The sequence below is a fragment of the Hydractinia symbiolongicarpus genome, chromosome 12 (assembly GCF_029227915.1).
Source record: "Hydractinia symbiolongicarpus strain clone_291-10 chromosome 12, HSymV2.1, whole genome shotgun sequence".
NCBI lineage: Eukaryota > Metazoa > Cnidaria > Hydrozoa > Anthoathecata > Hydractiniidae > Hydractinia > Hydractinia symbiolongicarpus.
Window position 1 is genome coordinate 23,595,672 of NC_079886.1, and position 144,179 is coordinate 23,739,850.

A 144,179-nucleotide genomic window follows, 5' to 3' on the forward strand; every position below is an offset into this window, starting at 1 on the left:
TAAATTAATTAATTAGAAGTTTAAAAGCATTAAATAAAAAGCTTAAATTCTATTTAAGTCAAAGCACACTCTTATAAAAATATAAGTTCAAATTACAGATAAAGTTAAGCATATCCTAGGAGAAGCACAAAGTATTAGTGAATATCACGTCAAAAAACATCATGTTCTACTAGTGTTAACAGTAGTCAATGGGTACAGCGAAAAGAAAAAATAAGTGTCAGTAGCAGGGATTGAAATCCGACCTTAGTTAAGGCGAGTCTTAATAGACTTGCCTAAAAATAATTTACGCAAGTCTAATTTTGTTGTTGTTAAGCCTGGATTGTTGCTCTAAAATAAAAGTAAATTATGTCAGCGTTCAAAAGATAAAAAAATTGTCTAATATAACATGCAGCTTTACAAAAAACATAATTCTACTTTCAGAAGTACATTAGGTTTTTCCCCTGAAAGTTGAAAACATTTTTCACACAACCCCGGGGGAATCGGCGGATCCATCGCAGGATTTAACTTGCTAATTCTGACCGTCGCAGGGCAGCAAAACATAGCAATGTTGGCATATTGTGAAAAATGGCGGATGGGCCATTACTTACTATGCTTGGTTATTAAGTTTAAATAAAAGCTCTTTAGTACCGCTGTATTGGTTATAATACACAACGAAACTAACTAAAAAGTAACTAAAAATAATGCACAATAAAATATGCTTGAATAAATCTAAATAGCTAAAGTAAACTTCATTTTCTAAACTTTTAGTGCAAGTGGACTCGCGTCACCATGACTTACGCGAGTCTCAGCCCGAGTCATGTCAGATTTCAAGCCCTGAGTAGATGTCCTTATTGTTGTTTGTTTCTAATAAGCAGCCAAAGAAAATCCTAAGAAACATATTTTAAGCCTTCGGAAAAACCCAACAAAATACAACAGCGTTAAAAATTCACGTGCAAAAGCGATGGCAAAAAAAAAATATTGTGAAAGATCTTTATCACTCACATTTATGCTTCTGCAGAATGACTCTTAAAACCGAAAAGGCTTTTTAAATATAAACCAAAAATAACACAAAATTACTTGCAATTAAATCCATCTTTTATACCTCCATGAAAGAACTATGTACACATGAATCTCTATTGCCTGGCCCCTTTGTTTTTGGTAAGCGGTTCTTAAGTAATGCGGAGGTGAACACCAATGGAGCACGGATAAGCAAGTCTGCAAAACTGCACTTACAGGCAAAACAGACATTTTATTTTTATTTTCGACTGAAATGTTTTATTTAAGCCACGTTTATAAAGATTTTTTTCTAATTAAAAACGAAGCATATTTTTGCCTATTTGCTTGTGATGACCTAAAAAATAAAAAATAAATTTATGAAAATAACAGTATAGTCATGTATACTATTTCGGACATGTAGAAAAGGAAGTTAAGATTGAGAGAGTTGCTATACGTAGACGCTCAATCATCGTGTTTAAAACGTCCCCCACTTTTCTACTGCAAAATAAATGCGCAAAAAAGATTAACCTTGAAGACCATATCACGTGTGTAATATCCTTTGCACGTGCATTGTTAAACAAATAAATATCCATTTTGAAAAGCGCGTACCCAGGGCAAATTAGGTATGCTACGCACTCGCGTAACATGGTCAACTGGCGTAAGTGATTAATCACATAAGCACATATTTACAAAATAAGGAGCCTGAAAACTGGCCTAAAACATAAGAAATACATGCGCCGTTGTAACGCCATTGTAACCATGGCACAATTAATGTTTAAGAAAACGTCTCTAAAAATTTAAGTTGACCCATTGGTGTTTGCACAGTTTATAGGCTTTATTTCTGACATACTTTTAGGCAAAATTTCTGTAAAAAACATGAGCAAGAGCCGTTTTGAATGTTTTCACTTGCTGAATGATTTTTTTGTTTCATTTCTACACTAAAGTTTTGTTTATTTAAGATCTATTATTAAAAGACAAAAAGGAGGATTTTTTAGAAAGTATAAAGAGGGAAGAAAGAAACGTTTAATGATGTACTGAAGATCCTGAAGAAGATTTTGTTAACATTTTAAGACCGTATGATTAAATATCTTTTAGACAAACTTATTTTTTTTATTTATTTGGTTAACTCTTTTATAATGACTATGATCGTAATTTTTGTTAGCTACTTAGCAGTAGCTAACAAAAATTACGGTGTTATGGTGGAAATTTTTGCTGTCACAATACATTAAGGGAACAAATTTTGGAGATTCTAAATTTACTTAGCTTATCTATTCCATTGCGATTATAAAGAAAATAACTTTGTTACGCTTGGTCAGGAAAAGTCAGGGATTAACAAATAAACACTTTTTACCTTGCAGCGAATTTTTCTAATTCCGAAATTTCTTCCCTTTTATGCTTTTTGTATATTTATTCTCAGTTTTTGTTCATGTAGTTAACCCTTCCGTCCGGGATAATGCTGCGCTAAAATAATCCCGATCCCGGACAGGTCCAGGATTTCACTAGGACCACTTTGAACGGCCCACACCGCCCTGTATCTTTAAAACTAACAAGATCTATTTTTTTTAACACTAGAATAATTTATCTCTCATTTGCGCCCGATCTGACGATTTTTAAATTCGGCTACCGTAAGTTATGGAGATTTGCTTTTCGAAATTAAAACACAAATGGCGACTGGATTTAGCGCATGCTGTGGCTCTGGATCTTCGCCTTTTAGCAGCAGTAATGCATCATTTGGCCTCTCTATTAATGAACTAAACCTTGAAGAGGATAGCGATGAGGATGTAGTAGCAAGTGATGATCCAATTAACAGATTACTTGGCCAGAGTGATAGTGAAGACAAAGATTTTTTGGGATTTTCTGATGGTAGGGGAGAATGTGTTGATGAAAGTTCAACTGATAATGATGAATTGGCAGAACCTAGTTCGAAGAAAGCTAGAAAGGAACCAAACCCTCCTGGTTGGAACATGGGGCAATGGAAATCTGGTGACAATTAATGTTTAAGAAAACGTCTCTAAAAATTTAAGTTGACCCATTGGTGTTTGCACAGTTTATAGGCTTTATTTCTGACATACTTTTAGGCAAAATTTCTGTAAAAAACATGAGCAAGAGCCGTTTTGAATGTTTTCACTTGCTGAATGATTTTTTTGTTTCATTTCTACACTAAAGTTTTGTTTATTTAAGATCTATTATTAAAAGACAAAAAGGAGGATTTTTTAGAAAGTATAAAGAGGGAAGAAAGAAACGTTTAATGATGTACTGAAGATCCTGAAGAAGATTTTGTTAACATTTTAAGACCGTATGATTAAATATCTTTTAGACAAACTTATTTTTTTTATTTATTTGGTTAACTCTTTTATAATGACTATGATCGTAATTTTTGTTAGCTACTTAGCAGTAGCTAACAAAAATTACGGTGTTATGGTGGAAATTTTTGCTGTCACAATACATTAAGGGAACAAATTTTGGAGATTCTAAATTTACTTAGCTTATCTATTCCATTGCGATTATAAAGAAAATAACTTTGTTACGCTTGGTCAGGAAAAGTCAGGGATTAACAAATAAACACTTTTTACCTTGCAGCGAATTTTTCTAATTCCGAAATTTCTTCCCTTTTATGCTTTTTGTATATTTATTCTCAGTTTTTGTTCATGTAGTTAACCCTTCCGTCCGGGATAATGCTGCGCTAAAATAATCCCGATCCCGGACAGGTCCAGGATTTCACTAGGACCACTTTGAACGGCCCACACCGCCCTGTATCTTTAAAACTAACAAGATCTATTTTTTTTAACACTAGAATAATTTATCTCTCATTTGCGCCCGATCTGACGATTTTTAAATTCGGCTACCGTAAGTTATGGAGATTTGCTTTTCGAAATTAAAACACAAATGGCGACTGGATTTAGCGCATGCTGTGGCTCTGGATCTTCGCCTTTTAGCAGCAGTAATGCATCATTTGGCCTCTCTATTAATGAACTAAACCTTGAAGAGGATAGCGATGAGGATGTAGTAGCAAGTGATGATCCAATTAACAGATTATTTGGCCAGAGTGATAGTGAGACAAAGATTTTTTGGGATTTTCTGATGGTGGGGAAGAATGTGTTGATGAAAGTTCAACTGATAATGATGAATTGGCAGAACCTAGTTCGAAGAAAGCTAGAAAGGAACCAAACCCTCCTGGTTGGAACATGGGGCAATGGAAATCTGGTGACAAGTTGCAAGAATTGCCCCATTCTGCTGCAAATCCTCGAATAAATGTTGATATTCCTGAGGATGCCGACGAACTTTATTTTTTCAAACTGTTTATCACCAATGAAATTATTTATGATATAACTACTGAAACTAATTGCTATGCTCATGAATTTCTTAAAAAAGCTGGTGATGGTCTTCCTCCCTCTTCAGACCTGGCTAGATGGCCTGTAAATGGAATCTCTACTGAAAAAATGTCAAGCTTCTTGGCTTTGACTTTTTATTTTGGCATAGTAAAAAAAGATTTACTAAAGTCTTATTGGTCAACAGACACTACTATTTCTACTCCATTTCTAAGAACTGTCATGTCAAGAATGGATTTACAATTCTTACTGAATTGTCAATTACTGGAGTCGAACCGGGACTTAGATAATGCTTTATGACCATTTTTAAAAAAAGAGAAATACCTTACATGCATTTTAAATATAGTATATGCTTTAAATTAGTTGTTAAGGTTTATTTTAGACTAATATTATGAAATTTACGAAAAATGTGTTTTTTTACTAGAAACGCCTGGGATAAGGGACATAATGTGTTAAAAAATGCCTGGGGCGGGAAGGGTTAATATAAACAATTTACGGTGAAAATAGTAATCATTACAACGTATACATACCTCAAGTTACAAAGTCACTTATTGATCTTCATCAAATGGATCAACTGTTCGTGAAATATAGTCCCATTCCTATGGTACAGCGCCTGGTCCATAAAAATAATCCCTAAAATCGTCACAAATCTATTTAGCATTTCTTGAATAATTAATAGACCCGGCTTTAGGAATTGGTTGTAACTCTTCTGTCTCTATGTCCTGACGCCACAACTGCATACCCACCTGGACAATACTCGCTATCAAATGTTTTACCAAACATTAAAAAATTGTGAAGCACAACAACAGCTTTGATGCACATATTCCAAACACACTTTCCACTTGTCTTCTTGCCCTTGAGAAACGGTAATTCGCAATTTGCTCTTTTTTTTAATAAATCCTTTTGTGTATGACTTTATTAGGTACTCATATATATATCAACCAAAATGTACTCATAATTCGAGTTGACGACAGCTAAAAGCACAATACTATGGGTTTTCTTATAATTAAAGAAGTATAATCCTGAACGTGCTGGGGCCTGCATAACAACATGCTTTCCATCGATTGCTCCCACACAATTTTCAAAATTCCACCTTTTTTCACAATCAAACCCAATTCGTATTTTTAGAAATACGAAATATGGAAGTCTATTGTTTCAAAAATACGAATAAAAAATGGAAGCAGTCGATTTTCCTAGAGAGCGTCACATTTTACAGAAGTACCTTGATTTTTAACAAGATGCCCAGGGGCTTTAATAATTTCAACAATGAAGGCAATAAACATAACTCAAGCAAGAAAAGTTCATAACACATTTATCAGAATAATCTATCAAGGTGTTTGGACTAAATTAGGCATTTGAAGTAAAGCTTCAGTAGCCTTTCTTTATTTACAACTTATACAAGTAATTAATTATTAAAACCTGACGTGATAGAATTTCTGTTCTTTACGCTGACATACACATTATAAAACCTGTGCACGAATAAAAATTAAATTCTGCTGCATGATCTAGAATGTTTGGAGTATAATCAACGCTTCGACAAAGGACCAAATATGAAAAACAAAGTGACTTATATAGAGAGCTAACTTACTGTAAATACCTGTTCTTGTTGTATCCAAATGTTCTACTACCTTTCGTTACATTGGGTTGAGCTTGAGCCAACGAGCTGATTTAGCATTAAAATCAAGTAAAATGCCTATGTTGAGGAAATGTAGCGCATTAAAATAGAAAAAGAAACAAATGGAAAGAAGAATCGTCGATTAAATAAGAAAGAGATCAGGGGATTTAGAGCTGCAATAAGACAGATGTGCTGGTTAAGTGAACAGACAAGACCAGATATGATGTTTGAAGTTTGTGAACGATGAGCATCAGTGATGGAAGCTACAATAGATGATTTCTCTCATTCAAGTTGAAAATTTTGGTTGTCAAATTCACTTTCTGAAGTTTGTGGCTTCATTAATCTCAAGTATTGATGTGTAACTATAAAATCAATCAGTATATTATACAGATTGAAGAATAGTGTTGATGCCAGCCCTGTTGGTATTGGCGCAATCCTATCACAAAAATCAAAAAATGATACAATGTTTTTGTAATCTCTGCATTACTTTCATTATCAGTTTTTATGATTAGAGAAATTGATATGTATTTTGATGATGAAAACGCGGATGTAAAAACCTATATCATAAGTGGGTGGAAAAGTAAAGAAGTAAAGAGAATTCAAAAGGAGCTCGTACAAAACAAATTTCTCCTGGATATTCCACAAGTTTGTAAAATGCACTCCTTTGCCGGTTTTGATAATTACGGTATTTTAGAAAGTTTTTAGAACAAAAGAATTTACTGATTCCTGTTGCTGCATTAATAAATAACCTTGACACATATATCATTTAAGGATATTTTTTAGTAGAAACATTAGGTCCAAACTATAGTCTTTGTCCTTGTACCACCACTAGTTATGTAGCTAGCACAATACCACATAAAATGCAAATGCAAATTTTTTTGTTTGTTTGTTTGCATTTTTTACATTCAGATGAGTTAAAATAAATCATATTAATGCGCCCATGCTGCAAGAAAGAAGATCAGGCTATGTATCAAAAAAAATAGAAAATAACATAAAAAGTTAAAATAAAGATATAAAACTATTTAAAAAAGAAATTAAAAGAGAAATACTTTTCACCAACTAACTTTTCTTCTTTGCATGCATAAACTATTGCATAATATTCATCAACAACAAAACTGTGTGGTTTACAGATATGACCAAACTGGTTCCTTTAAATATTGGTGCTGAATAATCATACCCGTCTAATTGCACTAAAAGAAATATAAACTGTTTATAATGAAATAGAAATACTAGTCGATGAACCTGTTGAAAATCCACTTAAGAGAAAAACAATGGAAAAATATAGGTTGTTTTTAGGAGGTCTGACGACGTCAGCAGTGCATAAACAAAAAAATGATTTTAAGATATTTGTTTAGTGGTGAAATGCTGATAAAGAAAATGTATAGAATCGTGTGTTTTTGATCAGCAGTTAAGGAGCTACAAGGGTTTAAAAATTGTGTTGTACAAGTTTTTTTGGTACATAAATATTGGATTTTATATGCAAATGAAATGCATGGGTTGACCCAGCTTAAGGATATTAGTCATATTTTGGTCCCAGATGGTCCCTAGAGGTGACATCAGTTTTTTTCACTTTTTTCTAAATTATCTGGCCTTAAAATTGAAAGTACATTGCAATGGCTTCATCAATGATGTCAAGTTTTGTAATTATGGAATTTTAAATAGCAGACAAACAAATTAGACTTATTTTCTCTAACATGCCCATTCTTTAGGAGGACAAAAACATCTTCTTTGAAAAGCTAAATTTTAACCTGGTTTGGAATTTTTAATCCTAACGAACTTTTTGTATTAATATAAGAAATAAATACATGTCATCACATAGAAAAACAAAGCTGCCTCCTGTGTATGCCGTTTCCACAAAATATGTGCGAAAAGTATTTGCAGAAATACTTTAATTGACCATAATAGCATTAATTAACAAGTTCATATGTATATAATTTATAAAGTGGCTAATTTTGTTACATTTTAGAAATCCAGTGTTTTATGTATGTAAAATAAAGCAAATCATAGTGGCAAACTGACCAAAAAACCATTGGTGTTCCCATAGTCACCAATTACTCATGAATGCGAAGTATCAAGCTCATTTTAAGAATAGAAAAAACCATGTTAACTTAAGGCAACATGTTAATTAAGCTATATCTTACATGGTATATGACCCGGTATAAACAGGGTTACATTCTGACAATACACCACTGTTATTAAGCCTATTGTGAACAAAATGTTTTAAAGCTATCTAGATTTTACTTTTTATAGTTTGCTAGAATGCATTTCATTTTAGCCGACTTCTTTTTGTTGTTGTGTTAAATTCATTAAGTTGATGTTTAACATGAAAAAGAACATTGTAAACACATCTTATTACTTTTTTTTATGTTTGTTTTTGTTTTTATGTTTACATTATGGTTATTGGTGAATGTATAGCTAACTTAGCAAAAAGTCACAGATGTGTGCCTCTAATGCTTTATGCTAAATATGCCTAGGTAAACTTTTGATTTTATTGATAAAACCAACAGTTTATGGGCAGTGAGGGTAAACAGTTTTAAAAACATGTGCCAAATATTGCTTTTCTTCCAATCAAAGACAATACAGTTTAAATACAGTTTGAATGACAAATTTTAAATATACGTTGAAAACTAATTATTGCTAAAGCTTTATAACAGATTATTGTGTGTTACATATTTGATAGTCTGTGTGTTTAAGTATCTAAGGAAGACAGACATCCTTTAAGATTAACCTCACTCTTGTCTTGTGGGATATGAATATTTGCCTGGTCAAGTTAAATCAACATTTGGCCTAAAAAGATAATGATAAACTCATTTGGTTTGAATTTTTTTTACCATGTGCACAGGGTCTAAAAAAAATTTCATTGTAATTCAGTCACAATCCATTATTTTCTTTGAAAAGTCTTATTGTCCTTCCCTAAAATGCCTTTATATTCTGTACCTTAGGAAGTATAGCTATTACAACATTATTTTTTAAGCTATTCATGCTCTAAAAGCACCCCAATACCTCTCTTTGTAATAAACTTATTGCATTTGATATTTACAAAATGGGCCTAGGGATGGTAAATTATGACAATATGACCACTATGGTTTAATTAATGTAATTTTTTGCTTGTCTTTTATATATAATGTCAACTGCTTGACTTATGTCTCTAAGAGAAATTATTTCCTAGGAAAGGAAATAACAAATCAAAATGACGGAAAGGCATTCTGTAGTGCTACATCTGGTGTGCAATGCCAGGTCTCAGGGAGTTTCTTAAAAATAATAACAACACAGGAATATTTATAAGTGGGCTGTTGGATTGTTGTGGGTACATAACGAAACAAAAGAAATGAAGATGTTTGGGTCATATTTAGTGTCAATCAAAAATAAAAATAAAACCTTGCAGAGATAAAAAAAGTCTCCCTACACAACAGATAAAAAATTATGAATTGGCTAATTTTATAGTCCTTAGCCTGTGGAAAATTCCACTAAAGAAAATATAGGGGATAATGTTGTTTTTGATAACAAAACCACTGGTTTTTAAATTGGCTACAGACAGACAGCAAGTGTTATAATATAGATCTTGAGTTGAAAAAAGGTCAGAAAAGTTGCACCAGGAACAATTTCTGAAGGTAGATTGAGAAAAAAAGGCTAAGGTTCTCTTTTCATTCAATAATTTCAGTCATAAAGCATTGAAATTTCTAGGCGCTTATAACTACATCTGGAAGGTTTATTGATTTGAAACATTAGGCCTTGAATTCATGAGGCCCCTACAATTGTTACATGGAAGTTTGTTGAAGTTACAAGGAAAATTTAAAAAAATGATGATATAACTTATTGTCAATTAAATAACTGAGAGCAATAATGAAAATTAAAAATCAAAATTGGGGTTAGCTTTTTAGAGCCCATCAACATGCACTGTAAACTAGTAACAACCCAGGTAACAAAATACATTCTTGAGCCCATCACAAAAAAAGTAATGGATAAGAATGATTGGATTTAGAAAAATAGTGTTTGAACCTCTACGTATTTTTTACCTCCCAGAGACATAATCACAGCAGAGTTAATTAAATTGATTATAGGACTGTGTATAAAAATACAAAATTGTCTGTTACTTTGAGTATTATAATTGACATAACACCAAAAATATAGTTGAAAACTGCTGTTTTTCAGTTTTTCACTAAGTACTAGTTATCGCACAGGAATCCGCCCCCCTCAATAACTTTTTATAGGGTTGTTCAAATTGAATCAAACTTGGCACACTTATAGTACGTCATAAAAGGAACAAAATAGCAGCAATAAATTTTTGCTTGAGTCAGCACATTTTCTGTGACGTCATCAGAAGCTCGAAATTTGTTAAAAATGCCACTATCTGCTTAAAATTTAATTACTTTTGTTCCAGAGCGAATTTTTGCAATCTGTTTGAAGTTTCCGAAAGCTATGTAAAAGTTATTTAAAACATTTTCCAATTTTTACGTGGATCGCATAAAAAAATGCCAAAAATTGCCCGAAAATCCGTTTTTTTCCGATTTTTGGGTAAAATTTAACAAAATTGGGAAATCGTATTGATCACATGTCCAAATTATGCACAATGATTCTTCTTAACAAAACAAATTTGTGTTGAACGTTTCAAGTTCTAAGAATAACTCTAACAGGAGTTATTAAATTTTTCCCATTATAAGGATTTCATAGAGATTTTTAGGGGTAGTTTCGAGTAATGGCCAAAATCAAAACCTTGGCATGCAGGTGTCTAATAAATTAATATTGAAACTCAGTAAGTTTCATAGCCATATAACATAGCAATAAGAAGTTCTTAAAAAAAAGTAGGGTTAATGACTGTTGAAACAAAAGAAAATTTTACGAATCATAAAATGTAATTTGTGAAAATAAAATTACCAACAAGTTTTTATTTTTAAGAACATAATAGGCTTTTTCTATGAATTTTTGAACCAATCAAGGGAAAAATATAAGCTTTTTGCACGCTAAATCAGCCAATCAAAGAATATAAGCTTTTTGCATTCTGTATAAGTAAAAATTGCACTTGTTTCTCGGTTAAAAAACAAAATACAGCATTTATTTTGCGCAGATTAGCCAATCAAGTTGCGAGAAAAACTCAAAGTATATGATAATCAACAATAACAATAAACTTACTAAGTTGTTTACCATTCCTAATTCTTCATCTGCAAGGAGACCTTTTTTCATAACCCTCTAATATTTTCGATGGAGAACGGCAAAAAACTTTAAATATGATAAGTCTGCAGTGCATGTAGTGTACATCTCCACATCATTAATATGAAATGTTAAAAGATTTGAATATTTATTTGTCATAATTCAATGTCATTTATATTTCAAAATGATTGTTCATCACTCCAAGTTTTGGTAATACAGTTCCATGTAGTAAAATGTTACTTTTTGTTATTGATAAAATTTGACCACATTATAAACAAGTGTGACACCAACAACATGTCCAGTTTCTGCACCATATCATGAAAAAGGAGTCTCAAAGTACATTGTATGTTCAACAGTGACACATCTGAAAAAAATCATTTAAAAGTCATAATAGCCAAATTTTGCATTCGTAAATACAAACATAAACACTTTGATTTAGAGAAACGGAGTGCAGAAACTGCAGTACAGTCACATCTTAATGAAGGCAAGCACAAAGGGATTAAATATTCTGTAGTCTTAAACCCATTTGGTCCTTTTTAGTTTGTGGTCTTTTTTCCTCAATTTTATTATTTTTAAATTTTAAGAAAATTGGTACAACACCACATCTGTTGGTGGCTTTTCATTTTACATTTTTTTTTAGCTTCCTTTTTTTCTGAGACCCCAAAGCATCCTGCCTAAATGGAGACTGAAAAGCTATATGTTTACGCAAACATCTTAAAAACAAATTCAGCTCTAATGACTAGTTTTTTTGGATTTTTAACAATAGCTGTTACATCAAAATGTTTTGTAAAATGACACTCTCAATAAGTAGACTTTTTCTTTATCTTGATTAGTCTGACTTCCTTAACTACAAATAAAAACCCAGTTTCAAATAAAATCCACAGTAATTGCCAACATGAAAAAAAATTGTGGCATATTTTTCATAAATAAATTAAATGCTTTTTGCTTTTTCTAAATACTAAGACATGAAACTGATACAAAAATAGAGAAAGTGTAACATATGTAGAATGAGAATGTAGTTTTGTAAAATGTTTCTGGCATAGCATTGTGGTATGTTCTTATGTTTTAAGGTGAGGTATTTGTATTTGAATGAAGCGTAATATGGAGAACCCTTACTGATATTTACATTTAAAAAATAATTGAAGCTTTTTACATTACGTCATCAGTTGCTTAACAACCTAAGGATATAAAAAGTTTAAGATTTATTTAGGTATGGTTTGATGTAACACTTTCAATTTATAGGGTTTATTTTTGTCTTTTAGTTTATTGTTCTCTAAAAGTTACATTGAGTTTCATGTTAATAATTGCTGTATTTTAAATTTGTTAACCTACTGTTCGTGTTTAGACAGTATAACTAATTATAATAGTGTTGGATGGGGTTTTTGTTCTGTTTGGTGCAAATCTGATACATTGGTACAACGTTGTGTTGCTGTTGCGTTGCTGTTGTGTTTAATGATTGTTGTGTTAAACCCAAGTCAGAGCTACAACGATTATCAGGTTAGTCACATATTTCACCTTTTAACAAAATGTACATAAGTAGAGAATTTTATTTTTAAATATCACCTGACAATAAAATATGAAATAAATAAAGTTTTATTATGGTTTTTACTTATTCTGATCTTATTTTGTGATCACAAAACTTTGTGATTGTGTTACCAAAAATTCTCCTACGTAACATTTAGTAGCATGGGTCAGTAACAAAAATTTTTTGTTCAAAGGTTTATTTTCTTTTCTATCAGTGGGAAAATCAATAAAAAGTCGCCTACTTACATTAAGTGTACTTTAAAGTTCTAATCATTTCTTCCATGTCTAACATGCAGGTCTTTCCAAAGCAAAAAGATATTTCTTTAAAAACGATTTTACAGTCAAGGTTCTGATTTCTTCTTCCACGTCAAACATGCAGCTCTTTCTGAAGCATAAACATACTGCTTTTAAAACAATTTTACATTTATTCCAGTAGGCATCAAAGCTAACCAGTATTGACTGAGTAAACTACTATAAGTATTTAAAACAATAGATAATAATAATCAAATATTGTGTAGTCTACTATATAACTTGTAAAAACATATCACAAAATATCTACATACTTTGTATGTTTGTACATTTTATAAATTTAAAACACTTTGTTTTGAGAGAAATTTCTTGGCATTTATAGTTTTAGCTTGAAAGCTATCAAAACCAAAAAAAAACTAATGACTATAATGGTCTACAAAAATAGTTTATTATTTAATAAAAAGAAAAAAATATTGTATAAGTTGAGGGAGGTTTTAACAGATAGCATTCATAATGCCTAAAAAAACAATAATTAAATCAATTATTACCTTGACTTTCCAAATATAATTCCAGATTAAGAAGCTTAAAAAAGTACACATACTTCCATTCTGTCAATCAACAACTTATTAGGTTGATACAAAATATTTATTATAATCTTTCTTGCTATTCTAATGCAATGTTAAAAAAACTTATACAAAACAACAAAAGGCAAGTCTAGCATACGAAACAAGGAAAATTCTAAAACAATCTAAACTATACATCAATATAAGATTAAAAGCAAACTTTAAATATCTATGATGAGACTGGTAAACAAAAAAACTCTCAACCTATACTACATTTAAATTCAACATTTCCATGACAGTTAAGCATGCATTACTGTACAAAAATAATCTGGTTAAAAACTTTACCATCCCTGTGAATTTACGTCAGCATTCAGCATTTCCGATCTGAAAGCAGAGCTACATTGAATCAAGGTCAGCTTTATGTGTCTTAAAGTGTCTGGTGCTGACTTTCAGTATTTTGGATTCAGAGGGCTGCTTTACTATTATCAGACTACAACTACTTGTTTATTCTTAGGGCAGAAACGCCATGCAGATGTGTAAAAAAAAAGCTGATTCACTTATTGGGGCTGTATTTTTGTTAAAAAAAATACGAAGACTAATAGTTGAGAACAATAAAAATATTAAACAACATATAAAATAATTCTTCCAAAAGAAAATTATTACACATACATAAAATTCTGTGTAGCTTAAGGTGCTCAACTAGTTAAAGAAATAGAGAGTTCTTTCTGACACAAAGTATCTGCTTTTAGTTAGCAGAAAATACTAACAGTCAATTAAGATTATACCTAGTCTGTCTGTCAAAACATTAAAATTATTTAGAAAGACAAGGTCTCAATGTCAAATAAAAAATAAACTTCTCTTTGCATTGGTTTAATATAAATAAAGAAATGGACAGTAAGATCAACAATACGCAAAAATAACCACCGAGGAGCTAGTTTTTTAATTCTAAATATTCCTGAAGGTAAAAAATAGGTTGTTAAAAGTTTGGTAAAATAATTTCAATAAAATGTGTGTTTTATTCTGTTTATTTTATAATTTTTAATTTAAAATTAATATCTAATATTATATACATAGCTAAAAAATTATAAAGTAACGGATAAAGCAAACATATTGACGCTGACAGATGCATAATAACAAATATGAGGGTAAAATAAATATAAATTCAAATATATAGCAAATATATAGAAATATATACAATTTATTTTTCTTTATTCTGGCTATCATGGTATAAAATCCCAAGGGATGCGTATAAAACCATCGACAGACACACTATAATATGAACTTAGAATCAGAACTAGTCCTTTGAATGCCACGTTGTCCTTCAGACCACAAAGTTTATCACAAGCTTGCAACACTTGCTTGGTATTTATTGCTGTGTCGTCACTAAGATATTTCAATTTAAGTTCTCCTTTGCATGTCTGCAAGGCTTTATTTTTCTTTCCTAAATTCCTAAAATTAAAAGTGCGTGGTACAATCAGGTGTTCAGAAACATACTGAAGGACTGCAGGGCTTGAAATAGTAATATAAATTTAATTTGCAAAAAATAGGCTGATTGTGGGACATTAATTATTTTGTTGCAAAAGCCATTTAGAAAAAAATGATTAAAGAAAAAAAGGCATTCTAAATTTCAATATTTTTGAATCACAAAGATGCATTTTAATTCGCAGATTGTGAATTGCAACCTGCCAATTGGAATCAAGTAAATTTAGAATGTTTATATCAATGTTACAACTTAAGTATCTTGGAGAAAGAAATAAAAAATGACTATTTTTTTGACAATTTTATGTTAGCTTACGCCCGCTTAATGGGAGGATGATCACACACATTAGGGTATACGAATTCATTGCGTTATAAAATAAAATAAAAAGTAATAATTAAATTAATGAACTAATTCACAACTCACTGCTGTATTGCAACATATTCTGGACTCTCCTTCATGCTCTCCACCATCCTTTGACAATTTTAATATTCTAACGCGTGAGTCTAATTATTTTAAAGTCACACTGAAGGAGAGTCTGCTCACTGAGCGAGATCGACTATTCCTTAATAAGTCAGTTAAGTCTATGCCTCTTGAGCTATTTTGACAAATTTTTTTTATACAAGTCATTAATATTACTTTTTATTTTATTTTATAAAGCAATGAATCTGTATAACGCAATGTGTATGATCGATCATGCTCGCATAAAGCGGGCAAAAGCTATCATAAAATTGTTGAAAAATAGTCTTTTTTTCTTTCTTCAAAATTTAGAAAGCATATTTCAGGTGTCAAAACTAAAAGCACAGATAAAAAAATGTAAATTTACCGAAGGTAATTTCTTCGTTTCACCTGGATATTTTCTGCATTGTTTTCAAGAAAAATATACAACATATTTCGACTTGTCTGATGTGGTAACTTAACAAAACCTTCCTCTGAAATGCTAATAAACTCATCATACCTAAAGAAGAAAAAAACTTTATGAAATAGATGAATTAACTTGAAGATGAAATTTCCTTCAGCACAGGTTAGATATATATTTTTTTGCAGTTTACAGTTTTTCTTAAGGAAATTTTAAAAAAATTGCAAATTTTCCCTATAGCTGCCATACAAAATCAGTGGACACTAGACTATTTTTACTCCAAAATTTATGCACTATAATGTCATTTATTCCCCCTCATTACATTCCTTTCCTACTTCTGTTGTTGTAGTTTAGCACATTGACTTGGTCATATCAAAGAGATTTAATGGATAAAAAAAAACTGCAGTCACATTTTTGTTAGCAGTAGTGATGCATAGAAATAAATTGAAATTGTGTTGATTTATGGGACTGTTTTGAAATTTGAAGTTCCTGGAAACTAAACTTAATGTCAGAAACTTCTGCATTCATAAAATGTGAGAAAGTTCTTCTTTGCAAAAATGTATACGAAGATTGTTTTTTTGTTCGCATTATACCAAAATTTTACCTACCATTCAGGAATAACCATCACACTGTCAAATACCCTTTCCATTTCTGTACTACTTTTAGTATTGATATTTCTAAGTAAACTATTTAAACCAGACCAATAGGCCTTAATAGGATATGATGGTGACACTGATTTTATTCTTGAAAATTTTACACCAAAACAGCAGTCTGATAATTGCTTCTCAACTCTTTCAATGCTTTGCAATAGGTGTGTTGTCCTGGTTATACTAGAGAGTGCCTAAGAAGATCAAATTATAGTATTAGAACTGCCTACGAAGTGCTTAGCAGTTCGTAAAAATTTATAACAGAACATCCACAAAATAAAGTAGGTAATATTCTAGTACAAAAAACTATCAAATGTACTTTATCAAAAAAATTGAACTCCGCCTGCAATTTCTGATGTGGATGCACTACACTTATTAATAAAGCAGAAAAAATAATAACATGTCACCTGGGCAATTTTTCGCTGATGTGAAAACTTGACTTAGAAATTCTGAGTCCAAAAATTTAAGAAATATACTTTAGTATACTAAAAAACATTGTAACTTTTGCGAAACATTTTTAAGCACTAAGCAGCATACCTGAGTGACAATATACAAATCTGCTTACTTACTTCTTTCCAGGATTCTGGCACATCAAAAACATTGAGTACAAATCGACCCCATTGATCCAATCCAGAAAAATCACCAAATACCATGACTCTTCCTTTTAAACCAGTAAAGCTTTCAAAATATCTTCCTAAAACATCTTCCAGCTGTTTCAGCACACTTCGAACTAAGGCATATGAGTAAGTGGTGGTATCTACTAACATATTTGTCACACCATACATTTTATTAAGCTTTTGCAACCTTTTAATGTTGACTATGCGGATGGCTTCAGAGGCAATTTGATTATTTTGAGCAACTCTATTGTTTTTGCTGAGCCATGATTCTAATGTTTGTTGGGTATCTTTTTTAAAATTACCAAACATAAGACTGCCAAAATATTTATTTTGAATAATCTCTTGTTCTTGAACATTGTATTTTTGATTGGCAACTTTAATGTCAGTCGGAAGATTGAAAACAGTTAGGACATCTTGAATAACATCTTCCCTTGATTTTCCCCTTAGAAGCAGTTTAACTTTGGAATAATCTCCTAAAAATTCAAACACAGATTCATGTCTTTAATATCTTAAGTCACATTACAGTACAAAGAGTGTAACAAATAAAGAAGCTAAAATACCAAAATACTATCATAAAAAATTATCAACCCCCCTTTTTTCCTGATATTAATACAATTTTTTTTGCATGGACTTGAATTTTGGTGTGCAGCCTTGGTGCCAATTTATCTGTTGTTTTTCTCAAGGCAAAAACAACAGAACGAGTCATCCCAAACACTTGTTTGAGATTACTATCTCCATCAGTCGCTGTGTGGGATTAAGTTATGGATGATGGTGGCGAGTTTTTATCAGCAAGTTATAGTGGAGCAAATTTTACAAGCGTAGATGCTATTGATTTGACATATTACCTCGTCCTATTTAAACAAATTAAAAATTGTCTGGTGGTTGCACTGGTGTGTCACCCTACTAGCTATTTCATTCATTGAACAGAGATGGATATACTGATTAAAGGATTTTTTAATGACATCATCAATGGATAAGTTTTGAAAGAGAGAGTCCTGCTTTGGGGAATTTAGGGCCATTTTTGGTCAGTTATGGTAAAAAAGACAATAACTTTTTCTTTTGCTTATTTATTTTTTATTACCCCTAATGATTTCAATGGAGATTGCTCAATAAGGTAAAGAAAAATCTTAGGGCCTAAAAAATTTCCTGGATCACCCACTAGCTACAGGTACTGGGGTTTTAAAATAATACATCTTTGACACTCCTTGATTGACACACTGATGCTTAAAACCTATATACAATGTGCAACAGATTAACAGGGTTTTAATTTACATACATTAATTATAATAATTTCGAACAAATCTAATTTTCTGGCAGAGTTGTTGCATGAACAATTGTTTGCAGAAAAATACTACTTTTCCCCTTAAAATTACAAGATTGTAATTAGACAATATTTAAAGAAATATAAGTTTCTTTTTTCCATATAAAATTATTTTATATTGTAAAACTAAAAAGTGTTAATAATAATAATTAGCATTCATTGGCAAAAATAATGAAACTCTTAAACATCAATAAACCATTAAAAAAAAATAAAAAAAATTCCTCTTTTATATACTAAAAGCTAAACTTGCGTGTGCTTAATTTAAATGTGCAAAGAAAAGGTCATACATCTTGCACATAATAATTTCATAAACTAAGGTATGCAAAAAATATTGGCACACAACACATTTTGGGGGGCATATGACAGCCAGTTTTATTTACTTTAAGCCCCAAAGAATAAAAAATTTAATTTTTTTGCAGTCGCCTTTTTTTATTTTGTCACATCTGTGCGACTCATAACATTCTTAATAACTTAACCAGGAAAACATTTAGCATAAATTCTACACCTTGATTTTTCGAAAATGTTGACTAAAATTTGTTACTAAAAGTGGCAATACATATATTTTTCAAAAACAACACTTTTCTGTTACTAGTAACAAGATACACAATCAAATTGATTTGATTTGAATAATTGTGTAATGAACTAAAATTGTTTCTTTTTTTCTGCTGAAATTTTTTTTAAATGAATCAAGGCATTTAATAAGCAAAAATTATAAATTATTTTCTTGATTTTAGCCTTAAATTATTATGAAGTAACACAACATACCTACCTTTATTACGACATACATACCTTTATTACTTGCTTGGTAAAATGTCAATGTAGTGTCTGGTACAGAGATGTTTCGTTCCAATGAATTAAGATAGGAATGAAATATCTTAAGTGATTCCTCATTTACCTTCTAAACATTAAAAGCAGGTAGTTTTGCCTATTAACTTGAATTCTGAAGTAAAAAATATTTTAAGTAAAAAAAGTAAAAAAGGAGAAAAAGAAGGGATCCCGAGGTACTTTTAAACATTGGTCTCACTTGAAAGATTTGCATGAGATGATATATCCTACCATCTTTTGGTGAAATTTTGTGTGACGATATAGCTTTTTTAGTACTTGTTTTTCTTGTGGCCTCGACCACCATTACAAACTTCTTCCATGTTAACATTTTCAAACTAGCTTCAGTCTTTTTTGGTGCAGGTGACCCTGTTAAGTATTATTTCAGGTCCCTTCAATTATTACTGACTGTTAAAATCTGCATTATTGTTCTCACATAGCAACCAAACAAAAAATTAAATACATGTGCATGATTTTTATTTACCATGTCGCACATTTGTGTACATAGTTTTTAATTGAAAGAGTTATTTTGGAGGGCAAGTTGTGAAATTTATTAATGGTATATGCGCTGAAAAAAAAACATATCAAATAAATTATCTATCAATAAGTCACTCAATCTCTTTAGCAGTTAGACCTTACAAATCTGCTTAACGGTTTAGAACAGAGGTTACCCCAAAATAAATTAATACCACTTTTGTGGTATTAAACAACTTCAAAGTTTTTTTAAGAATTTTCACAGAGATAGGGTGTTATTGTGGGTGTTATTTTCTTTTGATAGGCTTAAACGAGGTTAAATTACCACAGAATTTTCTTTTCTTTAAAATATTCTCTTCATTCATAAAGGTCAGCTGACTTGTGACATGGTTTAAAATGGTCTTTTGTTTGTGTACCAGTGTATTACATTAGTCAATCATAAGTGTGGCAGAATTAAGGCGGTTGTAATTAATGTTTCATGCATGCATCCTTTTGAAAGCCCTTATCATGGTAGTGCAGTAAATTTGAGAAGCAAAATGCCTAGGGACAAGGTTGCCATACTCTAAATTCGAAACTTTTTAATTCTTATTTTTCTACCCAAACATTGTTATAATAAAACAAAATTTATCATGCAAATCTTTCAGGTAAGGTACCACTGGATTCCTTTAATACTAAATTTCACAAGTTAAATTTAACTTCACTGTCTATGTGTAACTTTACTATGTTTACATAACGTTCTTGGTTTTTTATGCATTTTAGCTGCTATAAGTTTGAAACCATTAACCAACCTTCTCATTTGAATCATGGGGAAAGACATCAGGATGGACAGTCAGGTAAAACTTTTTTAGAGAACGCTTTGATGAGCTATAACAACGCAACTGCTGACAACCACGTAACAGTGATGATAATACCCTAAAATATAACATCATTATGGTCCGAATATAGATACACATTTTAGGCCTGTTTCATGTGTTTTTGCTTCTGGTAAAACCCAGCTAAAACTTCTGTGAAAAAATTTACTTCAAAAGACAGTTTATGCGTTTTCTGATTTTCAAAATTTAAATTATATAAAAGTAATGATGCAACCTAATTTTTTAGCAATTAATGTGCAAACCGTCAAACTTCTATCAAATTAATGCATGTTTGATTGTTATCAAAGAAAACACTTTGTTATCTATGTTTATCACAAAAATAAAAATTGCTGCCAACAACAACAATGTAAAATATCTGTCTGCAACAATCTATTCCATCAGGTCCTTTTTCGAAAAAATTTAGACAGGCAATTTCATCACCATTCCCTTGATAGTGAAAAAAACACTATTTTTCACTAAAAATATTTTGTAATTGGAATGAAAACTTTCTCATCCTTTATCATGAAAAATAATAAGTGATTGTCAAAAAAAATTGCAAAGGGCTTTATTGCAAAATAAGACAATGGTAATTTTTAATGTAAGGTGACACCAGCTTCAACCCACTGATTTCTAATTTGGTAGGATGACTCTTATTAAATAATTTCAACAATATTATCAATAACTGTTTCTCGTTACCATACAAGAAAAGACGTCAGCTTTTCCTACCGACTCTATTTGTAAAGTTTTAAGTGCAAAGAAATGGCTTCAGTAATCTTAATACATTGACTATGCTGCATTGGTTTGAAAAGGCAGACAAATTTTTTCAGTATTTCGAAAATATATTTTAACAAACTGTTTAAAACAGAAACAAACAAGGGGAGGTTTTAAGAACAAAATTGTTTGACATTTTTATAGCAGATCAGGCCTGGAAATTTGACGTTTCTGCGAATCAATAAAGACAGTACAATAAATCGTTTCCCTTGGACAATATTTTAAATTATAATAATTTTATATTATAATATATATATATTTATATTATAATATTTTACTACTATGGAGTAGGTCTTGTCACTAACTAGGGTCATTATGAATGGTTCTCCACTTATTTATCGATTTAAAGCTAATCGTTACCGCCATTAAAACAAAAACGTTTTGATCAATTCTGTAAGCTTCAAATCACGGTAGCGATGGATTGTTTCCCTAAACTATACAAATTTCCAGGCCTGCAGGTTATTTGTAACATCTTTCAAAATAATGAATATTGAGTATAAGGTACATTTTGTTTAAGTGACTATACATATACATACACAACTTTTAATTATTATAAATTATTACCTACTACGTTGAAACAGCATACTACTCCACCTGTCAAACTACCTAGAATATTGGATACCATTAAATATTTGTGTTAGTTATTACTATCTAAAATCGTTTTGTATGTTCATCACCTTGTTTCACTATTATTAAATTCTTTGGTATTCTTTCAAGCGAAAATGCTTGTTCTTCTTGCTTTAAAGAGCAAGTAAAATAAAATATCATTATTACAAACCAAATAAAAATAATATAATAAAAATGACATTGAATATTATTAACAATTAAAAACTGTAAAAAAAATGTGTCAACATTGAGTAAATTTAATCCAAACAATAGCAATGTGAACACAGTATTGTTTATTAAAAGAAGAAAACAATGCTAACATAAGCATTTTATCTTTTGTACATGCAATAAAAGTCATTAAAGTATAGCTAATAATTAATAAGAAATTGGGCTTAAATTTTGCTTTATAGTGTGAATAAAATTTTTAATATATATTTGTGAGCATTGGTTTCTGAGATATTTAAGGTCAAAGTGGTACAACGGTCACCAAAAACAAAAAGTCAAATAAATATACGCAATGAAATGTTGATACGTAAGAAAAACACTGAAATTTATTTGGTGAAAACAACAGTCTCAAAGTTTTTTTTCATTTTGGAGGATTATTTCTTTACATATTTTTCACATTATTAAATTCTTGTTAATTATTTTTGCTACAATGTTAAAGAATATAGTGGTTAATTAAACCTCTTTGTTTAAACAAAATGTAAAAAAAATGTTTTTGTGTTGGATTGCACAAACAATGTACCACGCAAGTTTTTGAATTCAGTGCAAGTTTTTGATTCCTTGCAACATTTACACTTGCAAAAGGTTGGAAAACAATTTTACATTTGCAACAGTGAAAACTCTATTATACTGGTTTGTCTTGGTACTTTGTTTTAATTTCCTCCGTATTATATTCTGTTTAGTGAGCGTTAAAAACTGTAATTCTTTACTCCATGTAAAACTTTAGTCATTGTCTTACAAAACCTGTTAAGCTAGGTATGCCTAGTGATATCACAAATCTACAAAATATATGCACAAACCAATGGCTTTTGTTTGATAATTCGCCAACCATTAATACAATTGTTTTTTGGGGACAAAATTTGGACATAAAAAATTTTTGTTTACATGACATGAAAGAATGTTTTTATTAATAAAAACAGATGGTAGTTTTTTCACTAGTTTTCCTTTTAAAGTTAGGTGTTTATTTTTATAGTACTTTTATGTTAACATAAAGTCAACAACTGCCTTTTCACAGTGCAGTACAATTAAAGTAAAATGGTGAATTAAAATAAATGTTGACAATTTAAAGAATTTAAAGGTGTTAAATTATGTTGTAACAACCTTTCTAATTCACATTGGCATTCAGCAATGTTAATGCAAATGCCAATTTGATAACAAAACAAGCAGACAAATAGCATTTCATTTCATTTTTTTGCCAACATAATTTGAATTAGAATAGCTGGGTGTAAAGTATGGAATGGTTCAATAAATCAAATTTATCCAATTTAACTTTTAACAGCCTAAAAAGAAGTCGAAACATTTAACAAACAAATGGAAAGTTTAAAAGCATACCCCTCACAAGTTTAAAGCATCAAATTGAAAGAAAAATATGGATCTTGTTGGACCATTTATATTGTAACGATAAATGAACAAATATTTCAGAATAACCAAGATCAAAAACATCATTGCTCACTTCAGATCCTCTTTAAATTTAAATAGATAAAATTAAAAAAAAATGATAATAATCATTAATCTATTTTTTACCATTAGATTTACAAACACAAAAACATAATATTGACAGGTTTTAAAAATATAATATTTTTCACAGAAAGAAAAAGGTTAACCCATTTTATTTTTATAAAAACTGAAACAAATAACTAGTTCTTTTTTAAAGAAATGCTTGCCCCAAATGCTTTCTTTTCAAAAAACTAAACACAACATTTTGGACTCCTATATATTTACCACATACAGCAATACACAACATTTTATTTCTGTGCTTATTCCAGTGTAAATTTAATAGCAATCGAAGGATGAAATGAAATTATTAATAAACATTAATAAGGTATAATTGATAAATACTGTGCTCTATAGATTGGACAGAGTGTGCATAATTTTCCCCTATTTGCACATGTACATAGCTGACAGAAGTATATTTTTGTAATTATACAATAAAACAAGAAAGAATTGAATTGGTTTCCCATATGCAAAAAATTGAATTCTACTTTAGGCTATACAAATTGCAAATACACAAAAATAATTCAAAAATGATATTTTGTCAATTTCTAGAAATTAAAAGTTTGAAAGCGTTTATAAAAGCTTAATTAATAAACTCATCATCTTGACTAACAATACTACCACCATCAGTTTTGGAAATTGCTTCAAAAAAATGTGCATTTTCATCACTATTACTTCCTGGGTTTTGTAACAGAGCACTATAACCAGGGGATGAATGCAAAGGAGATACTTCACTTGGTTGTTCAGATAGGTTTGATTCTGGAAGTATACTGTTTCGAACACATGCTATTTCGGAATGCATATAACTTTCTAAAGATTGCTCTTTTAAATTTTGGGTATTAACTTGTTCTAAATCTGTTTCATGAGATAAAACAAAAGTAGTTTGATGAGACAAATCATCTTGCATGTATATGGATGGAAATCGCGGTGAAAGAGTCTTTGTTTTTAAATACGTTTGAGTTTGTTGCTGCTTCACATTTTGAATTAATGAAGGGGGCAGGTTTATTTCACCTAATGAATTATTTGAAAGATCTGGTGTTATTGAAAGGTCACTTAAGTTTCGAATGTCGTCAATATCAACATAGTCGTCATACTCTGTTACAGGTTGTTGTTTCCACATATGAGGATATTTAGACTGATGTTTTAAAATTTTCGCTGACATTGGATTACGACTTTCCACCGTGTCCTGTATCTGTCGTAAGTTTTGCAAGTTATTTGATGCTCCTCTTTCAACAACTTGATTGGCTACAGAGGATTCTCTGTGGTCAAAATTAGTTTTGCTGGTTTTGACAAGGGATATAGAATTTTTATCTTTAAGGCTTGAACGATTTCGTAACAACTTGTCTATCAGTGCTGTATTGGACTTTAAAGATTGTTGCAAAAAAATAATCATTTGATGCATTTTTTCTATGTATAAATCAACCTTGTTTGTTGATTTCCCTTCTGTGAAAGTGGACTGTTTCTTGCCTTCCTCTAAACTGTCACTATCTCTTCTTATTCGACAAGGTCTACCTCCAAAGCCTTGCATTTTAGTTGCTTTTAAATTTTTATCAAGCCAATGAATTGTGGTACGCAAGTTCTTGTTTTCTAATAACACGATTTTATATTCCTTTTGCAATTCTTCCAATTGACTATCTTTTCTGTCATTGTCAGTACTAGTAGGTTTTAAATGTCTTGGTGGAATCGGTGGAGAGCTATTTGTAGCAACAGGCTCGTGCTTTAAAACTGAGACTTGTGGAATGTGTTTTAAATCCTCTATTTCTTTCTCGAGCTGAAACAACAAAAAAATTTAAACAGGTAAAGAAAATCCCACTATTGATCTATTACACATACCCAACATTGTATTTCAAGTTGAAACAATATACACCATTTCCACCCTTAAATAATTAATGTTGTTATGAAGTATCAATTAGTTCGGGTTACCAATCGATAAGAAAGACAAATCTCAACAAAGAAAATTATAATGCCAATCTTTTAGGAACATTCAAATAAACAAACAAAACAACTTGTTATCTTCCATCCAACTGTTTCCCTGCTAAATTCTTATCTCTAATTCATCTAACTTTTCGATCAAAAAATTTCAATTCGTCTTAAAATCTTATCAATTGGAACGTTATAAATCGGCTAAATTCGGCTCAATTCGTCTTAATTTTGTGTATTCTTTTCTGTTTAATAAAATTCAATTCGTCTCATTTGGAACAAAAAACGTCTCCATTGGGACGAAAATCATTTAAAAAATTATTCCTTTTCTTAATCTTAATTTTTTCGTTGTAGACCTGTGAATTATACTATACTGTAGAATTGATTTTACGCATGTATAGTTTACAGAACTATAGTTTTGTTTTTAGTAGCAGCGGAAAACGGTTTGCTTTTATCCTCTTTTCACTGACATGAATCGTACGCCGGCGTAAAATTTTGTTTGCCGAAGTGCACTCCCCTTCGTCCCTTATGAAAGTTCACGCCAGCGTAAAAATAGCAGAAAATTACGTGTAAACACTTTTTTTTCTTCCCATACGTATAATGGGAAAACATAGTCTTTCTGCATAAGTGAAGTGAAATTCACTTCAGTTAATAATCATTTCGTCTCGCATTATTTTTTTTAAATTTAAGCTGATTTAAAAAAAATAGTCTTAAGTATCAACTTGAGACGAATTAAATTGTCTAAAAGAACAGTAAAATTTGGTAAGGGAGAAGAATTAATTCGTGCCAATTCTGTTATATTGGGAGACAGAATTTGTAGATGGTCCCTAAATAGGCTAAATGTCATAAATACCTTCCTACTTTAATTAAAAAAATCTTGTTGTGCAAAGAAGACACCAGTAACTACACTATAAGGTACATCAAATTTATTCATGTTAACTTATTCTTGAAACAATAAAATGAGATATGCGTAGTAAATTATACATTGTGGCAATCAAATTCTTTGTTTTTGAATGTACGGACTGTGTTAGATCTGAACTGAAATTATTCTGCAGCGAATCTGTCCTTACTATCTCCTCCCAATTTTGATCAACTTATAAGCTTTACTTATGAACTATCAAATATCTACACTTTCTTTACTCAACTATCTTCTCCTGTCCTTTCTGAGTGTCTGTCAGAACCAAAAAACATCTTAGATTAGCTGTCTTGCCTTAACTTATTTTGACCAAAATTGTAGTATGGGTGGGACAGAGTATATAATATTTATTCTTAGACTGTGTTAGTTCTAAACTCAATTTTCTTTGCATCAGTCTGTCCTCATTTTTTTCTAGCAGGTATTTCTCAATCTTTGCAAGACCTATCAAGCCTCTACACTTTCTTATTATTCCTATCCATTTTTTTTAAATGTCCAAACCAACTCAATCTTCTTATCTGGATAACATCTCAAATGTTATGAAAACTAAGCCTGCTTCTCAGCTCATCTTACTTTTTTGTCAATAATTGTTATATAGTAGCCGTTGTGGTTAAGTTGAATAAATAGCGGTTAACATAAATTTTATTAACTCATATTTAAACAGTTAATATTTGGCAATTTGTCATATGAAAGTGCTAAATTGATAAACTGTTATTTAATAAATAATGTTTTATGGTAGATGACAAATTGAGTAAAATAGCTGCTTACATAGTAAATTGTTTTTTCTGAGAGTTTTTTAGACTAGCGAGTATTTTTTATTCTTTTCAAGTTGTTCACTAGTCTATCTTGAAAGTGTTTTCAGGTATATTTTCATTAAATAAGCAAACGGGTGACTCACACCTGTATTTTGGCGAAATGTGAAATTTTATTTTGCTATTTTATTTTGCTTATACAACTGTGGAGAAAATTATAAATCATTACTCATGGCTCAACTACTAACTGTGCTTCTTATTTAACAAGCTAAATTCAAATATTTATATGTTGAAAGTAAAATGTGTACAATGGTGGCTGACAGCAATTGATGCATTGCAGCTAAAGTAATTTTGATTTTGCTACAATGTATCATTTTTTTCTTTTTTCTTTTAGCAATGCCATGTCTTCTTCAATTCCCAAAGGGGAAAATGTGTCTTTTTATATATTTTTTTTAGAATCCAGTAACTATTGATTCCCTAGTGATTTTTTTTGCAATGCAATGGTTTCCTTTTGTATTGTAAAGTAGATATCAGATAGCATAATCATAATTATATTATCAGTAAGTTACAGCAGTTTTGCTCACATGGTATATTGAACATGTTGCAGTATGTAAGAAAAACATCAATGTGATAATGGTAATAAAGAGTGAAGTAAAAAGGATATATTGTTGAAACAAACAGAACAGTTGTAATGTTAAGAGGAATACTAAAATGTGTGTAAAATTTGCAGCAAACAGTTTGATAGATTATAAATCTCACTATATGATTTGTTATGGAAAACAGTTTTATACATGTAAAGTTTGTAAAAAACAATACAGGAGAATTGACCACTATGAACAACACTGTCTCAAATGTACAGCTGGAGCAACTGTTAAAAAGAAATATGCAGAAAAGGTTGTTGAATTTAATATAGTTAACGACTGTGAAGATCTTCCAGATTATCAATGGCATTCAACTGAAAAATTGACGGAGAAAAAGTATTGTATAGTATAGTTTTTATTTTTCAACTTTTTTTTTAGTAGCAGTCTGAATTTGACAAATTTTATTTTTAAGAGAACAACTGCAAATCAACAAACTCCTTAAAAATCCACAGAAAAAGTATCAACACCTTCAGCCCTCGAAATTAGCCCAAAAACGTTCGCAATGTCTGTAGAAGGCAGTGCACTAATTAACAATAGACAATTTATTTAACATTAGCAGGCTGTTTAGTCAGAAAGTTGGATGACACATTAAGAAAGTGGATCTGAACAGCTTCGGCATTTTTTTGCCTTCGCGGAATGAAACTGCACCAGCAATTGCAACGGCAATTACCAATTGCAGACACTAATTTCGAGGGCTGCACCTTTGACACCTAATACAAGTGTGTGAGCAAATCGGTCACAAAGTTCATGGCAAGTTAAAATGATAAGAGTTTCCTTATTTCCTTTATGCACTGGTCAACCATTAGGTCTGTCTATGTCTAGCTGGTTCTTTAATCCACGCACAGTTTTATCAGAAGCTTTTAGAACACAATTCTTTAAAATTGTCCAAGTACTTTCAACATTTTCACTAGCAAGTTGATTGTTGCGGGCTAATTGCTGAATTTTTACAATCTACAGTCTTCCTTCTGCTGCCAGATTTTCCAATAGGACCAGTACTTTTTCTTGGTGTTAATCTTCTATTCTAGGCGATTACTAATAAGAATCAATTGGTGGTGGGGTTTACTTGTGTTGAACCAATCTTGCTGGTGAAATCATTGTGTTTATAATAGTGGTATATATTGTGTTGTGTGTAAATCAATTGGGTATATTTGGTGTTGCGTTATTAGGAGAACTGTGAAGATAACCTACAGGTTAGTCATACACATATTGTGAGTTTAACAAATGGTAGCAGAGGAATAAAATTGCACAGTATCATAGAGAAATGTCGAAAAGTTGGGTACCACCACCATCATTGAATACAGAGTCCAGTTACAAAGACTGGAAAAAAGAAGTTCAAATATGGCAAGCACTCACAGAACTAAAGGCGGAAAAACAAGGGCCAGCTATATTCATGGGTTTGAAAGGAAAAGCTAAAGAAGCAGTATTAGAATTGGAAATTGAACAAATCAGTGCCACAACTGGGGTAAAAGCTATTACTGACAGATTGGACAAAATTTACTTAAAGGATGAAAATCAAACTGCGTACCTGGCTTATGAAACCTTTGAAAAATTTAAACGACCCTCTGAGATGAGCATGAATGATTACATTAGAGTTTGAACGATTATATCACAAAATCCAAGTTCACCGTATGGAACTTCCTGATGGAGTTTTGGCATACCGAGTTTTACAAAGCGCTAATCTTACACCAGAGCAGCAACAGTTGCCTAGAGCAACTATAAATGAATTACGCTATGATTCAATGGTATTACAGTTAAAGAAAATATTTGGTGATACTGTCGCCTCATCTGTGTCAAATGATGCTGTAAAGATAGATCCTGTTTTACAGGCAAGTGCAGATTCTACGGAACAGAATTACTTCACTAAAAGAGGTGGATATCAGCGTTCAAGGTTTAAAAGAGGAAGGGCTGCAGCACCAAATCAAAGATATGGATGGAGGAAAACCAGATCCAGTAACAGAGTAATGAATCCGCCTGATGAATTTGGAAATATTTCAAAGTGCAATATTTGTCAGTCTATTTATCACTGGGCTGTGAATTGTCCCCATTCTTATGAGAATCAGGAGTTTGAAGATGTAAAAAAGGAAGAGAGTCGTTCAAAAGTTACATTTTTTTCTAAAATTAAAGAAAGTGAAATGCAATCCCTTGTTGATGAAACTTTGTCATGTGCAGTTTTAGACTGTGGTTGTACCAAAACAGTCTGTGGTAAGAATTGGTACCAATGTTTCATTGATAATATTGATAGTGATAAACTGCTAGAAGAGTATCCAGGTGGAACAAGATTTAAATTTGGAGATAGCAAAGCAGTTTGTTCCATAAAACGAGTAATCTTACCTGTAATCATTGGTTCAAAAGAGTTTAATCTAGAAACAGAAGTTGTACCCAATGAAATACCTTTGCTTTTGAGTCAAACATCTATGAGAAAAGCAGATGCAGTTTTAGATTTTAGCAATGATACTGTTAAAATGTTTGGAGAACGCCATCCTTTAAAATTTACCACCACAGGTCACTGTTGCATACCTTTAAACAACAACAAAATAGACTTAGATGAAAAGAATTATGATCATTTACTTCCTCAAGTTGCCTTTGTATGCGCAAGTGAAAAATCCAAAAAAAACAAGATCGTCGAACTTCATCGTCAGTTCTGTCATCCAAGTGCTGAGAAATTAAAATCTCTTATTAAAGCATCAAATTCCTTTTTAGAGGACCAGAGTGAAATCATGAAATTAATTGATAATGTCTCACACTCTTGTAAAGTATGCCTTAAGTATAGAAAACCAAGACCACGTCCTATTGTTTGCTTACCAATTTTGTGGGAATTCAATCAGTGTGTGGCTTTAGATTTAGTGCAACTTTCACAATCATTGTGGTTTATTCATATCATAGATACTTTCACAAGATTTTCATCTTCAAAGTTAACAAAGACAAAAGATAAAGATGTGATAACAGACATTATCTTTGAAATTTGGTTAGCAAGATTTGGTCAACCAAGAAATTTTCTGGCTGACAATGGAGGAGAATTTATCAATAAAGTGTATGAAGAAATGTGTGAGCAATTTAACATAGAGTTTTCCACAACAGCAGCCGAAATTCCTTGGTCGAATGGGCTATGTGAGCCACACAATGGTATCATTAAGGAAATGCTGAGTAAGATTATAGAGGATACGAAATGTACACCTAATCGAGCACTTTTCTGGGCTATTAGTGCCAAGAATTCTTTATCAAACAACAATGGATTTTCAACAAACCAACTTGTTTTTGGTAAAAACTATGACTATCCCTGCATCCTCACTGATCAGTTACCAGCCATGAATGATACAGTTTCAAGTAAGACTGTGGCCCATAACCTTGCTGTGATGCATGCATCACGAAGAGCATTCATAGCAGCAGAATCTTCTGAAAGAATACGTAGAGCATTGCGGCATAATGTACAGTGTTACAATGATGTGCAGTATGTAACTGGAGATAAAGTCTTTTATAAAAGAAAAGACAGCGAAAAATGGCATAGATCAGGCACTGTAATTGTACAAGAAAATAAACAAGTACTTGTCAAGCATGGTGGAAGTTATGTAAGAGTCCACATTTGTCGGTTGCAAAAGGTAAATCAAGTAGTACATTCACAAAAACCATCACAAGACTCTGAAAAGAGCCCAGAAGTAACAACTATGCAGTTGGACAACTGGGTTTCACCGGAAGACGAAATTTTTTACATAGTTGATCTTGAAAGTAATACTACGGAAGTACCAGTAACAGAAGCACCAGTAACTGAGAATGCGGCCATTGATACTTCACAAACCAATGGGACACCAATAGAGGAAAGATCTAATGAAACATCAAAAAGTAAAACCACAGTCAATGAAAAAAAGGCAATACCTCTATATTTCAAGGAATACCAAAGTTAAAAACCAGAATCATCTATAAGCTAACTCCAGACATTGAGTGGATTAAAGGATTAGTTCACAGCAGAGAAGTAAAGTGAGTAGAAAAGGAAAAGAAGGCAGGCAATATGACAGCTGTTTAAATGTGCAAAATGAAGACACAGGTGAAATTAATTGGGTAGATTTCAAAAGATGTGTGAGTGAATGGCAACCGGTTGTTGAAGTCAATGACACTGAAGAAGTATTATTAGCGATAAAACCAACTATTGAAGACAAGGTCTTGAATGCAAAATTTAAAGAATTAACAAACTGGCAAGACAACAATGTTTTCTCCACTGTTGAAGACAGAAGTCAATCTACAATATCCACAAGATGGGTAATCACAACAAAAAATATAGAGGGCAACAAAATTGTCAAAGCTCGTTTATTCATAAGAGGTTTTGAAGAAGAGGAGGTTCAAAATCTGACTAAAGACTCCACAACGTTTTCAAAAGAAAGTCTGCGAATTGTACTCACAATGTTAGCAACTAACGAATGGGAATGCCACACCTTAGATGTCAAAACAGCATTTCTTCAAGGTAACCCGATTGATAGAGAAGTAATTATAAAGCCCCCAAAGGAAGCAAACGTAAAAGGGGTTCTTTGGAAATTGAATAAAGTAGTATATGGCCTTGCTGATGCTTCAAGGGCTTGGTATTTACGAGTAAAGGAACAGTTAATTGGTTTGGGAATGAAAATGTCTTTATTTGATGAGGCTTTATTTTATTGGGTTCAAGATGACTGTTGTCAAGGATTGATCGTAATACATGTTTATGATTTTCTTTGGGGAGGATCAGAAGATTTTCAAGTAAAAGTCATTGCATCCATTAGAAAAATATTTCGGGTTGGGTCTGAGAATTGCAGTAATTTTAAATATGTTGGAGTCAACATACAACAATTCAATAGTTCTATTGAGTATGACCAAAGCAAATATGTGGCAAGCATGGAACAGGTTGAGATTCAAAGCACCAAAAACAAACATCAAGAACTCTCACATGAAGAGAAATCTAAGTTTCGATGTATTTGTGGTCAATTAAATTGAGTATCTTCTCAATCAAGGCCAGATATTTCTTTTGATGTTTGTCAGTTAAGCACAAAGTTAAACCGTGCAAATGTTGGTGATGTTATGAGAGCTAATAAATTGGTAAAGAAGTTGAAATTTGATCCTAATTTTCGCCTAAAATTTTGGAAGTTGAAACCTCCATTACAATTAATCTTGTACCTGACACCTCATTTGGAAATCTACATGACGGAAGCTCTCAAAGTGGAATTTTTAAAGGTGTTGAGAACACCATGACACCTATCACATGGCAGTCAAAAAAGATTAAGAGAGTTGTGCGTAGCACACTTGCAGCAGAAACCTTAGCACTTGTTAATGGTATTGATGCATGTATCTGGGTGAAAAATGTAATAATGGAAATTGTGAAAACAGATCTAGAAGGTATCTTGTGCTACACAGATAACAAATCTTTGTATGACGCTGCATATTCAACAAAAGCTTTAGAAGATAAGCGATTAAGAGTTGACATGGCTTCTCTCAGACAGAGCATCAATCAAAAGGAAGTTATATTGAAGTGGATTCCCACCAAACATCAGTTAGCAGATGTGTTAACAAAGCAAGGAGCAAATAGCACACTTCTACTGAATGTGCTACAAAATGGTCATGATGAGTATTAGTGACCAATCAAATGTTATGTTTTCAAAATGTTTTATTATAAAGTTTTTTTTGAGTTTTATTTTTCAGAATTTATTGCTGAAACACCACTTAGCACTTGGCATCACACAACTAAGGAGCCAAGAAAGAGTAGTCTTCGGTAACTGTTTGATCAAGACTTGTATAGTAGAGGGCATTGGTGAAAAGCCAATTTCTCCCCAGGACCACTATACTAAGCGAGTAGGAGTCGCTATAAATTCCTCCCATAGCAGCATAAACCTGAACAACGTGCAGAAAAGAAAATAGAGGGAGATTGTTAATCTTCCATTCTAGGCGATTACTAATAAGAATCAATTGGTGGTAGGGTTTACTTGTGTTGAACCAATCTTGCTGGTGAAATCATTGTGTTTATAATAGTGGTATATATTGTGTTGTGTGTAAATCAATTGGGTTATTTGGTGTTGCGTTATTAGGAGAACTGTGAAGATAACCTACAGGTTAGTCATACACATATTGTGAGTTTAACACTTGGTTCCCTTAACACTCCTGAAGACAATATCACAAACATTTGCTGGAAAACACACTCTTCCACTGACATAACTTTCACTTCCCTAACCACCTTGTCTGATTGTCACTCTTTCATAAAGTTGAATTTGAGAAAATTTAAGGAAGTTCAATGAAAATTTTCAAGCTTTTTTGAAATGACAGTATTTTCATAAAAAAAAATTGAGGAGATTTAATGAATTTTTCATATATTTCAAAAGAAATATTCAAGGAGATTTTACATGCAACAAGTGAAGAACAAATTATTGTTGTATCTATGCATTTTGGAATAAAAATATGTGCCAAACCAGTTTGAAAGGAAAATTGAGGAGTAAAGGGAAAATTGAGTAGATTTGAAAAAAAAGTTGTCAAAAAGGTTTCTTTTGAAGGAGAGAAAAAACATTTAAATTGAGGAAAATTTAGAAGTTTTGAGGCATAGCAACCTTTATCTAAACAATATTCTAGTCTTGTCAATCAAAAAACTGCTAGCGTGTGGCAAATCACACTACCAAAATTGCTTTTGTGTGTGATTTTAAGAGATTAACTTGCCTGCTAAATAAACTTTTTCACATGTGATATTGGTTTTACACATGCAATTGAGATCTGAAAACAGCACACCAAAGTCTATTCAAGGCGTGTAGAGGCATGCAAGTGTTATCACAACTGCCAGAATGACAAGACTGTACCGTAAAGATCCGATTAAGCGCCCATAATTTTTTAAGCGCCCCACTCAAATAAGCGCCCAGGTAATTTTCTGAAAGATTAATAAGGGACCATCTATAAACTGTTCTTTTAGACGATTTAATTTGTCTCAATTTTATACTGAAGACGATTTTTTTTGAATCAGCCTAAGTTTTAAAAAAAAATGCGAGACAAAATGATTATTAACTGAAGTGAATTTCACTTCATCTATGCAGAAAGAGTATGTTTTCCCATTATACGTATGGGAAGAAAAAAAGTTGTGTTTACACTAATTTTCTGCTATTTTTACGCTGGCGTGACCTTCACTTATCCTAGAACGCGTTAGAAGTATTATAAGGGACGAAGGGAAGTGCATTTCAGCAAAAAAAATCACCTGATAAAAAGGGGCCCTTAATCGAAAACTACCTTGAGAAACTGGGCACTTATTTGAAAATTTTACTTTCTTATATTGAGAATAAAAAAACACATATTTTATGTTTTGAACATCGTTTCTATATTACATAAATAGGGAACTTTGTATGCAATCTTTTCTAAAAAAACCCTAGAAAGACCAAACTTTATTTTTCAGGAAAAAAAACAAAATTGAAAATTACCGTTGTCTTTAATTTGTACAAAATTGGGAAAAACTTATAAGTGCCCAGCATTTTTTAAGCAGCCCCTTGATTAAGTGCCCATGTAAAATATCCGAAAATTTATTAAGCACCCAGGGAACTTGTTTGGATCATTACAGTATTCTGTTATATAAATTGATACTGTTGTTTGCACCATGTGTAACAATTCTTTCTCAAAAGTTTTTTTCACAACATGAAACTTTTTTTCACAACATAAAACTTTTTTTTACACTTTTGGGTGTTTTTTATCATTTTAGTGTACATTAAAGTGATTGTACCGGGTTTTGCTTAGTTTTTTTGTTTATTAGACTAAAATTCCAATTAAAACTACCAGCCAACTTCCATCAAGAATTTATTTTTCTAACAAGCTGACTTCCAATCAAGAATTTATTTTTCTAACAATTTACTAATTTTTTCCTGTTACATTAGCAGATTTTATAATAATTAATAAGCAGTTTTAACTTAGTCAACAAGTTTATATTATTAGGACATAACTAAGAAAACAAAATGATATAACTCTTGACTTGTCAAATTAAAACTTATCTTTGTGCTAAATGTCATATTTGTAAAGAGACCTGCCAAATACAATGGTTTCTCAACAGAATTAACCTATAATTATTTTCTTAAAAGCTCTCCTTACCAGTTGTTTTTGTTGAGTTAAATCTAACACTTTTTTATTTGTAATTCTGTTCTCCTTATTTAACTGCTCATTCTCCTTATCACGGATTCTTAACTTGTATATGACTTCCTCCAGTAGATGTTCTGTTTCAGCAGAATGTTTTATAAGAGAATCTTCATTTTCTCTTGTTCTGTGAAATGTTGCTTCCAAGTTGCGTAACTGCATAGTCTTCGATTGTAAATTCTTTTGAAGCTGTTCAATTTTCCGTTCTAGTATTTGCGTTTCGTTTTGTATTTGTTGTAATTCTGCATTCATTTTTAAATTCCTATTTTGAACTTCCAATATGTCAGATTGTCTTTGAAGATATCTCTTTTTCAAATTATTAAAAGCTACAAAAAAAGTAAAACCTTTGTTGTACTACTTCTAACATTCTGATATTTAAAAAGAAAATATGACAAAACCTACCAAATGTTAGAGCAGATGTTGACCCTGATGAAACAACTATACTTTGACATAACGTAGATTCGTAATTGGCCATTAATTATAACAGTTACAGTGTGTGCATTTTCTGAAATATTAAATATCCAATATGCTAATTCACCTAATCATCTAAAAGTAAATAAAAAACATGTCAAGGCATTCACACTTAGCATCATTTATTAAATGAATTTTAAATATTTTCTGTCCTTCTCAAGATAGTTATCCTTAAAGATTTTCATCTGACCTTCATCATTACTGTTGATATAATACAAATTATTCGTAAAAATCATAAATACTTGGCATCTTGGAAACTTACGTAATATTAGGCCTCACCAGGAAGAAAAATGATGCTGCGTGGCAGTTCGCACACTAAAATTAATTTTAAAATATTTTGGTGAGCGATGTTCGCACATCAAGAAATGTTATGGCATGTGGTGGTGTCTAATTTTATTATTTTCTACATCTGTTATTTTTTCATGCTGGAGACAAGTGGGGGACGAAATTAGTGTAAATGTTGGTGTACATTAGGGTTCTGTACTTAGTCGGTTGTTGCTTGTTTTAGCCTTAGAACTGCTGTCAATGAAGTTCAGAACTCCCATGAACAACCTCTAAACATCTAAAGTCATCATTAGTAGCATTAAGGTCACCTTGTAGTTTGATAGTGGCCTTGTAGAGTTTGCAGGAAAGAGATTGATAGTTCAGACTTGGGTAAGCATTGGGTACATAAGAAGCGCTGTGGTATTGGAGGAAGGTTAAGAGCTGACATTCAGTTTGTATGCAAAGTTTTGCAGCTTTTCTTGAGATGTTTTTACTTTTGTTTGTGTCAACATCATATTTAAGGCTCTGGTCTTGTTTTGTAGCAAAATTATTTCTGAAACATCCCAATTCGTAACGTAATAATAATAATAATAATAATAATAAATATTTAAAGTGGCTAGCCCAGAAAATCACAAAAACCTATAGTTAGTGGATTGTTTCTACTGGGGGCCACTAGAACAAAAAAGAAACAAAAAATGATAAACCTTAGACTGCCTCAGCTCAATCAAACATAGTAACATTTATAATCTGTGAAAATTGAAAAGAAAAAGAATAAAAAACAAAAATTAAAAAGTTAAAAAGTGATCTCCATTAGAATTTGCCAAATACATTCGAGATGGAAGGGGTCCAGGATTTAATACTGATACTAGGTACCAAATGTAAACAAAAACATGCCAAAATTAGTAATAAATCTCTTAAAGTAGCCTCTACTTTTTACCACTTTTTGTATGCTTCGCTACTGAAAACAGAGTGTTCAAAGTCAACTTGCCCCATCTTAATTGAAAATTAAAGATGGTATCCTAAGTACAAAATCGCATATGATGTAACAGTGCATTAGTAGAGATAGTTGAGAACTTCTCTTAGTTACATTTAACCTATTGTTAAATACATGAGCTATTTTTGCATGTTGAAAACAATAAGAGTTCATGTCTTGTTCGCAAATTTAATTAGTTCATGTGAACTGCGTGTGTCCCATTGTTGTATTTAATTGTTATAGTCGGATCAACGAAATCAACAAAAGAAAATAAAATTTAACAAAGATTTAAGTTTCGTTAGATTGCATTTTAAAAAGTTGAAAGAAAAACGCTGCTAGAAAAGCTTCGTTAGATTGTGTTTTAACAGTTTAAGAACGAAAAACGGCGATAAAAATGCTTCGTTAGATCATGTCTTAAAAGTTTAAGAACGAAAAGCGGCGATAGAAATGTTTTTCTTAGATCGCATTTTAAAAGTTTAAAAACGAAAAGCGGCGATCGAAATGTTTTTTTAGATCACATTTTAAAAGTTTAAGAACAAAAAACGGTGATAGAAATGCTTTTTAAGATCACATTTTAAAAGTTTAAACACGAAAAACGGCATTTAATAGTTGTGAACAATGCTTTTTGTATGTTTCTTAAATTAAACTGGCTGGAATTTTTTTAAATAATTAAATCAACAATACATTCTTGTGCAATGTAATATAAAACTTCGCGAAAGATTTTTATTATTTAATTACTTCATGCTAATACTTAAGGGAATAGCTTATCAATACATTTACACAATGCATCATGCTATTACAAGAAATATAATTGCTCCGATATTTCTTCGCGAGCACATTGTTTTTTAACACACAATTATAAACACTCAAAATCCTTAAGGGATTTAATTATAACAAAAGACAAACGACTGCCGTCCTCCACGCAAAGGTGTGACATTAGCGTGTACGCGGCAGATTACATTCAGACTGTACTGTATTTCATTTGGCAAGTGTCCCACTGTGTCTCCATTTTTATCAACTATTTTTATAGCAAACCTGTCAAAAACATTATTTGGTTCATATTTTAAGTTGTTCATTATCCTGAAATTCATTGTCATTTGCGCAAGGTTTTGTTCCAAAAAATAAAGATTTTGGAAATTTCGCGAAAGTTTTTTCTTGTACAATTTCTTCCAAAAGTAGAATTCACGATTAACTTCGCGAAATTTCGCAATTTTTATCTTCACAAAAAAATGACACGGGAACATGCAACTAGTCTGATTGGCTGCCTAAAAAATTTAGTGTATTCTGTTGAATATTTTCAAAATCTAATAAAAGTTTTTTGCTGTCAGCAAGATTAAAAGGCTACGGTATGGTAACTAATCTTACTAATATTGATTAACATAATTCTTTTGCCAAAATGACACTCGCTTGCTCATCCCAGGCCTCTTAATTTTTTGCTGACGGACTCATAACTTGGGATCTGCATGTCGGTTTGCAATCAAATTTTGTGAGTAAACATTAGGCCTTATACAAGCTTACCCACAAAATTGATTGCAGACCAAGTTGCAGATCCCGAGTTATTGAGTTTTCAGCAAAAAAATAAGAAGCCTGGGACAAGCAAGCGAGTGTCATTTTGACAGAAAAATTTATGTTAATCAATTAACCTAATATCTATGCATTGATAAAGTTTGAATGCACAACCCTTAACAGGTCTAAATTTACTGATGAAAGAAAATGTCCAAAATTGCTATTACTGAAATATGACATCATAATCATGCAGCATAATTAAATCTGAAATTCTTTAAATTTGAATATCTTGAGAACGAAAAGAGCTTTTTAAAAAATTTAAAAAGACTTGTTAGTTAACTTTTTAGGCTCTATAATATAAGTCTAACATCATTTTGTACCTCAGGTTCCCTTTAATATGTTTACATGTTTTAAATGCTATGAACACTTCATTTGTGCGAAGCATAAAAATGACACCCTACAAGATTGGAAAGCTGGTAGACTTAATGGTTTTTATTCCCGCTCAAACTCGGTATCTAGTTATGTATGCTTTGGATACGTTTGCTCTATTTTGGGCATGCTTTTTCCTGAAATAGTTGTACATTAATTGTTTAAATTTTGGTTAAATATGTGTTCATAAGAGCGAATTTTTGTTAAAACAAGTTCCGGCATAAAACTAGTAAAGCTTAAAGTAGTTTAAGAGTTATTATAAGACGCAAGAAAGCAGTTCCAGCTGATAAAAGAATCTGTTTTACTTTGCATAGTTTTGCCCTACTTGGGTTATGATTTAAAAATGCCCGACTTTGAGCAGCCGCCCTACTTTGGGTGGAACAGCTAGCTAGCTACACACTTTTTCTTTTATAAAATTTTTATTTTCAAATATCATGTTGGGATTATTGGTTAAAGACAATAAGTTTATTGCTTAGAAAAATAGAGAAATAAGACGGACCAACCTGGCTAGAATTTGATATTCTTATAAAAAAAGCATGTTGTGTGCTACGTAATTTGGACAATATATAACAGGCTTGTTTACAAAGTTTTTTTAAATTAAAAGTGCCAAGTGGCTGGAGAAACACTAAAGCCTTTAACCTGACAGGAGTGAACTTTTAGAAAACTAGATCACACAAGCAAAAAATTACAGTCACAAAGCGCCAGCACAACACCGTCACTCACTCCCAAAAAAAAATTTGTTGTTTAACCTTATGACTAATAAATCGTCAAGAAAATGGCGCGAAGGTAAACTTCATTCCCAGGCATGATGGATGCTTGGCAAAGGACACTGGGGGAAAGAGAAACCCCAACCTCGTACCAGGGGCGGATCCAGTGTACGTCAGCGCCGTCACGCGACTGACATAATTTTTACTAAGAATCGTAAAAAATAATAGGGTACTGTGATCTTGAGCACCAGGATCTCTACGTATCGACTGAATCCCATATTTCTGTAGTATTCCCTGAGTTTACCAAATATGCTATCAAGGACCCAACAACCTACCTTGATGACCCTGTTAGTGTGGGGTGGGAAGGGCAGGCGCTGGACTATTGGAATATCCAGGTAAATTTTGCAACCCATTGCGCAGCGACGGTATTGGGTATATCCGCTAAGCACATGACGGGTTCGGGCGTACCCCTTATAAACTCGATCTTCACCATGCCATGCTTCCTAAGGATCATTTGGAGCAGATCGTCAACATTTTCGTTGCCCACGATAGTAGCGTCACAATTGGGCAGTTTTTTAATGAGAGGTATGCGTTATTCATCCATTTTCGAGCATCCCTCGACGATATTTTACATGGCTCTGGAAGAGTATTACAACGCTTGAGTAATGGGATAACCCTCCACATGACAAAAAAGGCTGATGGGACCGGTGATTTTAGGTGTTACGTGTACCTCCTGCAGGACGCCCAAATGAACATCTTGGATGGTAGATTGGACAGAGTGGAGTATTGAAATAAATATGGCAACTATAGCTGTTATTGTGGCGGGATGGCAATCAACGCATTAGCGTTCAGTGGATCAAATTATCCATTTTCTAAGCTCTCAGGACATGGCGAAGCGGAACGTAAACAGCTTGACGAGGCCGTTGAAAAGCTCAATGCAGCCCAGGCTCAATGGATACGGGAGCGACAAGATAAGCTTGACTGGTTTAATGAGCAACGGGAACTGCAATTGAAAGCAGGGAAAAGCCTAAAAGAATTGGAAAATGATATGTATCAGTATTACATTGCTTCAGATAAAAAATCCCCCCAATTGAAAGATTTTTACACCCCTTCAAAAGCCCAACAATATGGTTAATTGACCTTCATTGTTGGCTCCTTATCCTTATTAGAGTTCATAGCATATAAATATCTGTAAGAACGATTTTGACATATATAATAAACATGCTAAAAGCATCACACATTGTTACTGAAGAAGAGGCCGAAAAGCTAAACCAAATTTACTATACCCCGGAAAATCTCTGGACCGGCTACAAGGCTATTAAATTACTTGCAAAGGATAGCGGCCTCTCCAAAAAGAAAGCTACTCATTGGCTGAATAGGCAACTGCTAAGGCTCAGGCATATCAGGGGTTCAAAACGTATTGATTATCCGCATTTCACCATCACAACACCGAATGAGATGCACCAGTTTGATTTACTGTAAATGCCCCATGACAAGATATATGGCAATACGTACAAGTATATTCTGACAGGCATTGATGTAGCCTCACGTTACAAAGTAGCGAGACCCTTGCGCACAAAGAAAGCCAGCGAGGTCGCTGGCTGACATGGTCAGGGACATTTACAAAGCCGGACCCTTACACTACCCCAAGATTTTTAATGTGACAACGGTAGCGAATTTGGGTCGGAGGTAATTAAGCTCCTAGAAGGAAAGAGGGGGGTGAAATTAGGCGGGCCACCACAAAGTACCACCATACATTCACGGCCTTTATAGAGTCCTACAATAAGGTACTTGCTGAAAGGCTTTTTAAGCCTCAAGTACGTACTAGTACCATTTGGGTCAAAAAACTGTACACCATCGTGAAAGATCTTAACAATACCAAGACTACCATGATCGGCATGAAACCTAACAAGGCGATCAAACTGAATGAGATACTACTCGCAAAAAGCGAGAAATATCCCGAAGAGAAACCCCTACCTGAGGATGGATTGTACTAATACCTCTTGCAACCCGGGGAAGAGCACGGTAATGCGAGACGACGTGCAACTGATGCTTTTTAGAGTAGGAAAATGTATAGGTTGGACCGTATAATAGCAGGTAGCCGGTAACCTAAAAGACGGTCCTGATCGCAGCTTTGTTTCGGAAGAACTCATGCTGATCCCGGAGGTTGTTCAGGTGCCTCCAGAGCATGTGAAGGAATGGTAAAGATTTTGTACATAGGCTTCCATCTTTTTTTTGATATTTCGATATATTTTAACATACAGTCTAACTGGTCAGTATAGGAGGGGTTGGGAACTCACCACTTTTGAATAAAATTTTTACTACCCGCAAGAGTAGTAAAAATTAGCGTCTGCCTACGACATATTAATATCAAACACCTTTTCGAATAGATCCCTCGTGTCATCATGGGGTAACATGAAGTGATTTAGGTGATAATTCTCGGTACCCAGGGTGTCATCCCTGAATCGGCACTAGGCATGCACCGCATTAGGGTCGTCGCATTCCGGTTTCCTCACAGTCATTTTGGGGTACATCTCCCCTAACGTGCTTATTCTTGCACTAAGTTGCTTACGTTGGCATCGGATTATATAGTGCCATGCCTTTTTTTCCATGCTCGTGGGGATTGTTTTTATCAACCACGCACAGCACGGTATCATATTGATATCGGTGTGGAACATGCCTATGGCGTAGTTCCGAGTTGTCTTGCTTAAGAACACTAAGCTGTTCATCCTTATCTTCGAGCTCATCCCCCAAACCATGAGTTGGTTGTCCCTATCCTCGATTTCATCACCGAGTAAGGCCAGGGCCCCATCCCTGTCCTCCAGGGCCTGGCAATGCTCCTTAATTACATCTTGTAATTTTTGGACACCCGCCCGGGCCAGCCATTTGATGACCCCTACAGCTTTTGTTTATCTTGACCTACGCACAATTTCCAAGGCGCCCTCCAGCGTGATAAAGACGTCATGTCCATTTTTCGCCTTACCAAGAGGGCATCTCCGAGATGCACCCCTGAACCCTTCATATTTTGGACCTAATAGATAGGAATGTTGAAGGTATCGTCATATTTTTAACCTTTTGATACCCAGGAAACGTCCCAAATCGGAACGTTTGAACATAGGTTGATCCTGATTATTTGATAGGGTCTCGATGGCTTCTGTGTTAAACATAACCTGCGACGACATCTTTCTAACTTTGTTGGTAATAAAATTAGTGCCCGCTTACGACATAGTCCTCTAGGTTAATTTCAGCAAACACATAGCGATAAATCTTGTTAATGACGCGAAAGATGGAGAAGTTGGGGCCATCGGGGTTATATCGTATAAAGGTACATACCAAGGCTTGCTCGATATGTTTTTGTCTCTTTACCTCATAGCCTATATCCCTGTCGGCATTTCCAAATTCATCACATTCGATAGCTAACCTATACCTCGGGAATTACAGTACTATATCCATCAATATGATGTTGCATTACCATATCTTTACCGTCAAAAGCGGTACGGATGTTGTAAAGGGTGCCTTCTTCCTTGGAAAAAAGCTTTATGTTTTGGATTTCTATACCACAACGCCCCGCAATTTTAATACCATCCAAGCTTTTGCATCGAACCAAGATTTCCGTAACGGCCTCGGCGGAAATAAATATATCATGCCCATTTTTCCATCTTCACCGCATACCTAATCGGGACGAGGATGATTGAGAAAGTTTATCTCTACGTTGTCCCTTAATATTTCTGTATGATGTTTTAATCTTTACGACACCCAAAAACCTACCAAGGTCAGCCCTTTTGAACCATGGAGCCCCACAATCGTCGCATATGATTTCTACGTGTGGGGCAAGCACCATGACAACCTTTTGAAATGACATCTTTTTTATCATTTATTCAGGTAGGTTGCTTGTATGGTCATTCGAGAATCTTCCAAGTCCTGGGATGTTCCAACCTCACATACAGGCAAGAGTGGTGGATTTTTTCAGATCGGCCTTGATATCATCCCATTTGTAGATCAAATTCGTCTCTTCATCGGCTTGCCTCATGTCGCTCCTCTCCGAGGGATACCACAAAAACAGAGCCTTCTTCTGCCTTCTCAGATTCTTGAGCAGGGCAGTGTAGGATGCTTTCCCGAAATAGCTAATTCAAGTAGGGATTGTCGACGTTTATCGAGACTTTCATCGGCTATGACATCGTCAACCACACACAAGGTCTCCTCGCCTGCCAATAATGAGGATAATTTCGCTATCCATTTAAACAGCTGGTCCTTGGGGTCGATCAGAAAGACATAGGGGTCTTTCCAGAGAGATGGCCTCCCTAAATGGGTTGTATTCCGCCGTGTAGTCGGGCAAAAAATGACTATGTTATGATATTGCTTTTTATACTTCTGCTTGAAGAGGTTCAAGACGTAGTCTCACGACATCCAGCATTTTATTTCAATAGATGCTCCACTTTCGATCGTGAATCTTAGGGTATATCGCGGCACATGCGGAACAAATCCATACACCTCCTGATTGTTCACCAAAGACCCCCGACAGGCACGGCATAGCTTGGTATTTCGAGCTTGGTATTCGAGGGGCAGTTGGGCGTATGTTAATTCGCCCTGCAGGCACCGCAGTACCTTACTGTATTGCTGACTAGTAGTGCCTTCTCCGGGCTTTCTCCGATGAGTTCGGCGTACTGGGGTATGATGTTGTATGTCAGCAGAGTATGCAAAAGCAGGTAATTCTCATTTTGTTGAAACCCTTTAATTTCCCTGTCAATAGCAAGGGGGTCTATTTTGTAGTCAACGTCTTCGATGTCCTTGCATTTGGCACAACGCCTCGCCTTAGCTTTATTGAGGCAGTCTATGCAGGTCTTGGTTCGACCATTACACCTGATAGTTTTTTGCATCCTCAATAACGTTTTATGTCAATTTAATATAGCATCTTGGGCCCGCTGTAATGCTTTGGTGACCTCTGTAAGCGTTGGAGACTTAAATGTTTCCTGGTATCTGAAGGGTGTCTTGTGGTTCACGCGTAACTTAAAATTTTCCCAGGCATAACCTTCGCTAAATTGGGCCTTAATATGATCCTGCAGCAGGATTATCAACTCACGTAATGGCTGCATACAGATGAAGCGTCTGGGCCAACCCTTTGACAGCCTCTTAAGATCAAGGCATGGGATGCATGTACTCGTTGGTTGGCCGTCTCGTCTGATCTTGAACCGGTTCAGGGGGAGAGATTTTGAACATTTTGAACATGTCTTGGCCTCTTCCATCATATTTCCATATCTCCAGTAAATATAAAAAACTTACCATGCGGTCTATTTTGGAGGTATCAGAAACTTTTTGAACCATCCCTGTTTAATTGCATATTCGTCGAATAGAATCGTTGTCGTCATATAGCCGGTAAGTTTAAGGCCGTCCTCCAGGTCCATCTTGGCTCCAGGTCTAGAAACTCCCAAAGCCTTCTTTGCTCCCATGGCTATGAAAATAGTGATGCTAATCTGACGGATTCCCAAAGGGAGTCAATAACCATGGTCTCTTTTGGCCCCATATTGCTATCATCACGCTTGCTTGTCATTTATTAAGTGTTATTTTTTAGAAAAATTCATTGCATCTTGAAAATGTCAATCTGAAGCTGAGTTTTGCCTTGTTTCCACTGTTGGGGCTCTGGATAGGCCGCCGGTGTGGTGTTTTGGGATTCATTTTTACCCCGGCTAAACATATAACAAGCCCCGACACCTATGGCAAGCACGGCCAAGGTTTCGATCCCATGGATATGCACCGACTGTACGGAACTGGTTCCAGAACTGGCTTTGACTGCAGGCTCTACAATACCCTCTTGTTACTTCATTTCTTCCTTCCTTTTCTTTATCAGTGCCGCCAACATGTGTCCCTGCGCAACCCTCCCCGGATGCTTTGATAGCTTTGTAATGATTCTCTCTTCCTCTTGTTTTTGTTCCTTATCACTCATTTATCTTATAGCTCATGTGCTTCGCAGTATGCCCCGCCACGAGGAGTGGGGCTAAACACCTCCCAATAGCACAGTATACAAGAATCCCCAAATCTGTCATACTGTCCCAGATTATGGGGTCTTCTTCGATATCTCGACGTAATTCGTCAACAATGTCGATATCCACAAAGTTCCCAATCATATTGGCATACAGACTAATCATGTGAGTAGACAGTGCTTTTGCCGTCTTTTCTCCCTTTTCCCGAAGCTCGCGTTGTAGGTACTCGCTATGGGCCTTGTCGATTGCTTCCTCCAGAGCCTTGTCAATGGAGCCCTCTGTGTATTTTTTTGGGTAGTAAGTGACCTTTGCCTTTGTGTAGGGCCTCTTTTAGCACCTGACGCTTATCGACGGGCTTTTCAATACTTTCATTCCTCAACGCACTCATGTATCTACCCAAGGTCACAGCATTTTGTCTCTTTGACATGCCCTTACATAAAAAATTAAGTACCTTTTTTTCTTTCAACAAAGTAGTACTTGGCCGTCAGGGCAATCATCCGAAACACAATAAACTCCGCTTTAAATAACCTTATAATACTTATCGGTGACGAGCCAGTTTTTTACATCTTCATCATACTCGTCAAACAGTTCGGGACAAACGACATCCCTCAACTCTTCTCCGGAGATGGCAAAATACGCACTGTCGGTTTCCATGTAAATGTACTCAAAGCCTCGACGATCCACGTACTTGTCCAGGAAGTCGAAATAGAATTCCAGCATGCAGAGTTTGGCGAGCTGATAAACGGCTATGCCGCACTGGTAAGCTCTGTCGACAGTACACTTGCTTTTTCTAAGGTCGTATGCATCTCCAATCTCCTCAAGATCTTCTTGGTACGGGCTTCGCAGGGCTGCATCAACCTCCTTTTCATCCCTCGTAAACGTAGTATTTGCGTGTCTTGCCAGGTCTTCAATCATTTTGCCGTAAAAGCTGTTTCCTTTCAGCTTGGCCGTATCCCCCGCAATACGCTTCTTAAGGTCCTTATCAGCATGTCGTCGTGCATCGGTACTGGGAACCATTCAAAAGGCCTACCTCTAGCATACTTGATAGACTGGTAAAAGGCAGTCACTTTCAACCCATGGTCAAGGTACCATTTTAGCACAGGGGTATACAGTAAGATATTTTCGGCCTTTAGCAACCTCAGAAGCTCACGTGTACCCGGAACACGCTTGCGGCCCGTAGTTTTCAAGTATTCGTGCATGTGCTCGGGCATTTGATCATCAGGTATCTCCTTGACAACAAACAGGGGGAAGGCATTTCGTCGAATTTGTCACGCAGATTTTCAGGTACCTCAACATCAACCTGGGACAAAACCAAAAAACGATCAATCCACCACACTTCGTGGTAGTATCTTGATATTGTGTTCCGATGTCGGAAGGGAAGGGAAAGGCTTGCATCAAGGTACTCGGGTGGTGCAAATTTGCTTCGTACCCTAGAATGGTCCTACATTTGTGGGGTTCGCTGTACACGTGAGATTTGATACCCGTCACGTCTCGTTCATGGTATCTACAGAATACGATCGCGGGGCCACCTACCATCTCCGTCCCAAAAAGGTCGTAGGATTTATTCCTCGTACATTTTTCACATGTTTTCCGTACCTCCTTTCAGGCCTTACAAGTCTTGCTATAACAAGAGTCCTTGCACCTATGCCTGCATGGGTCTCCCGGAGCGTTTAGCTCTAACTTGGGGTTCAACCGTAACCGTAATACGTAGTGCATCGACACGCCCGAAATACTGACTGCGTTCTTCAAAATATCTATCTCGTCATCGTAATACTGCAACCTTGTCTTGCCCCGGCTTCAATGAACGGTTCCACATCGGCTAGGTTGTACTCACGCAACCATTCCATCATGGTGACGCAGCCCCGCCTGTAAAACTCGGCGCAGAATGTCTCGTACTCTTCGTGAGATCTTGTGTTTCTCCCACTTAGACGGCTATAAAAGTCCTCGAGAGCCACAGGTCCGGCATGGTTCAACTGCTCGTGGCTCGTCAACCATTCATATGGAAACACACGCTTTTCGAGCTTACATTCCAACGACCTGCACCAACCGTCATAGCTTAGACCGGGAGCAAAAAAAAATTTTATATCTAGAAATTTAAACCTCGAGGTAATGGGGAACATGTAGTCATTATCTTTTTTCGCCACCTTGATCTTATCACCTTGCGCGATCTCTTCGACAAAATACCACTTGATCAGGTTAATGTCGTACTTGCTGGAATTAAACCCTATAACAGCTACTTGATTTACCCACTCATCCCACAACTCCTGGTTCTTTTTGGAGAGCATGTCAAAGTCGTTAGGATTTGGGTACATTCTCTCGAACTCCTTCACAATGAGGGCATGCCTCTTTTCCAGCTCCTCTACAAACTGTTTAACCAGCATCTTAGGGTCCTCGTGCTCGATGAACGTCGGGCGACTATTCAAACTATCGGCAATACCAACACTTATCGGAACATATCTCGAAAGGTATGTTAGGTCCAAGGTTTGCTGGTTATTTAAAGGTGATAGGAGGGCTTCGAAATCAAATACCAGGTAGTGAGGATATGGCCTGAACTTCTTCTGAAAGTACCTCTTAATTTTGGGTGGTTTCTCACATTCCCAAGCCGTGACGATAGCCCTGTTCCTGGGTTGGAGTGTAATGAATTTTGACCGCTTTGGTTCTCTTGGACAGACAGGGGCATCCGTGCCACTTACACTCGTAAACAGTCCTTGAAATAGGTTCATAGCCAGCAACTTTCCATTCCTACACGTTCACCGCCATGACCACATAGGGCAAGATGAATATGTCTTCCGGTTTGTTTTGACATGTATTCTATCCATTTTGATGCATCATAGCTATACCCCCCCCCCCCATCGTAAAAGACCTTCTCTGCCCTGCCCGGTATACGTTTGACCTCCCCCTTTGCAGATAATCGTCGTCTTGACACCCTCGCATTCGTTCCTTTTATGCCGCGTAAGGGAAAAGGCGTAATTAAACTTCTGTTTACACACCTCGCATTCCCAGTGTTGGGTCAGCACATCTAAATTCTTGATGTAAAAACAGTGCCCGTCCAGCATACCAAGATTGATGCCATCTAAACCTTTTTTGTGTTGCTTTTGACCATAGACAAGTTGCCATGGTGCTTTATCATAGTATTTCTTGGGCTTAAATACTCTGATGTTGACATTGAATTGTTTGCCAACCCCTCCAAATCCACCAGCCTCGTAGGTTTGGCGTCCCCACGCTTAAAGTTGGGTCCCCGTAGTACTCTCGAGCTAAGGTGAGGGCCGGTCTTGTTAGAAACTCTGTTCCCTGTTTTACGTTAACCCTATCTCTTACAGCTAAGCATCCCCAAAAGCATAGGTTGTCCGTTCTGGCATCCTCACCATCCATGGCGTAGATGCACCTTTTTTTCGCAACCAACCCGGGAATAAGCCGCATCCCAAAAGAGGTTCACGCGTACTTATCACCTTGATCTGTATGTGATCAAAGACCATTCTTCCCTCATATGCTACCGGGGTCTCGGTGATTCTAACAGGTGGTAAATAAGCCCTGGTCCAGAATTCGTGATCCTCCAGATCGAGACGCTTTATCTCGCATTCTTTTACGAGCGCTTCGATTTCCGCCATACTTGACAGCGACCTGGAGCTCTTGGTTTTGTGGTAATCAGACACATCGCCCCCACCCTTGTAAATATCACAGCTAAAGCTATACACAACCTTAACGCGCATTTCTATATGTGGCGTGATTTTTTGCACAATTGCGTCCATTAGAGATTGATTCAAATGCTTATTGAACCGCTATGTTTTGATCCTATTCCATCCTCCAACATCTGGATATCTTCTTCGGAGCCTAGTATTTAATATCCTCCATTGCCTCCTGTTCAATCTCATCGCGAAGCGTTGTACCTCCCGAACTTTGTTCCTTTCCCTGTTGCAATAGAATGCAACGGTATCCCGCACACTCTGTAGTCGATCGGCAAGGGCGTCACTGTTGTCAACACAATGCTATATAGTTTACTGATGGCATTCCTGAACCAACTCATCTTTATTAAATACATAGTTTTTTGAAAAATGGGTGCTCTGACATTTGCTCAGTTTTTTGCCGAGCATGTTGGGAATTTCCCCTTCCTACTTATTTTTTGTATGATAGGGACTTACCCTTGATATGCATGACTAAGCACCGCTTATTGGGGATTTTTCATGCATATCAATAGATTTTTGTGCAATGAGGCGTGACGAAAAGTTGTGACGTCACAAGCAAAATTCTGTATAATATTTTTTATGAGAGTTTGACCGTTTTTTTAAAAAGTATGGTTATATTTCATCCCTACACTAGCTGTGCTTGTGGGGCATATCTTGTAAAAAGAAAAATAATAATAAATACTTAAAGTGGCTCAGAAAATCACAAAAACCTATAGTTAGTGGATTGTTTCTACTGGGGGCTACTGCTAGAACAAAAAAGAAACAAAAAATGATAAATCTTAGACTGCCTCAGCTCAATCAAACATAGCATATGTGTCATATTTTATAATCGGTGAAAATTGAAAAAAAAAAGAATTAAAAACAAAAATTAAAAAGTGATCTCCATTGGAATTTGCCAAGTCTTTAACGAAAGCAGACTTCTATCACAGGTCACTTGGTCTGGAAGATCATTCCACACTTTTGCAGCTCTAAATGGGAAGGCTATTTTTTCCGTGTTGACCAAGGGAAGTGTGAACCTGTTTTTTGAAGCTCCTCTTGTTTGATGATTATGACAGTTTTTTGTCAAAAGGAATTTTGAACGCATGTAATCAGGAGCAATGTGATTCATGGTTTTGAAATCTAACATGGCATTGTTTTTGATGAGTAAATTATTCAGTGAATATTTCCTCTGTTTCCAAGAAAAGTAAGGACACATTTTAATCGTTTTTCTACTTTTCCCAATCTACCTTGGGTGGCACGAGCTCATGCTGAGGAGCAGTACTTGAAATATGGCATGACAAGTGCATTAATTAAAAGTTCTTTTGTGTGTGGGTGTTAACAAGATGCATTGGTTCTAATTTTAGAATACTTAATTAGTATTTTTCTATTTATGTCATTAATGTTATAGCATATCATAGGCCTAGCAGTAGGATTGCCCCTGAGTTTTGTGCGTAATAAAAACCTTACTTGCATTGTTGAACAAACTTAAAAGATGTCACTTGTGTATCGGGGAGAAGGGATGTTTTATGATGTTTTTTAATACAACATTCGTTCAAGTAATCTGTGTAAATATTAAGGAGAGGAATTTCTACATTTATTTGTTATATTCTATACTTAGTGCTGCGGTTCGTGAGTCTGCATTTTATACTTTGTGTCACGTGCTAGTATATAAAAGCTGGTGTATTATATCATTCTACAGTATTCTCTCTAATTAACGGACACTCTAAAAGGCAGACCTGATTAGCGGACACTTTTTCCATGCACCGGCCGTTTCCTGGTCAAAGTCCCATAAAAACTTTCCAATTAGCGGACACTCAATTAGCGGACATTTTTTTTTGTACAAAATGGTAACTATAGGCTTTTTTTCTCTCCAATTAGCGGACAGTCCAAAAAATTAGGGAGCAGCATACAAAAATAATGAAAAATAGAATAATTTTAAAATATTTATTATATTACGTTCAATTTAGTTATTCTCTTCTTTTTTCATGTATAGGTTCATCCCGGTACCCGCTAATTATTTAAGTTACATTACGTATACAAAATCGCATTTTCTTCAAAATTTTAAGCTTACATTGCAAAACCTTCCAACAGGCAGATTTTTAAAAATATCTGCATTTTCTTAAATTTGTTTTTCCATACTAGAATAGATGGGAATGGTAACAAGCCACATAAAAAATAAATATTTAAGGTATATATGTTGGTATTTTCTATGTTCGCTCACCATAGAGAAGTTCTTATGGCAAAGTTTATTTCTATAAAGATTTAATCATAGTTTTGTTTGAATTGACTCTAGTATAGTAGATTGTTCTTTTATAGCACTGAGAAGTATAATTTTGCTTTTAAATCACATTCCAATAAGTAAAAAAGCTTGAAGACTGCTTTTATTCTTCTCTTTGCTGCTCCAGTTATGACATCATAACTGGGACAGCAATTTAAAAATTTTTGCTGCTTGTGTTATGTCTTCATAAGTGGGGCATATCAATTTTTTTACAGCCACAGCATACGCTTAGGGCGTTGACTTTCTCTCGTTCCGGAATACCTTGGTACAAAATACGTTTGAAATTGAGGCGCTGGTTTACTACGATACAAATTCATTTGTTGGGGAAAATTGCGTTGCTTCAATTTTCTACGCTATTCGCTTTTAACATTGGTTGAACGGATTGTTCGATTTATAAGTTTTTGATCTTTTGAATGAGACGTTAAGTCGTCACTTAAGGCGTTTCTCCACTAAGTGCTTACCTTCAGACAACAATCTTTTTACTTTCTCGATGTCCTTATCCGCTGAAGTGTTCGCCGCCTTGTCGAATTTGTCCATAACGCTTTGGCAAAAGTTGCTATTGACTTTCTTTACCTTTAAGATTCCAACGCCTTATCAATTTTCGACTGTTGGCTTTCTAAGAAACGTCAAGTAATCATTTTAGCAACAGAGGTAGCGGTTGCCAATGTTTGCTCTTGGTGACGTTAAAGTGTTTCTTCCGCTAGCTGTTGCATACGATACGTATCGAGTTCTTTAGAATTCGATGCCATGCTGTTTAAAGTTTGCGATGCTTTCCACGCGACCAAAGTCCGAGGCTTGCCCAAGTATACGACACGTGCGTTTATACTATTCTCATGCGCATGCGCATAACCCAAAACGTCGTGTTACTTTGTAGTGCAGAATTCGAAAAGAAAATTTGTTTCTGATTTATCGCAGGGCGTCGGAAACAGCGCTTACCGTTGAGCCACAATGTAACATAGTTTTCTACCAATCTTTTGATTCCAAATAATATAACTACAAATTATTAATCCTGTGTAAACTTTTTTGAAATTTTTTAAACCGTTCAACCATACATCAAAATTGCAATGGAATGAGCTGTTTACTTGATAAGTAGAATCAATCAACCACGTTTCACATAACCAATATAACAACTCAAAGCTTTTCTCTCTCTCTTTTTGATGTCGGTACAGTGGAGCATCTTTGGTCCTTTTGTAGATGAAAAGAATGCTTAAAAATGGCCGTAAAAGGTGTGATCATTTGACAGATTTTGGATTTGACAAGAATTACTTTGCTGGATAGTAGCATTAACAAAGCCAATTGCCAATCTTTTTTCAAGTTATAGGTCCAACTTTTAAGATATTTCAAAAAACAAAGGGATGTGGCAGTTTTATCAGCTGACTTGCGAAAATTACAGGGTTATTATTTATTGATATTCTTTTTTACTCATTGTTACATTTTGTCAGATGTTTTGATCCACTACAAAGATTAATCAATACGTTGGACGTATTTATTGAAAGTTGCTTTGAAGAGCATAGATTAAAGTCATTTTCGAATTCACAAATATTCGGGAGTGTTTTATGTCAAAAAAGAAAGCAGGTGGTGTCGGTTATTTATCGACGGACACTTCTGCTTAACAACGATAGATGCAATATTTCTTGGAGATATAAATGTTGCTATAAATTCAATGGGAATTACAATCATGTTGTTTTAAGATTCTAAGCTATAGCCAGAAGAGAGTTCACCTGTGATTGTAAGAAATAAACAGACAAAAGCTATGATGGTATCGGTACGTTCGAATACACCTTTCCCGAATAAATTATCGTTTAAATCATCGGTATGAAAACGAGGCACTTCTTAGTAAACTTTGTAAACATTAAAAATACAGCTGGTGAGTGTGATACTTTTATGTGTTGTGAATGATCTTTTATTGTGTATTTTTCTAAAGGATTGCAGGTTTTTCTTAACGAAACTACTTACAATGTATTTAAAAACATACTTGTCTTGTAAAAGAAGAATATGTATTTGTGATGGCCAGTAGCAATCAGAAAGGTCAGCAAGAAATTTATCATAATTTAATCTATCCAGGTATATAGACCTCTCGACCTGGTAACTCTTGTTGCGTACTGTTATGCAAAAGTTCTACTCTTAATAAACCCAGAGTTAAACAGGCATTGGAATGTTTTCATTTCCATCGGATCCAAGTTTGAGAAACCAATGGGTAAGCATCATTTCAAGATATCGTAGAAGGGGAGGTGTGATGTGTTCACAATAAACAAGAACACAAAAGTATGCGAAGTCCACTTTGAAGTACACTGTGTAAAAATAGGTTTTGGTTGTGAACGGAAAACATTAATCAATGGCTCTGTGCCATATATATTTACGTTCAAACACAATAATACAGCACAAAAAAGTCCGAAAATAGAGCACTTCCTGTAGTAGTCGAAACAGATTCTGAAAGCACATATGAAAGTTCTTCATCTGATTCTGCTGAGATCACTGAAGAACAACCCACTCCTGACTCCTCCTGATGAATTAGAAACTATGAAAACTGAGGAATTCAATGTTAAAAGAAAAACTAATTGATGATACAATAAACGACTTTACAGAACAGCTAGGCGTGTGTAATGTTGATTTAATTTACCCCAATCTTTTGGGATTAATACAGGATTTGCATCAATAAACTCATAGGGTTGTGTTTCGTTATGTTTTGATTTATTTGAAGTATTTGATATATTATTATTAGTAACAATCCTGATGGTATGTTCTAACGGTAGTAGTTGGTGTGACAATGTAGATCCGACAATATTTAATGTTGTTTTTTCTGTTTCGTGTACTGTCAATACAATGAGCAAAACCAACCCGTTTGTCAACATTAAGCATATCTTCTTGCAGTTTTAATATTCTTTGATTTATGTTACACAAACTATTATTAATTCTAGGATCATATAACATTAGATGGATACCTTTTTGTCAGCATTACTTTTTACAGGGCTGACCATAACTAAGTCTTTAAAAATTCTGTTCTTACTTGGAGCAAATATAGTTGTTGATGTGAAAATGCTATCAGCAGATATGTATAGTTCATCCCTAAACTTTCTGCCACGCACCAAAGTCTTAATAATTGCCACACCGTGCTGTTTACCACTATTTTGTCGATGCATTTCAATTTCTTTTATCGTGAACGGTGGCATTCCCTCAATGTTTTCCCTCAAGCTTTTTCTTCAGTTTCATCGAAGACTAAATCTATATTTTCCTCAATTATTTTAAGCAAAATATCTCTCAGAGTATTGTCTTCCTCCATGTTTATATGAACGCAAATAATGTTTACCAAGATTTGCCTCGTTTTCATGCACGCAATATTTTACAAAATATAAATTCGGGAAAGGTGTATTGATGCAAAAACTTTTTTCTACCGCAATAGTACATTCCCTCCCTAGCACTGCGTCACTTACCAACCTGGATGGCACTCTTTAAAACAAAGGTTGTCATCGTTGCACTAAATATGAAAGCTTGGAAAAAATCTTACTTTAAATTATGTAGTTCAAGTCAAAAAACCTGCTGTACGTATATATACCTTTTTCTGCCCTCTACCATGTCTTACACAGCCCCAACCTCGATCCCAGCCCGGATTTGTTAGTTGGTCAAGGTTTTGCGCGCTTTCTATTATTCCTCTAGCCTTCTCAACGCTAAATTGTTGTCTTTTTAATGCTTCTGTAACTCTTTAGAGGCTATTTATAATAATATATATTTTTTAATAAATAATATTTTTTTTGTTAATGCTTCTTCTTTTTTTAATTGGACAAAAACCCATTTTTGTATTATGGACATACCCTGAAATACATCTTACTATGTAAGATGTATTTCTATCTCTGTGAAAGCTCAGACATAAAAGTTTGCTAAAATAGATAAGCTCAATGAATATCGAACGAATTTTACGGCTTCAAGAATTTTAACTGCTCACATTACAAAACACCTTTCCCTTGAAGTTAACCAGCTGCTATGGTAATCTTAGTATTAGTGTCGCACACACACAAGTCGACACTATTTGTTAGGGTTCAAACGGATGCGAATTTAATGCCACAAACGATAGGTTTTAATCCATTAACGCTAAATAAATTACAAAACTTTAGTTAAAAAAAATACAAAGGGAGCAAATAACAAAAGAAAGCAAACAAGAAAAAAATAGAAACATAGATATAGAAACATAAAAACAAAGCAAAATATCTTACTAAACCACTTTCACTAAACCACCACCAAACAACATCACACGCAAGCAATACACACATACTAAGTAAAAATACACACATGAATCCACTACATGCTAAAAATGTAAAACGCAACAAACTAATAATACAAAAAACAAAAGAACTTTACGTGTCACACAATGGGCCGTTAACAGACATAAGAACAGAGGAACAAGACAGCAATAACGTACATTAAAATACTAACATGTAACATAAAGTTAATGACGTGTAACGTGTAACATCATAGTCACAATCTTATGACTATGGTAACATTTAACATAAAACTTAAGGACACGATCTTAAGGGATGCTTAGACGCTGGCAATGCTGTGCCTCAGCAGCAGCAACACTTAGTACAAAATGGTTAATGGCGATGCTTACAAAAAGATGTAATAAAAAAAAGGAAAAAGTCCTTGTTTTAAACAACGTTGGAATAAAAATAAACCAGTTGTAAAGTTCTCGGAACAGGTTAAAGAAAGTCGGAAAATACTTTTTAGCCGGCTAAAAACTTAGTAGGGTGATGAAAATTAGGCGAAATAATTCCCGATATTAGAGACCTCCAACAAAAGAATTTTAGTGTGAAAAATTATATTTAGTGTAAAACATGCCTTGTGTTACAAGAGTACTGTTACATTTATGGGATTTTTTGTAAATGGCGGAAGTCGCAAAACAAAAGTGCTGACAGCTGGATAAGGGGAGGTTCGCTGCATAAAAAATCAAGGTAAAATAAAATACAAGCTAATCTTGTATTTTATACGGGTTTGTATTAATATTTACCAAACTATAGCACCTTTTTTCTTTTTGGCTCTCTTGTGTTTTCACTGTAAGCCCAGAAAGCTAGCTAGAAAGTCAAGTGCTGACAGCTGAAAAGGTCTCTGTATTAAAAATTAGGCTGACTAATGCAAACCACTGTAGTATTCATTGTGAAACAAGACCAGGGCTATACTTTTCCAAACTTAAAGATGTGTAACAAAAGTTTATCCAAGGCAACTCAAATTACTACGCCAAAAAAATTGTTTTGCCTGTATAGCTAGCTTACAACTTTGCCAGAAAGCTGGATGGCTTAAGAGTCCCCTTCTTAAAAAAACTGTAAGAACGAGCTGTCCTTCAACTGTTCACAAGATTAAAATACAGACTACAAGTTTGTGCTGTGTTAAGTTTAGTGGAGTATTTTGTAGAGAGGCTTGAAGCAGTACCGATTAGGCAGTGACATTCTAATAAGATAAAAGAAGTTCATCCCACTGAGTGAATTTATCTGCTATGCAGATTGGGTGTTATGGAACAACGAAAATTTGTTCCTCAGAAATTTGGCCTGAACCTGTCTGCTAATTCTTTCTTCAGAAAAATAGGAATGAATACAGCCTCCAGGTATGGATGATCATTGAAAATAATAGTGTATTTCAGCCCTAATAAATGATTGACATTTTGGCTTCTATACAATTCCGTAAATGCAATTTGATTTATGACCCATGTGAAAGTAATTGGTAGAAAAAAACCTGCTAAGGGGGTGGTGAGTGTGGAAGGGGGAGGGGGAGAGGTTGCTGGTCGGTTTTCTGAAGCACGATATATGTACGATATGACAACAACAGTTGATAGTTTGGTGTGTTACAAAAAATGATTCAGATTCGTCAAGGAATTTAACTTGTAATGTCGCGTCAGATTTTTTCATTTCATCATCCCACGATGCTGTCTGTGTTTGAGCATCGGCCACTACAATGGATGTCTGCGTAGATATACTCTCACGTAAATTATCTTACCCGCGTCTGGTCTCAGTATTGGCACAAAAAATAAAGCAGCTTTAAAATAATCTACTTTAATTTATGTAGAGACAGACATTCTGTTTGTGTGGACAGGGACATAAAATTCTCTGAAAGTGAGTTGCATGCTTTGAAATTAAATATTCATAAATTGCTACATTTTTTTATAAAGGGGGTAAAATATTAAAAAAAAAAAATTTAATCTGGTAGTATTGTTCAGAGTAAAACAATCATTTTCTATTTACAAGGTTTTGATTTGCCGAGAACGCAACGCTTACGTCACAAGAAAAGTATTATTATAGCCTCCTTTTCATGTAGAATGGCTTTGGTATAAATTTGCTTTTGACAATGTGCGATATGAAAAATTTGTAAACATAAAGGAAATGTTATTCGAGTTGTAAAACTTTAGAAATATAATCACATATTTTCGCAAAAAAAAGAAAAGTGCAATTCAGTTCAGGCTACTTTTTTATTATTATATTTTTACTGGACAGTATCTTTAACAGACAAAATCTGATAAGTTTTACAAATCTCTTTTTTCACTGGCCCCTAAGTCATGACTTGATAATTATGACCAATAGTATAGATTATTAAAATAAACCACATGCATGCATGTTTTTTCAGAACAGGCAATGTTAGAAGGAAAACTAACAATTGAGGATGATTTAAAGTATTGATTTATATTTTATGTTGTTCGCCTCACTATTTCCGAGGATATAACCTGTCAACTGTGTCCAGTATGTACCACACTGTGGTAAAAGCACCGTTATCACCTACGGAAACCTACTAGACAACAGCTTTACGTGGAGATTAAACCCGCAACCTCTTGTGCATGATTCAAGCGCTTTACTGACTGAGTTCCAATCCCCACCTAACAAGTTCTCAGATGAGTTAATCTTAAAATGTTCTTGACATAACAAAAAAGCATTTCTTTGGCCATATGTATTATAAAACAGAAATTTAATCTGCATTTTTTATAAAAAAAAACACTATGGTTTCAATGGCTTGATTTTAAATTAAGCAACAAATATATATAACATTAAAAACCATAATTTTACTAATGTTATTTATATTTATGAAAAACTTCTCTATTAAAATTTCTACCATTTTGCAAAGAAACAAGGTGATGACATCATAATTATGTTTTCTGCTTTAGCTCTCACTCTTAGCAATCAGATTTGCGTGAAATATCTTATTATTCTCTTACGACTGGGTTGACCAGTCACACACTCACCGTATTATTATATAGTGCAAATCAGGCAAAAAAAATTCTAGTGTTGTAATAAAAGTGCAAAAAAATACAGTTGTGATGTTTTTTCAACCTAATTTTCAGACGAATTACAGACATTTCTAACAAGGTCATAAAATTTATTGAAAATTATACAAACATTTATTTATAAACATAGATAATACAAAGTGGAAATTAAACAATTTTTTGCGCAGATACTGAGATTGAACAACAAAAATTATATTATTTTCAAATCTGCTTATCCTAAAAATAATGCAATGCAATTTACGTTTGAAATGCTCCAACCAATTTGACATTTTAGCAAGGTCAATCAAATCTCAATTATTTTATAAATTTATCAAAGTCATAAAATAATATATTACATAGATGAAGTAATTAACGAAAGGCTTGTTTACAATATATACCTGTAGTTCTGTATTGCTTTCTGAGCACCCAAGAGAAAATGATGGCAAATTAACTTTTTGGTTTGTCTTTGGTTTAAGCTATAGCATCACTGTGAACAAACTATAGTTAATGTCTCATCTAGGTGCAATTTAAAACATGTTTTTTCCCTTGTCTTTTGCATTAAAATTTGGTATGAAAACGCACAATATAATTATTTTTTTCCTTTTAACTAGTGACTGATTAGAGTAATTGGGTGAGTCATTATTTTACTGCAAGATTAGTTACAAGTTTCTCATATGTGGTAGTCTTATTTGTATGTGTTTTGAAATAACATGGCAGACATTGTATGTTATCAAAAACTGTAGTATTTTTTACTTTAGTTAACAATGAAATGGCAGCTGATTTTGTATTTAAAATAATTATTGTTGGTGAACCTGGGGTTGGAAAATCATGTTTATTACGAAGATTTGCAGACCAATCGTTTACTGAGAACTACATAAATACTATTGGTGTAGACTTTAAAGTGAGAACTGTTGATATACAAGGAAAGACTGTAAAATTAAACATCTGGGACAGTGCTGGCCAAGAAAGGTTTCGAACTATAGTCAATACCTATTACCGAGGTGCTCATGGCATATGTGTTGTTTATGATATAACCGATGTAGACTCTTTCGAAAAACTGGATAGCTGGTTAAAAGACGTGTCTGAGCTTGCTGAACCGGATGCTAAAAAACTCATTGTAGGTACAAAATTGGATTTAGAAACAAAGAGAAAAGTAAAAGTGGAACATGTAAAAGCATACGCTGATCTACGAAACGTACAAAATATTGAAACCAGTTCTAAGAGTGGAAGAAATGTTGAAGCAGCATTTTTTAAAATGGCTGAAATGCTTTTGGCAGAACTAGGAGATATAGGATTAGTAACTGATTCAGATGTTGTTAAACTAGGAGGTAACACAACAAGCCTTGACCGTGAACAACGTAAGAAGAAGAAATGTTGCTGAGTTGAAGAAAAACAATATCTTAAAAAAGGTGCTTTTCAAAGGAATAGGATGTGCTACTCAAGAGGGAGGGATTTTTTTTGAAAATCATTTTTTCGTAAGGTTAACCTTTCGTAAACTGAATGTTAACAGGCTGTAATTTTTTTTTACTTTTAGTAATCTTAGTAATAAAATTTCCCACAGAATAAATTTTCTGAAAGCACCTCAGAATTTGGTAATTCGCGAAAGTTTTCCCCCTATAAAATATTTGTTTTTTAAATAAAATATAGTAATTTAGTATTTCGTACAAAATTTTGTTATAGAATCTTATTTAATTATGTGGAAAATTATTATTTTTATATGTATAGCATATATATGTACAGAAATTTAACTTTCTGGGGTATGTATTGCTGAAAATATGAAGTCGAAATATGTCGGTAGATGAAACGGGGTGACTTTACTGTAATGTTCCTATTCACCTTTATATTTTCAAGTTTCCATAAGTATTTGAAAATTTAAAACAAACTCGAGTTTTCTGAAAATGTAATAAATGAGAATGTTCCAGATTCAAAATGCACGTTTTTTAGCCTGGAACATTTTCTATCGTGTTTAAACAGCACTGAAGGATTTCTTCATGAGAATACAAAATAAATTCAATCAGCCTAATAATTTCATTTGTTTTAGTTTTCTCTGTAATGAAAGAAAATAGCAAACTCGTCCCCAGGAGTTTTTGGCTTTATGACATTTACGTGGCGGCGTAGAATGCTGACAAGTAAGCGTTAGCAATTTTGAGATCAGTGAACAAACCCTTAGGACGAGTGTGAAGCAAATAGGGCCGAATTATTTAATTTCGCACTAACTGTAAAATCAACAAGGCAAATTCTTTAAATATATATTTTTGTTTTATATATATATTTCTTTTCTTCAGATTTTTTTTCGATTAATTTTCATTTAACTGGGCTGAATATACGGGTTTCCACTAAACAAGTTTTGTACTTATCATCATCATCATCATCGTCATCATCATTCTCGGCTTAACGTCCGTTTTCCATGCTAGCACGGGTTGGACGGGGTATATTAATGGCCCTCTTCCAATCTGATCTAGACTTAATCTTACAAAATTTATTATAGGTACAGATACAATTCAAAACGAAGCGAAACCTAAATTTTCAATTTAAGCAATCTGTGAACTAGCGACAACCTTCCACATAATTAGTGAGACAAATCTCCACCTCCCCTGTTTTCAATGTTGCTGTTGGTTTTTGGTTAGCTGACCAACAATATTGACTAAAGGAGGGAGGAGGGACTTTTGTATAACTTAATTTTGTAGAGAAAAAAATGGTTGTCTCACTTTTGTGGAGGGTTGTAGCTTGGAAACCAACCTTGTAACCGTGTTTTGTTACTACAAACTTGTAAATTCATAAGATATTTCTAAGCAGCGTTTCACTTAAAATAACAAAAAAATAAATAGCGACATTTATACAATAAAAATATACATAGTTATAGTATCGTATTGTAAAAAATCCAGTGATCTTTTAATTTATATAATAATTTATAAAATAAAGCCCGCGGTGTGGTATGTTCTCATTGTCGTCAATTCTATAAAATACTGCTCAAAAATGGCTGACAGAGAGTTATATTTCGGAGTTACATCCTTAATAGAATTAATTTTCACGTGACTAAAATTCTGTGATTTCGCGTAATCGGCGGTTCATCGTTAAAATTAGTTCACGCATCAATTTTAAGGTTCTTTTTATTGACCATATTGCGAAACTACTTGCATATTTCATGCAACTGACCATTCGCTAAAATCAACCCGTAAAAATTGTATTCAAGGGTTGTAAAATTTGAATCAACAAAAAAGGAATACTAGCTTTCATCTCTTGATCCATCAAAATGGCGGCCTGCTATTTAGTCGATAACTGTTGAACTATGAAATCTCCTGATATGCGAAATTCTAAACCCTTTCTTTAAAAAAGAAAGCTAGAAAAATCACTAAATGTGGCAAAATATTTAATTTTTGGACACAATTTCACTAAAAGTGGTTTTATTTGGCAAAAAAGCAGTGATTAAATTCAGCGAACTTTTTTACCCACTTCGTCAATTTTGGGTCCAAATTGGTTCGAAAAAATGGGAACCCTATTAACGTATTGGAATCCCTTAGATTATTGTTTAAAAAATATTCTGTTTTTTTTAATAAATAACACGTTTTTACACACACTGTTAAAAAATTGTGCAAGCGTGCTGTTGTTCCAGCTTAATCAGCCAACCTGGGGGCTTGTAGCATTTTCGAAGTGTGGATGAAACGCGCACATACGGCCAATCATTGCACCGGGAAATATATCAAATCAAGGAGGTTTAACCTCCTTGATCAAATATATCAATAAACATTACAGACCCTGTGATCGAGGTTTCAGCAGTTAATTGCTTATAAAGCCAAGTACACTTTTCACTCTCTTTATTGTCCAACGAAACAGTTTTTAAACAAAGGCACAAAATAATTTGAGTGAATCCAGTCCTTTAAATTGAAAGTCCTGTTTTTGAATTGCTTTGAGTTCTAAGAGTTCTAAGAGTTTGAAAATCAAATTTTGTGGCATGAATAAAACGCCGCACGTTAAATTAACACCTGACGTGGAGACGAAATAAGCATACCAGAGAAAACGTTTCTTAGTATGAGAGTGTTTTTATTACATACAAGTTACAGTAGACCCCCGGTGTAACTCGAACACCGGATAACTCGAACTTTTAATATCTCGAACTATTTTGTCCACTCCCTTGAGCATCCTCTATTACTTTCTTATAAAATCACTTTTTAACTTAAACCTCGATTAACTCGAACATTCGCTATCTTGAACCATTTTCGAGTCCATCTTCAGACAATTCCTTCGGATAACTCGAACTTTAAAGGAAAGAGGAAAAACAATTTGATTGATAAAAATTAAATTTCTTTAATTCTAATTAATTTATTTTCAAAATAGATATAAACTTCACTTGTCCGAATATGTGTAGTGTGCAGGGAACTTGCAAACCTTCCCTATCGCCAAGATTACATCTTTTCCAATAATCTTTACATGACATTTTGAATATGGGTCACTGCAAGAAATAAAACACGTTCTTTGCAAATGTTCCGGTTTTGCCTTTTTTTAGATGTCCCACAGCATTTTGATCCTTTATAATAGCTACAGCAAACTTGTCCACAGGATTATCTGGTTCCATGGATACTTTCAACAGTTCGTCTAGTTGTGGCGTCCAAAAATTTTTGTAAATTTAATGTCTCTTTTTAAATGTTTAGAGATCCGTACTTGTAATCAAGGTAATTGGTTGCTCATCTTGTATGCAAACTGTTTCAGTTGTCACCGCCTCAGTCATACTGCAGAATGGCTTTCCTTAGTAAACGCACATTGATACGACTAAAAATATTTGAATAAGAAAGGTGTAACTTCTAAAGAAATAAAAACGTTCGTAAAAAGGTTTGAAATATCATTACCGAATGTTTCTAATTTGTTTAGAACTTGTGCCTTGTTATAATCTAAGCTGCAGAATTTTCATACAAGTAATTTTCATCGTGGCAACAATTGCCAGTAAACGTAAACTTACCATAAAATCCATTAAAAATAAATATCAAGCATTAAAGGAAGTAAAAGAAGGCTAATCAAAATTACAAGTTGCCTATGTTTTATCGTGCTCAGCCAGATAAATCTCTAAACCTCAAGAATGAAAGATGCGCTAGTGGTAGGTACAGTGAGCTTCGACTTACAGGATTAGCAGCGCTAATGCAGCGGGGGAAAGTTGCCAATGTTTGTCATTGGAAAGTCAAAATCCCCAAAATGTTTTAGGACAGCATATTGTTTGAAGTATGGATCTGTGAAATAGATCGACTTTTCACTGCAGAAGGAAAAAAATTGCTCTAGTGGTTGATAATAGTCCGGCCCATCCATCAATTGATGACCTTGTATGTGTTGATTTAATTTTCCTGTCATCAAACACGACCTCAAAGCTGCAGCCAATGGATCAGGGCGTCATACGATCTCTTAATTGATCAATTAATTGATGGCATAGAGAAGAACAAACCACTTCCTGAGTTTTCTATACTGGATGCAACGTGATTTCTTGACGTAACATGGGTAAAAGGTAAAAAAGAAACGGTTATTAAACTGCTTCGCAAAAGCTGATATTTCAAAAGAAAAGCAAGCCAAATCTTTGTTAGAGGCTGATGATTCTTTCAAAGATCTACAGGAACAGTGTTGGATAAGTTAGTTGTTCATATGCCTGAGTTTTTTCCCGAAGGAGTCATTACTGCTGACATTGTATCTGCTGATGACTCTGTCATAAACACGGAACCAGTTATGACCGATGACGAAACCTTGTGGAGATAATGATTTTCCATTCTCCATATGCCCCGCTTTTGGCACACAATAGCCTAGACTCTAAACAACAGTGTAGCATGGAGCGTACTTTCCTTGTAGTAGAATGTATTAAAGCGTAATTTTTCGTAGCGATGTGTAGCAGTATGTTATTTTCTGTAGCAGGCCGTAGTAAGGCGTATTTCTCTGTAGTAGCCTGTAGTGGAGCGTATTTCTCTGTAGTAGCCTGTAGTAGAGCTATTTCTCTGTAGTAGCGTGTAGTGGAGCGTACTTCTCTGTAGTAGCTTGTAGTAGAGCGTATTTCTCTGTATAGAGTGTAGTAGGCTGTAGTGGCCTATAGTGGAGTGTAGTTGGCTGTAGTAGAGCATAGTAGATTGTACTTTTTAGTAGTGGGGCGTATTTCTCTGTATAAAAGCAAAGTAGGGATGCCTTTCTTCGTAGTAGAGTGTGGTACGGCGTCTTTTTCTATTGGTGTGCAAGATAATTGCCCACTTTTAGAATGGGAGTAAAAAGCTAATTAAAATTCATCGCTATACCAACTCTATTCACACATCGTCAGTTTGTTTCAGCCTTACAGCATACATCACAAGCAATGTCTTTCTTTAGGACCATATGTGAACCTGAGTGGTCACTATTACGCTAGTATTAATGCACAAATCGTCAATTCTTTACAAGTTATTTCTGCGCAAATTGAGTTTCCCCATGATTTTTGAATGTCGTTAACTGTTACACAAAAAGTCAAAATTTCGGTACTTTTAAGCAGGAACTTGAAAGATTGCTCGTAATGTCATCCATACTTCATAATTTTCCACTAAAGTCACCAGAAGTCTGAAAATTGCTCAACAGTTTTTAAAATTTGCAGAAATAATACCAGACTTCATAGAAAAAGTATATAGAGGCTTTCAAACGTGGCTTGAAAACCATAACGCGATAATGGTGATCCTACACTATACGACACGAAACTATTTGTAAGTGTAAATTTATCCTTTCTACTTAGCGTCTAGCACGAGAATGGGATTGATATCTTAGGCTATTGTGTAGTTAAGTCGCTGTTGTGCTAGCACGGTTTTCGTAGCTTAAATGGAAGTAATAAATAAATGCACTAGGGTTTCATTCACGGAACCCTCGTTGATAGCAGTACCAATAGGAACTGAAAAGACTTTCTTGGGCAAAAAATTTCAATAATGATTAACAAAAGTTAAACTTGTCCGAAGAAATAAAAATCAGTGATAAAATAAGTGATGATAAGTCGTGCTCTAGGGCCTACAAAAAAATTCTATATATTGAAACAAGAAGGTGATTAATTAATGAATTATCTGTAAAGCTACAATCCTCTTTATAAATTATTGGACAAACGAGTTTTAAAGCCTATTTAACCCTCTTCCCCTCTCTAACCAATGTTAATTTTGTGTTGACTAACCGCAACAAAAAAAGCGATTCACTCTAAAACAAGTCTCCAACCAATACTTAAAACCGAGAGGAGTGCCTCTTTAATAGATTTTTTAAACAGGATTGTATCTACGACGCCGCTTTTAAGGATCATTTTTACAGCGGAGGTGTTTAAGTTACAAATGCACCAATCAGTTTTTAATGTTTGTTTTATTAACCAATCAAGTTAACGTACATCAACACGGAGAACATACATGTCTTCATTCATAAATAATACATTATTCTTTGCAATATATATATACATGCATATGTACAATATAAACAAAAAAATATCAACGCAATAAAAAAAATTCTCACTATGGTGCTGCTTTTACCCTAGATCGTCACGTGATAATTTTATCATAAGAATCAATACAGAAAATCACATACAATGATTGATAATTTGGGGAAATACTTTAGTTTTCAATAAAGCTGAGGTATTTTCCAAAAACACTAAATTTCAGGACTTTTTTAGTACTCCCGTTTTCTGATCTTTTTGCAGGAGAATTTTTTTAAAAAAAAATCAGTATTCTGTCCAAAAGTATATCCAAGACAGTAGTTCTAGAACACACATAAGACAGACCTTTGTTTTCAAATAGCAAAAAAAAAATAAAAAAATATCAGTTAATTTTTTTGCTACTTGGAAACAAAGACCTCTAAATTAGTCACTTTTTTACCGTTTTTCCTTCTTCTGAAAGCAAGAGCATTTTAGCAGGATGTTTTTATTACATTCTATTTAAAATGTAATAACTCAAAAACTATATGTATATATATATACCGAACTGAACAAACCTGTTACTTTGTGAAACTTGCTGTTGATCAACACAATAATACTCATATACACACTCGTGCATACAACTTGATATCATATACGCAAGCTCTTCGGCAGCTACAAAGACAACGCCACTAAACGTTGCATAAATAACTTAACTTACAAGCAACCTTAACAGTATATAGTATTATAAAAAAATTCTTTATATATTAACACAGCCCAAGGAGACTTTCAAAATTTCTTAAAAGCAACGAATTGTTTCTTCACCACCATCTCTAGCCTTGGTTTAAACGATATTAACGAGAAAAGATTTTTAACCAAAACTGTCATGAAACGCAAAGGCTTGACGTCACAACTTTTTTTGGCGATGTTTTGAAGTATCAAACGCTATCTTGATGTTGTACGTCGTGAAAATATGGATGCGACATCGCATTCTTCGCAGAGATACGCCTCGATGGTTGATAGGTCAGCATTTTCTAAAAAAAGATGTGCAGGGTATGTATGACAAGGTGCCTGATCGGACTTTTGTTTACAAATAGTAGTATTAATTTTGTATCATTTAGTTTGGTATCGCACTCGTATATTCTAGACATTTTTTTAAATCACGACTCAAAGGAGAGTGACTTAATAAAAGAGGCTCCGATGTCATGGAACATTGTTATTTTAGGCCTCACTTCAAAATATGTTGCCTGATTGGTTTTCCAAATCTGACTTACTGAGTGAGGCTAGATTCAGTCTTTGAAAAAAAAATTGGCATAGTTAATAAAAACAACATGGTAAAAATGATGGTGTTGTAAAAATTTTGTAGTTATGTCACCTTGGTAGCTTAAAATTTGTCCAAAAATTAAAAAGGCTTTGCTTTCCATAAAATTTAGTACACTGAATAAAAAAGCACGTGAAACAATATGATGACATTAAAATTTGTTTTTTGTCTCTTAAATACTGTTTTAGGTAACAATGAGTCAAAAATTTAAGAAAGTTTCGAAAAAGTAAAAAGTAAAAAAAAAAAAAAGAAAAAAAGAATGCTAAAAATAATGGTGACATTAAAATTCTCTCGAGATTTCGTTTTTATGGAAGTCGTAATGCAGGTTTTTCTAATTTACGTCAGCACACGGCAACCATTAAATTTAATCTTCAAAAATTCTGAGTTAAAGAATAATTTCAGAACAAGCCTTAAAAAATGATTTTGCGTTTATAATTCAAGAAATTTCAGCATCATTGGACATCTTAGATTACTAAGTATGGAACTGGAAGAACATTTAAGCAGGTGACCATTCTCATCGTCATATTTTTAATCAACGTTTTCGAAGCTCAAGCAGCAAATCTTGTTGCCAGAGATTTTTGCAGCAAAAATCTATGGCGCTCTGTTTTTAATATTTGTATCTCCAAACAAAATCATGGTCCATACACATGCCGCTGAAGAAAAACGCGCATTGAAAAAGGATAACGAATATTGAGATATTCCAACGGAACGAAAATATTGCGTTAAACCTTGAGTTAGGAAAAAAGTATATGCACAGATAGTTTCGAATAGCATGAGCCACGAAGAAAATTTTGTTGCAAATGTAAAAAACAGGCCACTGATGAAAATGTTGAAAGAAAGACTGCAGCAGAATCCAATCGATTTTTGATTTAGCTTCTGATTGTTTTCAACATCTTTTGTTGAAAATGAGAAAAGTGTAACTGGCAAAAAAGTTTATGGTTATGCGTCACGAGCAACACTTTTCCTGCAACAATATTTTGTTAAGTGCACCTGAAAATTATTGATCGCAGCTACGTAACTTCATCCACATAAAAAATATCCAATTTATACTTACTTCTAATAAATCAATACCGTCTGCATCCAATGATGGAACGATTGATGAAAAAGATTGCGTTTTCCACTTGGGGAAATCAGATTTGAATTCCTTGAGGTCTGTCACACCAGGCCATAGAGTTTCGTTGGGAGTGCCCAAGACCCTTGAACATAAAAATGAAATTTGATAGAAATTTATACTTATATATAAAATGAAATTGCGATCATGGGACATTATTAATATTTAATAAGGTGACATCTGCGTAAATAAGAAAATGATGATGGTTATGGTGATGGGTGATGACGATAATACTAATAACGATGATGATGATGAAAACGCTGAGGATAATGACAATGATGGTCATCTATAACGTACCTAAATACTTTAAATAATTGATCAATTTCAGAATCTCCAGGAAAAAGAGGTTTTTTCGTGATCTAAAATAAAATAACAAATGAGGTTTATTACTGTTATCTGTAAGTAAAAAAGTTGGTTAAAAAAGAAATCCCTATTTTTTCATTGTTCCACTTGATAAATAATTTCAATTTTAATATTTCAAAAATACCTCCCTGCAATTTAGAAATAAATTCCTCAGGTATCTTGACATTTTCTTAACATAGTTTTCAAGATTCATTTAGTATTGCCTAATAACGCAATTCCATTCACGAAACAGAAGAACTGAATAAAAAGATACATGCAGTATCTGTCAGTATGTTTTTATCATAGAAAAATCCATGATATGAAAGCTCTTTAACAGAAAATTTATTTATTAAATTCACAGCAGTAATTACATGATGTATAATAAAATTTTTGATGAGTAGTTTATAAAAGAAAAAATTTTTCCATTCTTTTTAATGTTTTAGCGTACAACAAGGAGTATCGGCAATTGCACCTCTAAAGAGTGAAATTACAAATTACAGTTTGCAACCTGTAAAAAATTTGCAATCGTTTTATATCAGATATATTGCAGCTGAATGTTTTCAAATATTTTGATTTAGATAGCATACCATCTCAACAAAGATACAACCAATACTCCAAACATCAACAGCTGTTGAGTACATCTTACAACCAAGAAGAATTTCTGGAGCGCGATACCACAGTGTAACTACTTCATGAGTGTAACTTCGAACAGGTAAACCAAATGCACGAGCAAGTCCAAAATCTGCAAGTTTTATATTTCCTTTAAAGAGAAAAAAAGAGAAAATGTTGATAGATGTCCATATTAATCCTTTATTTCAAATTACCACGATACAAAATTTATGGTAATGAAAGGAGAAAGTGTGACAGGTAGAAAATTAGGGGCATAGAGAAACTTGCACACATTACTCATAGGGAAATTACCATGAAAAAAAAACTAACAAAACATATACTGTAATAGGGAATTTTAACACTGCTTCCCACTATCATGCTGGTGATCAAAACACAACAGAGATTTTGAAAGTTTTGTTCTTTTGTAATATTTTAGGAACATTAAGGACAAAAGTACATAACTTGAAGTGTAAATTGAGTATTTTTTACTGAATCTCATAGATTTTAACATTAAAATAATAAAAAGTAAACATTACCTTCCGTGTCAATAAGCAAATTTTGTGGTTTTAAATCTCTATGCAAGACACGATGTGAATGACAAAAAGCAATGCCACTCAGCAGTTGATACAAGTAACTCTAAAGCAAAAAATAGCTCACAATGGACTCATTATACTGATTGTAATAAACAACTTAAGTTGTATTGATTTTCCCATGTACTAATTTTCACAGATTTGCTCAGAAATTTTCGTTGTGTGCAAAATTCAGCAACTGAAATAACGGACAAGTATTTGACATGAAAATTAATATATACGTTCACTTTTTTTAAAGGAAATAAATCTGATCTGAATTTTAATATTTTTTCTTTTGCCATTATTTATTAGTCTGGAAAATTGGACTTTGACAAAAACTTTACGCGCAAAATATGTTCATATTGCTATTGCACGAAAATTAATAAATACAATATATCTTTTTTCACCACACAGAAATTAATATGCACACAAGTAGTACAAGTATAATTTATAAATGTAAGAGTGATTACTAACCTTGACTAAATTTAATGGAATCCCTGAAGGTGGAGCTGTATCCATATACTTCTTCAAATCCTGATTTAAATATTCAAAAACAAGGAAAAGTCTTGTTTGACTCTGAATAACATCCAGCAAGCTGAAATAAAACAACAACATTAAATTAACGTCAAGCCTTCGAAAATGTGAGAACATGCTGGGGTATGATTAACAACTGTTTATTTTTTGGCTTAAAATATACATAAAGGGAAACGTATTGTAAAATATATTTTACTCTGAAAAAAAAACATAAGCCAAACAACTAATTTACTATCAAGCTTTATTACCCCACTGTTGAGTATTTTCGAATGTTTACGTTTATTCGAACGTTCTCGGAAAATTTGATTGTTTTTTTTTTTCACGTGACCAGTCTATATGACGCCGTATTAACCGACATCAAAACAAAAACAAAACAAGAAAGTTAATTTAAAGTGGTAGAAAAATGTCAATTACTCCTTGTTTTCGTCTGGTGGATGATAGTTTATTTGACGATTTAAATGAAATAGACAAATTCATAGCAGGACAACAGTCAAAAGCTCTCTTCATTTTTTTCTGGAGGAAATTTTAACAATTGTTCATTTAATTTCAATACGAACACTCCACCAGCGAAACGACAAAGAATTGAATTTTAAAACTGTTTTGAAAATATTCTATTTTTAAAAGTTGTATTGTATTGTTTATTTTTGAATGAGTTGTGGCTTGAATGTCTGTGTACGTTCGAAATATAAAGAAAGTTACATGGTTTCCACCTAAGCCTTGTTTTTGTTAAAGACCCCTGGACTCTAAAACCTTTTTTTCATTAATGGTTCCTAATGGTTCCTAATGGTTCTGTCACTCGCATGAACCTCACTGCGTTCGGTCCATGACGTCATGACCTCGGTCTATATTTTCCCGTATAGACCAGCTAATAAGGTTAATAAGCCATTAATACAAAACATTTACGTACTGCACTATGTTAGGAAGAAAAACACACTAACAGGGCAAATTGTGAATTACAGTGATATCACACAAAAACAATTTACTAATCACTTTTATTCACATATGGTATATATTATCCAAGTGGAAAGAAAGAAAAATCATTGCAATATAACTAATTAAACATCTAATCCAGACTCGTGGAATTAAAAATTGCTTCAACATACTATATTTTACTATTGTTATTAAGGCCAGGTCATACCTATCATATCTATATTGTTATTACCTGACCGATACATAAAAAACAGTTAGTATGAAAATCTGATGATTTGATTGGTTTATGGCTTATTTTAACCGGTTTTCATTTGGAGTCATACTAACCAGTTCAAAAGTCATTTTAAAAATGGTAACATAAAAACGTGAACAAATAAAAAAACATTTTCATAGCACCCAAAAAAAATAAAAGTAGCTCACCGAAAACAATCTTTTCATTTCAACTTATATAAACAATGATTCAATATTTGTTTTGTGAAGTAACAAATTTTTAAAATAAAACGATCTTTAATTCCAAAAGTATAAAAATTAAACATGCTTTTTTTTTTCTTCCTTGGTGGCTTGGGAATAGCAACAAAATAGTTGTTTTTTGTGTACAAAGGAATATTTATTTTTAGATAAGATGCAGTCAAGTAATAAAACGGATACCAACCAGTTTAATGTTGTACTGTGAAATACAATGCCCAAGGTCAAACATACAGAACAAGATTGCTGAGGGCACTAAAACTAACTTGCAATAAAAATCATCGACTTACTGTACTATATTGGGATGATTCAATTCTCGAAGCAATGCAATTTCTCTGATTGCTGTACTTGGAACACCTTCAGTATCACTAAATAAGAAATTTATTACATTTAATAGTAATTATTATAGATTTTATTTACAAAATTTCTAATACAAGGAATTTAAATACATTATCATCAGGGGTTTAAATCCGTCAATACCAAAACATTTATTATATTGCTACATCAAATAAGCCACACGTTACATTATATTTTGGTAGTTATTTATCAATTATAGAGACAGAAAGGATCCTTAAGATAATCTCAAGCAAGTTATTACTAGTATTCTTCTTTTAGTGATAAAAATATTTTCTTTTATAAATGACGGTGGTTATCGTTTTCAAACATTAAACATCACTAGATTGGGCAATACTTTTGACATTTTGGCTAATATTCTCTGGTCATGGTCTCAAAGAGTCATACTCAAAGATAACTTTCCACAGTTTGGAAATTTGATGAACTAGCAAACATATTTACTTTAATGTTAAAAGTGGAATTTTGAATGCTTGCTCTTTGAAATATTAGTGCTATCAGATTTACTACTTCATAAACTCTTGTTGTATATTTAGTAACAGGTTAATATTAAAGGAAGGAAAAATATTTACAACTGCTACAAGCATTTTATGACCACTGATTTGCTGAACATAATGAAGGTTAATATTTTGCCTAAGATGGTTAAGGATAGTTGTATTCCTTGCACTTTGGTTTGAGATTATACCATTTAATGTTAAAAATTCTCTTGCTTCTTTAATAAAATGCCCGATTCTATTTCTCCAAGAGGCTTTTCGTAATACCAAATTTTATGAAGTTAGAAATCAAAATTAAGCCAAGCAGAAAGTGGTGAATCTTTCTTGTATGTAAGTTTGACAAATTTTAATGGGGAACATTTGCCCTCTAGCTTCAAAATATTTTTTTGGTTAAACGATCTCGTCTAGAGTAGGTCTTGCTTGAAAAAGGTGCAGTTACTTTCTTTGTTGACTAGCAGACTCTGATTGATATAATAATGTTTGGGTAATGGTAACACCAGTTTAAAACACAGAAAGAAATCATAGCATTAGAAATGTTATCCAGATAAGGAGGAAGAGCTCACAGGTATTGGCTAAGACTCCACAGGAGATAATAAGGACAGAGAGAATTGCAGATGGATTTTTAGTTTATATCCGAAACATCAGTCTATAAATCAGATTTAAAGGTGCCATGCTAGAATGGAATACAGATGTTTAGACAGCTATGATCATGCCTAAATTTTTGTCCAGTGTTTATTGGATTGTAGTATGCTAGGTTAGTAGAAAAGGAGAGTTTAAGCCTAGGGTCACCTTTAAAAAGGTAAGAGTTCCCTTGGTAGATCTAAGTGGCACAATGTCCACTGGAAACAAAAATGTGTCTATAAACTTAAATTGGCTGCAATTCAAGCAAACTTGTTGGTCAAAACAAGTGAAAACCATGGGTGATTTTTTCATATTAAAAAAAAGAACAAAATAATGGCTGTGACGTTTCAATTTAAAGCTGACTCACTTTTGTAATTAGATGGGGCGCTAATTAAACTTATTTCTGAAGGTGACATAACTTGCCTCTGCTGCTTCTTGTGTTCAAAAAAAGTAAAGGTCAATTGCACTGTGCCATCCCGCGATGTCTGTTGACCCATGTTGTCCGATATTTTGAACTGTGGAAAAAAGACAATATGGACAGACCTCCGACAATATGGGTAAACCGACAATTTAGTGCAGCGCGGTTGTTGTGTGTGGATCGTGGGTATTGTGGATATCTAGCTAGCTATATTTTCCTCAGTTTGTTTATATAAGTTTGTTATTTTGCTTTGTTTTTTTTATCCTTTTCAGGGATAATTTAGATTTGAGTTTTTAATGGAGAATCTTTTGCCTAAAAATGATCTGGGAGAACATAAAAAACAGTTCCAGGCCTGGTTGGAGGTGGAAGCGTGCAAAAAGAACTCCACAATAATGTCCCAAGAGACCTATCACAACATTGTTTTATACTTGAAAAAACAAAAGAGCGATATATCAGAAAGTACTGCAAGGCGTATCAGACGAAACAAGTATTGATTGATGAGTTACCCTATACTTGGGTTGGTGAATATTTTATGTGTTCCTAGCACTACAGTTGATGTAAGTCATTTTTTATTCTCCTTTATAGTTTAATTATACTGCATTTTTTTACACATTCATGTACCTAGGTATATATTAAATATATACTTTTTTATACTTTTTATGGTGTTAATTTTTTCATTTTCCATTGTGAACAATGCTTACCTATTTGTCATCTCTAAAGGCCAAAAATATGAACAACAAACTATAATAGCAGAAGAGTAAAGATGCATGTTAGTTAATACCCATGGATTGTTTCTTTGGCAAGTTCAGTTTTGTCATAACCCCTAAATTATGTTTCAGTTACTGTGGTAAACTGAGATGGTTTTTTATTTTGTTATGTAATTTTTCTTTTTTTATTGTTATTTCTGTATATATACCATAATTCTTAGATAATAGAATCAAGATTCATAGACTGGAAACTTAAACTAGCAAAATATAAGTTTAGTTTCATATATGTCCTGTTAATAGGATAATGCAGGTTCGAATCCTGTCTGAATCAATTTTGTTCTTTATAATGGCTATATACAGTAGATGTTTTTGTAAGTATGTATATATATAATGGTTTTTAAGGTCACCAAGTCTGATATGCAGGTTTTTAAAGTTTAGAAGTTCAGCAGACACCCCAACCCATATGATCCAAGAAGGTTCAGGAAAACGTAGGTAGAGGTAATATGCCTGCCCATGTTGTCCGAAAAGGTTTAGGACAATATGGGTAAAGGTTTTATGCCTGCCCATGTTGTCCAAAAAGGTTTATGACAATATGGGTAGAGGTTATAAGCCTGCCCATGTTGTCCAAAAAGGTTTAGGACAATATGGGTACAGGTTTTATGCCTGCCCATGTTGTCCAAAAAGGTTTAGATGAGGACGTGACTTGCGTTACGTAAATTTTGTTGAAAGGTCTTACCCAGGGTGTCAACAATTCGCATTAACAAAAGATTAATTTTCTGAAAAATAATCAAGCGATAAGTGTATTTTACTTATCTCGACAATATGGGTTGGATTCGGACAATATGGGTTGTTGTCGTTCTTCGGACAACATGGGTCGGCCGGACAATATGGCTCGGAACACCACCATTGACACAGAAGACATAACAAGTGTCAAAGATATTAATGAGGGTATAAAAGGCATCATCAGTTCGGGCAGCCCTATCTAGAGTTACCTTCACTTTTTTATACCGGGACTGGGTGGTACAGAATTGGTAAAAAACTAAATTAATACGGGCTTAAAATGTTAAAATTCAAGAGGTCTTACGCATCTAGTCTTATTTTCTTCAAGGCAATGATTTTTCCTGTTTGCCGATCGATTCCTTTGTAAACTACACCATAGGTTCCTTCTCCAATCTTTTCCAGCTTTTTAAAAAGATCTAAAATATTTTTCATATCGTTCGGAACAGACATGGCTAAAAAAAATAAGGTGAAGCTAATTGAAGATTTAAATTAAATTTTTTCTTCCATCCAATCCAAGATTAACTTTTTTGTGCCTGCCTTTTCTTTTCAACGTATGTTAATTTTCCCGCGTATTTGGAAATCGAGAATCATATACATTGGGTAAGCGAGTTTTCGCGCCATTCAAATGTAAACAAACTACAAAGATAGTCAGTGTGAAACCAAACAAAACAAGAACTCGAGAAGGTAAGAAAGGAATTGTCAATATTACTTAGCGTGTGCTGCAAATAAAAAAATGGCATCAGTAGTAACCCAAGTACTTGTCTTTAGCTGCTTTTTTACCTTCAGGTAGTTTTCTTAATAGTGGGTTTAGTGTTGAAAGAGATGGGGCACACGTCCTATCATATACCATAATCATTCATTGTTGTTTTTAATTTACCCAGCCTGCTAGCTAGCTATATTGACTGTAGTAAATTTGATTTTTTATATATTTATTTTTTAGCAACATGGTAATGTTAAAGGGAATTCCAAGAATACTAACACCAGATCTATTGAGAGTTTTGGCACAGATGGGACATGGAGACGAAATTGTCATTGCTGATGCCAATTTTCCAAGTGCTTCAATTGCTAAGGCTGGACCTGAACTGGTATGGTGTAAATTGACAAAATTTATTAAGTTAACATTTTCCACAAGTGATAAACTTTCAAAAATAAAGAGAAGTTAGGGTTTTGCAGCAGAACTTCCTAAAGAGGATTCATAAGTCAAGTATGTTCACAACTCAAGCACAGTATGCACTAAATTAAACCAGGCTTTTTCCAACTGGACACAGTGTTTTGTGGAACTTTAAACAGCATTAAAACTTCTTTGTTTTTTTTTTCTTGTCAAGTGCCCACAAGACTTTGTATTGTAGCTTTTAACTCACTTCTTTTTTGTATACTTCTTTTTTGGTATGCAGCAGCCATTTTCTTGAGTTCAAATGTCTTTGTTTTTCTTCGAATTTCAAAATTGGATGATTGGGGCCTTTTTACACTCAAGAAATCGAATTAGAGAAAGAATTTCTCCATATGTACCTAAATCGAATTATGGAGGTTCGTTTATGACAGTTACTTAAGGAAATTTGACGGTGACATTGAATTTGATCGATATAATGGAGCTGTAGATTTCAAAAATGGCAGCTAAAATGTATTAGTTTATTAAGTCAAACTCATAATTGTTTTTAAAATTGGTTTGCCTGGATGATCCTTAGATATAAATGCTAATATTCTTTAGATATAGATGCTAATATTCCTTTGCACTGTTTATTAGATTCGAGCTGATGGTCATGGTGGGGTTGAGATACTAAAGGCAATCCTTCAACTGCTGCCTTTAGATATGTATGTATCTGCTCCTGCAAGTCTAATGGACCCTGTCGAGGCTGACAAGAAGAAAGGATTAAAAACACCAATCTGGGACGAGTATAAAGCTGCAATGAATGCTTCAGAGGGTCAAACTGTTGGTGTTCAATTAATCGAAAGATTTCAATTTTACGAACACGCAAAAAAAACTTTTGCGGTTGTAGCGACAGGAGAAACTGCACTATATGCTAACATTATTTTAAAGAAGGGTGTGCTGACTAATTAACTCAACTAAGTTTATGTCACTTCTTTTTTTAACACAACTTTTTTATTTAATTTTATGGACACTGATATAAAATTAGCTTTCACTTCTTTATACCATATATGTATATATATGATGGCTATATACCGTGTTTCTTAGCTACCATCATCGTGTGCCTAAAGGAAACACCGTAAAATCGCAATACTGTGGACGAATTTTAATGTCAAGGAATTATATATATATTATGCACATATAAATTTTGTTATAGACAATTATTTTTTTTCTTTTTTTTGTAATTAGAACGAAATAAATACGCATTAACGCATTATTTTTTATGGTATTTTGTACTCTTCTATCAAACCCTCACATAAGGGAAAAGCAGTCCTGAGGGGAAGGGAGGGATATGTAATAACAATCAAAAACAAACAAATTGGTTAATTTTGGCAAATAGCTGGTTATAAAGCTCATTCCATTTTGTTCAGATATTTAATCAAACTTTGCGCAGGAGAATTGTGTAGCATTGCCTGTACAGTGAGCAACTCTTTTAAAAACAACTAAAATTGAAATAAAATGATATTGATATTGTTAACTTCTTTTCGTGTCGTTTTTTCTGATCTCTAGTTTCCTGAATTTGACGTGAATAGTTTAGTGTAGATATTAGGTAAAAGTTTGACATTATTATTTTTAGCAGTTTTTTTTGTTAACCTTGGAAATGTAGGCTACTCATTTGCTTGCTTATTGTAGAACAAAAAATACACTGACACTAGACATCCACCCCATCATTCCTGAGGACTTGATTGTTATAAAGTTACTCCAGATGATTTGGAGGATAAATCGAGTTATTAATGGTGCCAAATATAAACAATCTATGCATCCTTCTCAATTACTTATATTTTAGGATACTAATTATTTTTTGACCAACGCATTAAGGGTAATATATCGCGTTACGAACGAGAGCCTTGCCCTGCTAAAGGCTGGCATCATAGAGATTAAAATATGCAGTGGGAAAACTTTTGTAACGTCATTTAGAAACAAAGGCTACAGTTGCGTGCTTCCTAGGTGGAACCATTCCAAATGGCCAACTAAACGAAGTCATCGCGGTAGCTTAAACTGCTCCATGAAGTATCAATTGGGAGCGTCACCAAACTTCGCGAAATATTTACACTCCGGTCTAGCATATGTCCACCCATTTCAAATACAATATTTTCAGTATTTCAAAATAAGAATTCGGAAAACGTTTTATCCTTACCGCGCTTCTTTTTTTAAGCGTGGTCTCCTCTAGGCGTTTAACTGCGTATAAAGTATCTTTATTGAGCATGTTTTAAACGCAGTTATACGCGTAGTGGAGACATGCGCTCAAACACATTTATATGCACATAGACGCACTTACACGCCTCAAAAACTTAAACGCGAAGAACAAAACTTTTTATTATTGGCGTTTAAGGGCGAATCTCCACGGGACGATTTTTACGACGATCGTCATAAATACTCGAATTTAATTAGTCGCAATTTTCGTCATGACAAAAAGTTGAATTGGTTTCTACTTTTCGTCACAATAATTATTACGAATGTCGTCTAGTGGAGATTCGGCTGAAAGTTCAAAAAATACCGACGAAAAACCATGCTTCAAAGGAGTTCAAATGGACTTCAACCACGTTTTTTTTCAAAAAAAACTAGATTTTTACAAAAATTTCTGTTTCATGAGAGTAGTTTTGTGATTTTTTGAAAAGTCAAAATAGAGAAAAATTCTCTGAGTTTGTTTTAAAATAAAAAAACTAACCGAACAGATAAAAAACTATCCCATTCTTTATGATAAAAGCCACAAAGAATATAAAGAAAGGAATACAATAAAAAATTCTTGGCAAGATATCCCTGATGGATTGAATTTTATCGAACATGGTAAGCACGAAATTCATTTGTTATTTGTAATATTCACTTGTAATCAATTCATAAATACTATTTATTTAACAAATATATTTTCGTAACAGCTCTGCAGCAAAGCGTATTTTCAAGAAGTGGTATATGGAAAAGTGAAATGCTTTGAAAAGGGTTGATAGATCTGGTACATCATCAAGTGTCCATAACAATGCTGAAAAAGTTGCTGATAGGGTTTTCCAACCCAAAACTTGTGTTTTAGTTTTTTGAATTTTTTATTTATTTTTCACCAATAGTAATAATAAAGAAAGAATGCAATATACATGAAAAAAAGAAGCAACAAAGGATGAAAACTAAAACAAGTTAAAAATAAAGATAATATCAAAAAACATGGAGACCTAGTGAAAAGTTTAATATTCTTAACAATTTGACATTTTGCCTGTATTTATAAATTTCCTGACAATTTCTGACATTCCTGACAGAGTAGGCACCCACAAATACGTCAGATTTTCGAAAATCTCTCTGCTAATTAATATACGAGACAACGAAGTCTATGGACAACCTGTTGAATAAAACAAAGCTATGAAATTGAGCCTCATCCTCCTCGCCCAGGTTGTTTGTGATAACGCAAGTAGTTGCAACGTCGAAAGTTACCGATAAAAGGATTTGATGGTGAATACATGGTTTCTTCGCACAGACAGAATAAATAAAATCAAAACAACAGCATTAACAAAAAAAATCGATCGATTTGTGACGTCATTGTCTTGAACACGATTCGAAACACGTAGGGGAATAAAAAAAACTGCCATGAAAATTCGCATTCCTTGTGGATAACAAGACAGGAAGCTTTGTCAGCGTAAAACAATTGAATAGCTCGACAAAATCAGGTAAAATTCTAATGTATATGTATAGCATGGTGTCTGGTTTTAAGCGGGATCCATTCATGGTCGCCAGAGTCGCAAACGTACTCATCATACTGCACAAGGTTATTTCACTAGAAAAGTCTTTTAACAAGGTCTAGGATTAATATTCAATCAAAATCATGACTTTGACACAAGAGACTTCCGTCAACATCCAACAAGAGGGGTTTTTCTTCATTGTCATTTTTTACTTCATATAGATCCTATTGATGAACTTATAAAGTGGTTTCTTATAATAAAATAATTAGATCGTGATTTGAAACATCTGTGCCTTAAAAACGATCAGTGTGAGCAATACTTTAGAATGTTTCACCCGCATCTTGTGACCACCATAACGGACGAGTATAATCGGTGTGAAGTAATTGAAATAGTGCTACTGTTCAAAAACAGTTTAAAAAAATTCATATAACCACAGAACAACTTCTAACCACCTTTTACTCACATAAAATCAATGAGAAGAAAAGTCCTTACTGTCTTTTTTCATTGTTCTCTTAATATTTACAAGAAAGTCAATCTTTAACAAATGACATTTAAAAAAGTGATCTAGTAATGAAAATTTTAGGGAACATAAAATACAATAAAAGGGGTAAAAGATTGAACCCAACGATGGAAATTTATTCATGTGGGTTCTCTTCACGAGACACAATATAACACAAGTGGGGTGAATGGGGGGAGATAGCGGGTGTGGGTATCAATACAACTAAACAGTATTATAACGCTAAAGAGGAAAAAATTGTGGAGAAAATATTAAATGTTGTCGCGTTTATAAAAAATAACTGTTCAAATTCGTTGAACGAACAGATTCTCTTTCGTGTGTCTGTACCATCAGTGAGCAAATACTGGAAATATTTTAAATATGCCTTATCCTCTCAAAGAGTACATACGAGCTACACCACGACCCTTTTACCGCGTTAACATCCGGCTAAGGTATATTCGCATTAGCAGGGTCATATCTAGTTTTCCTAGTCGTGGTACCCCTTTTCAATCAACATCTTGCAGCGGCTGACAAGCAGTTAAGACTCAGCTCGATATGATTAATTTGACGAGCTAGATTCAGAAGGGTTGCTTCTGCTGGCAGAATTCATGCTGCTGTACAACAGCTCCAACTTTCGGGCCTCTGCTTGAGCTTTCTTTGGTTTTAAGTAAGGGTCTACTGCCAGTTGGAAGACATCCACTCGATCATCCTTCTTGTATGTTAAACATTTTCTTATGAAGTTCTAAAATGATTATGCTTATTAAGTTTAAATAAGAATATGAGCAAAAAGTTAGAACAGCAACAAAGAATCTAAAGTCAACAATGGCATTAAAGAATTAAGGTAAAAAATGGCATCGTTCTTTACCTTAGCTTCGACGCTTACAGCAGGTTTTGTTGGAAATTCAATATTCGTCGCTTTTAAAATTGTGTTCTGTTCTAGTATGCTTGCTTGTGAAAGATTGTGACCAAATGGCTAAATAAGAAATTTAAAAGAGAATAGAGGTGGAGGGAAAGGAAGCAAAAAATAGCCACAAATCAGATGGAAAATGTATCATCAACGTAAAATAATCACACAAAACTTGGTTTTATCACATTTGTATTTGATGTTTGGATAACAATAATTAAAGTACCTTTCTCCCATAGAGAGCTTGATAAAAGATAATACCAACAGACCAAACATCCACCTACACAAACAAGAAGAGACACTATTATTATATTATTTGCCCTTCGTCTGTCTGTGAGCAAAAATGCTAGTTGCGAGTAATGGAAGGCAAATTCCCGTGGATTTTTTCACGGGCTAACGACCAATGAAGATAAATTGTTCATACAGCAGCTTTGTAGTAGAAATATACGGAGCCTCGAGAAAATTTTTAAGCTTAGAAAACGCAGGTTAGCCTTATTCTAAAAAATCTATTTTCAACATACCTTTGAAGAAATTTTTGGAGGCGCCTTTCCAACCACAAAACATTCTGGTGGTAAATACCAGTAGGTACCAGCCCCTTGTGACGTCAAGTCCATACTGTCGGTGTCCGTATCTTCAGGTAATATTTTACTGAGTCCAAAATCTGTCAGTTTTACATCCCAGCTCATAACACCGCTACCAAGTAAAATGTTTCCTAAAATGAAACAAAAGACAAAATAATCAATAGATATTGGAATAAATGCTAAATTTCCAAGATTATACGCAAAAGCAATCATTTAGGGATTTTTAATTATACCCAGGCACTTTTAACTCATGAAAGTTGACTTGAAAATGATCACAACAGACTCAAGACAGGATCTTATAGGTTATTCGGCTAGATCAGAAACCTGAAACTGTGATAATTCTTGCTAACATCAGCATGACCTGTTTTCTCGATTTACTTAACCTTCGCGGATCGTCGCGTTAATTGTACCATAATGCGAACGTCGCAAAAACTGTGAGAAACGCATTTTTAACGTTCCTCTCCTATCCCACACGTACCTACGTTTTTAGTTCTGCGAGAGGAAATTCAAAAATAACGAAAAAGCAAAATAATAACCAGAGTAAGCTTTACGCATCGGAAGTTTTAACAACAATCATTTTGTGCATGCCCTGTTTTTTTCTTACAATGTTTGCTGATGCACCGGTGGCAAGCAGTATTCAGAATTAAAAATGAAGTGTTTACTCGTAAATATTTCAGATTAAGGACGGTTTCAACGTAAACTAACATGGTCGAATATATTGAATCGATCGACAGAAAGTAGGAAGCAATTTCTTGCGACCATTTCATTTAAAAGGAAACTCCTTTTTTTTCTTATCCAATCGGTTCTGTTTTATTGTAGTTTTATACCGTATTTATAAAGAAACGTTACAGTATATGGTCACACTTACCCGGCTTGAGATCGTAATGAATAACTGGAGGTTTTCGTTCGTTAAGGTATTTTAACGCACTAACAACCTGTTAAAAAAATGTAAAGATCAAAAAATACATAAATTTACATAAATTTAAAAAAGCAAATGAAGGTAACAATATACAATTTTTTTTGAAGAACAAATTATATTTTAGAACATATGGCTTCAGAAGTCCAAAACTTTAGAACGTTTAAGAACATTTGAGACTTTGTCAATACCAAGAATGCTCCCCTAAATTTTAGAAATTAAAAACAATTAAAAATTAGGAACAATATAAAAACAATTTAAAAACATTTTAAAGCTTAAGGACATTCAACGATTTCCGTCGAGTTGAGTGTTCTTATAATATAATTGGAATGCTATCGTGGAAAGCTAATAAATTGGTACCTGCATTACTATAGCTCGAGCCTAAAAACAAATAAATAAAATTATAATATTTACAAGGACTCTACAAATAAAAAGCAATACAATAAAAAAACATAGTCACAACTAAGTAAGAGGGTCAAACAAAACTAATGATCAGGTAAGCTAGAAAATTAATAGAAATATAAAAAAATACATAGAATTTTAAACTTTTCTCTAATATTGTAATTTTTTGAAGATTTTAAAGGATCTAAAATGAGCTTTTTCTTAATACAAGACTTTACAGCATTTCACCATGAATAACATTCGAATTTCACCAAAACATTTAGTAATGTTTAGTAACAAAAAATGGCTCGTGCTTTAAAATGTAACTTTAAAATGCAATGCTGTTTACACATTTCAAAAGTTATGAATTCAACCATATTAACATAATTTTTTTACCTCTTTCTCAGGAATAGTTTTATTTTGTTTTAACATAAAATCGAGATCATTACCAGAACAATAATCGAGCACAGTAACGAAGCTATCGAGACAAAAAAAGGTTAACAATTATTTTAAGAGTAGTATACCTTGTGTGTGTTTTGGCGAGGGCAGTAATAGTTTAAAATAAATTTTATAACAAAACCACTTTATTATATTACAATGGAAGCCACACTATAACAATAACGAAAAAAGAAAATCCCCACGACGTACCTATTAGAATCTATTTCAAATACATCATGTAAATGAACTATCCTCTAAAAAAACATAAAAATATATATTACACATGTTGCTACAGTCTGATTTACACTTTCTTTCAATTTCGAGTTTTGGTTTAAGCCTCGCGATAATCGTCAGGTCAATTTTTATCAACTACGTCCTTTTTATAAGAAACATGGATATAACAAACACAACGCTTTAACATTATTTCTTAGAAATATTTAACAAAAACATTATCAGACTTATGAAGAGATATAGGAAAGGGGAGATATATCATTGTAGTCATTTGAAAATAACAAAATACAGAAAGTAATACAATAAATAGAAGTGACCAAATACATAAAAAATATTAAATACATAAGAACAACGAAAATATATTTTGAGATGTTACGAATAACAGTACTCAGCCCAAGAAGCTTTGAGGTTTCTTGGGCTGACTTGTTTCTTATATAAAAGAAGAATTAAAAAGTGTAATTATTTTAATTTTTCTTAGTATTTTAAAATAAATCCATTCTTGCATTGAATTTCATTTCAAAGAGGGGGCAACGAAATCTTGATGATGCTATAAAATACTTAAACACACAATTTATGCAGCTGTAGTGATATTAGCTGTATTGAAATCTAATACATTCTAAAACACGTAAACCTTCAGTACGAATTAGAAGTCGGGAGACTAGAATAAAACCAGAAATATCTTTTAAATTAATAATTTCTTTTATTTTTTCGAAAAAAAATTAACTTTTGCCATTTTCGAACTTTCCCTAACACCTGCGTTCCAAGTAAGATCATTGTTTTCATAAAAACAGTGAATTATTAAAACAGCTAATATCACTACAGTATACTTACAGGATGATTTAAAGATCTATGTATAGTATATTCTCTAACAGCGTGTCTAAAAACAAAAAAATATATTACATCCCAAGTGACATTTTAGTACAACACTTTTTAATATGTGTCACATTAGAAGCAGTTACTTGAGCGAGGTGAAAATTTTTTCCTGAAAATACACTTCCGCAAACAGCAGCTTTCAAAATTACTATTTCGTTAAATCACAAAAAGCTGCTTCAAACCATCAAGGTTACTTTCTGTTATGTAGCGATTTGATATAAAAGAAACCCTTACTTGATATAGTTTGCTTTTTTATCTTCTTTCCAATCTTTATTCAACTGGTGTATTTTACATGCAACATACCGTAAATCTTTTAAATCGAAACTCTAAATGAATTAACATCACTCTATACAATTTTTGCTTTATTTATAAATATATTTTGCTCAGCAGTAAAAATCAATTTATAATCCTCAGTTATTTTGTTAACACAAGTCTTCCATTACCTCCATTTGAGCTGTTATGCGTATCGTTAATTTTTCTGATAGATAGTGGATTTAAAACTGTCTGACTTTATATACGCACAAAAATTTATTTCCGAATTCATATCTACTTTGCTAGATCTTAAATGTTAGATTTTTTGTGTCTTTTCACGACATAACACTGTGTAAAACACTTTTCAGAGGTAAATATATACATAACATATAACACTGACAAGGAACAGTCGTTGTGACAACAATAAATAGGAAAGGCATAAACATACATACAGTTACAAAAAATAAGCACCTTAAAAACTTCGCTAAAACCTCCTTTTCCAATCAATTCAAGAAGCAAATAGCGATCGTGCAAAATAGGGTTAGTGTTATATCTAAAAAAAAAAATATACACAAAGTTAAGTATAAACAAATACATTCCTCGTACCAATATTAGCGTAGTAATTTTTTTTGACCAAAATTGTCAAGATTCGGGTTAAATTCTGTTACTCCCCTAATTGACGAAGTAATGAAACAACTTGTCCAACAGAGTCTCATTATATCGCAATTGTTCTACAAAGTTTCAAAAAGTCTATTCTTGCTAATACTCAGGGGCTGAGAAATTTTAAGGTGTGTTCTTTCTGACGACATTAAGGTTAAAGGCGTACAGGCTACTGCATGAGTTAAGAGAAAAATCATCTCAGAGCAATTATCAAAAAAAGGGAGTCAAGGTGTGTCCATTATTCATTGTTATCATCAAGATCATAAAAATAAAGTTTAAATAAAATAGGAGGGCAAAGTATAAGCTTTTTTGGGTTGGTAATAGTGATGGACGTGGAGGAGTTGGCATATTCGTTGCAGAGAAGTGGGTAGAAAAAGTAATAGATGTTATGCGTGTTAATAGTCGTATTATAGTGATAAAGTTTTTGATAGGTAATAGGATTGTCACTTTTCTGTCAGTTTATGCTCCAGAGTGTGGACTCAGTGAGGAAGATAAAGATAAGTTTTATGATGAGTTAATATCAGTCACATCAAAGTTTGAAGACACTGAACTTGTCATGGTGGGCGGCGATTTTAATGGTCATGTTGGGAAGTCTTCTGAACGTTTGGAGGTGTGCATGGAGGCTATGGATTTAGGAGCAGAAATAAGGAAGGGAGAGATTGCTTGAGTTTGGAATAGCAACGGACATGGTGGTTTGCAACACATCATTCAGTAAGAGACAGAGTAGGCTGATAACATATGAGTTAGGTGGTTGTAAGACACAGATAGATTACTTCCTGGTTAGAAAGTCAGACAAGAAAGTGGTGAAGGACGTGAAAGTTATATCGGGGGGAAAGTGTGTTTCCCGGCATAGGTTTCTGGTTTGTGATATTATCTTGAAGAGTGTTAAAGAAGCCAAGGGAAAGTACAGGCCCTGTCGTAAAGTCTAGATGCTGAAGGAAGAGATTGTAGCAAGACAATGTAGTGCAAAAGTTCAGCAGTTAGCCCACAATGGTCAATGTGATAGTGACAATGTTGAAAGTACTTGGACTACTTTGAAGAATTGTCTTCTAGAAGCTTCTGATGATACCTGTGGGTGGACGAAAGGACCAGCCAGACATAGACAGACCTGGTGGTGGAATGAGGTTGACCAGTGTATAAAGGAAAAGGAGAAACTTTGGAAAGAGTGGAAGTCAGGTGGTAGTAAAAATATTTACTAAGAAGCTAATCGCCGTGCTCGTACAGCAGTGTATAAGGCAAAATCAGAAGCAGAGAGAAACAGATTTGCAGATGTGTTAAAACGGGAATACCAGCGCAATGAGGTATTCAAGATAGCAAAGCAAATGAAGCAGATTAATCAAGATGTTGTAGGTGAGAAGTGTATACGTAATAATGAAGGTGTTTTGGCTAGCACAGAGGAGGAGAAAAGGGTAGCTTGGAAGAATTATTATCAGAGGTTGCTTAACACTGATTTTGATTGGGATGAGGATAATTTGTCTGATGCTGATGTTGTAGAGATCAAGACAGAATGGGTAGTGGAGGCTATTAGGAAAGATTGACAAGGTTTCAGGAGTATCAGGTATTGTTGCAGAGATAGTAAAAGCACCTGGATATATTGGAGTTGAGCTTATTACAAGTCTTGCTAATCAGATTATAAAGGATGGTGCTATTCCGAGTGAGAGGCAGTCGAGTGTAATAGTGAATTGTTTCAAGGGCAAGAGTGATGCATTAGAAAGAGATAACTATAGAGGTTTGAAGTTGGTAATGAAAGTTATTGAAAGAGCGATTGATAAGCTATTTAGAGAAAGAATTGATATAGATAAGATGCAATTTAGTTTTGTTTCAGGGGCGTGGCACTACAGATGCAATATTTTTACTCAGACAGCTTCAGCGAAGTATTTAGGAAAGAGAAAGAATCTCTATTTTGCCTTTGTAGATTTAGATTAAAGCTTTTGATAGAGTGCCACGTAAAGTGTTTAGGTGGGCTATGAGAAAATTAGGTGTGGATGAGTGGCTGTTACGATGGTACAGTCTATGTACAGCAATGCTAGAAGTCGTGTCAGGATTAACGATTCACTTAGTGATGAATTTAGTGTAAATGTTGGTGTACATCAGGGTTCTGCACTTAGTCCTTTGTTGCTTGTTCTAGTCTTAGAAGCACTCTCGATGGAGTTCAGAACAGAACGGTTGTCCATGGGAGTTATTGTATGCAGATGATTTGGTTCTCATAGCAGAGTCGATGGAAGAATTAGTTGAAAGTTTGGGAGGTTGAAGAAATGACTAGAAGAGAAAGGGCTAAGGGTGAACACAGCACAGTCTAAAGTCATGATTAGTAGCATTGCAGGCAAGTGTGACCTTGTATTTGGAAAGTGGCCTTGTAGAGTTTGCAGGAAAGGGGTTGGTAGTAACTCAATTTTTTGTCAGACTTGCAAGCATTGGGTACATAAGAAGTGCAGTAGTATTGGTGGAAGGTTACGAGCTGACATTCAGTTTGTATGCAAGCGTTGCAAAGGTGAGATAATAGAGAATGAAGTATTTCCAGCTTCAATGATGTACAACAGTGGCTCGTTAGAGATAGTTGAGAACTTCTGTTACTTAGGTGATATATGGGTAGTGAAGGGGGTGTTTGAAGAAGTGTTACTTGCAGGATAGGTTCTGCTTGGAAAAAGTTCAGAGAGTTACTTCCTTTGTTGACTAGCAGAGTCTTGTTAATTGAGGTAAAAGGTAGGTTGTATGAGGCCTGTGTAAGAAGTGTTATGTTGTACGGTAGTGAGACATGGGCAGTGAAGCAGGTAGATCTTGACCGTTTAGAAAGGAATGATATGAGAATGGTTAGGTGGATGTGTGAGACAGAAAGAGTTCAGATGAGCTAAGAAGCAGGCTAAGTACCCGTAGAATTAAAGATGTTGTCCAAGAAGATTGAATTGGCTGGGGCACTTGGAAAGAATGGGGGAGGATAATTGGGTAAGAAAGTGTAGAGACTTGATAGTTCTTAGGGCAAAGCCCAGAGGCAGACCAAAAAAGACTTGGCAGGAGGTAATAAGGACGGACTTGATACAGAGGAAGTTTAGTTTAAATCTAACACAGTCTAGATCAGATTGGAAGAGGGTCATCAATATACCCCGTCCAACCCATGCTAGCATGGAAAACAGACGTTAAGCCGAGAATGATGAATGATGATGAAATAAAATCCTTAATAAGTTACCTAGAATGGTCTTCGTTATTTATTCTTTTTAATTCTCGTATATGTATATTTCGTTCTCGTTCTAATTTTTCTAATTCTTGCTGGACTTCTTGTTCTTCTTTCTTATTAGCGTTTGTACGTAGCCTCAATATTTCATCTTGCTCATGATATTCAGTCGTTGTTAAAGACCTGCGAAAAAAACAATAAACAAAATAATGCATCAGAAGCCTCTCACTAAACCTGAAATTCAGAATGGACTTCCTCTTTTAAACTGAGAGTCTTTTGGTGCTTGAACAGATCAAATGCAGAATTAACACTGATATGCGACAATGAAACGTTTACACTCGACTAGCAGAAAATTTTGCAGAAAAGACTACCTTATTACAGGAAATTAAAGGAGCATGAATTTAACGGATTTTGGCCTTTTATTGTGTTAATTTTATGCCGCGTTCATTTTTGGGGCCCGTAAATTTTGTGAAAAAAGTTTTCTTTTTCTTTAAAATTTAGTAACTTTTACTCATTTTTACTATCTTCCTGCGGATGATTGTCCATAATTTCTTTGAGGATTTCCGAAAAGTCGTCAGAAAGACTTTTTCTACATGTTGCTTGAGTACATCCATTGCTCTGGAGTTTTGTCATTTCGCCTTCATCGTTATAATAATTTTCAATCCGCCTTGCTTGAGAGAACGTTTTAGTGACACAGACTTTACGTTTGCGGAAAATCCAACCCCTTCTTTAAAGGCGTACCTGAGAAAGATGTAACAACCATTGAAGTAGATCTCCGGTTATGTACTCTCAAGCCGATTCACGCAAAGGCAGATAGGGCAGATTTATCATCATTTTAAAGCAGAAGGATGCCCAACTATATCAACAGCTGGAAAACAGCTGGTGTGATAAAAGCTGTCGCAGATGCAAGAAACGGCCGTGTAGATGATTTGAACCCCTTTGTTTAATCGTAAAAATATAAAATTACAAAAAAATTTTTTTCATTTTATTCCCTATCCCTGAACCGCGTTAATTTTTGACTTTGAAAATGATTTCTCTAAAAACCGCGTTTATGCATAAAAAATTGTGATTTTGCTAAGACCACGTTGAATTCATGTACTTACAAAACACGTGTTGTTAATAAACTGTTAATGTTGTAATAAAATTTGCCATGTAAATGTATTTTAATATATATATTTTATTAAAAATAAAATGTAAAAGCTTTTCCGTTAATATCATGTAATAAGATATTTAGATTATCTAAATGATACAGTTTATGTAAATAAAATCTTATCGTTGGTTTTAGCATTCAAGAAGAAGAAGTTATGTGTTTTAAATTTTTTTTAAGAAGTTATTGGATTTGTTGACCTGTATTACCAGCAATATTATAAGAACCCCAAATTTCTATTTTCAGTAACAATATTTTGACTTTGAACCTGATTTCTGACCACCTGCTACGTCATGCTGGACTGGAAGTTTAATTCTCTTCCATATGGGCCACCATTTTTATGTCTTAAAGTTGCCAGTATTTTAGCTTTGCTAAAACAAGGATTTATACTTTCTATATTTTTGCATGCAGTTTCGCACATTTTTTCTACTTAAATTACAACAGCCAAAAACAATCAATTAATTTATATAATACAACAACTTAATAGCCTGAAATCTGTAACTTTTTTGCACTTTATGCTCCCAAAAATGATCTCTAATGATTTCAATACTGAAATTGAAAAATTATGAGGAAAGTTTCAGTTTTGTATTCATTCAAAACTTGTGTGATTTTTACATTAAAAACAACACACAAAGATAAAATGGTGAAACATTTTAAGTAGTTCACGTCATACTGTGTCAGCAAAGTTCAGTCAGTGTCACAAAGGAGAAAATACATGACCTAGGACACTTTGTGGGTTTTCAATAAGGAATTAAAAATATGCAACACATACACAACACCTCCAATCTCAGACCAAATAAAATAAAAACACAGAAGTGGTAAAAGAAAGAAAAGTTAACCAAATAATAATTTGCTCCTAAAAGGTATTCTACTTAGAAAAGTAATAGATGCCAAAATAATGAGGATACATCAATTTGACCTTTCACCACAGGTCATTGACAACACTTCAAGGCCAACTTACTTTACATTTTTGATTATGTTTTTATTGTTTTAGCATTATAAATTTAATAGAAGAATATAAAGAAAACGACAAACAAACAAGAAACAAAACAAACTAAAACGTTTTAGCAGATCGACACCAAAATTAGATGATCGTTACATGCACGAAAACACAAGCTAACTTACCCAACTGGATGTCCTGGACGAGCAAATCCATCGTCTGTCATTTTTAGTTTTTTCTCTTTTTTTTCTAATGTGAGGTAATCAAAACAAAACATAATCAAAGATAAAAAAGGGAGTACAAAAGTTACTAAATTAAGGAGGCAAAACTTAAAATTAACACATTCTAAAACAACAAACACTTTGTCTATATACATATACATACCTGCTTTCTCAGATAGGGGTCTTTTTTTTTGCAACTGCTTTCTTTGTTTATCCAACTCCTCTTTTTGATGAGTTATTTCGATCAGTTTTCTAACGAAAATGCAAAGAACATATTTAAATAAGCCGTTTTAGTTCTACTTTGAAATAGATGAACTATTGCAACGTTGCAATTGTGAAAAGAACATATCAGAACTTACTTATTTATTTCGTCGAATGCATAACCATCACTCCACTGCTCTACAAACGAAGCACCTTGCCTAAACAGTAAGAAAGTTTAGAACAATATGAGGATTTGTTACATTTCATATAGAGAGTCATAAAAAGAGAGGTTTCCTTTTAAAATTTACCTGACCGTATTGAACTGGCCCAAGCGCAACCTGTTCCTCATTGTGTCTTCCCTTGTTCGTTTTTTATGTTGTGTTGCCTGAGAAAAAAATATAATTATTATTTACAAGTAGTTACCCAAAAAACTTTTGTTTAATTCCTAGTGGTACTACTACAATTAACATAAACGTTTTTGTTTACATTAAGCTTTGGAGGTGTTGTTTTCAAACAAAGCAGTTAATTATCCTGTGAAAATTGCCTATCTTGTTTAACACATCCAGTGTATATACCACTCATCCTTGTGGTGTGGTGACAATGGCTATGACAAACTCTTTTATGAGCACTTAGTTGTAATAATAGTCTTGGTTAGAACTTTCTATATGGCAAGAAAAGACACTACTACTACGTGAGACCATTAAGCAGGTCATTATAACAAATGTCACTAACTTGTGTTTTTAAGAACTCTTTAAGAAGTCCAACACTTGTGGCGTTTTTTTCTTTTAGCTTTTTCTCAGCAGATATTTGCGCTCTTAATTGCTGTTCCAGTTGAGATATTTCACGACGTAAATCTTCAGTGGCAGCATCATTATGTGCTTTTCCACAATTGTATGGATTTGACATAACTTGCATTTGCTGAAAAGACAAGAAAAATTTATTTCTTATAGTTCAGTAGATCAGTACTGATATAACATAACTCTATGCACTTCACTTACTGCAATTTCATCTGATGTCATGTCAGTCTAAAGAGGAAATGCTAACTTTAAAAACAGTTGCTGTGTATATTTCTTGTTAAGAATTTTTTGTTATATTCTTAAATTTTTAATCTTCTATGTTATAAAAAAGGACTAAAATCTTCTTGCAGGGTGTATTCCACCTTTCACCACTTCTTACCTTTTTTTTTTGCCCTAATATTCACCATACAGTCAAGACAGATGTAAAAAGACGTCAAAATAGTATTACCAAACATTTTTTAAGAAAGAAGCTAGGAAGAACAGTGCCGAATATGTTGGACATATTTCCAAGTTAATCAAGGTTTTTTCTACAGATTATGGAGGTTCAAGCACTTGTTTATTTAATACGATTATATTGCTTGTGTTTAAGCAATTTGGTAGAAGACTTCAACAATGACGACAATTATTGTCCAAATGCAAAACTACCACAACCCTGGATATGCAACCTACCTGAGTTCCACGACTAGTAACAGCAATGTCATTATTAGAGGATGACATTTGTCTTTGAATAACATTTCCACGAATATTGGTTAGCAATGTATTTCTACTTGGACTTGTGATCCCATCCTAAACACAAATAACACATTGTGGTTCAAAAATAGCTTAAGGGTAAAACAAATTACTGCTTAAATAATGGAAGTCATGAAAGCTAGTCTGTTTCTCCTACACATATTTTGATACTTTACGAAAAAATATAATAAAGTTTGATAACAAGACACTTTTTAACTTTTAACATACTAGTTTCAGCCTTTCTAATTTACACTCAACAATTGCCAACGTAAATAAATTTGAACTAGTAAAACAGAGTTTGAAACACAAGTAGTAGCCTTAGTAGCTAAATTTTAAATAATCAAGATTTTTGGTTGAGTATTACGAAATTAATCACTTTGGATAGAAATATTTGTGGATAAAATAAAATAATTCCATATTTTGAAAAAAAAAATGAAGATATCAATCAAGTATATAAACATGGTAATAGTTAATTGTTAGAACAATACCACTTTCATACCTTTTTACCAAAATATGAAACAATCCCAGAGGACGGTACTGGTTCAGTCAAAGACCGGTTTATCTTATGCATTGCTATAAAAAAAACATAAGCCAGTATAGTTCTAACTTGTCATTCAAAAATGCTTGAAGTATATTGCAATTTACTCACAATCATTATGGTCAATTGATAGGGTTTTTCTTTTCCTACCCCCCTTTGTAGGAGGAGGTGTTTTTGATTTTTCCTTTATAACTGGAGGTGGAGTTTTAACAGGAGTGTAAGCGTTAATCTATATAAAGTATAGAAAGGTATAATATTAAAGTTTCAATTCAATGTACGAAATACCTGGTAACATCACACTTGTTGAAACAGCTTTTTTTCTCACAAAAATATGGAGCCCAAAATATAAGAAAAAGGTTTTCATAGATGATTTCTGTAGTAATGTTTAACAGAAAAAAATCTATTCTACTTTATGTAAATTTGGTATGGAAATACAATGGGGGTTGCTGATGCAAATAATGGAGGAGCAGAGATGCAATTAAATGGGTGAAGTCAAAATTGAAACTTAACATTGATTACCTGAGCTATGTCATTTGAATCACTACCGGATCCACTACAATTTCCACCATTATTAATATTATATTGAGCATTATCGTAAGCTGTGTACTGCTAGGAAAAATAAAAAGCACATAGACTCAGAAAAAAATTGTACAAAAAATGTTACATGGGTTTGTTATAAAAACATGAAAAATTATTTCGAAGAACAAAACTATTAGAAATGTTGAAAAGACACAACATATAAAAACAATGATTATAAAACTTTTTTTTCTAATTCAGCACTAAAATAAAATTATAAACTTTTCCAGCTGTCAGGCACCATTGTCTGATTTGCATCACAGAGAAATATTATACCAACGTGACTGTTGTCCAGATGATTTTGCGTTATTACTTTTTTGTTTATGCAACTTTTTTTTTTGCAGATGACAAACAAGCTAATGAAATACACCAATATTATATCTGTACATAAGTTTTGTGAAAATAATGTCATAATATCAAAACATTTGAGATATCTGCCAGAATGCTGAAAATTTAGAAACCAAATACAGAAAGACTAGTTTTTTTTTTAAATATCACACAGATATGCTAAGCCATTTGTAAACCCCCATAGCTATCTTTGCAAATAATGAAAAAAAAATGGAATATTTTATTAAAAAGAATAGCTGGATTTCAGATTATCATAATTTGAAAATTTACTCTATAGTCCTAATTATAGTACTCATCACTAGCTTGTCCATTTGTATGTACAGATAGATATATAGATATTTAAATATATAACAATTCTATCATGAGTCCTGTTACCTTACCCTACCTGCCAAAAATATGGTAAACCAAACCAAAGTTTGTTTCTGCTTGTCATTACATGACCCCAGTCCCCGTCAAGATAAACATACTTTTTAAACACTCCCACTCCCTCTACAACCATATGTAGAGCACATATGAGTAAAGTGTACCATCTATAGCACATGTAAGGTATTGAGGTAGTGATATGACTAGTCTATTTCATTAAGACACACAACAATAACATATTTATTAATTTATACTAAAGTAGTTACAATACAATAGCTAAAATTTCTAGCTAAAGAAATTGCTTCATTTTATCACATTATTAGTCCCAGTCAATGACAAAATATAAACAAAAGTTTTATAAAATACAGAATAATTTTTAAGGGATGTATTATAGGTGCTTTAAAAGAAAATTGTAGAAAATATATTTGACTTCTATTACAGACAGACACAGTTGTTAGCAGAGTAAAATGGTTTACGCAAATTGTCACCACTCGATGATATTAGAAAAACATTTTTGTATTATGCCAAAACTTATAAACAAAAGATAATTAGTTTGAAATGTTTGTGTATATCAATAATATATTACATATTCATTGTAATATGGAAAGCAATTGAGGCTCCAATATGCTTGGTTAATACATTCTCAAGTTCGCTCACTTTCATTAAGACACACAACAATAACATATATATTAATTTATTATTTGTCCCAGTCAATGACAAAATATAAACAAAAGTTTTATAAAATACAAAATAATTTTTAAGGGATGTATTATAGGCGCTTCAAAAGAAAATTGTAGAAAATATATTTGACTTCTATTACAGAGAGCCACAGTTGTTGTTTTAATCTCACCTTAGTGAATCTTGCTTCTAATAACTCTCTTCTCTGCTGGTCTAATTTCTCCATAATAACAGCCAAGTGTCACCTTAAAATCATATCTAAAATAACAAGACATTCACTATACAAGCTACCCTTCAACAACAATAAGAATGTTATGCAACACACAGCTTAACCAAGACATACCAAATCATAGCCAGAGTAATTGTGTAAAAATCTTAACCAACATAATCCTAACATAACATAATAACATTGTAACTTATCACCAACTGATACATTATGCATAAAACTTTTTTAAGATTTAATTTTCACAAAAACAGCTGATTATTGTGAATAAAAATAACTTAAATATATTTTTAATGAAATAATTTCTTGACATTTAGTTTATTATTTATCATGGCAGATTCCAAAAACAAAATAAAATATAAAACACAAGATATAATATATTTATACAAATAAAGAAATATCAATAAAAGACTAACACAGTTTCATATTTCAATCTTCCAAAAAGTAAAATAATTAAAAATATAGAATAAGTAAAAACAAAAATTTTAAGTTCACTTTGGGTATACTTTTACACCTGTTTCTCTACTTTCCTGCTGCTCACAATCAGTCCATTTAACTTCAAAGAAAGGCAACAGTCAAAACTCCTGGACATGTATGTATTTTCTGACGTCAGAGGAAACAAATTAAAAGAAACAATTTTTTGTATATACAAGGTATGAGACAGCAAGTACTCCTTCTTAACAAACTACAGAAGCTTATTCTATAATTTAGCTGGCTGTAAAGTACACACAGCTGTTCAATATTGTTGACATACATAATATGGTCAAGGCCTTATTTGATAATAATCATAAACAAAATGGTATATTGCACACAAAAATCTTTAATATTCACAATTAGAAAAATTAAAGCATTTTTTCGAATCCACATTAGCAAAAATACATAAGAGAAACTGATTAGAGATTAAATTTCACCTTGAATCCACATTTATTGAGAGATTCTAATAGGAATAAAAGTGCTCAAATCAATTGTGAGTGTGGTATGAATATGTTGGTTTTGTGGAAGAAAGTATAAATTAAACATGAGTGGATGCTATATGTCTAATTTGCTAAATGCTAATTAGTTACTTGTTATAATTATGCCCATGATATTACTGAGATTAGGACCATATCATTAGACAAAGAATATAAAAATCTGATGCAGGCTCACCAGGTTCACTCAGGATCATGGCGAATTCTACAAAGCAAAGCCAACCCTAAGATTGCCTGTCGAAACACTTTTATAACTAGTTAATGATGAAATTGAATATCTTTTATATTAATCGTAACACTATTCTAATAACTTTAATAACTATTGAATATTGGCCAGTAATCAAAACTACCCCTTAAATTTATATGAATCTTTATAATCAATAAAATTCAATAACTTTCGTCAGGATTATCCTTATATTTTGAAACTCACAAAACAACTTTATTTTATCAAGAGAATATTAGCAACGTTTGAACACATGATTAACCCATTTTCCATTGTTGTTTTTTTATTTTACCTTATTTTACCTATTATATACAAATTATGTAAAAAAAAACAAAAAATATATCAAATTACTTTTATTTTGCTACCAAAAACCTTAAACAGAATGGTAAAATTCGTTCTAAAATATTGAATTTTAAGCTGACAGTGATGGAAAAGTGCTGACATAAGAACAAAATTATTGCTATTATTTTGTTCCTTTTATGATATAGCCCAGCTTTTTTAGGATACCACTTTGTAAGACAATTTCATAAGCTGACTATCACATATAGAAAGGTGAAACATATCAGGGCCTTAAAAATCAAACTTAAATAGTAAAAACAGATTTCTATTCTATTCATAATGCTTTACCTTCTCATCACTAATAACCAAGTAATTCTGGAATGTACATGTTTAAAAAGGAATGCTGTGCAATAACACATGCACGACCTATGTACGCCGTGTGACATCACAAATCAACAAAATATGTATGAACCGAAGTTAATTTTTGTTCGTTAATGGCTGGGAACGTTAATGTGGCTTTCACTTTTGGGATACAAAATTTGGACATAAAAATCAGAGTTTGAATTAGCAATTCGCTATTCACAAATTTTTTTGCGGATCATTCTCTGAAAAAAAAGTTAAAATTGTGAATGTTATTAATCTGTTGTATGAACTATTTCTGCATTGGTTATTCCAAAAAAAATAACCATGAACAAGGGATTAATGGCAAGTGGCCTACAGTTCTCCCCAATCACGGCTGCAAGGTCGTTTCTCTACAATAAGCTCTACAAAGCAACATTATATTTCTAATTTGAACGCTGGATATGTAATATTTTTATTACAAAAGAAGTTTACATCTTAATTGTCACACACAAATATCAAACATGAGAATAAACAATGAAACAATGACACACATGAAAACCTTACTTATGGTTAATGCCTCCATTATTTATTCTTAAAAATCCAAAATCATCATTTATTGATAAGTAACTTAGTGCAAAAAGTAATGAAGTAATCTGTGATGAATGTAAGGATGTGAAAAAAACTATTTTAGCTATTTTTTGGCTGTTCTAGGTCTGTTTTCTAGCGACCAAATTTTCCCTGCATACAAAAGTAAATGAAATTTGTAGATAATGGTATGTACTAACATTTTAGACCATTTTTAGAAAATAGAAGTGATGATTTTTAGGGAAAAAAGCATGCTGATATCAGCCACAGGATCTCTCAATAAGCAGGAAAAAGTGGACTAAAACATTACACAGCTTTATTCAATTAATCAGCTTTATTCAATTAATAATCACACTTTAAATTGGGATGCATCGCACGACAAACCTAACATACCTTTGCATATGGAGTCAGACCTGAAAATTTGGCGAAAACGATAGTTTTGTTTCCACGACGTTTCTGCAAATCAATGAAGACGGAATTAATCGTTTCCTTGGACAATATTTTAAATTAAAATAATTTTACTCGCAATTTTATTCCTACTTTCGCCCTATTTCTCAAAGAGCAAGAATTTTCAATGATTCTAAAGTTTTGTGTTTCTGTATACAGTACAGTCCAGATGTAAGCGTACGCGTACGCTAAAGTTTCACACCTTTTTCTCGGAGGCGGTAGTTGTTTGTCTTTTGTTCTTATTAATTATCTTGCGAGTCTTGTAAGTCATTAACTTGCGCGTAATAAACAAAGGATTATTGAAGAAAAAATAGCTTATTATAACTGCGCGTAACTATTGTTAAATAGTGTTAACATAACTATTCCCATTAACTTAATTGCAAATGTTATCAACTCTATCAATGTGACACGAAGAGCCATTGTTTAATATTTTTATTAAACAAATATTTTGCGTGGAAAGTAAATAAACTAGCGAGAAGGCATTGTTGGATGCGCGGGTTAAATAAAGCTTTTAAGCGATAGAAATAATTATATTTTAACAAAGATTGAAACTTTTTTAGATCGCATTTTAAAAGTTTAAAAACGGAAAACGGCGATAGAAATGTTTTTTTAGATCGTATTTTAAAAGTTTTAAAACGGAAAACGGCGATAGAAATGTTTTTTTTAGCTTGCATTTTAAAAGTTTAAAAACGAAAAACGGCGATAGAAATGTTTTTTTAGATCGCATTTTGAAAGTTTAAAAACGAAAAACCGCTATAGAAAAGATTCATTATATCACATTTTAAAAGTTTAATAACGAAGAGCGGCGATAAAAATGATTTTTTAGATTGCATTTTAAAAGTTTAAGAACGAAGAACGGCGATAGAAATGATTTTTTAGAAAGTTAAAGAACAAAGAACGGCGACAGGAAAGCTTCGTTATGAACTCTATCAATGTGACACGGCGAGCCATTGTTTGATGGTTTTATAAAATAAAAGATTTGCGCGAAAACTAAATAGACGTTGTTGACGGGTCTGCCATTATGAATTGGTATACACAAAAATAACATTGGCACTGGGTAGTTATGTCAGAAAAGGCCAGAATAATTTGAACATGAAGTATATTTCGAAACTTTCACTATGAAGCTCTTTCATTGCTTTTAAGTATTATTATTCAGAGATACAACTACCATCGCTCATTATCCATTTTTTATGGCGCCGTAGATTAGTTTATGGCACCTTAGATTAGTGGTTATAGCTCTTGTACTCTGTGCGGGAGACCAGGGTTCGACTCCTCTTGACGGTGATTCAACATGGGCAAGTGAATGTTACCATAGCCCCAGGTTAACCCAAGCCATGTGAAGGAAATTGGGCAGATGGTTCCCTGTGTGGGTGGTTGGGTGTTGCCGAGAGTTCTCTAGTAGAGCGCGGGCCCTAATTGGGCTTGCGTAGCTCAAAATGAGCATTAAATACTCTAGGACTCTCCATCTAAGCCATGGCCCATATGTACATCTATCCATCTATATGTTTTGTACCTTTGGAGAAGTTTAAAAAAAAGTGTATTTTCCTATCAATCTCTTCACAGTAAAGACACAGAAAGGGTTATTGTGAACTTATCAGCTGTGTACAGAATGGGTTTACATTATCAACAAAGAGTTTTACTACTTTTAATATTCTTTAGCCAAAATTGGAGGCAGAGGGAAAGTCAAGTATCAAGCACTATACGCTAATATAAAAAAAAAAGAAAATCATTTGTTGAAGGCCCTAGCATAACTTTATTTTGGTTAGCTAGCTAGCAGCTAGCTACACAATAATTCAGATGTTTCAGTTCCTTATTTATTGTTTGAAAATGACACAAGCATTAATGGTTTCTGAAAACAACATACGTTAAAAGAGGTTACACAGCTAGCTAGCTATATCAAGTCAGCTCTAGCTTGCTGTCAGCATATTTGAACGCTGGCTAGTTACATTTGATTTTTCTATAGGGCATGTTTAATCACATAAGAATATCGTCTGTTGATTAAAATATTGGAACACAGTTCCATATATAAAATAACCAGAAAATTAGAGTGACAGCCATCATGACTGTCGTTTTAGCTTGCACAAATCGTAATTTAACTAGTAAAAATTCCCACACCTATTATGAGATTACGTAAGAAAACTAAGTTATTTTTATAATATTTAAACATTTTTTTACAAAAATTAATTGTTTAAACGAAAATACTTACCCAAAAGAATTGTAATATTGAATCTATGCAAAATTTATAATGTTAAAGTGACTGAAAATTAGTTTATAATGTAAAATTCTTGGCCGAAAATTCTTTGCCACGAGCAGTTCTTCTGGCTTCGCGGGATTCGTAGGTCCACAGAGATAGCTCGTACCTCTTAAAAACGGGGGTTAGTCATACTTTATTAGAAACAAAAAAATAGCATTTTAATCTTTCTATAAAATTCAAATCACAAATATTTTTTAAAATATTTTTTATTACAATGACTCTTATTCTTATTCTTAGTCTTTTTAAAGTGAAATTATTTTTTTATTACGAAATGTTGTAAAATTTTCTCCCCCTTCATAAAAGAAAAACATCAAGCCTTCGCATTGTTATTTTCGTCTTAATTGTTTTTTTAAACAATCTGGAACAAAGCGACTGAAAATTCGAAACGAGACGACCATAACAAATCTTTAGCCCGAAAACGAGATTATTAATTGGGGATGCAATATGGCGGGTGCTCTTGCAGGAAGGATTGCACTCGTTACAGGTATTGTTTTTCCCCAAAACACCTCTTTAACTCTCAACATCTCGTCAGTATTGTTAGGACATATTTGCAGGACATATTTGTTCCAGCTAGTTACACTTTTTATGGTCGGAAAGCTAGCTAGTTAGTCACTGTTAAAAAATTCCCATCTCCACTTGCCTACCTTGGGCAACGACTTCATTTAGCACCGGGCTAAGTGGTCCCGACACGACGTACAACGTAACTAACAACCTTCATACTTTATCGACATAAAAAGCCGACAGATGTTCAGTCATACTTCTCCAACCAAATGGACCCGACAAATGAAACCGCATTATTCCGACATCCTCTCTATATAACAAATACATATTTTTTCTGTCGATGGTCATACCAACGTAATATCGCATAATACTGCATAATACCTTCATAATACTCTCTGTCGCTACATAACAAATACATATTTTTTCTGTCAATAATCCATAACCAACGTAATATTGCATAATACTGCATAATACTGCATAATACCTTCATAATTCATAAAAAACACATAAATTTTCTGTCGATGGCCATACCAACGTAATATCGCATAATACTGCATAATACCTTCATAATACTCTCTGTCGTTACATAAAAAATACAAAAATTTTCTGTCGATGGCCATACCAACGTAATATCGCATAATACTGCATAATGCCTTCATAATACTCTCTATCGTTCCATAAAAAATACATATTTTTTCTGTCAAAAAATCCATAACCAACGTAATATCGCATAATACTGCATAATACTGCATAATACCTTTATAATTCAAAAAAAGTACATAAATTTTCTGTCGATGGCCATAACAACGTAATATCGCATAATACTGCATAATACCTTCATAATTCATAAAAAACACATAAATTTTCTGTCGATGGCCATACCAACGTAATATCGCATAATACTGCATAATACTGCATAATACTGCATAATACTGCATAATACTGCATAATACTGCATAATACCTTCATAATTCATAAAAAACACATAAATTTTCTGTCGATGGCCATACCAACGTAATATCGCATAATACTGCATAATACTGCATAATACCTTCATAATTCATAAAAAATACATAAATTTTCTGTCGATGGCCATACCAACGTAATATCGCATAATACTGCATAATACTGGATAATACCTTCATAATTCATAAAAAATACATAAATTTTCTGTCGATGGCCATACCAACGTAATATCGCATAATACTGCATAATACTGCATAATACTCTCAATCGTTCCATAACAATATTATATTTTTCTGTCAATAATCCATAACCAACGTAATATCGCATAATATTGCATGTTACCCTTATAATACTCTCTATCGCTACATAACAAATGCATTTTTTTGTAGATAGGCTATAACCAACGTAATATGCCACATTATTCCGCAGTAGAAACAAGTGTTCTCCCTGGAAATGACGTATCAAAATTTCTAAAGTAGACCAATTAATGCAAAGTGATCACATATTGAAAAAAACAACAATTGAGGTTGAGTATACATCCATTTACCAATAGAAATGATATTATGGCAAAATACTCTTCTGCGAAATGATACATCAAAAGTCCTACATTAAAAGTCCTCAAGCACGCCAATCAAGAGAAGACTTTATACTTTAAACTAAACAAACACTGATGTTGGATACACGTCAATACACAAAGAGACACTATATTTTGGACAAGTACCTTGCCGCGATATAAAAAAATGAAAGTTCTAAAGCAGACTAATCAATGTGTAGACTTTACACTGTAATTGAACAAATATTGAGGTTGGATACACATCCATCCACCAATAGAAGTCATATTTGACTAAATAACTTCCAAGAAAATGACACATCAAAAGTCCCAAAGCAGACCAATCGAAGGAAAAACTATTAACTATAAACCAAACCAACACTGATGTTGGATAACAATCCATTCACAAATAGACACTATACTTTAGACGAATACGCTTCCGCGAAAAAATGAAGCACGCCAATCAAGAGAAGACTTTACGCCTTAAATTAAACATTCAGTGAGGTTGGGTGCACATCTATGCACCAATAGAAACAATATTCTGGACAAATACCCCCTCGCAAATGACACAGTAAAAGTCTTAAGCTGTTAGATTTGAGGAAATATGTATAGTATGCACTAAAAAGGCGGTTTTGTTCTATACCTATGCACATGCAATAGAGACGACAGTGATAGCTTGGATAAGACTATTTAAAAAATGACCTAATAGATCTATTCAAATAAAGCCTCCCTAAACCAGTAAGTAAATGGAATATTCTACAATATCATCATCATCATCATCATTCTCGGCTTAACGTCCGTTTTCCATGCTAGCATGGGTTGGACGGGGTATATTAATGACCCTCTTCCAATCTGATCTAGACTGTGTTAGATCTAAACTCAACTCCCTCTCTATCAAGTCTGTCCTTATAACCTCCTGCCAAGTCTTTCTCGGTCTTCCTCTGGGCTTTGCCCCAGGAACTATCAAGTCTCTACACTTTCTTACCCAATTATCCTCCTCCATTCTTTCCAAGTGCCCCAGCCAATTCAATCTTCTTATCTGGATAACATCTTTAATTCTACAGAGACTTAGCCTGCTTCTTAGCTCATCTGAACTCTTTCTGTCTCTCAGACTGGCATTACACATCCACCTAACCATTCTCATATCATTCCTTTCTAAACGGTCAAGATCTTCCTGCTTCACTGCCCATGTCTCACTACCGTACAACATAACACTTCTTACACAGGCCTCATACAACCTACCTTTTACCTCAATTGACAGGACTCTGCTAGTCAATAAAGGAAGTAACTCTCTAAACTTTTTCCAAGCAGAACCTATCCTGCAAGTAACACTTCTTCCAACACCCCCTTCACTGCCCAACATATCACCTAAGTAACAGAAGTTCTTAACTATCTCTAACGAGCCACTGTTGTACATCATTAGACTTTTCGACGGGGCCTGTACTTTCTCTTGGCTTCTCTGACACTCTTCAAGATAATATCACAAACCAGCAACCTATGCTGGGAAACACACTCTTCCCCCGATATAACTTTCACGTCCTTCACCACTTTCTTGTCTGACTTTCTAACCAAAAAGTAATCTATCTGTGTCTTACAACCACCTGACTCATATGTTATCAGCCTACTCTGTCTCTTACTGAATGATGTGTTGCAAACCACCATGTCCGTTGCCATTCCAAACTCAAGCAATCTCTCCCCTTCCTTATTTCTGCTCCCAAATCCATAGCCTCCATGCACACCTCTATAACCTTCAGATGACTTCCCAACAGGACCATTTAAGTCGCCGCCCACCATGACAAGTTCAGTGTCTCCAAACTTTGATGTGACTGCTATTAACTCATCATAAAACTTATCTTTATCTTCCTCACTGAGTCCACACTGTGGAGCATAAACTGACAGAAAAGTGACAATCCTATTACCTATCAAAAACTTTATCACTATAATACGACTATTAACACGCATAACATCTATTACTTTTTCTACCCACTTCTCTGCAACGAATATGCCAACTCTTCCATATCCATCACTATTAACAATCCAAAAAAGCTTATACCTTGCCCTCCTACCTTCCACAAATCTCACTGAAGCTCCTCTCCACCTAACTTCCTGAACACAACACATATCAACAGATCTACGTTCTAACATTTCAACTACTTCACCTGCTCTACCTCTCAGAGTACCAACATTTACACTAGCCATCCTCAACCTAGTGTTATCTACCTTGTGCATACATGGCTAAAAAACAACCTGGATGAAAGTAAAGGTCGAAATCCTGTGTTTTTTATGAATTATGAAGGTATTATGCAGTATTATGCAGTATTATGCGATATTACGTTGGTATGGCCATCGACAGAAAATTTATGTGTTTTTTATGAATTATGAAGGTATTATGCAGTATTATGCAGTATTATGCGATATTACGTTGGTATGGCCATCGACAGAAAATTTATGTATTTTTTATGAATTATAAAGGTATTATGCAGTATTATGCAGTATTATGCGATATTACGTTGGTATGGCCATCGACAGAAAATTTATGTATTTTTTATGAATTATGAAGGTATTATGCAGTATTATGCAGTATTATGCAGTATTATGCGATATTACGTTGGTATGGCCATCAACAGAAAAAATATGTATTTTTTATGTAACGACAGAGAGTATTATGAAGGTATTATGCAGTATTATGCGATATTACGTTGGTATGGCCATCGACAGAAAATTTATGTATTTTTTATGAATTATGAAGGTATTATGCAGTATTATGCAGTATTATGCAATATTACGTTGGTATGGCCATCGACAGAAAATTTATGTGTTTTTTATGAATTATGAAGGTATTATGCAGTATTATGCAGTATTATGCGATATTACGTTGGTTATGGATTATTGACAGAAAAAATATGTATTTGTTATATAGAGAGGATGTCGGATAATGCGGTTTCATTTGTCGGGTCCATTTGGTTGGAGAAGTATGACTGAACGTCTGTCGGACTTTTAATATTGATAAAGTATGAAGGGTACTAGTTATGTTATACGTCGTGTGTCGGGACCACTTAGCCCGGTGCTAAATGAAGTCGTTCCCCTACCTTGACTTCGCTGTTAATTTTAACTCTCTGCAATTTTTTATAATGACTATATCAAAAGCGGAAATAGCTTTTCTTAACAAGGCAACAAGGAACTTTGGCATTTATAAAGCAAAACATTGGTAATTATAGCTATAGCTATGTAAAATATGCAGCAACATATTAGTCAGATATGAAATACACCTTTACCACAATACACCTTTACAATAATTTATTGTGCATGCGTTCCTACAGCTCTCCATCGTTTTACAATATCTGAAAAAAGGAGGTAAAAATCGCGTTTTTATGAGAGTTTGTTAGAGACGAAAGCGTGTTTTCTCCAGTTTTTTAACTTTCGTTGTATCAATTTCTTTCAAATTTTCAGGAAACGTTAATAATAATAAGATACTATGTACTTTTCTTTTTACTTTTTTTTATGTGTACTTTTCATTAAAAACAAAACGCGGCAAGAAAAGTTCACGAAAAACGTGTTTTCTCCTTATAAAAGTGTGATGTTTACCTCCTTTGATCACAAAATAAGCTGCTGAGTGTTAATTTTTTTTTGTAAAACGATGGAGAGTCACAGGAATGCATGTACAATTGAATTATTGGCAAGGTGTATTATAAAGAACCAGTATTTTTGACACATTAAATCTGCAATGCAGATATTCAGATATGCACTTTCAAAGAACAAGAATTTTTAAATTGTATATGATCTGCACAAAATTTAATGAATGAGAATTTTTGAACATCATAGGCAACTTTCATCTAACGTGTGTTGTTTATAATCCCCAGTATACAAATCGACAGGCGAAATAATGCAGGTGGCAAGCCGTGGACCAGTCTATTCCAAATTTTATTATCAGATAGAGGCATCTGTTGATATTGAAATTAGAATATAGCTTGCATGTAGTTTAGATTTAAATCATACATCTGTAAAAAGATGCTAGTAACCACAGTACATAAGTTTTTAACCATAATTTAACTTTCTTCACCTAAGGTCTGCATTTTTTTGCCTGCTGATTTTTCTGATTTTTTCCGCACATGCAAAAAACCCCTTAAAAACATAACATTAAAACTCATCTATAAAAGCTGCAATATGCAGCTATTCAGATTCAGAGGGTTTGCATATCTATGTTCCAGTTTTTATTTTAAATTATGAATTTCACTAGTGCATACCATCCGTATTAAGTGAATGTGTGATTTCACTTTTCTTCTCAACTTTCTCTTTTCATTGGCAACATTGCTACATGGCTATGACATGATATCCTTAGCTAGCCTTAAATTTAGGATCTACTAATTTTACTGTTACCAAAACTTGTGTACTTTACAGAATAGAGAGCCCAAAACAAAAACAAAAATATTTTAAAACCAGAGTGTTGGATACACGTCAATACACAAAGAGACACTATATTTTGGACAAGTACCTTGCCGCGATATAAAAAAATGAAAGTTCTAAAGCAGACTAATCAATGTGTAGACTTTACACTGTAATTGAACAAATATTGAGGTTGGATACACATCCATCCACCAATAGAAGTCATATTTGACTAAATAACTTCCAAGAAAATGACACATCAAAAGTCCCAAAGCAGACCAATCGAAGGAAAAACTATTAACTATAAACCAAACCAACACTGATGTTGGATAACAATCCATTCACAAATAGACACTATACTTTAGACGAATACGCTTCCGCGAAAAAATGAAGCACGCCAATCAAGAGAAGACTTTACGCCTTAAATTAAACATTCAGTGAGGTTGGGTGCACATCTATGCACCAATAGAAACAATATTCTGGACAAATACCCCCTCGCAAATGACACAGTAAAAGTCTTAAGCTGTTAGATTTGAGGAAATATGTATAGTATGCACTAAAAAGGCGGTTTTGTTCTATACCTATGCACATGCAATAGAGACGACAGTGATAGCTTGGATAAGACTATTTAAAAAATGACCTAATAGATCTATTCAAATAAAGCCTCCCTAAACCAGTAAGTAAATGGAATATTCTACAATATCATCATCATCATCATCATTCTCGGCTTAACGTCCGTTTTCCATGCTAGCATGGGTTGGACGGGGTATATTAATGACCCTCTTCCAATCTGATCTAGACTGTGTTAGATCTAAACTCAACTCCCTCTCTATCAAGTCTGTCCTTATAACCTCCTGCCAAGTCTTTCTCGGTCTTCCTCTGGGCTTTGCCCCAGGAACTATCAAGTCTCTACACTTTCTTACCCAATTATCCTCCTCCATTCTTTCCAAGTGCCCCAGCCAATTCAATCTTCTTATCTGGATAACATCTTTAATTCTACAGAGACTTAGCCTGCTTCTTAGCTCATCTGAACTCTTTCTGTCTCTCAGACTGGCATTACACATCCACCTAACCATTCTCATATCATTCCTTTCTAAACGGTCAAGATCTTCCTGCTTCACTGCCCATGTCTCACTACCGTACAACATAACACTTCTTACACAGGCCTCATACAACCTACCTTTTACCTCAATTGACAGGACTCTGCTAGTCAATAAAGGAAGTAACTCTCTAAACTTTTTCCAAGCAGAACCTATCCTGCAAGTAACACTTCTTCCAACACCCCCTTCACTGCCCAACATATCACCTAAGTAACAGAAGTTCTTAACTATCTCTAACGAGCCACTGTTGTACATCATTAGACTTTTCGACGGGGCCTGTACTTTCTCTTGGCTTCTCTGACACTCTTCAAGATAATATCACAAACCAGCAACCTATGCTGGGAAACACACTCTTCCCCCGATATAACTTTCACGTCCTTCACCACTTTCTTGTCTGACTTTCTAACCAAAAAGTAATCTATCTGTGTCTTACAACCACCTGACTCATATGTTATCAGCCTACTCTGTCTCTTACTGAATGATGTGTTGCAAACCACCATGTCCGTTGCCATTCCAAACTCAAGCAATCTCTCCCCTTCCTTATTTCTGCTCCCAAATCCATAGCCTCCATGCACACCTCTATAACCTTCAGATGACTTCCCAACAGGACCATTTAAGTCGCCGCCCACCATGACAAGTTCAGTGTCTCCAAACTTTGATGTGACTGCTATTAACTCATCATAAAACTTATCTTTATCTTCCTCACTGAGTCCACACTGTGGAGCATAAACTGACAGAAAAGTGACAATCCTATTACCTATCAAAAACTTTATCACTATAATACGACTATTAACACGCATAACATCTATTACTTTTTCTACCCACTTCTCTGCAACGAATATGCCAACTCTTCCATATCCATCACTATTAACAATCCAAAAAAGCTTATACCTTGCCCTCCTACCTTCCACAAATCTCACTGAAGCTCCTCTCCACCTAACTTCCTGAACACAACACATATCAACAGATCTACGTTCTAACATTTCAACTACTTCACCTGCTCTACCTCTCAGAGTACCAACATTTACACTAGCCATCCTCAACCTAGTGTTATCTACCTTGTGCATACATGGCTAAAAAACAACCTGGATGAAAGTAAAGGTCGAAATCCTGTGTTTTTTATGAATTATGAAGGTATTATGCAGTATTATGCAGTATTATGCGATATTACGTTGGTATGGCCATCGACAGAAAATTTATGTGTTTTTTATGAATTATGAAGGTATTATGCAGTATTATGCAGTATTATGCGATATTACGTTGGTATGGCCATCGACAGAAAATTTATGTATTTTTTATGAATTATAAAGGTATTATGCAGTATTATGCAGTATTATGCGATATTACGTTGGTATGGCCATCGACAGAAAATTTATGTATTTTTTATGAATTATGAAGGTATTATGCAGTATTATGCAGTATTATGCAGTATTATGCGATATTACGTTGGTATGGCCATCAACAGAAAAAATATGTATTTTTTATGTAACGACAGAGAGTATTATGAAGGTATTATGCAGTATTATGCGATATTACGTTGGTATGGCCATCGACAGAAAATTTATGTATTTTTTATGAATTATGAAGGTATTATGCAGTATTATGCAGTATTATGCAATATTACGTTGGTATGGCCATCGACAGAAAATTTATGTGTTTTTTATGAATTATGAAGGTATTATGCAGTATTATGCAGTATTATGCGATATTACGTTGGTTATGGATTATTGACAGAAAAAATATGTATTTGTTATATAGAGAGGATGTCGGATAATGCGGTTTCATTTGTCGGGTCCATTTGGTTGGAGAAGTATGACTGAACGTCTGTCGGACTTTTAATATTGATAAAGTATGAAGGGTACTAGTTATGTTATACGTCGTGTGTCGGGACCACTTAGCCCGGTGCTAAATGAAGTCGTTCCCCTACCTTGACTTCGCTGTTAATTTTAACTCTCTGCAATTTTTTATAATGACTATATCAAAAGCGGAAATAGCTTTTCTTAACAAGGCAACAAGGAACTTTGGCATTTATAAAGCAAAACATTGGTAATTATAGCTATAGCTATGTAAAATATGCAGCAACATATTAGTCAGATATGAAATACACCTTTACCACAATACACCTTTACAATAATTTATTGTGCATGCGTTCCTACAGCTCTCCATCGTTTTACAATATCTGAAAAAAGGAGGTAAAAATCGCGTTTTTATGAGAGTTTGTTAGAGACGAAAGCGTGTTTTCTCCAGTTTTTTAACTTTCGTTGTATCAATTTCTTTCAAATTTTCAGGAAACGTTAATAATAATAAGATACTATGTACTTTTCTTTTTACTTTTTTTTATGTGTACTTTTCATTAAAAACAAAACGCGGCAAGAAAAGTTCACGAAAAACGTGTTTTCTCCTTATAAAAGTGTGATGTTTACCTCCTTTGATCACAAAATAAGCTGCTGAGTGTTAATTTTTTTTTGTAAAACGATGGAGAGTCACAGGAATGCATGTACAATTGAATTATTGGCAAGGTGTATTATAAAGAACCAGTATTTTTGACACATTAAATCTGCAATGCAGATATTCAGATATGCACTTTCAAAGAACAAGAATTTTTAAATTGTATATGATCTGCACAAAATTTAATGAATGAGAATTTTTGAACATCATAGGCAACTTTCATCTAACGTGTGTTGTTTATAATCCCCAGTATACAAATCGACAGGCGAAATAATGCAGGTGGCAAGCCGTGGACCAGTCTATTCCAAATTTTATTATCAGATAGAGGCATCTGTTGATATTGAAATTAGAATATAGCTTGCATGTAGTTTAGATTTAAATCATACATCTGTAAAAAGATGCTAGTAACCACAGTACATAAGTTTTTAACCATAATTTAACTTTCTTCACCTAAGGTCTGCATTTTTTTGCCTGCTGATTTTTCTGATTTTTTCCGCACATGCAAAAAACCCCTTAAAAACATAACATTAAAACTCATCTATAAAAGCTGCAATATGCAGCTATTCAGATTCAGAGGGTTTGCATATCTATGTTCCAGTTTTTATTTTAAATTATGAATTTCACTAGTGCATACCATCCGTATTAAGTGAATGTGTGATTTCACTTTTCTTCTCAACTTTCTCTTTTCATTGGCAACATTGCTACATGGCTATGACATGATATCCTTAGCTAGCCTTAAATTTAGGATCTACTAATTTTACTGTTACCAAAACTTGTGTACTTTACAGAATAGAGAGCCCAAAACAAAAACAAAAATATTTTAAAACCAGACAGGCTGAAGAATATTTTTAAGAAAAATGTCATGTGCTCCCCTTCATAGATCCTCTTTGTTAATTCTCTTTACCAAGTTTTCCTAATGTTGTGTGTGCGATCTGACCGCATTTGGCAAGAACTTTAGGATGCCAACATAATATAATTTTGATGGTGTTCTTTTTTCTGCTGATGGCTCACTTTTTTGAGAGGTCCAACATTTTTGCATGCTCTTTGCTGATTACAGTGCATTTTCTGTTAGTATGTTAGTCATTCTAATTTACATCAACACTCTGCAATTTCTAATGCAAATGATGAAGTGTTAACAAAGCAAATAACATCACATTTGCTGACATGAGTAATTTGAATTAAAAAGATCTTAGAGCACAAAACCAACAATGAAGTTTAAAGTAAAAACAACCTTTTTTTAATTTGCAGAACATGTTTCGATTGTAATACACCAATCATTTTCAACTAAATAAAATATACAATTTTTCATGGATAATATATATACAAAAAATAAGCAATCAAATAAAAGGCTTTATTAATAATACAATAAAAGTAGTATAAAATGCTATACATATGTGTATAATAAAAGTGTATGAAGGTGTTAAAGTCTGTTACAATAGAATTCCTATGTGATGAAATGTTATATGATACAAAGAAAGCAATAAAATGAAGAGAATAGTAATAAAATAATCATAGCTAAATAGATAAAGTGCAACTTAGGTGCCAGACCTGCTTATTAAGAAGGGGTTGTTGCCAACCTATATACAAACCTTCCTTCACATTTAATTGATATTTGGTTGGCGCATAGTCTATAATAGAAAAATAAGATTCATTACAACTGTTTTTGCACTCCAAATTATTATTAAGATGTTTGTAGACATGGGAACTCTTGTCACTCTTTAAATGTTCCTTAACTCTAGTAGCAAAATGTCTGGTCGTTTGACCAATGTAATTAGTATTACAGTTAGCACAATTAAATTTATAAACTACATTAGATTTAAGGGAACAAGGAATAGAATCTTTTACATCGAAACAAGATCCAATTTTGAAAGAATAAATTAAACAGATGTCTACATCTGGTTTACAATTTCTTGTAAACTCAATTTGGCTCTAGTAAAAATTGAGTGCTTGCCTGTGTAAGGTAATTTAAAATATTTTTGCTTACCATTATCACACTTGTTATCGTCCGTGGCAAGATTATGTTTTTTTATTTAAATAACTTCTAGTAACTTTATTAATGAAATGTTCAGGATAAGAATTTTTCTTTAGAATTGTAAAAATATTTTTCAGGTCAAAATCAAAACCTATCCAAGTATTGTTTATTTTGTAAGCTCTGTCAATGAGCTTATATGACATGGAAGTAAAACTTAAGTAGCTAGTTAGAACTCCTGAAAAAGTATTTTTTCGAAAGATACTAGTTTTAAGTTTGTTGTAGGAGTTGTCAATTAAAACATCTAAGAAAGAAAGTATGTGATCACACTCCTTTTCTAAAGTAAATTTTATATTGGGATGCTTAGTGTTGATGTAAGTTAAAAAATGTTCTGCCTCTAATTCATTGTTAAACAAAGCAATAATGTCATCAACATATCTTTTGTAGAAAATAGGTGGTTCACCATTGTATTCAGATAACCCTTTACCTTCGTGATGCCAAAGGAAAAGATTGGCTAGAATGGGTGCTAAGGGTGGTCCCATGGCAACACCATCTACTTGGTCATAAAAAGAACCGTTTAACAAAAAATGAGTTTCAGATGTTGCAAATAAAAATAGCCTTTTCAAGTCAGATCTTTTTATTTTCATTTCATGATTATAGAGATATATTTCATCGGACAATTTCGATGGTTTCTTCTAATGGTATGTTGGGAAAGAGACTCACAACATTATAGGATGCAAAATACTTATCAACAGTACTAACCTTGTTAATTTCTTCGACAAATGTAAAGGTGTCTTTGGTACAATAATCAGAGCATATATGTGGGGAAAAAAGATCACTAAGAAACTTGGCTAAATTATAATATAAGAACCAATTGAAGATACTTTAAGTACTCGTTTTTACGCTTGTGTACTTTTGGTAAACCATACATCCTAGCTGGTCTTGAACCAGATGGGTAAATCTTATCATATATATTACTACAAATATAGTTATTTGTTTTAAGTTTTCATAGAAGTCTTTGTAATTGTCTCTCTCTCTCTCCAGGGTTAAATCAGTATTCATTTTTTTTGAATTTTCTAGTGTCACTAACAATTTTAAGCATACTTTCATCATAGAACGATTCATCCAGAATGACCACTTCCTTTGTCTGGTTTCAATATTACGATATCCTTCCTGCTTCTTAACTTTTGTAAAATACCATGCTTTCTTAAGGAACTTTTGTTGCGTTGAAAACTACTGTAATTACTGCAAGCTAAATGGGATAACTGTGCTTTCAATTGTCCTTTGTGATTTTTATCTTTGATCTCATTAACCATAAAACTATGTATCGTTTCAAATCATTTTTTTTTAATTTTGTACAGTGGGATCAAAAAATCCCGACCATTTTTAAGTAAATCCAGTTCATCAATAGTTAAGTTTGACGATGACAATTTTTTTACAACTTCAACAGATTTTAACACCTTCATACACTTTTATTATACACATGTGTATAGCATTTTATACTACTTTTATTGTATTATTAATAAAGCCTTTTATTTAATTGCTGATTTTTGTATATATATATTATCCATGAAAATTGTATATTTTATTTAGTTAAAAATGATTGATGTATTACAATCGAAACATGTTCTGCAAATTAAAAAATGTTGTTTTTACTTTAAAATTAAAAAGACTAATGTTTAGAAACTTGGAAGTTTCTTATCTCTAAACTAAATGTATAATCTCAGCTACAGAAAGTGTTCTCCTGAATAAGCTAGCATCCATTTAAGTATTTTAGAAAACTTACTTTTTGCTAGTACAGCAACTCTATGGAAAAAGTCAGAGAAACACATAATTCATGTCAATGTCACTTTGTCTATTAACAAGAACTACATGAGCCAAACATGACTTTCTGAGTGGTAGGAGTGTTTATTAATGCACATAACTTTGAAGAAAAACATAGTGAGAGATATACTGTAAACAGTGCCCTTAAAAACTTTGTTGAAAGTTTGTTTGTATAGAGTTTTTGAAAAGCCTATTTTTTGATGCAATTATAATTAATTCGATAACAATTAATATATATTGAATGAACTCTGTTTGAATGAAGAGGGTCGTTTTTGTGGGCACGTCAACAAAATTAAAAGCACTATTTTTGCATTTAAGGAATAATTTAGGACAAGTTTGGGAAAGTGTGGAGGATTTGAAATAAAATAGCCCTTTTATATGGAGGCATTTAACGGCTTATCTGCACCCTCATTGTCACTCAGTTCATTAAACAACTGTATATAAATCTAATTCATATGTTGAGTGCTGAAAGAAAGCATATCAATTCTAGTAAACATTCTTTTACTCAGTTTTTATTATTATTTTGTATTTTTTTAATATTTTAGATATTTCACATGCAGTAACACACAGCAATCTGTTTTATAGGAGCTGCCAGTGGTATAGGGAAATCAGTTTGCCAGCTTTTCGCTAAAGAAGGTGCAACTGTGATTGGTGCAGGTTTAGGTGATGTATCGCAAACTGCTAAAGAATTGCCATCCATGCACGGGCAAGAACACTTGGGTATTGAAATGAATGTTGCAGTTGAGGCAGATGTAGGAAACATGATGAAAGATATAATGAAGGTTAACTCTTTAGGTTTTTTGGCATGTGAGAAGAGATTGTAATTTATCATTGCTAAGCTAAAAATGCACTGCGAATAATCAAATGATGTGGTGTAAGTAGTTATTTTAGAAAAGGCATTACACCTAACCGGTTGTCTATACTGCAACTAGCAAAGGTCGGTTTTGAAACACTAAGTATAGATGAAGTTCGAAAATGACACCCTTTATAGTTTTTAAAAGAACAACAGATTTTTGTTGTTATATTTAGGTGTATGACAGACCACCATGCATTGCAGTTAATTGTGCAGGCATAACACGAGATGCGTTTATTTTAAAATTGACTGAGAAGGATTTTGATGATGTTTTAGATGTAAACTTAAAGGTAACAGACACTGTTTGTATTAAATTATGGATATGTTAATATGTGTTTAATTTTTTAGTACTATTTTTTAGGGTACATTTTTCGTAACAAAACATTTGTGTTCGTTGCTGATCAAGAATAAAATTTCACCAGCTTCTATAATAAATATTTCAAGTATTGTGGGGAAGGTATTAATGGAAATGTAATTATTTTTAAAGTATATATCCTTTATATTTTATCTGTACTTTACACTTCTTGTGCATGTTTTTATACTTACGTTTATGTTTTGTTACGAAAAATGTACCCTAAAAAATAGTACTAAAAAATTAAACACATATTAACATATCCATAATTTAATACAAACAGTGTCTGTTACCTTTAAGTTTACATCTAAAACATCATCAAAATCCTTCTCAGTCAATTTTAAAATAAACGCATCTCGTGTTATGCCTGCACAATTAACTGCAATGCATGGTGGTCTGTCATACACCTAAATATAACAACAAAAATCTGTTGTTCTTTTAAAAACTATAAAGGGTGTCATTTTCGAACTTCATCTATACTTAGTGTTTCAAAACCGACCTTTGCTAGTTGCAGTATAGACAACCGGTTAGGTGTAATGCCTTTTCTAAAATAACTACTTACACCACATCATTTGATTATTCGCAGTGCATTTTTAAAACATTTGTGTTCGTTGCTGATCAAGAATAAAATTTCACCAGCTTCTATAATAAATATTTCAAGTATTGTGGGGAAGGTATTAATGGAAATGTAATTATTTTTAAAGTATATATCCTTTATATTTTATCTGTACTTTACACTTCTTGTGCATGTTTTTATACTTACGTTTATTTAGGTTGGAAATATTGGCCAAGCAAATTACACATCCTCAAAGGCTGGTGTTGTTGCTTTAACAAAAACATCTGCAATGGAGTTTGCCAGGTTGGTGCTCTTTTTCGAAAGGTCTACCTAATCCTTGATATACAATATAAAGCAATCTGTATTTTTAAATATTTTAAGGATACATGCTAAAAATCAGCTCAAAGGTTTCTTTTTGCAGACATGTTGGGAAAATAAACAGCATTTAAAATACACTACTTGTACATTCTGACATGCACGCATTACAAACAACTCACATTTTGTCCTTGAAGGAATTTGGATTTGAAAAAGGAGTATTGGTGAAACCAGTTACGTTTAACATCGTTTAAAACTATAGTTCTAACAAAATAATATATGTCGCTGTGACATTTGAAAAGTTGAAAATTTGTGTTTGTCAAAAGTATAACTAATTTTAGTGTCAACTTTTGAAATTGTACCTTCTTGTAACTTCTCATTCAGTACACTTATAAGTATGTCATTTATTAAGTGATTTTTGCTACCTCGTGTTTTTAATTTTTTCTGCTGTCTCCTCCATAGGTATGGAATTCGATGTAACGCTGTAATACCAGGTTTTATTGAGACTGCCATGACGGAGAAAGTCCCGCAGTCGGTCCAAGACGGTGTAAGTGGTCTTTATTCCTATGTGTGAGTGTGGATATAATCACAGTATTGTTTAGAGCTGTTATGTCTTACAATTTAGGTCAAGTCTATGATACCATTGGGAGATTTTGGTCAACCTGAAGGTTTGTGCTTTAACCTTGATTCTGCAAACAAAAAATAAAATTTAATTCTTTGGCAGTGCTAGCTATTTCTAATATGGATCATCAATTTCTAATATGATTTTTTTGTTACTAAATAGGCCAAGGTTCAGTCGATTTATGACGTTTTGTTTGGAAGATTTTCCTGTTTTCTTTATATTTTTAGCGTTTAATGAACTCCTGCTTTTTTCAAATATTTTCAAATATTTAACTTATTTGTGTTGGCAAACATTTTTATTTATTTTAGTATTTTTATTCAGTTGAAATTTCAAAGTTGTTTTTGCACCTGTGTATACCCATTAACTCTATTTTGTTTTAGACATAGCGGATGCGTGTTTATTTTTAGCATCAGAGCAAAGTCGATACATCACTGCAGCTGGTCTTGAAGTCACAGGTATATAAGAACTGGTTGGTCATTTGTTTTTCTACTAAGGTGCTGAATACAGTTAGTGGAAGGGTCGAACTAAAAATAACATAGACGATTGGGTAAGAAAGCAAAAAAATATATAATAAGATATATATAAGAAGAAGAAGAATAAGCGTCTACCTCCTTATATTATGCACCCAGGGTGACCATACTTTACTCCAGTAACGTAAAACTGTTTCATCAACTTTTTTACGCGTGAATTTTCACTGTGTGAACAGCGGCTAGGGTAGGAAATTCAGTAATTATAATGAGAGAATCAGTAGAAAAGATATTTAGCAAAAAAGTATCAAATAAAATATTTCATCGAAACAACACTTTACGTTCTCGCAGGTGTAAACCACGCCTTAGTTGTGATCTCTGTTTGCAAGAGAGACTATTTTAAGATGTTGTCTTTGCTTACATGGAAACAAATGATATCGCTTTTTCTCAATCTCACCTATTCACTAAGTTGATTGACTACATCTTTCTACCGAAATATGTCCTTGATATGACGGTGCTTTTTCGTACTTTTAAAGATATTTGAATGAGATATTAAAATTTTTTGCCTAAAACTTGAACAATACTCAAATTTTTGAAATCGTGGTCCAAAAAAGAAATTTAAACTTTTTCATTATTTTTTTGGAATATAAGGGAACAGATGTTAAGGGGGGGTATCTTTCAGTAACAAAAAGTATTTTTTTAAGGAAAGTGGATTATTCTAGTCAATATGTATATATATACATATACAAAGTAGTAAAAATATGGTACAGTATACAATAAGCTACCAAAAAAATATTTTTTTAAAAAACACCCTCCCACCCGCCACCTGTCAGAACAATAGAAAGCCGAACAAAGAAAAACCTAGTTTCTAGTTGTTTAATCACAATAAAACTTTGTAAGAGACTCGTGTTAGGTCTTGATTGTTTTAAGCGAAACATTTTTTTATAAATATTCAAGGTAATGAATGTCTAGCCCAAAAACAGGTGTTTTTATTGTTTTGCGGGTGGATTGACGGTTTCAAAAAAAATTCATTGCTTAATAGGAAATTAAATAGTTTTACACCTTCTTATCTTAGAATTGCATTTTTTTCCTCAAGCTAAATTTAAACCTTTGAGAATAAGACCAAAACTCGCGTCAGTATGTGGCAAAAAGTATATCGGATGCTTGCCACTTCCAGAAAATTTCCCGCAGAACAGAGCGGATAGGAACAGAAAGGCTATTGAGCATGCGCAATTGAATTGTTTACACCACGTGATTGGAATTTTTTTATTCGTTAAGTTTGAAAGAAAGGTGAATAATTTTTTTTTGTCCTGTGAGAAAACAACAGATGGAAAATTTGTTAGTTAGTTTACACGTTTTTTGTTAGTTTACACGTTAAAAAAAGAGCATTAACAGGGTAGGGTGTCCAGTCTCTCAGGAATGTCAGAAATTGTCAAGAATTTTGAAAATAAAAGCAAAATGTCATTTTTTCTTTTTTCTTGAACAGTCAGCATGTTCATCAGCCGTGACTGCAGGAAAAGTAGGGAAGAAAATTTGAAAATGTCAGGATATTTAGCTAAAAATTGTCAGAAATGTCAAAAATATGGAGGTCAACTTTGACTGGACACCCTGATTAAAATGAAGCGGAAATTCCGACGGAGAATTTCATTTCAATTCCTGTCCGTACCTGAGGAAAAAATTTTTGTCGAGATGGAAAACAGCCCTTAGTTCTGAGTGTGCATGCATCTCTAACCTTATTGATGTCGTAAGTGGTGTCATGGATTTGTTTCTTGTTATAGGTGGACTTGGTGCATGACCAAAAAATGGAGACGCGTGAAAATAATAGAACTATTTTTATCAATAACAAATTGTTTATTAAATCTGTAAAATTTTCAATATTAATGGACCGTGTACAGCGTTTGCACTATAGCTCTTTGTTTTTTATGATGAATGGTTCATCTATATGTGCGAAACCTGAAAAATTAGTGACTTTATAACTAAATTATTTTATTTTTAATTTTTAAAACCTGCTTTCTGCCAGTCACATCAAAAGCACCAAGGCACCTCTGTTTCTTACAAGTTATAAGTGAATATGAAAACTGCATTAACGATATGTTCTCCTCCACACGGGTTTTGCGGAAATGAATTCTGTTATGTAAAAACGACAATTGATGTGATCTTTTTTTTAAGGTGTAATGATGTCTGAATCTGTTTATTCCCGACTTCACAAATTTAACTGAAAGGAGAGACAAATGACCCATAAAGGGCACGTAGAAAGAAATCAATACACATTTTTTTCCTTCCCTACTTCTCCTACGCAACCATTAAGCAACTTAGAAATTTTAGTCACATTTCAAGTTGCTTGTTTTCGGCGACTATCTAGATCTACGGTTGCTTAATGGTTAAGTAATTTCCTTCGATTAAATTTTCACTTTGTTAAAGCTCAAGAAACAACGGATTAATTAAAAAGAACATCAAGAATGTTTCCATTGCAATATTTTATTTTTCTGCCAAATTTACTTTAAGTGCAGAAACTTTCGGGTATAAAAAACGCGAAATTTATGGTATAAACTTTTGCATTTTGCAGTTTTTGAAACAAATTTCGCGGAAAAAACTTTTGCAAATCGATAAAAAGATGGTTTTTGCGTGAAAAAAATCGCGAATGAGCAAAATAAGTTATTTTTAATTTGTATACTATTTTTTTCTTTGTTTAAATTAAAAAAAAACTAATTTTTTTCAACTTTCCACTGAGATTCAGTTTCGTCATTGGTTCCTCCATCTTCACCAATGTATCGCGCTGAATTTTACTACCACAAAACTATTAAGATTTTTCTTCTGTGTTCTATTGAGCCTGTAGAAGACAGAGCAGTTGGCAACCTTTTCAAATTTGTTATGACTTTTCCTTCACTCGCGAACACTCCACCTGTTTCAGCGCAAAAATAAAAGAAAGCTGCAACACACCCTCGCCCCCAGGGTTTTTTGTCTTTTTGATATGAGAGGACGAAAAATACCCTAGTATTGTTGGCCAATATATGGCCAGATTATGCGAACGCTTTATCAGGAATACGTTAATTTATCCTAGCGGTTAGAAAATTGTATTGTCTCACGAGTAAAAAAATACAGGAAAAATTATCTTGGTAACTGCAATAAAGGCCTTTAAATGTTGGAAAAGAAATCGTGCTGTTTTATGCGAAGGTTACACAATACTTTGATATAGTTTAGCTTGCTGTACTGAATACTTTATTCGGAGAAACTTACATGAGAGAAACTTTCGCGAAATTCGCGTTTTTTGTCCATTTTCGCGAAACTTTCAAAAATGCCATTCGCTAAAGTTTATTCACTACAAACTTTCTAAATTGTCGATTCGCGAAAGTTTATCCACTAATATTTAAAAGAAATTTGCTGGTTTTAAAAGTTATTTAAATAAACAAAAGCGATGATGTTTCAAATGTATATGTATGGCTTATAACCGAGTTACTGGCAAAAAGGCGATGACGACGATGCGTGGGTGCCAGAAGAAGATGAGCCTAGAAATGTGTTTGATCTGTTTAGTGATTTTGACGATGAAGCCAGTTTGTAAATAGAAGTTTTTACATACCATTAGAAAAAAAATTACATCGTTAAAAAACACTTTTCTATCATAAAAAATATAGGCCACTTTTTTTAAGAACATAAAAAATCACGAATCGCGAAAGTTTATCTCGCGGAACTTTTTTAATTTGTAGATTCGCGAAAATTTATCCAAAAAATTTCGCGGGTTTTTGGACTCGCAAAAGTTTCTCCGAATAAAGTAGAACTTTTGCTTGCTGAACTTAGATAGATTGTTTATTATTTAGATTTCAAATCCAATTTATAAGTGAATAAGTTTTTATTTTTGTGACATTTTATACCCTACGGAAAAAAAACAAGGAAGAAGGGAAGATATATGTAGACAGCTTCGGGTTAGCTATAACGGCCTGTGTTTTTTTTAAATATATAGCTCTATGGGATGAAAATGAAGTATATGTTGTTTTTAGTGGAGTTATGGGTCATAAATTAATAAGAAATGAAGTTTATATGGTTGGTACAATTGTTGAAGTATCGCTTCATAGATATTCAGTTATTTTGAAATTTGTTTACAAAAGGTTTTAGATAGTTTACGAATGTTTCTGAACATTCTGTTACGTATAAGATCAGAACTATTAAGGGATGCTTTAAGAGACTTTTTGTGAGAACTAATTTTCGAAACACTTTTAAATTTTTACGAGAACTATTTTTTTGCAAGGTTAGCAAACTTAAAATACCTTCTTCATTTGGATACATTAACAAGTGTAAGTCTATGTACTGAAAGGGATAAAACTAAACGTGTCTAGCAAAGTGGGCTACAAAAATACTTCTCTTTCGAAACGGTACTTTTTGCTAAAAATAAAATTGAAACCACTACTCAATGCGCCATTTTAATCTTGACCTGTGAAAAAGCTAATCATATTACAAGACTATGGAGTTATATGTGGAACAATATTTGTGTATGCTTTTCGTCGCGTCGTAATGCTTTTCGTCGTGTCGTATCTTTCTTCGTGGCATGGTTTTCTTTGACTCGTAATGTTTTTCGTCGTCCCGTATCTTTCTTCGTCGTGTGGTTTTCTTCATAGCGTAATGGTTTTCGTCGTGGCGTATTACACATGTTGGTGTGATCTTATGTTTCGTCGTGTCGTATGTCACTTCGTGGGTTATTTCACTTTGTGGCGAAATAGTTATGCTTTTTTTTACAGAGAATTACTAATTTCAACATATTTTCACTTTCCTTCTGGCCTTGGTCTTTCTACTGGGCAAAGCTAGCTATTATTTTTGTCATTTTCTTTTAATAAACTATACATTCTTAGCTATAGATTTAGCTAGCTAGCTATACATTTTTAGCATGCTACGCTGTATAATCTATTATCTATTTTGTAGTTTAAATGGATTCTGATGAAAATATCAAAAATCAAGTAAACTAACTACATAAACATAAATTAACACATAATATTTCTTCATAATCACAAATGTAAAACTAACTTAAAAATAGAATATAATTTTTAGCACTAAACTAAAGGTTTTGTTTCTTTTACTGCACTTTATTCATGTGATTTGGATTTCTTGTAAGCGCTACACGAATTTAGTAATTTCGTGTTAAAAAAGCATAAAGATTTTCACTACACGAAGTGAAATACGCCACGAAGTAAAATACGCCACGAAGTGAAATACGCCGCGACGAACACAAATACGACTCGACGAAATGTTAAACCACCCCACAAAGAAAGATACGACGCGACAAAAACCATACACGAATATTGTCCCATATCTAACTCCATACAAAACCCGGTCCACGATACCATGGTACCAGGGTATTTTTTGTCGTTTTCTCTCATATCAAAAAGACAAAAAACCCAGGCGACGAGGGTGAGCTGCAACAAGTACTGGAGGAATATTTATTAGAGAATTGTTTAGAATGACATAAAAGAAAGAGACAAAAAAAGAGTGTATACGAATTAATAATATCCATCCATGTGTCAATAATTTTTTGATAACAACAAATTTCCGGGAGGGGCCTTAAATTTACTTGAAAAAAAAAAGATTTTTTCGCGTGAAAAACTTTTGCATTTTGCTGTTTTAAAATTTACCAGGCAAAAATTTTCGCGGTAAAGGGCCAACAACGGGAAAGTTTGCTCGCATTTCTTAAGTGTTTTGATATTTTTAATGTAAAGAGTTGCTTACACCCTCCAAGGCAACCTCGTTCCCAGGGCATTTTTCTTTGTTGATGAAGTTGATAGCGGCGAAAAGTTGGCTATATTGTTGGCCACTCCGTAATAACGGCTCAGGGGCCACAAGACCCTGGGGCGAGGTTGCCTCAAGCTTATACTCAATCGTCAGAACTGAAGTTGCTTGATAATTTTTTAATCAAGTTCAGTTGCTTATAGAGACGGGTTGCTTATAAAAAAATCGTGTTAACGAAAGACCGCGCGTGTATACCTCTATAGCCGGGAAATAAGAGATATTTCCAACGTTTTTCATGGTTGAAGATCTCCCTCGTCCCCAAGGTTTTTTTCTTTTTGATATGAGAGAAGACGTCTTGTATCAAAAAGTCACAATACCCTGGGGACGAGGATGGGTTGATATGACACTGTGTTGATTCTCAAGTAATTCTACGTTCTCTCCCCACGAAGCTGTCCCGTCAGAATATCTGAGCCGTAGAAGAGCTGGGAACGAGGTTAATAATATACAAGAAACAAAACATTACCATTGTTCTTTATATTAATTTTCTCTAATTTATATACTATTTTTTGAAAAAAAAATCTGTTATATACATTATGATTTAAGAATATGAAAATACGTGAAGAAGTACGTTAAAGTGAGAGAGCTACACGCTTTTTAATAAGCACCAAACAACTCTTCCTAAGAGACATTTTTGTAAAGATTTACAATTCTAAAACTTCTGGAAAATGAAATCCGGAGCAGAGGAGATAATGGATAATTCTAGTGTTGACCAGAAACGGAATGAAAAGATCAATGGTAACCCCTCCACAAGTGTAAACTGCCAGATCATGACTGGGCGTGGTCCCTTTTAATGGTGCAAGGTCCAGTATATGTTGCTTAAAAGAAAGCGCGTAGCCCGTAACAACTGCGATCCCAATCCACATGAAATGAATATGGTAACGTCACTAACTATAGGTGGATTGGAAACTAAGTTTCATATTATCTCGGTGATAGACCTCTCTAGGTTACAAAAAATTATATACATTTAATTTAATAGAATCATTTAACAATAAAATCTCTAATAACTATGTGCAACGCAAATAAATATGCTAAAGTGAATAAAAATATACCATAGTGCTTTGTAGGAAACATAAATAAACATAATGTAAAAGAAACAACAAAATGAAAAAAAAAAACACTGCCATTGTTGGTACAAATAAAAGCATTGCAAAAAATGCCCCTATCTCGGTCTAACCAAAAAGTTGAAGTCTCAAAATTTTCACAAATATGGTATTTTACCGAACGAAATAAAATTTAATGTGTTAATCGAAAATGGCGTGATTTTTTAAGATGATGATACGCACACTACTACAATGTAGCAACGGCGTAAAATTTTCTCAGTGCAGCTCAATGGTTCATCGAGAAACGATGTTTAAACAATAGACATGGTTGGTTTCTGGCTAGTTCACAAGAAGCGGTGATAAAGATAACAGTAAAGTGTTTTGATCTCTTCTTACTGAATTGTGCATGCTGTACTAGTGGGGACCTTTCCTTTATTAGCCATAGTTTCTTTCCGTAACTTTTCTCCTTTTAGTACTACATCAGCTGCAGCATGAAATCGTTGCATGTCTGCTTTATCTGGTCCTTTTAAGATGGACTGAACAGCTTTCACCTAAAAACATTTCAGAAAAATCCCAATTTGTTTTTGTTTTTAATCGTTAACGTCGAGCTTGTATGGAATAACTACTGTTGAAAAAAAACCCACCACATTTGGCATTCATTTCGTGTACTTATCAGCGCCATCCTGTCAAATGTGAAAACGTTTTTGGCCTGTAAACCCCTCTCCCTTTCTATTGGCCTTTAAGTGAGCATCAGGTCCTAACTTGCCAACTAGCTGGTTTTATTACTCCAAAATGAATAATATGCGCAAGACGGCAAACCTGTCGCTGCCTTCACCAACCTTTATTTTCCTTTTAAGTGACACTTACTTACAAGAAGAAATTTTTGCCACGTTTTATATCTTAATTTGAATTTCGGTAGAGTAAAACTGCAGTTTTGTTTACATGACGAAGAAACGAAAAGTTTGATGACTTTATTTTTCAAATTTATAAAATAACAACCTACCTCAACATTTGTTTTTTTGTTTTTATTTTGTGTATCAATCAATTGTTGTAAGCGTTTCTAACAAAAAAATGTTGATATGCAAAAGTAATAGTTGAGGGGAGGAAAAAACAATACAGCAAATAATTAGACTCCAGGAAAAGAAATCACGAATGACAAATCAAGACAATTTAATTAGTCTTAATATTCGGAGGGAAAAATTGTTGAAATTAGTTGGTAGTTGGGGGCTATTTTAAAATTACGTGGTACTTTGACTAATAGGAAACTGTATTGAACTTGTTGAAGATCCAGTTAAAAATGACCTTTTCTATTAGACAATTACACCTGACTTATTCACTAAGTTTAATTTGTAAGATATGATAAACATGAGAAAACATTTGAATGATTCTAATTTAGGATTTTGGTTACGTTTTTGCCACTACTTTTTCCCTCACAATAAGAACCATCGCTGTGACGTCACTGTATATGAAACAAATACCTACCAGTTTTCTCGACATTCTCTCAGCTCGTCTCTTATACGTGTTTACGTCACACAACAACTTGTATCTCTCTTCCTCTTCTGATCCTGTGTTTCCACCTTGGTTAGGTCGTCCACGGACAAGTTTATCTTGGCTCATTAGCTGTCTTGTAGTCATATTCTTCGTGTTCGGCTTTGCTTCGTTAGATTGCTTGCCCCATACATCGATAACAAGAGGAGTTTTCATCAAATATTCCACCACCTTTAAAATAGAAAAGGTATGAACCGAGATTTCGTTATATTGAAGGGTATAAAAGGATTTCTTAAGGAGGAGGGCTAGAATATAGTTCGTTTAATTAAGATGTTCGTTCTACTAGTATTCGTAATAGAGATAGTTCGCTGTAAGTTGTCATAAATACTGTAATTCGTCGTAAATACCGTAATTCGTCGTAAATACTGTAAGTCGTCGTTAATACTGTAAGTCGCCGAAAATACTGTAAGTCGTCGAAAATACTGTAAGTCGTCGAAAATGCTGTAAGTCTTAAATGTTAGAATTAGCACTCGTGGCAATCATAAAGACGTACATGCTGATACTATTAGACAAAATCATATATGGTTATCTGATTTTCAAGACCTTAATGTTTACAAATTACAAAAGTGATAAAGTCAAATGAGGACATTGCCAACAAGCGGATAACACCACATCAGGGGTCTAAATGTGCAGAAAATAGGTGTCTGTGATGCTTATAAAGATATACGAAGATTGTACTGTCTTACCATTTTTGTGACAGGATTAAATGACGTAATTTTTTCATGCTTATAATCTGGATTAATAGTGTTTTGCACTTTTTTAGTTGTCACATAATTCTCGTCGATATATACTTTGTACTTGCAATATGATTCACCCTGAGAGAAAAACAAAAAGCATTTATAGAAGGAGTACACTCCTTAATATTTCACTTGCTTGGGTCTTGTTGCACGCCCATTAACTTAATAAAGACAGGCACAGCAAAAGCTTGGGCAGGGGTAATTTATACTCCAGAGAAATATTTTCACTTTTATAACACCTGACAATCCCTAGCTTACACAGGTAGCAAAGGTAGATGTTGCTTCTTTATTTAAAATAAAAGGATTACAGATTGTTTTTGAATTTGTAGATCAAAAATTCTAAAATCTTATTTTGAACAGAAGCACGGAGTTGCTTTTGCCAGAAATACATTACTAAAATAGGTGGCGCCTTCCAATTATTAAAAAATATTTAGCATTTACTTTATTGATTTAAAAAATTAAAAAAATGTCGACCTTTACAAGGTGCGATACATGTTTTAAAGACCTTACAAAGCAAGAACTGCGCCTATCTGCAAAGGCGTTGTCCATGATTTTTATGAAAACCATTTACAAAAAAACCGCCAAAAATTGATAACGAATAACTGAACGAAAGCGACTTTAGAAATCCAAACAAATAAAGCTACGTAAAACTTTGAAAAAAATTGTTGAAGAAAGAATATTTAAAAAAAAATACCTGAGATTGCTACCTCGTTAAAACTTCTGAAGCCCTACCCACACTCTTAAAGTAATTTTTTTTGAGACGAACAGAGAAAAGAATTTGTTTTTGGGGTGTACCCTGATCTGCACAAGGCATTAAAAAGTTAAAAATATTTTCTCTACCGTAGGTGGCCTAGTCCTTATTTTGTAAGATCCTGGTAAAAGACTGACCGGTCTGTAAAATACACACAATGATAATTTTTTATAACATTAACTTGACAAATTGTCATCACTTTTGATCAACTGTTAATTAAGAAATTAACAATTGTTTTAGTTCAGACATTACCCAGTGGTTAATAATTCAATTTTTTGTAATTACTGTGGAATTTTTAAAAATTAATTTTATCTGTATGACGATAACGTTAAAAGTATAATAAATAAACGTGGAGAATTAAAAGAAGCAAATAAGAGTTAAAAAATAACCTTGGAAAACTTTTTAGGCAATCCTCTTGCGCCTAATATATTGACTTTGCAATGTAAAGCTTGCCCAATCTAAAAAGACAACCAATAACGTGTCAAAATATGTTTATAAAACAACTTATTCGGTTCTCCTCAAATCAAACAAGTAAAGCAAAATTAATTTTTGCTACACACCAGTTCTTGTGGATCCTCAACAAAGTCGTCTTCTCCGATAGGTGCTCCAGATTTGTCACATGGCATGACCATCACTTGCAAATTTCCTTGCTCGTTGCCTTTATAATCTGTTATCGCTAGCGTTTCATCGAGCTCAATCTAAATTATGATAAAGGTTTTTCGAAATATTCGTGTCTCATATTGTTTTAAGATGGTGTATACAAAAATTAGAAAATTTACACTCTTAAAAGTGTGTTCTCGTATTCTTTTTAAGGTTAATATGACAGCCCTGCTTAAAATAAAAACTTACTACAAAACAAAGCGAACTACTGTGACGGAGAAGACATATAGATAAATACATGTGTATATTTTACATGGCTAGCCTCACAAGAGGGATATACCCTGTCTATTATTTCCAGGAGGGTCCACGGCTTAGATGGGGAGTCCTAGAGTATTTAATGCTCATTTTGAGCTACGCAGACATAATTAAGGTCCGCGCTTTACCAGACAAATCCCTGCAACATCCTATGGCCCGCACATTGAATCATTTACCCAATTTCCCTCACATGGCTTGGGTTAACCCAGGGCTATGGCTCGGCCATATTGAATCGTCATCAAGGGGAACCGAGCTCCGGTATTCCCCACAAAGAACGAGAGTTATAATCACTAAGCTACAGCGCCACGAGTAAAAAACATGCCACAACCGTTTGGCCAATAATCGCGTCATATTAAATAGAGACGTGTTTACCTTGTAAGCTAAACTTTGAAGATATAAATGAACAGACCCAATCAAAACATCCGTGTTAGAATCTTCCCAGAATGGGTCTTTTTTCTGTAGTAACAAAAACATTCTGTCAACAGATCAATTTTTTTTTCGCCTAACTTAAGAAAGAAGGCAAAACTGAGGAAACTGCATCAGCACATTCAGGCCAATTTATAAGCTGTGCCGTGCTGAACCGAACTCACAAAACTTTTAGTAAGTTCAGCTCAGCATAGCTTATTAAATCAATATCTAGCCGCGCCGGACAGAGACGTGTCCAGTTGACCTATCTGTGCCGTACGGCTTGGCCCGACAATACAACACTAAATGTTGAGCTGTGCTAAAGCATGCGCATAGCGTTGTAAAACTGCATCATTAGCGAAAATTATATTTTAAAAACAGCTACCATATTGGAAATTTTCATGGGATTCAGTTCGGCTCGGCTTGGCTGGGTTCTTATAAAACGGGATACCGAAGAGAGGCGTGTTGTATATTTTATGAGTTTGGTTCGGCCAGCAGAGATTATATAATGTGCCTGACTGGAATGTTAGGTTTGAACAAAAATGTAACCGGATATATAAAAAAGTATACTTTTGTAACATTCCAATCTGGATCGCCATCAACAAAGTTCTGATAAATTTCTTGCATTATAAATTTTCTGTTGATAAACTTATTTTTGTCCCAAACCCATTCATTGTCATTTGTCAGATCTCGCATCTTTACTCTGACCTAAAAATTAAAATACTTGATGTCATATATCAAAGTCACGAATTAAATTTGCTTACAAGGACATTGTATCGGCTCGTCAAAGTCAACCTTCAAGATTTTATTCATAGTCACAAATTTCATGAACATGAACACCATGAATTTGATTACGCAGACATTCAATTGGTTTATAACGTCAACCTTCAAGAATTTACTTATATTTTAAAATAACCTAAAGGGGTGTGTCACTTTTCTATAAAAATTTGATTGTTAAAAATTAACTTTAATAAGATTCGGCGTTACATAGGGGTCAGTAAACTGAACCGATAACGTATATAGTTCTACTCACACCGGCTGAAGTTTGAAAGTAAAAAATGGGTGGGACACACCCTTACCCGATTTAAAGAGCATGGAGAGAAGAAATAAAAGTAAGACTGTTTCTACCTCTGTTCTTCCATCTTTCTCGCCACGAGCTTGTGGAGATACTAATACAGGCTCAAATGCAACCTAAAAACGTAAAAATTTTGTGAGAACTTTTTTTTAATTTGTATAAAGTTTGGAGAGTTAACCTTGAAAAAAGTTTATCCTATCAGAAATGAAATAAAAAAAACATTTGTTAACAGATAACTTGAAGAAAAAATCCTTGGGACACATGCAGAAAGAAACAGTAGTACTATTTCTGCCAATTCTTTTAACTAATTTGTAAAGCAGTAATTGTCATTGTAACAAGACCTCTCATCATATTTTTCACCATTTCAGGTCTTTCATGCAAGTAACATATAAGTAGTACAACTCTCACAAAAATATTCGGGAAAGTTTTTGTGTCAGTGGTATGAACCATGTCATTAATTTTCACCATGAAAAACTGACGTCGTATTTCGAACCAGTTGACATTTTAGTATTATTTTACAAGTATTTAAAATACAATAGATACCTTTCTATCGAGTTCTTCACTCATCGCGTTTGCTTCGTTTATCATTGGTAGAACTTTTAACAAATCTTCCTGCAGTAACATATCCTCTGTGTAAAAACAACACGCAACATAATTAATGTAACGTAAGGAAATATTTTTTGTACAGTTTACCAAGAGTTATACACCGTAATGTTTCGAACAAACGCCCGGGGAATTTAAATTTTTCTATTTTTAGAGGACGCGTCTTTTCGCGTGAGATGTTTATAGGATTTTTTTAAGGGTTTTTTTTTCTTTTATTTGGCGAATGAAATATATATTTTTCACATAATATCTACAATAACATCAATATCAACATCGTCAATTATATTCTTGCCCTTTAGAAGGACAAAAACATCTATCTTAGTCGACCCAGATGTGATGATCTCCCATTTCCCACATATACGCCCATACCGACTGTGAGCTCATAGGCTATTTCCTGGTATAACACCTGTGAGTTTCTTAGCTAGAGCAAATTGTTTGATTAAATTTTCCCCCCTAGCTGAATGAATTTTCCCTCCTAGCTGAATGCTTTTGGCCCCTTTAGCGTATATTTTTAGTGGATTTTGTCTATTCGCAAATTTTGCGAATTTTGCGAATTTTGTCAATTTTGAATACGATCGAGTCGCAAATTCAAAATAGAAATTTAACGATAAGAAAAATTTAATTTGTGTGGTATGAATTTTTTATTTTATTTTGATTTTTTGATAAAAATATTGCTTGTTTTAGAGATTTTACTTCTCGTGTCTTTCAAAAAATTGTGAAAGGGGTAATTTCCATGAATAACTCCTCGTGAAATACGATATTTTGACTGCGCGAAAATTAATCCACCTAAGGTAATTCCACGGAACTCTCGGTCGTTCGTTTTCTATAAACCCAATTACAACACACTCAATCATAGTGCCGTGTTTTTTCCTGCGTGTGCGGAAATGGGGGTAATGTGTACGCTTGGTTTGTTTACACTTTTACCTCAATTTCTGCGCGCGCATCGGGCATTACGTAATCACTTAGATGCGCGCGCAAGTAAATATCGGGACTGTGATTCCATGTATTAAAGTCATGGTTTGTCTTGAATTCAAAATAAAACTGCAGTAGATTTAATGAACACGTTTATAACAGCGTAAATATGACTTTGGTAATTAAATATATTTTTCACATCTAAAAAAAATTTTTGGTCCATAGACTCATATGCGGGCAATAGGAATATGTATAATAAAAACCGAAGCGAAACATTTAAAAATATAGAACATAAATACAAGAAAATGTTTTTTTCTGACTCAACTATACCTTTAGACTTTTTCCCATCTTTTCCATCGGTAAGGCTTCCATAATTCAACATGCCAGAGTTCTGTGCAATCTCTTCTTGCGCTTGTTCAAACGTGGGTGTTGGCTCTTCATACGTCTGTCCTTTCTTTTTCGCTTCTGATTGCTTCTTTAAAAGGTCAGCATCTTTTGGATGGTGAAGAACAAATAAGTGATTGTTACCGAACATCACTCTGAATAAATAACGAAAGATATGTGTAAATAATAGAGAAAGAAATATTTTACTCGGTTTTTTTTCTCCAATTAAACAGTTAAAAATATTAAAAACATTTTGTGTCCTTAGCAGTTTTTATTTTTTTTTTTGGTGTCAGGAAAACACTGTTGACGTGAACCTTATTTTACTGTTGCAGACACCGAACATAAAAATGAAAATCCACGTGGGCAATTGCAACGAAATACGCGCATTCAATACTAGCCATTGTTTATGGATGCGGAAATAATGAAGTAGTATTCTCCTAGGCTGAAATTTGGCAATGTAAATATCTTTCCTTTTTTTAAACATATTTCCCTCGGTAATGTCCGAGTGCGGGACGTGAGTTAGAAAGGCCTTTACTTAACCTTTTAAAAAAGATGTGATATTCAAAAAAGCATTAATTAAAATTATTAATATCCATCTGTACCTATCACCATGATGTAATTCACTTTCTGACACTTGATTTATTCCATTCAATACAACTTTTGCATCACTTCCTGGTGCTAATTTGATCACATTAGTTTTCTCATCATGCTCTATGTTGCAATGGTTCTGCTTAATACTAAGAATATTGTTAATAAAAAATAAAAACAAGAAAAATGTCAATGATTTGAAACTTTTTAAGCTGTGTTATTCACTTCGTGTCAAAATCTCATCCATTTTGTATAAATTTAAAATTTGTGTGAAGGAAAGAAATTATTTTTTTGAGGACTTGGAAGTGAAAATTTGGCACTCCAGCAAACACAAAAGATCTTTAAAGTCATAAATACAGTGTGGCTTTGATTTGGTCACCTGTGTGGCTTTGGTTTGGTTTAAAAGAGTGGTTTTATCAATACACTCCACATTCTTGATACGATTAATCTATATACCTTAATCCATTCAATTGGATATCTGCAGGTGGGTTTGCTTTTCTGTTTCCAATTCGATATTTTCCTATAATATAACAGATCATACAGTTCAGATTTGAGCATCAGTTCCAACCACACCAACATTAATGGCGGTCATAATGTGAAAGCTATCGCATTAACATTATACCCTTGGTGCGATTGTGGACAGAAAGTCATGCTCGAGCATGGCGTCACATGAAATAAAGAAAATAATTTAATTAGTTGTGAAAATAGGGTACATGTAAAAAAAGATTTTGATCTTATAGTGAAATGACAACATCAGTTCTTTTGTCAACACAAATTTTGCTGGATATAAATTTCTTATTTCCATTATAAGCAAGCACGCAAAAAAAGAACAGAATACGCATTGATTGCTGTATTTTTTCTGATGAAGAGGCGTAAACAAAAAATAGTGTCCATTTAGAGAAATGTAATTTTAATAAAAAAATTATGGGAAAAAAATTATTATTTCCTGAAGACAAGTAATTTTTGTTACTACAAGAATACTGAACAATTTTCCATTGAAAAGAATTAATTCGAAGAGGGTTTATTTTAAACCAAATAATACTTGTAACTTGCAAACAGTTCTTCCCCAAATAAGGTTATAACTACCTGGTTTTAAAAAGTGTATGATCATATTCGTCAGTTGCGGATCTTCATTTAAATTCCAAAAATGAGCCGTAGTTTTTTTCATTTCATGTTCTTTTTTTAGTTTTTCCTCTTCTTCCTAAAAGATAAATAAAAATATCTAATCAAAATTCATGCTATACTACCCAAGATTGTATACAATTCTCTTGAAGCTTTTAATTTTTGACCTATCACCACACCCAGGGTTTCGTCAACCTGATAATTGTACATAATTAAGTAGTACCTTGTTCGATTTTTCTTCTTCTTTCAATCTTTGTTCCCAAGATTTTTTCATTTGTTCCACCTCTTCTTGGTTGCGCTTCATCTGAAACAACATCAAGTCAGAAAATTTCACCACAATTTTATTTCAGGTTGGTTTTCTATACTTCTGTCGTTCTCAAAAAAGAGTACCATTGTTGCATTATGTCATTTTTGATCCTTTTATGTAAGTAACAACTTGAAATACCTACCCTTTCTTCCATTTCTTTCTTCATAGCCTCCACCTCTAAAGAATACAACATATAACAAATTAAAACATTATCTCTACTTATTACGATTATTTACATAGGATAGCCTCCTTAGTTGAATTGGTACTGTTATCAACAAGGAACCTGCGAAGCTGGTCCCAGTGCATTTAACATGTTTAATTTGAGCATGCGCGTAGTTCTTTGCATGACGTACAGCAGGAACCAAACTGTACAGAAGTTGTACGTACCAGCTTCATCAAATTTCTTCTTCCCGTCATCAGCTGCTTTCTCAGGCAGTGCACCATGCTCTGCAGCAATCGCAGCCAGAGCAGCGGGATCACCACCAGCAGCCTTTAAACGTTGTAACAATTTTGCATTCTCTTCACGAAGTTCACGAATAAGTTTGTCCGTCGGACTCTCGTTTACAACAGCCTTGGTTTTTATTGCTTTAGCTCTGTCCGCTGTATGAAAAAAAATAATATGAGGTTACAGAGAACAGGATTGTCAATTGAAAGTAGCATAAGATTATTATTGGTAACACAATAATATGTTACTTCTATTGATTTTCTTTGTTCTGCATTCTGAGGCCTGGGACGAGAAAAATGTCCAAAAAAATTAATCAATTCACCTTTATAATATCTATGCATCGATAAAGCTTGAATGCACATCCCTTAACAGGTATATAATTACTAATGACAGAAAATGTCAAAATTTGCTATTACTGAAATATGATGTCATAATTAAATCTGAAAATCTCTAAATGTCAATATCTTGAGAACGAAAAGAGCTTCATAAAAAATTACAAGACTTGTTAACCACCTTCTTAAGCTCCATAATATAAGTCCAACATCAATTTATACCTTAGGTTTAAATTCAATTTTTACCAGCTATATGAAAGCCCTATTTCTCTGATCCAAAATCATAAAATATCTTACCAAATCTTAACGTAGACAGAGTTTCATCATAGTTAATATCTGCAGGACTTAATGCAGCAATCTGAATGACAAAAGCAAGGTCAAAAGTATGCCGAAACAACAACTTGACAACAAAATAATGTTCACTTACCATCACTGTCTTACTGTTCCCACCAAGAGCATTTTTAAGAAGTTTAGTTAGCACAGAATCACGAAATGGTACTAAAAGTAAAAGAAAGTACATTTTTCAGAAAGAGGGTTTCCATTCTTAGGGTTGCACTCTTTTAATGGAGTCAAATTTGAGGAGATTTGAGGAGTTTTGTTAAGACATTTCAACCTGTTTTGAGAAAATTATAGTATTTTCGTTATTAAGTAATGCTCTAGATTTGAGGGCATTTTTATATTTTCTTGGAATGAAGATGTTTTAAAGAGCGTTGCCACGCTCTTTAATACCCTGTGTTTCTCGAACAATTTTTGAAATTAAAACTTCCACTGTAGGTAGAATTTGTTTTTATTAAAAAAACTTGAAGAAAGTCTGGAAATTTTGTAATTGTTTCCAATTAAATCAAATTTTCACTATTTTTCCTTGTTTTTTTTGTTGCTAAATTAGGCTTAAAAAAATGTCATGAACCACGTGACCTCTAGAGCCATTTTCTCCAAATAAATATATAATCTTTGAACCATATACTATGACCTTACCAACAACTTTTCCTTTTCCATTAGAAGCATCAGCCAGCGCTATAAAAAATGGTTAATTTTGATATAAACACTCATTATAAGAACGAAATTCAGCGCAAGCAAAAAGTTAACATAGCATATTATTGTAACATCATATACAATAACATAACATCTTGTCATGTATTTAACAAATGCAGTTACCCTTGATGACATTGCCCAGCATAGATAATGACTGGTTAATGGCTGAACCTTCTTTTAACCGATCACCAGTAGCACCAGTTGAATCTGCTCTCTCACTATGCAAAAAAAATCGTTAATTGTCACACAAAACATCAGCTTTGAATGTATGTATAAAGACATAAAAATCTACATATGTATACAAGACATAACTACCTTCCAGCTAAATCTACAAGATTTATCACAGATGTTTTTGTTGTGTTTTGTCCAGTTCCTTCATTTTTACCCTTTTGTGAAAAGTTGATAGCAACAATGGTATGAGCACGACTAAAATAACAAAAAATCATCTCCTACAGCTCTTCTCCTTACGTAAAAATAGAAAGCAGTAATCAATAAGGGAGTGAAAACAAACCTGCTTGTTGCATTCATGTTAGTGGATGCTACAGTCCTGTTTTTTGTACCTTGTTCGATTTTTCCATCTATGTCTTTGTAACTCCCAACTGGTGCAGCAAGCAAACCATCAACTAAAATACCGAAAGTCCTCACTTTTCTTTACATGTTTAATCAACTGCATAAAATTATTGTATTTTTAAAGAAAACGCTCAAAAAGAGTACACATGGTTAGTCTAACTTTCTCTTTTAACTGGTCATTCTGTGTTTCAAAATGGCATTAGTTCAACAGTCCTGTCAAAATTGGAACATCTTTAATTTCCAAATTTGCCAATACACACCTTTTCCAAAAAAACACTCAACTTGAAGGGAGCCTTCAAATGTTCTCAAGTTTTTCATATTTGTCATTTTTGATGTTCAAAAGGAAAGTTTTGATACTTTTGATAGTCTCAAATGTTCTTAACATGTTCTAATGTATATGTAGTTTTCTCTTACAGTAACAATGCGTAATACAAGAAGTTGTAAAAAAATTTACTGAGTTTTAGCAAAATCTTTTGAAACACAGGGAAGTGCAATGTACTCACCAAAAAATCCTTGTTTTGGATTCTGTCTGACCTTCATTCCACCTTTGATTTTTAATGTAGAAGGATTAAGTAAATCACGGACCTTGAATAGAAAATTTACTTGTATGCAGAAACAACATATTAAAAAATTTATTAAATTTGTGTCACATCGAATTATTTATCACAAATATTCTTTGATCAGTAACTAACCTGCTCATTGTATATTTCCAACATACTCAGTGAGACCTAAAAAAAGATTTTTATACATTAATTTGTTCTGTTTCATATATTATTTCAGGAAAGTGGATGATTTCTAGAGTGTAAAACTTGTGTATCAAACAAAGAACGTCTTGCAGCTAAATTATTAAGTTAAAGAAACATCTTACTTATTTTAATCAACTTTGGCCAAAAATTAAAACCTGCACCTGGTATTCCGTTTTTGTACCCTCTTTTTTCTTATTTTCGATATCTTCAAACAACCGCTCACATGTGATTGGAACAATTCCTATAAATAAACCAAATTTAATACAAAGCAGTATATTTTCATTCAGGTAAGTTTCATTTTCTGGTATTAAGTTCTTTCTCTTGAATTGCTTAATTTTCGTTTGATTATTTTATTTTAACAAAAAATGTAATTTTCATGTTCTAATTACTTTTAAATTTATCCCAATTTTTTTATATCCTTTAAATCTATTCATTAGTGATAGAGCATACACAAGAATAACACAGGCTAATGTTTAACAAAAACTAAACTAATAATAATTGTTCCAAGTCAATTGTGCAAGTGCAAGAAATATTATAACCAGCTTTTCTCTTCATCACAACATGGGTGAAGGGTCTCTTTAAGAGACAAGAGAGGAGTTGAATGTCCTCCACCATCAACATCATCATTCTTCATTCTCGGCTTAACGTCCGTTTTCCATGCTAGCATGGGTTGGACGGGGTATATTAATGACCCTCTTCCAATCTGATCTAGACTGTGTTAGATCTAAACTCAACTTCCTCTCTATCAAGTCTGTCCTTATAACCTCCTGCCAAGTCTTTCTCGGTCTGCCTCTGGGCTTTGCCCCAGGAACTATCAAGTCTCTACACTTTTTTACCCAATTATCCTCCTCCATTCTTTTCAAGTGCCCCAGCCAATTCAATCTTCTTATCTGGATAACATCTTTAATTCTACGGAGACTTAGCCTGCTTCTTAGCTCATCTGAACTCTTTCTGTCTCTCAGACTGGCATTACACATCCACCTAACCATTCTCATATCATTCCTTTCTAAACGGTCAAGATCTTCCTCTTTCACTGCCCATGTCTCACTACCGTACAACATAACACTTCTTACACAGGCCTCATACAACCTACCTTTTACCTCAATTGACAGGACTCTGCTAGTCAACAAAGGAAGTAACTCTCTGAACTTTTTCCAAGCAGAGCCTATCCTGCAAGTAACACTTCTTCCAACACCTTTACCTTAGTCTTCCAACACCTTTACCTTAGTTTAAAGGGGCGATTGTGGAAGTTCCATGAAATGCTACATAGTGATGGTGTCACTTTAAAAAACACACAGTCCGGTCTGTGAACGGTTGGCGCTAGGAAGGGCATCCAGCTGTAAAACGATGCCAAAACTCTTTATTAATGGCCGTAAGAACAGTTGATCAGACAAACTGCGTAAACGGGGCTGGAACTCTAAGGAGTGAAGGTGTCGCGCAAGGTAGGACACATGTCAGGTGTGAGCATCGTCAGACCGTTACCCAGCTATCACATCACCTGGTAGATAACACTAGGTTGAGGATGGCTAGTGTAAATGTTGGTACTCTGAGAGGTAGAGCAGGTGAGGTAGTTGAAATGTTAGAATGTAGATCTGTTGATATGTGTTGTGTACAGGAAGTCAAGTGGAGAGGAGCTTCAGTGAGATTTGTGGAAGGTAGGAGGGCAAGGTAGGAGGGCAAGGTATAAATTTTTTTGTATTGGTAACAGTGATGGGAGTTGGCATATTCGTTGCAGAGAAGAGGGTAGAAAAGTAATAGATGTTATGCGTGTTAATAGTCATATTATAGTGATAAAGTTTTTGTTAGGTAATAGGATTGTTACTTTTTTGTCAGTTTATGCTCCACAGTGTGGAATCAGTGAGGAAAATGAAGATAATTATGATGAGTTAATAGCAGTCACATCAAAGTTTGGAGACACTGAACATGTCATGGTGGGCGGCGCCTTTAATGGTCATGTTGGGAAGTCATCTGAAGGTAATAGAGGTGTGCATGGAGGCTATGGATTTGGGAGCAGAAATAAGGAAGGGGAGAGATTGCTGGAGTTTGAAATAGCAACGGACATGGTGGTTTGAAACACATCATTCAGTAAAAGACAGAGTAGGCTGATATTTTTTAGACATGATGTTTATACTAAAAATGTTTATGGGTTTTTTTAAACAAAAGGATAGCTTTATAGAAAGGCAACCTTCTTTCGCAAAAATCCCGGCATATATGACATACAATGAAATATTTGGTTATGTGATGTGATCTTTTTAGTTTAGTTATATCTTTGATTTAACTTGATTGTTAAAAAAATATCCAGCAAGTGCAAGGTAATGTTCATATTGTATATTTTGTTATATCATGTTATGTCATTATATTATATTATATTATATTATATTATATTATATTATATTATATTATATTATATTATATTATATTATATTATATTATATTATATTATATTATTAGTATATATGTAACATTTAAATTGTATTTATATAAATATCAGAACATGTCATCTCAGTGAGATTTCATTTGATTAACTGAGATTTGACAGAATTCAAAAAAAAAATTAAAATTTTTCTTACATAAAGAGCTTTTTGCTGAAGGAACTGCCGCTGTTACAGTTTTAAAATAAGCACCAGTGTTAGGCAAGAATAGACTTTTCCTAAACATATGAGTCAGGTGGTTGTAAGACACAGATTACTTCCTGGTTAGAACGTCAGACAAGAAAGTGGTGAAGGACGTGAAAGTTATATCGGGGGGAAAGTGTGTTTCCCAGCATAGGTTTCTGGTTTGTGATATTATCTTGAAGAGTGTTAAAGAAGCCAAGGGAAAGTACAGGCCCTGTCGTAAAGTCTAGATGCTGAAGGAAGAGATTGTAGCAAGACAATGTAGTGCAAAAGTTCAGCAGTTAGCCCACAATGGTCAATGTGATAGTGACAATGTTGAAAGTACTTGGACTACTTTGAAGAATTGTCTTCTAGAAGCTTCTGATGATACCTGTGGGTGGACGAAAGGACCAGCTAGACATAGACAGACCTGGTGGTGGAAAGAGGTTGACCAGTGTATAAAGGAAAAGGAGAAACTTTGGAAAGAGTGGAAGTCAGGTGGTAGTAAAAATATTTACTAATCGCCGTGCTCGTACAGCAGTGTATAAGGCAAAATCAGAAGCAGAGAGAAACAGATTTGCAGATGTGTTAAAAGGGGAAGACCAGCGCAATGAGGTATTCAAGATAGCAAAGCAAATGAAGCAGATTAATCAAGATGTTGTAGGTGAGAAGTGTATACGTAATGATGAAGGTGTTTTGGCTAGCACAGAGGAGGAGAAAAGGGTAGCTTGGAAGAATTATTATCAGAGGTTGCTTAACACTGATTTTGATTGGGATGAGGATAATTTGTCTGATGCTGATGTTGTAGAGATCAAGACAGAATGGGTAGTGGAGGCTATTAGGAAAGATTGACAAGGTTTCAGGAGTATCAGGTATTGTTATTACAAGTCTTGCTAACCTGATTATAAAGGATGGTGCTATTCGGAGTAAGTGGCAGTCGGATGTAATAGTGAATTGTTTCAAGGGCAGGGGGGATGCATTAGGTAACTATAGAGGTTTGAAGTTGGTTGATCAAGTAATGAAAGTTATTGAAAGATTGATTGATAAGTTACTTAGAGAAAGAATTGATATGGATAAGATGCAATTTGGTTTTGTTCCAGGGCGTGGCACTGCAGATACAATATTTTTACTCAGACAGCTTCAGGAAAAGTAATTAGGAAAGAGAAAGAATCTCTATTTTGCCTTTGTAGATTTAGAGAAAGCTTTGATAGAGTACCACGTAAAGTTATTTGGTGGGCTATGAGAAAATTAGGTGTGGATGAGTGACTAGTTAGGATGGTACAGTCTATGTACAGCAATGCTAGAAGTCGTGTCAGGATTAACGATTCACTTAGTGATGAATTTAGTGTAAATGTTGGTGTACATCAGGGTTCTGTACTTAGTCCTTTGTTGTTTGTTCTAGTCTTAGAAGCGCTGTTGATACAGTTCAGAACAGGTTGTCCATGGGAGTTATTGTATGCAGATGATTTGGTTCTCATAGCAGGGTCGATGGAAGAATTAGTTGAAAAGTTTGAGAAGTGGAAGAAAGGACTAGAAGAGAAAGGGCTAAGGGTGAACACAGCAAAGTCTAAAGTCATGATTAGTAGCATTGCAGCCAAGTGTGACCTTGTAGTTGGAAAGTGGCTTTGTGGGGTTTGCAGGAAAGGGGTTGGTATTAACTCAATTTTTTGGCAGACTTGCAAGCATTGGGTATATAAGAAGTGCAGTAGTATTGGTGAAAGGTTAAGAGCTGACATTCAGTTTGTAGGCAAGCGTTGCAAAGGTTAGATTATGGAGAATGAAGTACTTCCAGCTTTAATGATGTACAACAGTGGCTCGTTAGAGATAGTTGAGAGCTTCTGTTACTTAATTGATATGTTGGGCAGTGAAGGGGTGTTGGAAGAAGTGTTACTTGCAGGATAGTTCCGCTTGGAAAAAGTTCAGAGAGTTACTTCCTTTGTTGACTAGCAGAGTCTTGTCAATTAAGGTAAAAGGTAGGTTGTATGAGGCCTGTGTAAGAAGTGTTATGTTGTACGGTAGTGAGACATGGGCAGTGAAGCAGGGAGATCTTGACAGTTTAGAAAATAATGATATGAGAATGGTTAGGTGGATGTGTAACGCCAGTCTGAAAGACAGAAAGAGTTCAGATGAGCTAAGAAGCAGGCTAAGTATCCGTAGAATTAAAGATGTTATCCAGATAAGAAGATTGAATTGGCTGGGGCACTTGGAAAGAATGGAGGAGGATAATTGGGTAAGAAATTGTAGAGACTTGATAGTTCCTGGGGCAAAGCTCAGAGGCAGAGCGAGAAAGACTTGGCAGGAGGTTATAAGGACAGACTTGATAGAGAGGAAGTTGAGTTTAGATCTAACACAGTCTAGATCAGATTGGAAGAGGGTCATTAATATACCCCGTCCAACCTATGCTAGCATGGAAAACGAGCGTTAAGCCGAGAATGATGATGATGATGATGATAACAAGAATTTGGAAATTGTCTAATTTTGAAAAAACAAAATAAGTTTATGAAAGGATGTAGCCACTATCCAATAAAAGATAAGCAGGATCAATTAACCTCATAGCCTTAAGTTCCGAGTAGTTACCCAAATACCAAAAATCCTGTGTGAATACAATTGATAATATATCTGATTTCCCTTAGAATTTGACAAGCACTGCAAAATTTTCTTATCAAAAATAGATCTTAAATTCTCTTCATAGAAAAGCCCCTCAAACATAAAGACATATAAGCCCAAAACCCATTATATGCATAGTCTGCAGCAACACCTAAGAAAGAAAGTTATATACCTTTATTGACACCATATCCAACCATAGAATAGGACTTGCCAGATCCAGTTTGTCCATATGCAAATAAGGAACAGTTATAGCCCTTCCAAGCATTCGTAAGAACACCTTCCCCAAGGTCTGTAAACACAACTTTCTACAAACAAAATAAAGACTTGCATGAAAGCCAAATCAAAGAATTTCAGAAATCACTAAAACCTATTTTAAAAACAGGAGATCCTAACAAGACTACGCCCATCGAAGAGGGTTAATAAAAACCAGAAAATTGAAAAAATCTATCTTTGTAACCACCAAGTTTTAAAAAAGGCTATTACATTATATTCCAGTGTTAAATTAACTTGAAGTAAGTCTATAAAACTTTGTATCAGTTTAAATATAGCCACAATAAGATATAATTTTAAGTTAAAATCTGTTTTCCCAGTCCTATTTAACACTTGTTTTTCTAACTTTTTTGTTCTTTAAGCTTCTAAGATAATGTTACATACCTGATCTGCATACTTAGCATCAACAGGAGCTAGGTATCCATCTGGTTGCTCGTTAAACCCATCGTGTGACCAATAACTGTAATCAAAAGCAAACTTTCGTGGTTCTCCTTTCGAATCTGAAGGGTCTCTGATGTATGTAGAATTGCCCTGCATTTTAATGATGAGTGTAGCATTGCGCTCTTTCTCTCGAGAATTGTGTGGACTTGAGTTAAGGTGTATAAGTATTGGAGTGATAAAAGAACTAGGATTTTTTTTTAGATTTTTTGCATTCCAGTTTAACAACATTCTAACTTCGAGTATTAGCATATAAAATTGTATAATCTATTTGGTTATGTTTAAAATTCATCACAAGTATACCCGGTCTATATACAAAACTGTACCCATGAAAAAGAATTCAAGATTATTTTAACTATATATTTAATCTAAAGCTTGTTGATTGTGTCATTGATTAGAAAATGAGAACATGTGTATGTTCAACTTTGACGTTCGAGAAAACAGATCTTTTTCATTTCCAGGGACAAATAACGCAAGTATTTTTTAGTTTATTTTCTT

General features: G+C 33.6%; 9 protein-coding genes across 15 annotated transcripts in view; 3 read left to right on the top strand and 6 right to left on the bottom strand.

The window, feature by feature from the left end:
- Positions 1-14,347: 14,347 nt before the first annotated feature.
- LOC130621611 (T-cell activation inhibitor, mitochondrial-like) lies at positions 14,348-23,431 on the bottom strand. The gene is made up of 7 exons (XM_057436930.1): positions 21,807-23,431; positions 20,409-20,532; positions 19,114-19,222; positions 16,956-17,476; positions 16,348-16,580; positions 15,707-15,838; positions 14,348-14,852 (listed from the first exon to the last, which is right to left on the bottom strand). Exons 1-7 carry the CDS (start codon positions 21,824-21,826, stop codon positions 14,624-14,626), a joined length of 1,368 nt encoding a protein of 455 aa, XP_057292913.1. The 5' UTR covers positions 21,827-23,431; the 3' UTR covers positions 14,348-14,623.
- A 588-nt stretch (positions 23,432-24,019) lies between these two features.
- LOC130621610 (A-kinase anchor protein 9-like) lies at positions 24,020-36,688 on the bottom strand. 2 transcript variants are annotated; one of them, XM_057436929.1, is made up of 4 exons: positions 36,630-36,688; positions 36,299-36,442; positions 35,855-36,222; positions 24,020-25,335 (listed from the first exon to the last, which is right to left on the bottom strand). In XM_057436929.1, the coding sequence occupies exons 2-4, from the start codon at positions 36,369-36,371 to the stop codon at positions 24,148-24,150; spliced, it is 1,629 nt and encodes a 542-aa protein (XP_057292912.1). In that variant the 5' UTR covers positions 36,372-36,442; positions 36,630-36,688; the 3' UTR covers positions 24,020-24,147. The 2 variants fall into 2 exon arrangements, with proteins under 2 accessions (XP_057292912.1, XP_057292911.1); XM_057436928.1 differs by lacking the exon at positions 36,630-36,688 and having other exon boundaries at positions 36,299-36,584.
- Positions 36,689-46,743: 10,055 nt separating this feature from the next.
- On the bottom strand, positions 46,744-47,241 carry LOC130621406 (uncharacterized). The gene has a single exon (XM_057436689.1). The coding sequence runs from the start codon at positions 47,239-47,241 to the stop codon at positions 46,744-46,746; it is 498 nt and encodes a 165-aa protein (XP_057292672.1).
- A 9,772-nt stretch (positions 47,242-57,013) lies between these two features.
- LOC130622251 (ras-related protein Rab-1A-like) lies at positions 57,014-62,002 on the top strand. Its single transcript, XM_057437693.1, has 2 exons — positions 57,014-57,107; positions 60,157-62,002. Exon 2 carries the CDS (start codon positions 60,168-60,170, stop codon positions 60,777-60,779), a length of 612 nt encoding a protein of 203 aa, XP_057293676.1. The 5' UTR covers positions 57,014-57,107; positions 60,157-60,167; the 3' UTR covers positions 60,780-62,002.
- Positions 62,003-66,686: 4,684 nt separating this feature from the next.
- LOC130622071 (cyclin-dependent kinase 2-like) lies at positions 66,687-76,590 on the bottom strand. Its single transcript, XM_057437464.1, has 8 exons — positions 76,318-76,590; positions 72,933-73,010; positions 71,188-71,308; positions 70,681-70,780; positions 70,123-70,295; positions 69,491-69,552; positions 69,137-69,278; positions 66,687-67,795 (listed from the first exon to the last, which is right to left on the bottom strand). Exons 1-8 carry the CDS (start codon positions 76,461-76,463, stop codon positions 67,700-67,702), a joined length of 918 nt encoding a protein of 305 aa, XP_057293447.1. The 5' UTR covers positions 76,464-76,590; the 3' UTR covers positions 66,687-67,699.
- A 3-nt stretch (positions 76,591-76,593) lies between these two features.
- LOC130622072 (fucose mutarotase-like) lies at positions 76,594-78,376 on the top strand. Of its 2 annotated transcripts, none has more exons than XM_057437466.1 (3): positions 76,594-76,697; positions 76,954-77,098; positions 77,758-78,376. In XM_057437466.1, the coding sequence occupies exons 2-3, from the start codon at positions 76,958-76,960 to the stop codon at positions 78,070-78,072; spliced, it is 456 nt and encodes a 151-aa protein (XP_057293449.1). In that variant the 5' UTR covers positions 76,594-76,697; positions 76,954-76,957; the 3' UTR covers positions 78,073-78,376. The 2 variants fall into 2 exon arrangements, with proteins under 2 accessions (XP_057293449.1, XP_057293448.1); XM_057437465.1 differs by having other exon boundaries at positions 76,693-76,799.
- Positions 78,377-81,314: 2,938 nt separating this feature from the next.
- LOC130622357 (serine/threonine-protein kinase tousled-like 2) lies at positions 81,315-101,667 on the bottom strand. 2 transcript variants are annotated; one of them, XM_057437818.1, is made up of 24 exons: positions 101,535-101,667; positions 96,434-96,519; positions 94,816-94,902; positions 94,408-94,525; positions 94,258-94,331; positions 93,699-93,815; positions 93,231-93,257; positions 92,965-93,150; positions 92,541-92,617; positions 92,391-92,450; positions 92,195-92,283; positions 91,996-92,059; positions 89,739-89,906; positions 86,366-86,447; positions 85,877-85,968; positions 85,601-85,646; positions 84,749-84,792; positions 84,497-84,578; positions 84,080-84,100; positions 83,672-83,738; positions 82,744-82,934; positions 82,449-82,502; positions 82,184-82,291; positions 81,315-82,060 (listed from the first exon to the last, which is right to left on the bottom strand). In XM_057437818.1, exons 2-24 carry the CDS (start codon positions 96,485-96,487, stop codon positions 81,878-81,880), a joined length of 2,091 nt encoding a protein of 696 aa, XP_057293801.1. In that variant the 5' UTR covers positions 96,488-96,519; positions 101,535-101,667; the 3' UTR covers positions 81,315-81,877. The 2 variants fall into 2 exon arrangements, with proteins under 2 accessions (XP_057293801.1, XP_057293800.1); XM_057437817.1 differs by having other exon boundaries at positions 94,816-94,905; positions 101,535-101,666.
- Positions 101,668-101,919: 252 nt separating this feature from the next.
- Positions 101,920-120,752, top strand: LOC130622359 (estradiol 17-beta-dehydrogenase 8-like). 2 transcript variants are annotated; one of them, XM_057437820.1, is made up of 9 exons: positions 101,920-102,066; positions 115,909-116,105; positions 116,353-116,466; positions 116,538-116,633; positions 117,302-117,387; positions 117,862-117,946; positions 118,025-118,067; positions 118,402-118,476; positions 120,267-120,752. In XM_057437820.1, the coding sequence occupies exons 1-9, from the start codon at positions 102,027-102,029 to the stop codon at positions 120,281-120,283; spliced, it is 753 nt and encodes a 250-aa protein (XP_057293803.1). In that variant the 5' UTR covers positions 101,920-102,026; the 3' UTR covers positions 120,284-120,752. The 2 variants fall into 2 exon arrangements, with proteins under 2 accessions (XP_057293803.1, XP_057293804.1); XM_057437821.1 differs by having other exon boundaries at positions 118,429-118,476.
- A 3,973-nt stretch (positions 120,753-124,725) lies between these two features.
- LOC130622356 (kinesin-like protein KIF28) overlaps positions 124,726-144,179 on the bottom strand; it is a 21,148-nt gene continuing 1,694 nt past the window's right edge. The window contains exons 2-29 of one of the 3 annotated variants that reach the window (XM_057437815.1): positions 143,628-143,821; positions 143,146-143,278; positions 137,934-138,013; positions 137,719-137,754; positions 137,530-137,611; positions 136,968-137,079; positions 136,772-136,882; positions 136,580-136,674; positions 136,400-136,438; positions 135,852-135,922; positions 135,722-135,782; positions 135,035-135,247; positions 134,790-134,824; positions 134,564-134,644; positions 134,305-134,419; positions 133,675-133,738; positions 133,233-133,367; positions 132,577-132,785; positions 131,275-131,360; positions 130,785-130,847; positions 130,227-130,364; positions 129,624-129,707; positions 128,897-129,034; positions 128,726-128,794; positions 127,535-127,663; positions 126,783-127,019; positions 126,304-126,360; positions 124,726-125,851 (exon numbers count right to left, since the gene is read on the bottom strand). In XM_057437815.1, coding sequence (XP_057293798.1) covers positions 125,693-125,851; positions 126,304-126,360; positions 126,783-127,019; positions 127,535-127,663; positions 128,726-128,794; positions 128,897-129,034; positions 129,624-129,707; positions 130,227-130,364; positions 130,785-130,847; positions 131,275-131,360; positions 132,577-132,785; positions 133,233-133,367; positions 133,675-133,738; positions 134,305-134,419; positions 134,564-134,644; positions 134,790-134,824; positions 135,035-135,247; positions 135,722-135,782; positions 135,852-135,922; positions 136,400-136,438; positions 136,580-136,674; positions 136,772-136,882; positions 136,968-137,079; positions 137,530-137,611; positions 137,719-137,754; positions 137,934-138,013; positions 143,146-143,278; positions 143,628-143,821 — 3,026 coding nt within the window. In that variant the 3' untranslated portion in view covers positions 124,726-125,692. Of the gene's footprint in view, positions 125,852-126,303; positions 126,361-126,782; positions 127,020-127,534; positions 127,664-128,725; positions 128,795-128,896; positions 129,035-129,623; positions 129,708-130,226; positions 130,365-130,784; positions 130,848-131,274; positions 131,361-132,576; positions 132,786-133,232; positions 133,368-133,674; positions 133,739-134,304; positions 134,420-134,563; positions 134,645-134,789; positions 134,825-135,034; positions 135,248-135,721; positions 135,783-135,851; positions 135,923-136,399; positions 136,439-136,579; positions 136,675-136,771; positions 136,883-136,967; positions 137,080-137,529; positions 137,612-137,718; positions 137,755-137,933; positions 138,014-143,145; positions 143,279-143,627 lie in introns of all 3 variants that reach the window. The other 2 variants (XM_057437814.1, XM_057437816.1) reach the window with 2 other exon arrangements.

Coding starts and splice junctions, on each gene's coding strand:
- LOC130621611 (XM_057436930.1), bottom strand. CDS start 21,826: ATGCTGTTTCAACGTAGTAG. Junction 19,223..20,408: donor CCCATGATTCAAATGAGAAG/GTTGGTTAATGG, acceptor TTTAATGTTTAG/AAGGTAAATGAGGAATCACT. Junction 16,581..16,955: donor TGCCAGAATCCTGGAAAGAA/GTAAGTAAGCAG, acceptor TGATCTTCTTAG/GCACTCTCTAGTATAACCAG.
- LOC130621610 (XM_057436929.1), bottom strand. CDS start 36,371: ATGGCCAATTACGAATCTACGTTATGTCAAAGTATAGTTGTTTCATCA. Junction 36,223..36,298: donor AACATCTGCTCTAACATTTG/GTAGGTTTTGTC, acceptor CTTTTTTTGTAG/CTTTTAATAATTTGAAAAAG. Junction 25,336..35,854: donor TAACTCAACAAAAACAACTG/GTAAGGAGAGCT, acceptor TTGTTGTTTCAG/CTCGAGAAAGAAATAGAGGA.
- LOC130621406 (XM_057436689.1), bottom strand. CDS start 47,241: ATGGTTCCCAGTACCGATGCACGACGACATGCTGATAAGGACCTTAAG.
- LOC130622251 (XM_057437693.1), top strand. CDS start 60,168: ATGGCAGCTGATTTTGTATTTAAAATAATTATTGTTGGTGAACCTGGG.
- LOC130622071 (XM_057437464.1), bottom strand. CDS start 76,463: ATGTCTGTTCCGAACGATATGAAAAATATTTTAGATCTTTTTAAAAAG. Junction 70,781..71,187: donor TTCCATTAAATTTAGTCAAG/GTTAGTAATCAC, acceptor TTTTTGCTTTAG/AGTTACTTGTATCAACTGCT. Junction 69,553..70,122: donor GTTGTATCTTTGTTGAGATG/GTATGCTATCTA, acceptor ATTTTATTTTAG/ATCACGAAAAAACCTCTTTT.
- LOC130622072 (XM_057437465.1), top strand. CDS start 76,747: ATGGCATCAGTAGTAACCCAAGTACTTGTCTTTAGCTGCTTTTTTACC. Junction 76,800..76,953: donor AGCTGCTTTTTTACCTTCAG/GTAGTTTTCTTA, acceptor TTTATTTTTTAG/CAACATGGTAATGTTAAAGG. Junction 77,099..77,757: donor CTAAGGCTGGACCTGAACTG/GTATGGTGTAAA, acceptor ACTGTTTATTAG/ATTCGAGCTGATGGTCATGG.
- LOC130622357 (XM_057437817.1), bottom strand. CDS start 96,487: ATGGAGAAATTAGACCAGCAGAGAAGAGAGTTATTAGAAGCAAGATTC. Junction 93,258..93,698: donor TTACTAGTCGTGGAACTCAG/GTAGGTTGCATA, acceptor TTTCCTCTTTAG/ACTGACATGACATCAGATGA. Junction 85,969..86,365: donor GTTTTAGCGAAGTTTTTAAG/GTGCTTATTTTT, acceptor TAATTCATTTAG/AGTTTCGATTTAAAAGATTT.
- LOC130622359 (XM_057437820.1), top strand. CDS start 102,027: ATGGCGGGTGCTCTTGCAGGAAGGATTGCACTCGTTACAG. Junction 102,067..115,908: donor AAGGATTGCACTCGTTACAG/GTATTGTTTTTC, acceptor TCTGTTTTATAG/GAGCTGCCAGTGGTATAGGG. Junction 118,068..118,401: donor AGATTTTGGTCAACCTGAAG/GTTTGTGCTTTA, acceptor ATTTTGTTTTAG/ACATAGCGGATGCGTGTTTA.